General features: G+C 38.9%; 1 protein-coding gene across 1 annotated transcript; it reads right to left on the bottom strand.

The window, feature by feature from the left end:
• Positions 1-35,548: 35,548 nt before the first annotated feature.
• CFL2 (cofilin 2) lies at positions 35,549-108,591 on the bottom strand. The gene is made up of 4 exons (XM_053697754.1): positions 108,293-108,591; positions 64,777-65,084; positions 40,349-40,425; positions 35,549-39,816 (listed from the first exon to the last, which is right to left on the bottom strand). The coding sequence occupies exons 1-4, from the start codon at positions 108,293-108,295 to the stop codon at positions 39,701-39,703; spliced, it is 504 nt and encodes a 167-aa protein (XP_053553729.1). The 5' UTR covers positions 108,296-108,591; the 3' UTR covers positions 35,549-39,700.
• Positions 108,592-144,179: the final 35,588 nt, after the last annotated feature.

The raw sequence follows: 144,179 nt of genomic DNA on the forward strand, positions 1-144,179 counted from the left end.
GGGCCCGTCAGGCATGGGATTGCCTGATTCAGTTCGGCCTCCTGGGGAAGCGAGGGATGATTTTACCTTCCATTATAGGCTGGCACACCTTCGTGTCCTATTAGGCATGTTTTGCACAAACAAAAATTAAGGGTAGCTCCTCTTGGTAAAAAATCCAAATTTATTGATTGAACAGGATCAGACAAAAGAAACACAACGTTTCGGGGTCAACACCCCTTAGTCATGTGATAACAAACACTCATACCACACCTGTTTAAATAGGCTAGGCCAGGTAATTAACTCATTCTATTATTTCCAATAAAGCTGGCCCACAGATATATTGCCTTACTGACCTCCACTGGCCAAGGGTGGAATGACATGCAAACTTAAAAACAAATATATGGAAGCCTCAAAGGATATTTACATATTCACCTAATCATGCTACAATGATATTATATACAAAAAAACAACACCATGGACATTTTGTTCAATGCATTTTATATTTCATTCTGCAACTGCTGAAACTAAAAATATTTGTACCAACTCCAGAATAGCCTTTGTTTAAATAAATAGCCCTGTAGCTACCTACCTCTATACTAGTCCCTATTTAAAGGGAAAACATGGTCATAAATAGGACAGAGAGTGATAACTCATTGACCCAGGACATGTTTAAAAATGACAGTATAGGTAAACAAACAGAACATTAATAAAAAACAGACCAATCGATTTCTCTGTTCATCCCCTTCGGTTCCAGGGTATCTAATTTAAAAATCCAATAGGATTCACGTTGCTTCAACAACAGAGTTCTATTACCCCCACGCCTGGGAGTCTTGACATGGTCGATAACCTGGAACCGAAGTTGGCTAACATGATGTCCTGCTTGCAAAAAATGATACGCTACTGGGGCAGTAATGCGGTCGCCCACTCGTCTGGTGGACTCACCTACATAGGCCCGCCCACAGGGACACTTAGATAACAAAGTTGGTGTTACAGGTATAATAATCCCTGAATTTAAACTTTTATCCAGTTTGAGGGTGTACAAAATGCAGACTTTTAATGATGGATCCACAATTTACACAACCCAAACAAGGGAAACAACCCAGATTTTTCTTGGTGATATATCCCTGTTGGGGGGACCTGCCAGGGCCAACATCAGCCTTAATGAGTGAATCTCTCAAACTCCTATTACGCTTATAGGCTGGCATTGGATACTGGTGGAACTCCTCAACATTGGGTATACAGTTCTGTAAGATACCCCAGTGGTTGTGAATGATACGGGTAATTTGCTGACTCTGTCTACAGTAACTGGAGACAAAAAACAATCTCTTTTCCCTTTCATGAGGGGATTTAATTTTAAACAATGTGTCCCTATCAATTGCAAACTGTATGGTACATGGTAATAGGGGGCAGAAGAACGTGATATTAAATAATTGAGGGCTACACTATGTAGTGGTAAACTGAATATCAGCCAGTAAAATTGGCTCTAGAGGTAGGAAAGACATTTGGGTACTACAGATGCTCTAAGTCAAATATAACAGAAGATAGATTGACTCAAATGAGTTTCATGTAGGGTGGTGTAACATTAAATTCTTCAATATATTGAAAACTAAAGAGCAGATAGTGGACCCCTAAGATAGAGTAATGTGGTTAGGTCATATTATATGGTCCTTGTACTTAATCTCAGCATTTTAATGTAACATTTCCAGTTACCATAAACAGTTGTTATTAACAAGTGACAGTGGGAGTATATCAACATATATATATATAATGAAGGCAATATCTGTACTTAATAAATATGTTATAGAGTGTATCGGTTCACTGGTTCAGGATCAATGCTATGTGTATAGGATGGAGCTCATATGATATCACAGACCCTGTAAAAAAATCAAGTCTAGACATATAGGAACCTAGAGACCTCTGCATGCATAAACAGAGTAAAATATGCCCATTAAATCAAGCGTGTTTGTGTTTAGAGCCATAATAATATAATTAGCTCACATCCATGTGCTGCATGAGGTATAGTAACAGGTGTAATTAGAGGGATGGAAATGCCACTACGGAACTGTGCCTGATGGGAGGGAAACTCACTTAAATAAAACTTGTGTCTTGCTATGGTATAGAGCTAGCGGTTAAATACTAAATGAAACAGTGAACCATTACTTTGTGGGAAGTACTAGATGGGGCATTTATGTGTGTGCCTGACTGTGCACGGGTAAAGGACTGTTTAGGGAAAGATATGGCGTACCATGGTTCTTCTGACTAAGAATAGGAATATATAAGCTTTAGGAGCCTAGTAAAGGGATCCTTATTATAAGTAACTCAAAAGTTGTCTCTATAGTAGCTCAAATGTTAATAAGGTAGTGAATCAGACATTAGTACAGTCCTATATGGGTGTTTGAGAGTTCAGCGTGTAGAGTCTCACTATCTAAGAGTCGGGAGTGAGGTTATAGATACAAGGGAAGTCAAATCTTTAACAAGAGTGGTACTTGGTCATATGAGCTGCAATGGAACATAATACTGAAGGAGACTGTACCTACAAATATGGGGACTGAGGATTGAGTAAGACTAATGATAAAATAGTAATCAGCAAGGCAGATTTTAAAGTAAATGTATCATGACAGCCCCTTGTATCAATTAAACACATAGCATTATGTATATATATTCATGCATAAAACAAGAACTGTTCAGAGACATTAATGATTAGTGCTTCAGAGTGGTCTGTTGTAGACACTACATATATATAGATATATATATAGGGCTGGAATATAGATAACAAAAACATCAGAATATTAATTAATACTAACTCCTAACTCAAATTACACATATTGAACTTTCCTAATATGTAAAAGCAGAATAATTATTAACTTGCATGGGATATACCACAGCTTAATACAGTTGGGTAATCGTTTTTTTTTATGTTTTTTTTTAAATCATCCCACTCCAGTTCGAAGATTATATTGCTCCAATCCGTTATGATAAATATGGCTAATGGAGCAGGTAAGCGTTCTAGGATATATAAGAGCGGGGGCCTCTTAATCAAATAAAGCTCTTCACAAAACACAAAACCCTCAGACAGGCAATGACTAGACCCCGAGTCCCGTCCAAGGAGGTCGGCCGTGCCTCCCCAGTCAGTGGCCAGAGGAGAGTGATCACCTATCTGTTCTTCTCCAAGGTACAAGGCATGCAGTATCGGAAGCCGGACCCGCTGAGTGCTTGTGACCATCTTGATACTTAGTAAGCCGGTACTTGTAAGTAGATTCCTCCGTGTGTCCCCAGCATGGGAGGGTAAAGTTTCAGTGAGGACATATACGATGCCACCTGCATCGTTAACTCCTGAATTGTAGTGTGGAACTCCGCCAGACCCCACGCTCTGTGTTGGCAAGCATTGCTGAACAGGGGTTATGTCCTTAGTCGGCTCCGTGAATTCTGAGTTTTTGCTTGTAAGACTACACCCGGTGCAGTCTTGTATGCGTGCTCCTCTGATGATAGCAGTAAGATCGTCAAACCCTCTGTACATCTTATTTGCGAGCTCTATTAGCAATGTTTGAACATTTATATACTCCATTTTAAGTTGGCGGTAAGATGATCCTGTTGAACCTAATTATCTGGTGGGGAGTTAGTAGAGTTGGTAGTTGAAAGCCGTCGCCACTCTTTATGACGGTCTGTTCTCATACTCCATTCAGCGCTGAAACGAATTGATACGTATATCAAACTGTTCCTTTAAATAATAGGGATCGGATATAAAAGCTGAGGATCTTTTGTTGCGTAGGATTCAGAAGATATTTGAGGAAATTTTTGCAGTGAAATCAGAGTTGCTAAGGAGTGCGACTCATCATGGCGAGCTACCTTACTTTTATTTTGATCCAGATAGGATGTGTTTGATTTGTTTTTATTAAGCTCACGTCTGATATAATTCCATTTTGGGAACGTTCGTTCTCTGGAACCGATACTTGCAATTTTGTGGTCACGTGGGCACAAAGTTATGTTTTCTAGTTCATATTATCAAGCCTTCGGGTTGATTTTTCTTGGACCTTAGACAGTTCTGGAGTGTCCTTATACCAGACAGGTACTGGTAGGGCGCTTTCTGCTGTTACTTGGGTTCATGTCACCCTCGTGTTGCTGATTAAATCCTGTCAGGGTTACTGCTTGCTAATGATCTGTCCCTTTAAGAGCCTCCTATATCAAGCACTTTCCCCCAGCATTCATTGCTGGTTAATTGAGAAAGGATTCACAGCACAAGCGTTACACTGAGAGTTTTCCTCACTCTCCAACAGCCTCATAAATTCTTATTTGAAGAGTTACTGATAACATCTCTTATTTTTCATTCCTACATCTAGCAGCTCTTCTACTCAATTCAACACTGGAAGATATTTCATACTATAAGGAAATCAAACTAACTCGACATCATACCCTGAAGCATTTACAAGGTAACAGGATTCAAGCAGCTTCATACACAGCACAGCAAGTAGCGGTGACGTCATCAGCTGCAGCCGCAACCGCTCTCCCTCTGAGTACCACGCTGCTGTTCATAACAAACGGACAAGTAACAATTCCTGTGTTCTCAGGTCAGACCTAATTATTTTATTATTAATCGTTATCCTTACTTAATTTGATGAACTTTACCTGCCTAATTAAGGAATACTATATTTTACGTTACTGCTTAATTTGAACTGTTTGCATTATCAAATGCCCTGAAAGTAATACAGTTTATGAAGTTAATAAACTGTCACTTATTGGGCAAATAGTAATACATTATATGAAGCACTGACAACGAATTCATCAAGCTTCTTTTATGTTACAAACCTACTTTTGAGGCAATTGAATGCTTGTTCAAATTGCTACAAATACAGACTATTACAGAATTAACCAGCCATAAGGAAGAAAGGATTTAGTGTTTGTGTACACAGAATTATCCTATACTAAACATATACTTTCAACAGCAATTATGGAACAAGATCTTTTAAGTGATAAAGTTCAAGTCCTGTCAGACAGATTAGAAGCTCTATCAGGTTCTTTCCATGAATTACAAGTGGAAAATCAGGCTTTGAAGGCCTGCTTAAGAGAGACTCTGGCACCTAAACCTGCAAGTGCAGATTCTATCCCATAACCTATGGTCTCCCCCCCAGAAAAATTCTCTGGTGACCGTTCAAGATTCAGAGAGTTTAAAAACTCCTGCTTGTTGCTTTTTCAATTAAAGCCACGTACTTATCCCACAGAAAGATCAAGAGTGCTCACTGTGATATCATATTTGAGGGGGGAACCTAGGGCTTGGGCTGACTCTTTTTTTGAAAATGATGATGCAATACTGGGATCTCTAGATGAATTCTTTGATCAAATGTCAGCATTATATGATGACCCTTTCAAACAGGTCACAGCTGAAAACTTACTTAGATCTTTAAAACAAAGAAAGAACCCAGTGGAGTCTTACATCACACAATTTAAAATTTCTGCCCGTGATTCGGGATGGAATGAGGTCTCCCTTAAAACTCAATATCGTTTAGGATTGTCTGAGGATATAAAGGATGAACTTTCACGCACAGGTATTCCAGATTCATTGGAAGATTTCTTTTCTCTCACTATTAACATAGATAGACGGCTTAGGGAACGCCGCTCTGAAAAGGCTAGCGGTACAAAAAGCTTTCTCTCCACACCTGTTTATCAAACTAAGGAATCACCACAACCTATGGACATAGGCTTTATAAAGGGTCCCCTCTCCTCTCAGGAAAAGACTAGGAGGAAGTTGCATAGTTTGTGCATGTATTGTGCCTGCCCTACACATGAAGTAAAGGACTGCCCAGTTCTGGCTAGGAATAAGAAGGGTAGGTTGCCTAACATCTCTGAATCCCTGTTGATGAAAACCATTAAACCATCATATTTAACTATCCCTATTATTTTACAGTGGGATCAAATCAGGATAACAACTGAAGCTATCCTGGACACCGGCTCATGTAGAAATTTTGTTGATTTTTCTTTTGTGAAACAGAATAAAATACCTCTGGTCTCTAAGAAAACTCCAGTCTCTGTGAAGGTCATTGATGGCTCTTTTTTAAAATCAGGTCCTGTCACACACCAAACTACACCATTACAGGTAATATCTTGCACACACATCACAGAAACACTCACTTTCGATGTCATATCTTCACCAATGTTTAATGTAATCCTTGGTATAAATTGGTTTTGTAAACACAAACCAACTATAAACTGGAATGACCTCAGTTTATCTTTTCCTCATCTCACTCAAAATAGTGAGACATCATCAGATTTAATTATGCTACAGGTTGAGGATAATATTTTACCCAAACAATATGCAGACTTCTCAGATGTTTTTAATAAAAAAGAAGCTGAATGTTTGCCCCCTCATAGGGATTACGATTGTCCTATTGATTTACTCCCAGGAGTTTCAATTCCCTATGGACAAATCTACCCCCTTTCTAAACCAGAACTAGAACACCTTAAAAATTATATCGATGAGAACCTCCGAAAAGGTTTTATAAGACCTAGTACCTCTCCTGCAGGTGCAGGCATATTTTTTGTTACCAATAAAGATGGCACGTTAAGACCAATTATTGATTACAGGGAATTGAACAGGCGTACTAGAAAAAACAGGTACCCCCTACCTTTAATCCCTGAATTAATTGAAAGATTAAGGGGGGCCTCAATTTTCACTAAATTGGATCTTCGAGGTGCCTATAATCTTATACGAATGAGAGCTGGCGACGAATGGCTCACTGCTTTTCGGACTAGATATGGGCTATTCGAATATACAGTGATGCCATTCGGTCTGTGCAATGCCCCAGCAACATTCCAATGCTTAATCAATGATCTTTTCAGAGATATTTTGGATGTATATGTTGTTGTCTATTTGGACGATATTCTAGTTTACTCACAAAATTTAGATCAACATAGAATGCATGTTAGAGAGGTTCTCACTAGGTTACGAAAAAATAACCTATACGCTAAACTAGAAAAATGTATATTTGAATCAAATAATATCTCTTTTCTGGGTTATAACATCTCCCCTGAAGGAATCAAGATGCAAGATGACAAGGTTCAGGCCATTCATAATTGGCCAACTCCTCAATGTAAGAAAGATGTTCAACGTTTCCTTGGCTTCTCAAATTATTATAGGAAATTCATTCCTGGATTTGCTGCTATTACCAAACCTCTTACTGAACTCACCAAATTGAATCATCCTTTCAGGTGGACAAGCCATACTCAACAGGTATTTGACCTTTTAAAAAATAAATTCACTACAGCACCCATTCTCCAATACCCAGATTTAGAAAAGCAATTCATCCTGGAAGTTGACGCTTCTGAGTTCGCAATAGGGGCAATCCTCTCTCAAAGGAAATCATTCAAAGAACCCTTACATCCGGTCGCATTCTTCTCTAGATTGATGCAACCAGCAGAGTTAAATTATCCAGTTGGCGAGAAAGAATTACTTGCAATAAAGTGTTCCTTCGATCACTGGAGGCACTTGCTTGAGGGTGCAACACAACCAACTGTCATATATACTGACCACAAAAATCTGCAATATCTTCAGTCTAATCGAACTCTATCCTCCAGACAATTACGCTGGAGTCTTTACTTCTCTCGTTTCCATTACATCATTACCTACAGGCCTGGTACAAAAAATGGCAAGGCTGACGCCCTCTCTAGACAAGGTCCTAAACCTATAATACCATGCATTCCTACTACTATTGTTCCTAAGGACTCTATCATTGGTGTTATAACAAGTCTAACTACAGTGATAAAAGATGCTACTGCTATTGATCCATCAGTACCTCATACAGATCTTACTTACAATTCTGATGGCTTACTCTATAAGGACGGGAAGCTATACATACCTCCAAATCTTAGATCTTCAATCTTGAAAACAGTTCATGAGTCCCCCCTTGCTGGACACATGGGAAGGGATAAAACTTTGGATTTACTTAAGAGATCTTTTTGGTGGCCTACTCTTAACCTCGATCTCAAAGAATACATTTCTAAATGTGTTATATGTGCAACCTCCAAACCTTCTAAACAACTCCCTGTGGGTCTTTTACAGCCTTTACCTGTACCTCAAGTACCCTGGGAGGCGGTATCCCTGGACTTTATCGTGGACCTGTCTCTAACAAATATACCACTATAATGGTTGTCACCGATCTATTCTCAAAGATGGCACATTTCATACCGGTTACCTCCCTACCCACTTCCAAGTTCACCAGTGAATTGTTCATTCAAAACATTGTAAGACTGCATGGAATACCTAAAACCATCCTTAGTGACCGTGGAACCCAATTCACATCTAAGTTCTGGAGAAATTTGTGTGCTGCTCTGCATATAGAACAAAAACTCACCACTGCTTACCATCCTCAGACGAATGGGCAGACGGAGAGGGTGAACCAGTGGCTAGAGCAATACCTACGTTGTTTCTGCTCTCACCAACAAGATTCTTGGGCCACCTACTTGCCCCTAGCAGAATTTGCCTATAATAATAATAAGAGTTCTACAACTGGCACATCACCATTTTTTATAAATTATGGTTTACATCCAAATTTCACACTACTTCCGAAGATTGACACCCCATGTCCTCAGGTGAATGATCTGGTTAATGACATTTCTGCTAACTTTTCTTCAATTTGTGAACATATTCTTCAGGCACAGGCATCACAACGCAGGTACTACGATCTTCGCCACAGACCTAGTCCTCAATATTCCGTAGGACAACAAGTATGGCTCTCCACTAAGAACCTCAAGATACCTTATCCTTGTAGGAAACTAGGTAAACTCTTTTTGGGTCCTTACCCTATTGTCAGGGTAAATGGTCCAACAACAGTTACACTCCAACTACCATCAACTTTTAAGATACATCCAACTTTCCATGTGTCTCTTATCAAACCTTGCAACCTACCCATAACAAATATTACATCAGAAGACCCAATACCTTCTGCTAATCTTGATTGCCAGTATGAGGTTCATAGCATTCTGGATTCTAGACTACGTCGTGGGAATCTTTTCTATTTGGTTCATTGGAAAGGTTTTGGCCATGAGGATGATTCCTGGGAGCCAGCCTCGAACATATCTGCTCCACGTCTGATTTCCCTCTTCCATAGACGTAACCCTGATCGTCCTAGGCCTTGAACCTCGCTGTGGTTCTTTTTGTGGGGGGCTCTGTCAGGGTTACTGCTTGCTAATGATCTGTCCCTTTAAGAGCCTCCTATATCAAGCACTTTCCCCCAGCATTCATTGCTGGTTAATTGAGAAAGGATTCACAGCACAAGCGTTACACTGAGAGTTTTCCTCACTCTCCAACAGCCTCATAAATTCTTATTTGAAGAGTTACTGATAACATCTCTTATTTTTAATTCCTACATCTAGCAGCTCTTCTACTCAATTCAACACTGGAAGATATTTCATACTATAAGGAAATCAAACTAACTCGACATCATACCCTGAAGCATTTACAAGGTAACAGGATTCAAGCAGCTTCATACACAGCACAGCAAGTAGCGGTGACGTCATCAGCTGCAGCCGCAACCGCTCTCCCTCTGAGTACCACGCTGCTGTTCATAACAAACGGACAAGTAACAATTCCTGTGTTCTCAGGTCAGACCTAATTATTTTATTATTAATCGTTATCCTTACTTAATTTGATGAACTTTACCTGCCTAATTAAGGAATACTATATTTTACGTTACTGCTTAATTTGAACTGTTTGCATTATCAAATGCCCTGAAAGTAATACAGTTTATGAAGTTAATAAACTGTCACTTATTGGGCAAATAGTAATACATTATATGAAGCACTGACAACGAATTCATCAAGCTTCTTTTATGTTACAAACCTACTTTTGAGGCAATTGTTGGTTCTTATTTATAAAACAAAATTGAATGCTTGTTCAAATTGCTACAAATACAGACTATTACAAATCCCGTCGGATTCTGAATGTCGCTTTGGCCTATTGATATGAACTCCAAACTCGGATCCTACGTTGAAGTATGGGGCCTAGTGCGTAGATCCAACGCTTCTGGAAGGAGGGTTGTAAGTTTCGATCTAAGTTGGTCTTTTCTGGCTATTCGCTTGGGATATGGGTCTGACTTTTTCAACATAATCATGGTTCTTAAGTGTCCCTGGGGACTCGGAACCATAGTTTCCATTCCTTTGGAGTTGGGAGCTGTGAATGACCTTTGTAGTCTAGTTTTTTGAGTGATGGACGATTTCACTTGTGGTCTCTTCCGGATGTTGACTCTTTTAGCCTAGTAGTATTACTTTTGCGGTGGCAGAGTCTCTTTCCTTCCAGTTTTCGGTTGGGTCATCTGTTCTGGAAGTGCGGGCATGTCCTGCTTCTTTTGCTCAGCGTCGCGTTTGCTCTAGAATGTGGAGTGCAGGGGTTACCCTGTCTTTTCTGCAAGAAGCTGCGAGGCTCCCAGCCTTTGCCCTGTTACAGCGTTTTCGGGAGACCAATCTCTGGAGACTGTCGTCTTCTCCATATAAGACCTACCCTTGGTCATACCATGGTCTTCAACGCTCGGGTGTTATCCTTCGACCTTATTGCAGATCTAGCCTTCGGGCTTGAGGGTAGTAAGTCTGAGGTTGGCTACAGACTTTTGCCTCTCTGGGGTCAGGAAGATGACCATTTATCTCCACTAGTGTGTGGATCAGGTAGTTAAGCCTGTCTACTAGGGTTTACCTTGCGATCCAGGGGTACTGTGTGCCAATTTCTAAAAATGGTCAGGAGTTCTTTTCGGACTCTTGAGTTTGAGGTTGTTGCTAGGTACATTAAGTCTTCGAACTTTAGATGGTGAAAGGCTTTGTTTTTGGGTGCGCTCCTAATCATAGGAGGCTGCTTATGGGTTTCTCAGGAGGTTAGATATTTCGATCGATTCCATTTTTTGAGGACTCTGACTTAGGACCACGTCTCTTGCTTGATACAGGCATGGACGGTTCTGATTACCTTAGGGTTTGGGTTCCTGCATGTCCCTTTGACATGGGAGAGTTATATCTGCCTGAGGCTTAAGCTTGAGGTCTCCCTGATGGGTCCCTACTGGTCTCTAGGACTTCTGATACTTCCTTGTAGACTCCAGTTGTCGTTTCAACTGGGCTGGCGACATAGGCCGAAGGATCTCGCCTCTATTGGTAGGGTGGTTTCCATTGCTTTAGTTCCCTTTCTTCTCACCTAGGATGGGGGATGGGTTCTTGCGTGTTCTCCATGATTTGGAGGTACCTCAGTATCTGTAACAACCCGTGAGTCCCATTTTTTTTCTTGCCTTGTAGGTTTTTTTTTCCCCTTCCTTGCGTATTTAGAATCTTTGAAAAGGTAGATGTGGAGTAGTGGTTGGCTCCACCGTTCCTGAAACAGGAGGTTGTGGGTTTGGACCAGGTGAGGCTCCTGTTATATGCTGGATTCTGGTATTTGGATACTGGGTGTCAGAGTACTCTCTTCCCTTGGGAAGTGTTCCTCTTTATGGAAGACAGCAGTGTATGGGTTCTCGGACCCGAGCACGAAGTTTCTGTCCTGACTCACGGTGGTATGGTTTTAGTAGTGGTCAGAGTTATACTCCGGGCGTTTGCTCCCTCGTAGATCCATCCTTTCTCTTCCAGAGGTCTGGGACTCTTGTCTTTGGTCTTTAACTAGCCTTTCGGGTGGGACCATTACACTGGAGGAAAGGTCTGGGATCGGTTTGCTCTATACAGTATAGACCGTCATCTTTTCTTGAGTCTGTCCTCCCCTTCGGTGGAAGGACTTTTGTGTCCATCTTTCTTCTGGTGGCGTCTGCTGCTGGGATGGGACGTTCCTTGGAGCCCGGTATTTTCTGGTCGGGAGCTGTTGTCGAGTTTTTTCGGCGCTACTCAGTGGGTTGCATCCCACAATGGCTTAAGGTCAGCTTTGCTGCCTGTAGGATGGTCATTGCGAGTTATTGTTTACTGGTGGCTCTGTGTTCTCTTGGAGAGTTCTTTGCTAGCTACTGGGATAGTTATCCTGTCTCTGCTTGTTTGTGCTTGTCTGGCCTTACGATTTCGACTTGACTATGATGCAATAGGAAACACGGTTTTCTGGAACACCTTATGTGGTATGGTGTTGTGTCAGGGATATGAGGGTGGCCCTCTGGTCATCTTAGTGATGTTTTTTCCTGAGTATGGACTTTCTTTTCTGGTCCTTGTCCCTCAAGGGAGTTTGTCTCCCTGGGCGATGGTACTGTGGCAACCTGGGGTTGCTCTAAGTTTGATTTGTGCCCGGATGGTCTTTTGGATCTCTTATGGGGTTATCTATTCTCCCTCTCAGGGGTAGATAGAGGTTCTTGACCTTTAGGTCGGGGGTACTTTTCGTGGGAGTCGAGTGCCGCAGGGCTGGCTCCTCAGAGGCTTTTGTGCTCAGCAGACTCTGGGTCTGGGTGGTCTCTAGCACGACTTTGCAGGTTATGTAACTGATGAGCAGTTACCTGGGCTTCCATTTTTTTCCTTGTATTTATACATTTTTATAGAGTGTCGGGTAATTTCAGGCTGTGGTGCCTTTTCGAAGGGGGCGCCTTTTTGTACCCACCCTTTGTTTGCATTCAGTGTCCTCTAGCTTGGGTATTGTTTTCCCAAAAATAATGAATGCAGCTGTGGACTCTTCCCGTTTAAGAAGAAAAACATAAATTATGCTTACCTGATAATTTTATTTACTTCTGACGGGAAGAGTCCACAGTTCCCGCCCGCATTTTGTCAATGAGACGGCAGTAAATTTTCGTTCTTCTGGCACTATTTTTCACCCTGATATTTCTCCTACTGTTCCTTGTTCCCTTTGCAGAATGACTGGGGGATGAGGGAAGTGGGTGAGGTATTTGAAGTATTTGCCTCCTCCTGGTGGCCAGGTTATGAATTCTCAAAAGTAATGAATGCAGCTGTGGACTCTTCAGGTAAGCATAATTACCTACTATACATTAGCGATTAATAGTGGTTTAATGTATAAAGACCATGTGTGTCGACTGTGGCCACATGTGTAACCTAATAGAATTTGATAAATGTCTATAAAAGTATCAGAGAAATGTATTGTGATCGCAGATAATGTTTTGGCTATATGTTAAAAAAGGGCTTTTATCAGCAAGTTAAAAAAGCTCTTGCAGGTCCAAGAAACAACCTAAAATCTGCTATTGTGATTGTGTCTAAATTAAAAGTTCCCTTTTCAGCTGAAAACCACTGAAAACAAATTGGCTGAAAGATTGTGATCTACCCATGAGTGTTTTGGGAAGGAACAGAGCCTGAAACCAATGGGGTATGTGGTCAATACTCCCATAAACTGCTTACTTGATTGCTCTGCGGCAAAAACAGTGCAAGAAACAGGGTAAAGTAAAAAAAAGAACGTAAGAGAAACAGGAAAAGCGGAACACAATGGGGGCACCACAACCTCAGACTCCAGTAAAAGTATGCACAGATGAAATTGCAATTTGATGCCACTTTATAAAATGGTGTAATTCAGGCAGCCTGAGGCTTCTGAGTTGCTGAGCAGGACTTACTGGTACTGGAACCGCTCACAACGTCCCAGTGATATTGTGTATATTTAGTAAAATCAATCCAATTGCTACTTCACATAAATACTGTGACAGTACTCGGCCCAACCACTTCAAACTTATAAGTTGATGGTTAAATAGTATCATTTTGGCACGCTAATTATACTATTTAATCATTAATTTGAAGTGTTAAGGGGCTGATCACTTTTAGTTTACACTTTTAGTTTACACTTGTGTTTGTTATTGATTGGTTAGGATTGGGGATTGTTATACTTTATATGTTTGCTCTGTATTGACTTCATGTTGGTGTAAGAAAGGGGCATGTTGGCCTGAAACATCACTAATATTTTGTTATAGTTAGCTTTCAATAAAGGTTATTTTGTCCAGAGACTGCAAATTCTTTATTAAAATATATATATTGTATATAGTAACAATGAAGAAAACCACTAGCACCCTGGCAGACGATACAGAGGTGAGAGTGCACATCTCTGCTATTATATATATACAGTATCCTACAAAAGTGAGTATACCCCTCACATTTTTGTAAATATGTTATTATATCTTTTCATGTGACAACACTGAAGAAATGACACTTTGCTGCAAAGTAATGAGTGTACAGCCTGTTTAACATTGTAAAGTTGCTGTCCCCTCAAAATAACTTAACACACAGGCATTAATGTCTAAACCGTTGGCAACAAAAGTGAGTACACCCCTAAGTGGAAATGTCCAAATTGGGCTCAAAGTGTCAATATTTTGTGTGGCCACCATTATTTTCCAGCACTGCCCTAACCCTCTTGGGCATGGAGTTCACCAGAGCTTCACAGGTTGCCACTGGAGTTCTCTTCCACTCCTCCATGATGAAATCACAGAGCTGGTGGATGTTAGAGACCTTTGCGCTCCCCCACCTTCCGTTTGAGGATGCCCCATAGATGCTCAATAGACTTTAGGTCTGGAGACATGCTTGGCCAGTCCATCAACTTTACCCTCAGCTTCTTTAGCAAGGCAGTGGTCGTCTTGGAGGTGTGTTTGGGGTAGTTATGTTGGAATACTGCCCTGCGGCCCAGGCTCTGAAGGGAGGGGATCATGCTCTGCTTCAGTATGTCACAGTACATGTTGGCATTCATGGTTCCCTCAATCAACTGTAGCTCCCCAGTGCCGGCAGCACTCATGCAGACCCAGACCATGACACTCCCACCACAATGCTTGACTGTAGGCAAGACACACTTGTCTTTGTACTCCTTACCTGGTTGCCGCCACACAGGCTTGACACCATCGGAACCAAATAATTTTATCTTGGTCTCATCAGACCACAGGGCATGGATCCAGTAATCCATGTCCTTAGTCTGCTTGTCTTCAGCAAACTTTTTCTGGGCTTTCTTGTGCATTATCTTTAGAAGAGGCTTCCTTCTGGGATGACAGCCATGCAGACCAATTTGATGTAGTGTGTGGCGTATGGTCTGAGCACTGACAGACTGACCCCCCCCCACCCCTTCAACCTCTGCAGAAATGCTGGCAGCACTTATATGTCTATTTCCCAAAGACAACCTCTGTATATGACGCTGAGCACATGGTCCTGTTCTGAGTGGAACCTGTCCTGTGAAACCACTGTATGGTCTTGCCCACCATGCTGCAGCTCAGCTGCAGGGTCTTGGCAATCTTCTTACAGCCTAGGCCATATTTATGTAGAGCAACAATTCTTTTTTTCAGATCCTCAGAGAGTTCGTTGCCATGAGGAGCCATGTTGATCTTCCAGTGACCAGTAATGAGAGAGTGTGAGAGTGATGATAACACCAAATTTAACACACCTGCTATCCATTCACACCTGAGACCTTGTAACACTAACGAGTCACATGACACCGGGGAGGGAAAATGGCTAAACATTACTCATTTTTGTTGCCAATGGTTTAGACATTAATGGCTGTGTGTTGAGTTATTTTGAGGGGACAGCAAATTTACACTGTTATACAGGCTGTACACTCACTACTTTACTTTGTAGCAAAGTGTAATTTCTTCAGTGTTGTCACATGAAAAGATATAATAAAATATTTACAAAAATGTATGGGGTATACTCACTTTTGTGGGATACTGTATATATATTGTACGAATTGATGGGATCATGAATGCTGAAAAGTACAGACCGGTTTTATTTCATCTTGATTGGGAATGGTTTTATTTTTTACCATGATAATGATCCCAAGCACACTACTAATGCAGTAAAATCATATTTGGAGAGGAAAACAGCTGATAAAACACTGACAGTCATGGACTGGCCTCCGCAGAGTCCAGACCTGAATATTATAAAGTTAGTATAGGATCACCTGTACAGAGAAAGAAATAAAAGACAACCTAAATCTAAGGAAGAACTCTGGGAAGTGCTGAAAGAAGCCTGGTATAATATACCAGAAGATAACTTCAGAAAATGTCAAGACAGTCTCCCCAAAATAGTTCAAGATGTTAGTGCCAAGGGAGGTCACACTAAATACTGAATTTTGCCGGGAAACGCCATTTTGTTCTGAAAATTGTGTGTGGGGGAATTGTATTTTGTGTACATATTTCCTGTTTGTATCTTAATAAAGAGACTGAAAAAATAAATGTGGATGTCATTAAAACTTTGCTAAAACAACAAATCTAATGGTGGCCTAAGACATTTGCACAGTACTGTATGTATGTATGTATGTATGTATGTATGTATATATATATATATATATATATATATATATATATATACACAGTATATATATATATATATAGTTGATTTATAGAATTATTTTAATGATTACTTTTTATCAAAACTGAGTAGCCCATAAAAGGAATCAACTATGTATGTTATGTTTTTAACACTTGCATAATTTAAAGACTGATGTTTAACTGGTGTTAAATACATCAGTAGGTCTAGATAAGGTTAATCAATTGTTTTCATCATACATAGACCTGTGCAGGCCTATTAAGTGAACTAATTATTGGGATGTTTAACTTAAAATCAAAATCCCCCATAACATAATTATGTGTAGAATTATAATTATAATCTACTTTCATTATTTATTTCCCTGCTTTTCCTGTAATTTAGTACCTAATGATAATGATGGCAATAGGGATAATAATGATAAAGAGAGATATACAGGTTTTATTTTTTGAAGAAATAACCTTGCAAAAAATAATGAATTAACCACCAAAACCATCTCACAGTCTTATATTGAAGGTTATTGTTCATGGGACATACAAATATATTAAAGGGGCAGTAAAGTAAAAACTAAACTTTTATGAATCAGATAGAACATGCAATTTTCAACAACTTTTCTATTAAATTCTGTTATCAAATGTGCTTTGTTCTCTTAGTATAATTTTTTTTTTAAAACCGTACCTAGATAGGCTCAGGAGCAGAAATGCAATACTGGCAGCTAGCTGGTGATTGGTGGCTGTACATTTATGCCTCTCGTCATTGGTTCACCAGATGTGTTCAGCTAGCTCCCAGTAAGGCATTGCTGCACCTTCAACAAAGAAGAGAAAATTAAGCAAATTTGATCAAATAAGTTAATTGGAACATTTATTAAAATTGCCTGCTCTGTCTGAATCATGAAAGTTCAATTTTGATTTTACTATCCCTTTAACTACATACATTTGCTACAAACTATAACCATATTGGTCTACTGATGTTTTGCCAGGGGTAAGAAGCACGTCATTGACTATATTTCAGATATTACAGAGTGTGTCATTATATCCTAAAAACTTACTTTGTGTGCATCTGAAATATGTTAAGCATCTTCCACTTCATTCCCTGACATTTTTTGTCTGTATTCTTACTGTACAAGCCAAGTATGTAGAGCACTTTACCCTCTAGGGGGAGTTTGCTTTTTATAGATATCAAGATTCCTTTACTGTCTACACACACCAAATGCTCAGTAGAAGACACAGAGGTTAGACGTTGCTGCAAATATGTTTTATGTTCTATAAATATTATTATAAACATAAAATTGGTAATAATATAGCGTAAATAATCTTTATCTAATGCTCTATTACTATATTGGGGTACTGTATCCCTATAACATAACTTTCAGATTTAGTTGAAACAGCCTTTTAATATTGTAGCATATTTGAACCTTTGATTTCACAAAAGTTGCAGAAACCGATCTCAGATTTCTTGCTTGTTTGTTCTACACTGAAGCTGTTTTATTTTGCCTAGAATATCCAAACATTTTAGTTTTACATACAGTCTTTATTTTATTGCTGAAAACGTATTTATTTGTTGTGTAACGTTTAGCTTGATCATTTAGAAAAGACTTTTACACTCTACATTATATAAAATTATTGTCACTAATTCCAATTGTACTTGAGTTTTACTAGAAGCTATAAATGGGTTATAAAAAAAGGGTTAATAAAAAACATTTATGATATATCATTTTAACTGTAAAAAAAAACATTAAAAAAACAAGTTGTTGACTAGTAATAGAATTACTTTAAGGGCTAACAAAAAATTAAGAGAATATATAAGGATTTAATTCATGTTTACAGCAAATTTAGTTTCAAACTTGCTGAGTTATCAATAAGAAAATGACTATTTAACCATACTCATTATTGATATAGTTTGAAGCTTTTCTATACATCTGTCCAGAGTGGAGATTACTAATGTGAAACTTTCTCCCCTCCCCTCCCTGCCACTTCATTTGACTTTTTTCTCTTTGCAGGCCACAGAATCTATCCAGCTTTCCCATTTCTGGCCAGTGATGACAAGACGGGCAATGTGTTGCTATTAATAAGTCTGGTATATGAGGGCCTACCAGCAGGATCACATTACTAACTAATGTTGCTACAGATTACATGTACTGTATCCCATCTTTCAAATCCTACGTTAGAACATCTCCCTTCAGCACAGGTTTCAAAAGGCTTATAGAGGCTTCTAGTTAACCATAAATAAAATAAACATGTGCCTTAATGGGATATGAAATCCAAAAATGTTCTTTTTCATTCTGACACAGCATAAAATTTAAAGGTATATGACACCCAAGCATTCTCTTTTGTGACTCAGGCCGAGCAAAACCATTTTAAAAAGTATCCAAGGGAAAGAAGAAAATCTGATAATAGAAGTAACTTAGAAAGTTTGATTAAAATTGCATGCTCTATCTGAATCACAAAAGAAAAATTGTGGTTTCATGTCCCTTTAAATTCTTCAGACATAATAAAATAAACCATATTTTTATTTATATTTTTCATACTGATATCTGAAAGAATACAGCTTAAATTGCAGTTAAACATCAAATACTTAGAGTTTAAAGCATTTTAAAAACCAACATTACAGATTTAGATTTTTGGCCTCTTTAGGGAGGGTGGAGCAGCACAATTTTAGAGTTAGTGTGCAGCATTTAGGAGGGTCAGGGATCTGAATTCTGCAGAATGCACTCTAGTCTCTCTGGGGGGAGTGGAAAACCTACAATTTTTGAGATTCAAATTACTGGAAAATCCAAAATAAATAATGAAAGTGTATTGCATTTTTTTGACTATTTATAATTAAAACTATTATGGATGGTTTAAAGGGACAGTCTAGGCCAAAATAAACTTTCATGATTCAGATAGAGCATGTAATTTTAAACAATTTTCCAATTTACTTTTATCACCAATTTTGCTTTGTGCTCTTGGTATTCTTAGTTGAAAGCTTAACCTAGGAGGTTCATATGCTAATTTCTTAGACCTTGAAGCCTACCTCTTTCAGATTGCATTTTAACAGTTTTTCACCACTAGAGGATGTTAGTTCACGTATTTCATATAGATAACACTGTGCTCGTGCACGAGAAGTTAACTGGGAGCAGGCACTGATTGGCTAGACTGCAAGTCTGTCAAAAGAACTGAAAAAAGGGGCAGTTTGCAGAGGTGTAGATACAAGATAATCACAGAGGTTAAAAGTATATTATTATAAATGTGTTAGTTATGCAAAACTGGGAAATGGGTAATAAAGGGATTATCTATCTTTTAAAACAAAAAAAATTCTGGTGTAGACTGTCCCTTTAATGTTCCATTAAGCACATAGCTTGTTTCTCCTAAATGCATAACAACATTACATTTTTTAAAAGTCCATTCTCCAAGCCTTCCTTTGCTTACATATATGTTTGATAAGTCTGCGATCAGAATGTTTCCAATTATTGAGAATTGTCCCTTTAATGTTTAAGTGAGAGAGAATATGTTAGAGTGTGAGAAAAACATTCGGCTAGATTACGAGTTGTGCTTTAAGGTAAAAAAGCAGTGTTAACCGGTCCTAACGCTGCATTTTTACGCCCGCTGGTATTACGAGTCTTGCAAGTTTAGGGGCCCTTTTTTGGCATTACCGCAAAACGACTTACGTTTTCTATGGGACTTCCATAGCGCCGGTATTATGAGTCTGTCCTGGGAGGCCAAAAAGTGAGCGGTACACCCTTTAACTCCAAGATCTGTAACGCATTCTAAAGTAAGTAGTTAAGAATTTTATGATACAACGCCGTAGCGTAAAACTCATAACTAAAGTGCTTAAAAGTACACTAACACCCATAAACTACCTATTAACCCCTAAACCGAGGCCCTCCCGCATCGCAAATACTAAAATAAAAATTTTAACCCCTAAACCGCTGCAAACACTAGTTAAATAATATTAACCCCTAATCTTCCGCCCCTAACATCGCCACAACCTACATTATATTTATTAACCCCTAATCTGCCTCCCCCAATGTCGCCGCCACTATATTAAATGTATTAACCCCAAAATCTAAGTCTAACCCTAACACCCCCTAACTTAAATATAATTTTGGAAAATTCCTATGATATAAATAATTCCTATTTAAAACTAAATACTTACCTATAAAATAAACCATAAGCTAGCTACAATATAACTAATAGTTACATTGTAGCTATCTTAGGGTTTATTTTTATTTTACAGGCAAGTTTGCATTTATTTTAACTAGGTAGAATAGTTATTAAATAGTTATTAACTATTTTAATAACTACCTAACAAAATAAATACAAATTTACCTGTAAAATAAAACCTTACCTAAGTTACACTAACACCTAACCTAACCCTACAATTAAATAAATGAACTAAATTAAATACAATTAAATAAATGAAATTAAATTAGCTAAATCACAAAAACAAACAAACACTAAATTACAGAAAATAAAAAACAAATTACAGATCTTTAAACTAATTACACCTAATCTAATAGCCCTATCAAAATACCCCCCCCCCAAAATAAAAAAACCCTAGCCTAAACTAAACTATCAATAGCCCTTAAAAGGGCCTTTTGCGGGGCATTGCCCCAAATAAATCAACTCTTTTACCTGTAAAAAAAAAATACAAACAACCCCCCCAACAGTAAAACCCACCACCCACACAACAAACCCCCCAAATAAAAAGCTAACTAAAAAAAACTAAGCTCCCCATTGCCCTGTGAAGGGCATGTGGATGGGCATTGCCCTTAATTAGCTCTATTGCGGCCCAAAATCCCTCATCTAAAAAATAAACCCACCCAATACACCAGTGCTTTCCAAACTGTGTGTCGTGACACATTAGTGTGTCGGCTGCAGTGTGTAGGTGTGTCCCTGCTTCAGCAAAAAAAAAAATGTAATTCAGTTTTTTTTTTGGTCTCCAACTTTCCGCCTGCTACGCATATCACATGGTTGATACCTAGTGGGTCACAGATCATCTTAACTTATTGGTGCAGCTCAATGGGAACTGTAACTATTCCCATTGGCGGCTTTGGCAGCATATTGGCTCCTGACTGCACGTGTAGTCTCCTCAATCGGCTTGTGACTGCACTTGTAGTCAGTGAGTGGGACAGTAGTGTGTTTGCAGCGCAGACAGTAGTCAGTCGGACTCATGGAGCTCTGAGGGCGGCAGCTTAAACGCTGAGCTGAAGTCAGAAGTCAAAGTGTTTTTTTTTTGCAGCTAGCTCCCAGTAAAGCGTTGCTGCTCCTGCTCTTGATATATGTATAGGAAGTGGAAGCTTAAAAATGCTTGATGATGAAATGTGAGAGTGTCTTCATCTAATATTCCACTAAATATTCCGAAACTGTGTTCATCCCATCAACCTCATACATCCCATTAAAATAGTAAGTAGCTATTGGTGGTATTAAAATATTTTTAATTCTTGAACAAACACTGTTACTTGTAAATACATTTTTTTATTATATAATTTATGTATGTGTCCGTATCTCTTAAAACAAGTTAGTTTAACCTCCTGTTTGCTTGTACAACTGAATTACTGTGTCGCAAAATGATGTAGGTCTAAAAAGTGTGTCGCCAACATGAAAAGTTTGGAAAGCTCTGCAATACACCCTTAAAAAAATCCTGCCAATAGGATTGAGCTGGCATTCTATTGGCTGTTCCAATCAGCCAATAGGATTGAGCCTGCATTCTATTGGCTAATTGGAACAGTCAATAGAATGCCAGTTAATTTATTTAATTGTAGTGTAGTGTTAGGTGTTAGTGTAACATAGGTTAGGTTTTATTTTACAGGTAAATTTGTCTTTATTTTAGCTAGGTAGTTATTAAATAGTTAATAACGATTTAATAACTATTCTACCTAGCTAAAATAAATACAAACTTGCCTGTAAAATAAAAATAAAGCCTAAGCTAGATACAATGTAATTATTAGTTATATTGTAGCTAGCTTAGGGTTTATTTTATAGGTAAGTATTTAGTTTTAAATAGGATTATTTAGTTAATTATAGTAATTTTATTTAGATTTATTTAAATTATATTTAAGTTAGGGGATGTTAGAGTTAGGGTTAGACTTAGGTTTAGTGGTTAATAAATTTAATATAGTGTTGGCGACGTTGGGGGCGGCAGATTAGGGGTAAATAAGTGTAGGTAGGTGTTGGCGGTTGCAGTGACATTGAGTGAGGCAGATTAGGGGTTAATAAATATAATGTAATCCACATGGCTAACCACCAGATGACATGGGCTACTCTATGGCAAAGAGTAAAAAATCCTCAGAAAACCTGGCCAACCATGACCAGGTTAGGTAGATGGAGCAAGGACAGAGCCCAAGTTCCCACTACCGTGGAACACCCCGACCAGCCCTGAGATCCAATATTCCAAACCACCCAAGACTGGGTCAGGAAAAAGGCCAAGCAAAGCTTCAGCAACTGGAAGTCTCAGGGAAAAAAACAGGTCCGGAACCTAATAGTTCAAGTAAACCTTACCCTAGAACTAAACACCCCAACTGGCCAAAAAGCCAGACACAAGGGTATAAATGCATATCCAGAGAATCCGGATAGCGAGAAGTACTTGAAATCCCCAACCACAGGTAGGAACTGACCCTAGCTAAAGTCCAACGCTCCAAGGAGCAAGGCTAGCAGTCATATGAAGATATTTCTCAGAGCCTCAGGACAACCAAGGGATACCTCAAGGTAAAAAAAAATCCTACTAGCAGGACTAGTCTCCCTATCACCTCCGCACAAGCAGAGGACACAAGGAAGAGAAAGGCTCTAAGCCTACCCAGCTCCGGAAAACCCAGAGCTAAACAAAGTCCCCACAGGGAACAACCATCACCCGGAAACACAGATCCCTAAAAGGAGATCCACTCACCCGGAGACAATGGAAGAAGACCCAAAGGTCTCTTATAACTCAGACAGACAGTACACGTCAAAGAGTAAGAGCTGCATCTAGATACACTATAAATAGCTTATCGTACACCTGCAAGGTATCAAGAGCTGCAACTGGTTTCAAACTGCAAACCTTCCGCATGCTAGACAGCTATCCTGTACAAGCTGTTGGATCAAGCCCAAAAGGACAAATCAAGCGGCCTAAAAATGAAGGCCAAACTGCTCAATTGTGGTAAGGGGCATTAAGCCCTCCAACCCTCCATTACATGGGAGAGGAAAACTCTAAGTTCTGATGAAATCAGATGACCGAGTGACGCAGCGGAAAACTCCCCTGCCCGGCCATCTATGACTGAAGGCTATAAGAACTGAAACAATCCTTCCCACCTCAATGACCCACAGGTACTCTTGAATGCTTAGTGTAACATGAAAAACAATGATAACCTGAGCACTCAGCGCTTCTACTGAACCAGCTGAGCAGAACAGCACCACGTGTCTGAACAGCCACAAGACCGAACGAATTTGACAGGACCAGCCTGCACCTAGGGTCCCAACCAGCAAGCTGCAGAAATTCTCCCTCATAGGGGAAAAAACTGAAAACAGACATTTTTAACATAGGACTAACATGTCCAAAACAACTTCCGAAGAAGCAATAAAGAGTATGAATCCCAGAAGGTTCCCGAAGGAAACAAAAACAAATAAGAGACATCCCATTGGATATAAATAAAATATAAGGCAACCCGGAGGTTAACGCCCAAAAAGACACAGGCCTACCCGCACAGCCAGCCAAACAGAGCAAAAACTGGGAAAGATCTCAAACAAATGACAATCAGGAGATTACTTCATCCCAACATGTCTAATGAGGTGCACCATTCGAATTAGCAGACTGAAAATCCCCATATCTGGTAACGATAGGGTCATTCAATAACTGAAAAACATGTCTGAGCAATACGCGAAGGCACACAATCCTGTAACGAAAGGCACAACACTCAGGGACAGTTATCGCGGGGAACTGTAAAGGCCCTCCCCAAGGCGAAAGGCTCGGGACAATAGGGCATGAGCACATTCTCAAATAAACGCCTGTACTCTGCAGAAGAACAATAGCCAACATTATGTGGAAGCAAAAATGTGCTGCAACCTCCGGGGGGAAACCGCCACCCTGCATGGAGGAATCAGAAACTGGGTCACCCGCATGTGTAGAAGTATGAATTGGTAGGGAACTTGCCTCTCAGAGGACAGGACCCCCAGAGGCGGATGGCTCAGCAGTCCCTTGATTCCCCGAGCCCAAGGAACCAGGCACTCTGAAATGGTATATGGAACAAAACTGGTTGACATGTGTCAATGAGGCCAATCCGGATTCGTCACCGGACACAGAATCTGAATCTGAAATCAAAATAGTCTCAGTATCAGAATCCTCCATAACTGAATCTGAAATTAGCACAGTCTCAGCATCAGAATTCTCCATAACTGGATAGAGGATATATAAATATGGACTAAATTAGTAAAAACAAAAACGGCACCTGACACCCCCAATGGCTGGGGCACTCACCACCTCCTATGACCAGACCCCTGTGGACTAAAAAAATTCCTTCGCCACACTGTCGGGAATGCGGAAATGGAAAATGGAACGCCCGAACACAAGGTGAACCATACAGTTCAAAAAAGCGCACCCAACCAAAAGGCCCGCGTCAATGTTCTAAACCACAAGTCCATAAACATCACACATAGGCTGGTTGAATCACATAACAAACATGATTATAAACCCCCCTGTTCAATAACCCCCCTCAGGAGATATTAACCCTCGATTCCAATATACTACAAGAGACTCACTGATACCCTTATGATAAGTTAGACCCGCAAGGTGGTAGCCTCTCGGGAAAACATTTATATTACAGTACATTGATGAATAAAGTAAAATGAAACAATCTTACCGGAATCTACACCGTGGAACAGGAACACTGCCTTTCAAGTGTGACGGATAGTAGCATCGCCTCTGCCATGGACTTGAGAGAAGAAAGCACACAGCGGAGCAAAGTTTCGACAATGCCGATTGCTTGCGGAGCTGTTAATCTGAGCCGGGATGGTTTCGCAGAAAGACTCTCCCTGCATCTCCGGACTCTAACTTTCATCCAAGCCCTCACTGAGAGACTGACAGGACTACTTAAAACTCCTGTCCCATGCCGAAGAGTATAAAAACAAAAATTTAAAATTCTGACACTCAGCACATATAGCTCAGCACGGACAAATAGCTCAGCATGCTAAGGCACTGTGGCTGAGCTCTGTAGCAACTCAAGGGTTGCAGGTTCGATCCCCGGCGAGGTCCACTCAGCCTTTCATCCTTCTGAGGTCGATAAAATGAGCAGCGCCTCATACACTTCTCTGCCAACCTCCTTGGACAAAGGCAAAGAATGACTGGGGGATGAGGGGAGTGGGAGGAGTGTTTAAGCCTTTGGCTGGGTTGTCTTTGCCTCCTCCAGGTGGCCAGGTTCTTATTTCCCAAAAGTAATGAATGCAGCCGTGGACTCTTTCCATTTAAGAAGAAAATTTCATGCTCTATCTGAATCACAAAAGAAACATTTTGGGTTTCATGTTCCTTTAAGTGGAACTACAGTCATTAACATTTGATGCTTTGATAATTTTGTAGTGTCTCATAACATACATGCAAAACTCAACAAGGCAGCACTCTTTATTTATTTATATATATGTGTATATATATATATATATATATATATATATATATATATATATATATACTGTATATATATATACTGTATATATATATATATATATATATATATATATATATATATATATATAAATAAACATAAATTAACTAAAAATATAATATACAACATTTAAACCATAAATAGGTGATATAACCTAGATATCTTGCAGCTGTTGCAGTTTCTTAGTAATACATTTATTTTTTAGCCAAGCAGATAAAAAGAAAGAATAGTTTGATTAAAGTTTTACACTGTGCAACTGCTCTCATGAATACATTTATGCTGTCAGGGCATAAAGTGATTTAGCAAAGAACTGTGTTTCCTCTAATCCAGATAAAAACACACACACAGAGAGCAGAGGTTAGAAATCAGAAAGCAGCACTAGGTAATAGCATTGCAAAGAAAAATGGCTTATTCCCTTATGGAGTAAGACTAATAAGTGGAAGAAATGGAGAGAAAAGGGGGGGGGGGGGGTTGAAAGGACATGAAAAAGGGCATGAATGTATACATTAAACCATATTGGCAGACCGTATGCTGATTGGTGCAAGCGTTCTATGCACAGTGCATACATCATACTTACCAGCCAATAAAGCCGTCTGCTGCATTATAACAGCTGCAGTGTACTGGGGCTGTATAAACAGTAATTAAATTGCTGACGCTGCAGTGTTGTACATGTGTGTTCCAATATGGTTGTGAGACCCAGGGAAACCCTCTAGAGAGTCATAAGCATATGGCATTCTATAATACAACATGGCAATACCTATGGCATTATAGACACTAAAACTTTATAATCATTTTAAAATATTTTGACTAAAATAAACCAAAAAAACGTAATCTGTATATTATTGCCAAGCTAATCTTTGATTTGAATCATTCATTTTATCTGACATTTATTTAGGGCTAGATTACAAGTGGAGCTCCACTTAGTAATACCAGTGTATATTTGTGTGTACATATACAGTATATTTATGTGTTAATATGTGTGCTGCTCGACTTACCCCCTGTGATGTGCTAGGTTCTTTGTTGTGTCTCACAGCATCAGAACGAGGCTCCTATTGGAGCCTATGGCAGTGTGCTCAACTTGTAATACCATCACATATTTGCATGTGCCAGTATTACTGAGGGGAGCATAAATATCGCACTCGCTAAGCGCAATTTTGCAGTACACTCCTTATCTAGGCCAATACGGAATAACTCCTATGAATAGTAATTGATTAAAGAGACAGTCTAATCAAAAACAAAATTTATGCTTACCTGATAAATTTATTTATTTCTTGACACGATAAGTCCACGGATCATCTAATTACTAATGGGATATATCACTCCTGCCCAGCACCAAGGGCACCACAGCAAGGCTCTTAAATATCACCTCCCTCTGACCCCAGTCATTCGACCAAAGTAAAGGAGAGAAAGGAAGCAACAAGGTGCAGAGGTGTCTGAAGTTTATAACATACCAACAACCTATCTATAAAAACAGGGCGGGCCGTGGACTCATCGTGTCAAGAAAGAAAGAAATTTATCAGGTAAGCATAATTTTTGTTTTCTTTCTAATTACACGATGAGTCCACAGATCATCTAATTATTAATGGGATTCAATACCCAAGCTAAAGTGTCAAATTTATAGAATTTTGAAAAAATGTGAAGAGAGGACCAAGTTGCAGCCTTGCAAATCTGTTCCATCAAAGCTTCATTTTTGAATGCCCATGAGGAAGCAACAGCCCTCGTGGAATGAGCCGTAACTCTCTCTGGAGGTTGCTTACCAGCAGTTTCATAAGCAAAACATATGATACTTTTCAGCCACAAAGAAAGAGAAGTAGCCATAGCTTTCTGTCCCATACATTTTCCAGAGAAAACCACAAATAAAGCAGAAGACTGATGAAAATCCTTAGTAACCTGTAGAAGCCGTTCCTTCTAAAAAGAAGGATTAGGACACAAGGAAGGAACAACAATCTCCTGAGAAACTACTTTAGGGAGAAACCCTAACTTTGTACGTAAAACTACCTTATCTGAATGAAAAATCAGACAAGGAGAGTCATACTGTAAGGCCGAGAGCTTTGACACTCTATCTAAGAAATGCATAGGCTCGAACGGAGCCCCTTGAAGAACCTTAAGAACTAAATTAAGACTCCAGGGAGGAGTAACTGGTTTGAACACAGGCCTGATCTTAACCAAGGCCTGGCAAAACGATTGCACGTCTGGTATGTCCTACAGGCATTTATGTAACAAAATAGACAAGGCAGATATTTTACCCTTTAGGGAACTTGCCAATAATCCCTTCTCCAAACCTTCATGGAAAAAGGACAGAATTCTAGGAATCCTAACTCTACTCCAAGAGTAGCCCTTGGATTCACACCAATATAGATATTTACGCCATATCTTGTGGTAAATCTTTCTAGTCACAGGTTTACGAGCCTGAATCATGGTCTCTATGACCAATTCTGAAAATCCCTGCTTGGATAAAATTAATCGCTCAATCTCCAAGCAGTCAGCTTCAGAGAAATTAGATTTGGATGAAGGAAGGGCCCTTGAAGTAGAAGGTCCTTCCTCAACGGAAGTCTCCAAGGTGGAAGAGATGACATCTCCACCAGGTCTGCATACCATATCCTGCGAGGCTGGTGCAAAGAGGATCACTGCCGTCCTCTCCTGCTTGATTCAATCAATGACCCGAGGAAGAAGAGCAAACGGAGGAAATATGTATGCAAGAAGGTCCAAGGTACCGCCAGGGCATCTATCAGTACAGCCTGAGGGTCCCTTGACCTTTACATGTACCTCGGAAGCTTGGCATTCTGTTGAGATGCCATGAGATCCAATTCCGGCTGACCCCATTTGAGAATTAGGCTGGAAAACACCTCCGGATGGGGTTCCCACTATCTCGGGTGAAAGTGTCTGTCTGCTCAGGAAGTCTGCCTACCAGTTGTTCACCCCTGGGATGTGGATCGCCTATAGAAAGCAATTGTGGGTCTCCGCCCACTGAATTATCTTGGATACCTCTGTCATGGCTAAGGAACTCTGCGTTCCTCCCTGATGGTTGATGTAAGCCACTAAAGTTATGCTGTCCAACTGGAACCTGATGAACCAGGCCGAGGCCAACTGAGGCCAGGCCAGAAGAGCATTGAGGATTGCTCTCAGCTCCAGTATGTTTATGGGCAGAACAGACTCCGACCGAGTCCAAGTTCCCTGAGCCTTTAGAGAGCCCCAGACTGCCCCCATCCCAGAAGGCTGGCGTCTGTTGTCACAATCACCCAAGAGGGTCTGCAAAAGCAGATTCCCTGGGAGAGATGATCCTGAGACAACCACCAAAGAAGAGAATCCCTTGTCTCCTGCTCCAACTGTATTTTCAGAGACAGGTCCGCATAATCTATGTTCCACTGACTGAGCATGTTTAACTGCAGAGGTCTGAGGTGGAACTGGGCGAACGGTATGATGTCCATAGCTTTTACCATCAGACCGATCCCCTCCATGCACTGACTCACTGATGGCCGAGGAGAGGACTGAAGCGCTAGACAAGAATTGAAAATCTTTAATTTCCTGGCATCTGTCAACAAAAGGATTTTCATTGATAGGGAATCTATTATTGTTTTCCAATAAAGTTACCCTTGTATTTGGAACTAAGGAGCTCTTTTCCAAATTTACCTTTCATCCGTGAGATCGCAGAAAAGATAACAACATTTCCGTGTGGGATCTTGCTTTTTGAAAGGATTGCGCCTGGACCAGGATGTCGTCCAGATAGGGTGCCACTGCAATGCCCCATAATCGTAGCACCGTTAACAGAGGTCCCAGAACCTTTGAGAAAATTCTGGAAGCTGTGGCAAGGTCGAAAGGAGTTTGTCTAGAAATGCAAACCTTAGAAACTTGTGATGATCCCTGTGAATGGGAACATGCAGGTAAGCATCCTTTAAATCCACGGTAGTCATAAACTGACCCTCCTAAATCAAAGGAAGAATGGAACGAATAGTTTCCATCTTGAAGGACGGTACTTTGAGGAATTTGCTTAGACTCTTGAGGTCTAAAATTGGTCTGAAGGTTCCCTCCTTTTTGGGAACCATGAACAGATTGGAATAGAACCCCAGACCCCGTTCCTGCATCGGAACAGGAACTATCACTCCCAGGTCAGAGAAGTCCCGTACACAGTGTAAGAACGCCTCTCTCTTTGTCTGGTCTACAAATAATCTTGAAAGCAGAAACCTGCCCCTGGGAGGAAAGCTCTTGAACTGTAGTTTGTATCCCTGTGACACAATGTCCACCGCCCAGGGATCCTGAACATCTCAAACCCAAGCCTGAGTGGGAAGGAAAGTCGGGGGCAGGACCTTCATGCAGTTTTTGAATCATTAGTAGGCTTTTTGGATTGTTTTCCCTTGTTCCAAGATTGATTGGGTCTCCAGGAAGGTTTGGACTGCTCCTGCTTGGAAGAGGAAGCGGAAGAATTTCCCTTGAAATTTCGAAAGGAACGAAAATTACTCTGACATCCCTTTTGTTTGTTTCTCTTATCCAGAGGGAGAAGATGACCCTTTCCTCCCGTAATATCAGAGATTATTTCCGTTAAACCCGGTCCAAACAAGGTCTTTCCCTTGTACGGAATCGCTAAAAGTTTAGACTTAGATGACACATCCACAGACCAAGGTTTTAACCATAAAGCTCTGCGAGCTAGAACAGCAAAACCTGAAATCTTTGCACCCAGTTTGATAACCTGTAGGGAAGCATCCGTAATAAAGGAATTAGCCAACTTAAGGGCTTTTATCCTATCCTGGATCTCATCAAGGGGAGTGTCTGTCCTAATAGCATCAGACAACGCATTAAACCAATATGCGCTGCACTAGTGACGGTAGCAATGTACACTGCAGGTTGCCATTGTAAACCCTGGTGTACATACATCTTCTTGAGTAATCCCTCTAATTTTTCGTCCATAGGATCCTTAAAGGCACAACTATCCTCAATGGAATGGTAGTCCTCTTGGCCAGAGTGGAAATTGCCCCTTCCATCCTGGGTAGTGTTTGCCAAGATTCCTTGATAGAGTCCGCTATGGGAAACATCTTTTTAAATATAGGGGATGGAGAAAAGGGGATACCTGGTCTCTCCCATTCCTTAGCAATGATCTCAGAAGCTCGGTCTGGTACTGGAAAACCTCTACCAAGGAAGGTACATCAAAATATTTGTTTAGCTTACTGGATTTTTTAGGATTAACTACGACCGTGGTGTCACAGTCGTCCAAAGTAGCTAAAACCTCCTTGAGTAACAGACGGAGGGTTCTAGCTTAAACCTGAAAGATACAACTTCAGTGTCAGCAAGAGGAATCACACTGTCAGAATCTGAAATTTCACCTTCAGATGCTACCGAAGTATCCTCCTCCTCAAGCTTCTGGGAGGGGGCATTCGAAATAGCAACAACTGCATCAGAAACCTCGCTTACTGAATCTTTGTTTTTCCTCTTACGCTTTCCCTGCAACATGGGAAAAGCAGACAACGCATCAGAAACTGCAGAAGACATGAGAGAAGTGATGTTTTGCAATGTAACTCCAGGAGGAGTTAGAGAAGAAGCACAGGGCACTGCATGTGTGGGCGGTAATATTTGGGACGTTTGAGGAGAAAGCTGCGGCATATATTGAACATTGTCATTAGACTCCTGAACAGCATCCGCCTTGGAAAATGTTGGCTCAGAAAAAAAGTCTATCCCTATAATTTAAAGTCCTCTCAATACATGAGGAGCAGAAAGCACAAAAAACAAGTGACATTTTGCAAAGCCTCTTGGTCCATTCTGACTCACAATAGATCAAATTAAAACCTTAATTTTTTACTAAAAAATTAAAATTGAAAAACTGTTACTGTCCCTTTAAATTTTAAAGCGTAACTTTTTTACTGTAATCTGCAGAATGAATAAATTGACTAAATAACAATAATAGATCACCTCTACACCTCAGCTTCTTTGCTGAGGTGCCTACCTGACTTGCTACAGCGGAGGTTTATCAATTTCCCACAAGACAAACAATCCGGAACTCAGCAGAAAATGAAAGGAGCTTTCAGAGAATCATGCGTTTCTAGACAGACCCTGTAGAATCTTTTCCTCCGTACACGGAAGTGTAATAAAAGTGGCGCACAACACAGATTGCAGCCCATCGTGGGCATCCCCAAACAATAATCTCCCGGTCGGCATTCTAAAAGTTTAACTGCCGAGAGAAATTAACCACCTGAGCCAAAACATCTCCTCAGCCCCAATGCCTGCATAAAATGGCTGTCTAATAAGGCCTCTCCAGTATAGGAGAGTTTAAATTAAGTGTCCCATTTATAAATAAAGTGCCCTCACTATGAGACCTTTATAATGCTTTGAAATAAAGTGCCCACTACTTTCTTCCTGAGTGTTCTTCTTTCTTCCCCCAGAAATAATAAAGTCAGCACTTACCTCACAAATCTGCCCCATAGCAAGGCAGCTCACCAGGTTTGAGAGGTCCTCTCTTTCACATAGCCTTGTGGAAAGAAAAAAGACTGAGTAATTTTACTCAGGCTTTCAGAGTTAGGGCAGCATAAATTAAATGGGAGGCGCAGTGAGAATTATGTCCCACAAGTTCCCAGTGCTCTAAAGCCACCACTGCGCTTTTGAAGAGACTGATGGGGACTACGGCTACACCCTAGAACAAAGCAGCACAATCTTGCACTACTTAAAACATAACACTAAGTATACCACTTCCTTGCTCTAACATAGGCAAAGAGAATGACTGGGGTGGGAGGGAAGGGAGGTGATATTTAACAGCCTTGCTGTGGTTCTCTTTGCCACCTCCTGCTGAGCAGAAATGATATATCCCATTAGTAATTAGATGATCCGTGGACTCATCGTGTCATTAGAAAGAAAGTAAACTTTCATGATTCCGATAGGACATGCAATTTTAAACAACTTTCTAATTTACTTTTATCATGAAATTTGCTTTGTTCTCTTGGTATTCTTTGTTTAAAGCTAAACTTAGATAGGCTCATATGCTAATTTCTAAGCCCTTCAAGACCACCTCTTGTCTCAGTGCATTTTGACAGTTTTGCACAGCTAGACAGCACAAGTTAATGTGTGCCATATAGATAACATTGTGCTCACTCCTGTGAAAAGAACTGAAATAAGGGGGGCAGTCTGTAGAGGCTTAAATACAAGGTAACCACAGAGGTAAAAAGTATATTAATACAAAACTATTATTATTCAAAACTGGGGAATGGGTAATGAAGGGATTATCTATCTTTTTAAACAATAACAATTCTGGAGTAGACTGTCCCTTTAAACTGACTAGTTAATGGGGCAGATAGCATAGGTCAATAAAACCTCTGTAAAAATATTTCCATTTTTAGTAGCATGTTTGATGCATAATAATTATTATTTTGGTAAAAGAACATATGACAAAACATGATGGTGCTAGAGTGAGGATTTGGTTGCCATTGGGGGATAACATTCTATCAGGGCTTACCAGAGCTCAGTAGGAGCAGTGCTAAGGGCTGGCCTGTGGTGAAGATCTGGGGGCACATTAAATTAAGTGCTTAAGGGACCACACTAAAAGTCACAGACTCAGTGCAGTGTATAGCGCTGGGTGCACTGTGGTTGTCCCAATGTCAGAGTTAGCTCATCTAAGGTTTGCTAAGTTTAGCGCACAGGGCCTTCAGCTTCCCTCTATTAACAATGCTTCTCATCTTTCCTGCACTAAGGATAGCACTATTTGTAATCCTGACGTCAGAAGTGACCCGCAGGTGTTTTGATTCCAAGACCTATGGGGGAGAGGAACCTTGCTAATGCCTATCCTTGCTTGGTTATTTCTTCATGAAATTCCTGGGGTTCCTGTTTCTGGCTTGTTTTCCTGGTATTGACCCTGGTTTGCACCTTGAGCTATGTTTCCTACCTCATCCTTACCTGTAAGATGATTTAAGGACTGATTATCTGTCTACTGAAATTTGGAACAGAACTTCGGATTATGCTTTTGTTTTAACCCTTTGCTGTGAAGTTTGGTTCCTCTTCTCCGAGACAATACTGAAACCTCTCCTGGCATTTGGCTATTCTTTGGATTACCCTTTTCTGACCTGTTTCTGCTGCTGTTCATCCAACATCTGCTGTTGCCTGTACTTGACCTGGGCCTGCAACACAATGTTCTCAGTCTCCAAAGAAGGTAACAACCTTTTTACTTTATACATTCTCATTTTCCATTCTGACTTATTTTTTTTCCGGATTATTAAATAAATTCCAACAAAGCAATAGTAGTAAATGTTTTTTAGTGTATTTTTTCACTGTGTTGTCTCATTATAATTATTATATTTTTTTAATGAAAAAAAAAACATTTTACATGGCCAATAAATTTAAAACCCAGTTGACGTCTACACTAGTTGTCACACTTTTTATTTTTTATTTTTTTTATTATTTTTTTTAGCGAGGAAATTCCGAAGCAAAATGTATTTCACAGTGCAACACAGTTGTGATTTTTTTTCTTTTACAGGTATTATTTACTATATTTTTGGCTGTTTTTATGGTTTAATACATGGTTATGAGTATTTATTTAAAAACAGAGCACCTGATGATCACAAACCTGCCGGCAAATCAAGCAAAATCTTTCAACCCTTATTGCAGTTTAACTGAGTGCATATTACACTACCCACCTGGCTAGGCTTGCATGATATTTGTGAAAATCTATTATTCTCTGTCTTCCCATTGTAATACATTTTTATGTTACACAAAATACATAGAAGAACAGAGAAGAGAACAACTTTCCAATTTGAAGGGATATTAAACACAGCTGTTTTATTTCATGATTCAGATAGAGTATGCAATTTTAAGCAACTTTCTAATTTACTCCTACTATCAATTTGTCTTCGTTCTCTTGCTATCTATATTTGAAAAAGCAGAAATGTAAGGTTAGGAGCAAGTCCATTTTTTGTTCAGCACCTGGGTAGTGCTTGCTAATTGGTATCTTAATTAGGAACCAATCAGCAAGTGCTACCCAGGTTCTGAACCAAAAATGGGCCGGCTCTTAAGCTTACATTCCTGCTTTTTCAAATAAAGATAGCAAGAGAGCAAAGAACAATTGATAATAGGAGTAAATTATCTAGTTGCTTAAAATTGCATGCTCTATCTGAATCATGAAAGAAAAAAAAATAGAATTTAGTGTCCATTTAACTTCTATTATCTTATTTGCTTCATTCTCTTGGAATCTTTTGTTAAAAAGCATATCTAGGTAAGCTCAGGAGCATCAATCCACTACTGGGAGTTAGCTGCTGATTAGTGGCTGCACATAAATATGCCTCTTGCCATTGGCTAACTCAATGTGTTCAGCTAAACTCCCACTATTGCATTGTTGCTATTTCAACAAAGGATACCAAGGGACTGAAGCAAATTAGATAGTGGAAGTAAATCGGAAAGATGTTTAAAATTGTCTGTTCTATTTAAATAACAAATTACATTTTTTGTGTTTTATGTCCCTTTAAAGGGACATTAAACGCTAAAGAAATGCTAGTTTTAATGACGTATTCAAAGAATAGATTAATCTGTAAAAAAATATATCTACATTCTATTTTCAGTTTCATTAGCTGTTGAAATATTGATAAAATAAGTGTAAAGTTTTAGGGTATAAAACAATGGGAGCTGCCATGTTGTAACTTAGGTTACCTTCTCTGCTGTGGCCAATTAGGGACAGTTATAACTAGGTCACTAGAGTGTGCAGCCAATGGCTGTGTAGAATATAACACTGTTCTGCACTTCCATTTCTAACAGGAACTGACAATAGTGATACAAATATTTTTATACTTTTTTTTCGCTACCTTTTTTTGTTTAAAAAAATATTCTCAGTAGCACTGAAAATCATAAGTCTGTGAATAGAGCTTTATTGAATTTATGAAGAATTGTACTAGACAGATAAAGTTAGAGCTAAAAGCTGAAACAGCAATACATTTACATTAATATGTCAGAAATTTGATGGTTTGGAAATACAGAGTTTTTTTCATTTTTTTAAAGTTGACAGCAGAAACAAAGAAATATAGATTTTATTTTTCTATGTACAGGTTGTAAACTAAATAATTCTCCAATGATTTTAACACTCAGTTAATTCAACCTCTATGTCCTACAAATGTGTTCTGTATGTAACAGCTGGAGGTGTTAGCAGCTTTTTTTTCTGTCTACTAATGTTCCAAACGAATTCCAAGAATTGCACATGGAATGAGTATCACATGACTTCAGTGCAATATGGCATTCTCCAGTTGCTGGCAATGGATCCTATCTGGTCATGCTGATATATATATTTGTGTTGTGAAACCCAGATCTTTATGGGATTTATACAATGCCATTTTTATTCATATTATATTGTGCTTTGACATGACTTCGAAATGAACGGTTAAAATGAAAACAATAATACCAAAAATGACTAAATATTCAGTTTGGTGCAAATGAAACATTTATGGTAAATAGATTTATAACTTAAAGTGCCATAATCATGAAAAAAATAACATGCTCTAATTCGTTAGAGCATTTCATTTTAATACTAGCGGAGCGCCAACTCTACGTGTTTAAACCTTGGAAAGGGGTTAAACACATAGTTAAAGTACCATTCAGAAGCTGCAGGTCAAATACATATGTCGGATTTACTTTTTAAGTTTCAGAAACAGAGTAAAAAAACTAAAACTTTTTTATTTACTTCCATTATGAAATTCAACTATGTCTTTTGGTATATTTGTTGACATTTAGTTCCTTTCCATAAGAGCATATTGACTCCGGTGCATGCACATTTTTTAACACTATATACATAGCATTGCCACAAACACCAAGGCAATTAAGTGCTGAAGACACGCGCACGCTCATGAGACTACTTAAAGGGACAGTCTAGGCCAAAATAAACTTTCATGATTCAGACAGAGCATGAAATTTTAAACAATTTTCCAATTTACTTTTATCACCAATTTTGCTTTGTTCTCTTGGTATTCTTAATTGAAAGCTTAACCTAGGAGGTTCATATGCTAATTTCTTAGACCTTGAAGCCCACCTCTTTTCAGATTGCATTTTAACAGGTTTTCACCACTAGAGGGTGTTAGTTCACGTATTTCAAATAGATAACACTGTGCTCGTGCACGTGAAGTTATCTGGGATCAGGCACTGATTGGCTAGACTGCAAGTCTGTCAAAAGAACTAAAAAAAGGGGCAGTTTGCAGAGGCTTAGATACAAGATAATCACAGAGGTTTAAAGTATATTATTATAACTGTGTTGGTTATGCAAAACTGGGGAATGGGTAATAAAGGGATTATCTATCTTTTAAAACAATAAAAATTCTGGTGTAGACTGTCCCTTTAAGTATGCCCAAGGAAAGAGGAAAAAATCATATATACAACACAGGCTAGTAAAATCAATGTTTATATATAGATAGGCTTGATTCGAAACATATAAGCAGGTGTAATAAATGTTACAAATCTAAAGTTGTATAATTGTTACTAAATATATGCAACAATGTGTTAAAAAACTGGACGTCTTCGATTAAATGCAAAAATGTAATAATATAATATGGGATTGCCACCACTAAAAAAATAAAAATAAGATAGGAACTGGTAGAAAAAAGTGTTTTGCAAAACGTATTAGCACCTTAAAAATACAGTCAGTTCAAATCCAAATAATCGTGACTTGTAAGTATGTATATCCAAATCACAGTGATGTAGACAATGAAAGTCCTTACGTGTAAGTTATAACCAAATGTGAAACAGTAAAGCCATACGAAACCAGAAATTTGGCGCTTACAGTACTGGAACGTTTCGTGGGAATGAAAGAGCCGGTTTCTCCTTTGAGCTGGGAAAGGAGATGTTGAGACTGCTCCTGGATACACTGCAAGTTCCTCCTTCCGGGTGTGAGAGAGATTAGACGCTGCCTGTGACGTGTGATGGATTTCTGTCTATCGCATCATAGTGGAGAAATATTGAAAAAAGAAAGAATGGGACAGGCGCAGCCTGACTCAAGTGAAGCACAATTTATTAGCCAGTAAGTGCGCTGTACAAATGGCTACTTACAAGATTAAAAACAAATAAGGCATGTATGGAATCAAATTCCAAACTGATAATAACTGCAAGAGTCCACAATCCACTGGTGTGATCCAACTGTGACATCCACCTCAGCCGTAATGTGAAACCAAGTGCGGTAGTTGCTGGCAAAAACACCTTCAAGGTATTGGAAGTGGGTAGACGTTATGCAGAAAGTACTGAAACATATAATAAAGTCTCTACGCGTTTCGTCTGGGTGATTTGATTTTATTTCTTTTATGCAGTCAATAATATTTACAATTGTGATTATCCCTCTGTGGACAACGGAGTTCACATTGGGCTTTTAGGCGTTAATATTGCCTATTTATTCACAGTTTAATATACTGAAAATCTGCTTGCTCTATATCCGTGCACTGGTGAGTGCCAGAAGAAACATCTGAATTTATATTCAAGTCTACAAAAGAATATATGCTGTGAGTATCCAGCGTGCCATTGCACTAAGAGCAGGATACTAGTTCCGATACCTGACAGAAAAAAAATCCCTGGAGTGTTTGAAAATTGAGACTGTCCAATAGGACCGGAGCAGCTGAGAGACCAGTGACGTGTGGTATAACAGCTGAAAAGGTATACACAGATGCCAAACAGAATACACACATAGCTGCGGTTCCTGAACTATAACGTCCTCAAGTCAGGTATTTGGTTATAACTTACACGTAAGGACTCTCATTGTCTACATCACTGTGATTTGGATATACAGACTTACAAGTCAAGATTATTTGGATTTGAACTGACTGTATTTTTAAGGTGCTAATACGTTTGGCAAAATACTTTTTTCTACCAGTTCCTATCTTATTTTTATTTTTTTAGTGGTGGCAATCCCATATTATATTATTACATTTTTGCATTTAATCGGAGACGTCCGTTTTTTTAACACATTGTTGCATATATTTAGTAACAATTATACAACTTTAGATTTGTAACATTTATTACACTTGCTTATATGTTTTGAATCAAGCCTATATATAAACATTGATTTTACTAGCCTGTGTTGTATATATGTTTTTTTCCTCTTTCCTTGTTCCTTAGAACCTTTAGCTTTTTAGCGCTCCTAAGCATTTTTCTTTGATTATACTCCCTTTGCCTAATTGTTAGAGGATCTATTAGGGCCCTAGGAGTTTGGTCTAGTAGCTCTGCGCACACTTCTCCTCTAGACTTACTTAAGTATGCCCTCATGGTAAGGGACCACGTTTCAACAAAGAATACCAAGAGTTATATTTAATTATAGAAGAAAACTGGATATTTTTTTTCTCTTAAAGGGATAGAAAGGTCAAAATTCAAATGTGCACCGATGCACTTCAATTTTTGATGCTTTTTTTGCAATATACTTCTATTAGCAAAAATGCTTCTAGTAAAAAATGATGACTGTTTTTCTGTGGCATACGCAGATATCCAAAAATGCTTCTATTTCAAATTTAAATGCACCCATGCACATTTCAATTTTGGACTTTCTATCTCTTTATATTGTAAAATATAAATGAATATTTAATTTTGAAACAATCTTCAGCTAAGGGAATATTTTATTCTTTTGGTTTTAAAAGGAAGTAAATATTTTTTTTAAGCCAGCGGCACATTTTACACTTCTGTAACAATCAGTATTACTTAGCTACTGACTAGATACCTTTAAAGCTTATGAATAGAGTGCACAATAAACTTCTATTTTATTGAAAAATGCTGCTTCTATAATCTTTTTGATTAACTTTTCTCATTATAAAGGCTGCTTTACAACCAGTGAGAGAGATGTTAAACCTATATAAACTAAATACTGTTCCATACTCTTAACTTGCACGGTGTAATCATTTCACTGCTTTTCTCAAGCACCAAAATGGATTAACTGTCTAGAAAAACAACAACAAAAAAGAAAAAAAAAATCAGAAAATAAAATAAAAATTCAATAAATAAAACAAAAAAAATTCTATATGGTCTGAAAGGTGGGAGTTAGATTTATTTTAATGGAAGCCCTTCAAGTGAAACTACCACGTTTCCACCTAATTTATCTGCCAATGTAGAACGGTCTTTAATATCATCCAGTCCATTCACTTGCCACTCATGTTTGATGCCTAGAAAAAAAGAAAATTATTAGCAGATGACATACTAAGAGAATCCCCAACAAAAAGGTAAGTCAATGACACTACATGTTCAAATCACCCATAACAAATGTATTATTAAATGTACATATATCATCTCTACCTCTTTATATTAATGTTAGGAGAGTAGTGCTGTATCCTTAAACATAGCAATGAGTTAGCAAAAATTAAACTGTAAATTTTGAACCTGCTGCCTTGCCACATTGTATCTACCTAGGAGACCCTTAAACAAGATTGTTCCTTAATCTCACAGCAGTGCGTTTCATAGTGCTTGCGCCTACATTATTGAACATGTAAACTAGAACGTAACTGTGAGTTTGATAATGTAGGCGCAGGCACTTTAAAACGCTCTTACCTGACCATGTTTGGAGCGTTCATGGAGGCAGGTAATCTATATAAACCAAGTCACAAAGGCGCAATCTTGTTTAAATTGATCAACCACATCACACCAAATATATTAAGTGAAAGAAGGAAAAAAACCCACCAAAGTATTATGTGTACAAACCTGTAAACTTCTTCTTAATTGCATCTTTGGAACTAGCATATATCATCTTGCTTTTTAGAGGTGCATTATCAGGGGCCCTAGGAAAAAATATTTCATTAATAACCAAAATACAAACTACAGTATATTAACAAGTCAAAAATAAATAACGAGGTTCAATCTTTATAGATTCTCACACAAATATTGCATTAAGTCAATAGATGGTTTAAGTGTAAAAGAATAAATTCTAAGTACACTACATTATTTTTTATTTTAGTCGGCTCTGTGAAATCTGCTGCCCCTCAAAACCCGATACCCTAAACTTTGTAGCTCATATTTACCTCATATGTTTGTCAGAACTAACAGACACCAAGGACACATGGAGCCCTACTAGTCAATTAGGTATGATTTATTAGGACTAACTTTACAAGTGATATAGTTTTTTTTCCGTATTTTGCGCACAATGGAAAATATCGCTTGTATTACATGTTAAGAAGTAAACGCGATCAATAGATCGCAATCAATATTTACGCTTGTCTGGTTAGCTTGACTGGCAACCATGAGTAAAGGGTAGTGCGTTAGAAAACGTTTTACCAAACACAACCTAAATACATTTAAAATCACAGTTACACTATCTGATAAAAAGTATCCATATAAATAATAATAAAAATGATTATAAGGGCGCAAGGGTATATGGTATATGACAAGGGGATTTATTGTTCTTCACTTACAGGGAAATGTTCTTTTAATTGTAAATGCATATTTCTACATATATCTGTATATAACTATACCTGTATGTGTATTCCTATAGATATATAGGTGTAGGTATCCATTTTACATTAGCATTATCAGATATTTATATATAAATATATATTAAATAATAAAAATACATTTTTTTCTATGAGAAGAACATAGGAATGTAAGATATGCGTATCGAACTTCGTGGTTTTGAAATATTACATATAAATTATTTAAAAATATTAATAATAATTAATACAAATTATTATACATACTGTATAATATTCTAAATAATCCATTAAATAAATCTATATTTTTTACAGTATGTATGATAATTTTATTATTCTTTATATTTTTTTTAATATATATTTAATATTTCAAAAACACGCTTTGAGATTAGCAATATTTCATCATTGTGTTAGACCTAAATCGCAAAACGTGAAGCGCAATACTTATATTTTACATTCCTATGTTCTTCACATAATTATTATTAAATATATATTTCTATATATATGTGATAATGTTAATGTAAAATAGATATCTATACCTATATCAATAGGTATATATACAGGTATAGGTATTTAGAGCACCCACAGCAGAGCTGCCTATATAGCTTCCCCCTTAACTCCACCCCCCAGTCATTCGACCGAAGGCTAGGAAGAAAAAGGAGAAACCATAGGGTGCAGTGGTGACTGAAAGTTTAAAAAATAAAAATACAAATGCCTGTCTTAGAAAAAACAGGGCGGGCCGTGGCCTCGATACATCACAAGAGAAATGAATTTATCAGGTAAGCATAAATTATGTTTTCTCTTGTAAGCTGAATCGAGTCCATTCATCCATTACTTGTGGGATACCAATACCAAAGCTTTAGGACACGGATGAAGGGAGGGACAAGGCAGGGACCTTTAAACAGAAGGCACCACTGCTTGAAGAAGCTTTCTCCCAAAAATAGCCTCCGAAGAAGCAAAAGTATCAAATTTGGAAAATTTAGAAAAAGTATGAAGCGAAGACCAAGTCACCACCTTACAAATCTGTTCAACAGACGCATCATTTTTAAAAACCCATGTGGAAGCCACAGCTCTAGTAAAATCAGCAGTAATTCTTTCAGGAGGCTGCTGTCCAGCAGTCTCATAAGCCAAACGGATGATGCTTCTCAGCCAAAAAGAAAGAGAGGTAGCCGTAGCCCTTTGACCTTTCCGTTTACCAGAATAAACAACAAACAATGAAGATGTGCAATAAACGTTCCTCTTTTGATGAAGGATTAGGACACAAAGAAGGAACAACAATCTCTTGATTGATATTCTTAATAGAAACAAAACTTTACAAGATAAAATCTTAATATCTATGGAATGCATGGATTCAAAAGGAACCCCTTGAAGAACCTTAAGAACTAAATTTAAGCTCCAAGGTGGAGCAACCGATTTAAATACAGGCTTAATTCTGACCAAAGCCTGACTAAATGCTCGAACGTCTGGGACATCTGCCAGACGTTTGTGTAGTAAAATAGACAAAGCAGAGATTTGTCCCTTTAGAAAACTAGCTGATAATCCCTTCTCCAAACCCTCTTGGAGAAAAGACAAAACCCTAGGAATCCTAACCTTACTCCAAGAGTAACTTTTGGATTCACACCAATAAAGATATTTGCTCCAAATCTTATGATAGATCTTCCTAGGGACAGGCTTTCTAGCCTGAATCAGGGTATCAATGACTGACTCAGATAAACCACGCTTTGCTAAAATCAAGCGTTCAATTTCCAAGCAGTCAGACGCAGAGAAATTAGATTTGGATGCAAGAACGGACCCCGGATTAGAAGGTCCCGCCTCATTGGCAGAGTCCACGGTGGAACCGAGGACATGTCCACTAGGTCTGCATACCAAGTCCTGCGTGGCCACGCAGGAGCTATCAGGATCACCGAAGCTCTCTCCTGCTTGATTCTGGCAACCAGACGTGGGAGGAGAGGAAACGGTGGGAATACATAAGCCATATTGAAAAACCAAGGCACTGCTAGAACATCTATCAGCACCGCCTTGGGATCCGAAACCTGGACCCGTAACGAGGAAGTTTGGCATTCTGACGGGATGCCATCAGATCCAAATCTGGCGTGCCCCATAGCTGAATTAGCTGGGCAAACACCTCCAGATGAAGTTCCCACTCCCCCGGATGAAAAGTCTGACGACTCAGGAAATCCGCCTCCCAGTTCTCTACTCCTGGTATGTGGATCGCTGATAGATGGCAAGAGTGATCCTCTGCCCATCAAATTATTTTGGTAACTTCCATCATCGCTAGAGAACTCCTTGTTCCTCCCTGACGATTGATATAAGCTACAGTCGTGATGTTGTCCGACTGAAACCTGATGAATTTGGCCGCAGCAAGCTGAGGCCACGCCTGAAGCGTATTGAAAATCGCTCTCAGTTCCAGAATGTTTATCGGAAGAATCTATTCCTCCGGAGACCATAAACCCTGAGCTTTCAGGGAGTTCCAGACTGCACCCCAGCCTAACAGGCTGGCATCTGACGTTACTATGAGCCACTCTGGCCTGTGGAAACACATTCCCTGAGACAGGTGGTCCTGAGACAACCACCAGAGAAGAGAATCTCTGGTCTCCTGGTCCAGATGCAGTTGAGGAGAAAAATCTGCATAATCCCCATTCCACTGTTTGAGCATGCTTAGTTGCAGTGGTCTGAGATGTAGGCGGGCAAAAGGAACTATGTCCATTGCCGCTACCATGAGACCGATTACCTCCATACACTGAGCCACTGATGGCCGAGGAATGGAATGAAGAGCTCGGCAAGTGGTTAAGATCTTTGATTTTCTGATCTCCGTCATTTCCACCGAGTCTATCAGAGTTCCTAGAAGGAAACTTTTGTTTGAGGGAAGAGAGAACTCTTCATTATGTTCACCTTCCACCCGTGAGATCTCAGAAAAGCCAACACGGTGCCCGTATGAGATTTGGCCAGCTGGAAATTTGACGCCTGAATTAAGATGTCGTCCAGATAAGGCGCCACTGCTATGCCCCGTGGATGAAGAACCGCCAGAAGGGACCCTAGCACCTTGGTGAAAATTCTGGGAGCCGTGGCCAACCTGAAGGGAAGGGCCACAAACTGGTAATGCCCACAAACTGGTAATGCCTGTTTAGAAAGGCAAATCTGAGAAATTAATGATGATCTCTGTGAATAGGGATGTGTAGATAAGCATCCTTTAAATCCACGGTAGTTATATATTGACCTTCCTGGATCAGAGGAAGAATAGTCCGAATGGTCTCCATCTTGAAAGATGGAACTTTGAGGAACTTGTTTAGAATCTTGAGATCCAAGATTGGTCTGAAAATTCCCTCTTTTTTGGGAACCGCAAACAAGTTTGAGTAAAATCCTAGCCCCTGCTCCTCTCTTGGGACTGGGCGGATCACCCCCATGGTATATAGGTCTTCTACACAGCGTAAGAACGCCTCTCTCTTTGTCTGGTTTGCAGACAATCGAGAAATGTGAAATCTCCCCCTTGGAAGGGAGTCCTTGAATTCCAGAAAATATCCCTGGGACACAATTTTTAAAGCCCAGGGATCGTGAACATCTCTTGCCCAAGCCTGAGCAAAGAGAGAGAGTCTGCCCCCTACTAAATCCGGTCCTGGATCGGGGGCAACCCTTCATGCTGTCTTGGTGGCAGCAGCGGACTTCTTGGGCTGTTTACCCTTGTTCCAAGTCTGGTTAAGTCTCCAGACTGACTTGGATTGTGCAAATTTTCCCTCCTGCTTTGAAGTAGAGGCAGTTGAAACAGGACAACTTTTAAAGTTCCGAAAGGAACGAAAATTATTTTGCTTAGCCCTTGTGTTAATTGATCTATCCTGAGGAAGGGCATGACCCTTCCCTCCAGTGATGTCTAAAATAATCTCTTTCAGTTCAGGCCCGAAAAGGGTCTTTCCTTTCAAAGAGATGTTCAAAAGCTTAGATTTAGATGACACATCAGCAGACCAGGACTTAAGCCATAACGCACTGCATGCTAAAATGGCAAGACCTGAACTTTTTGCCACTAATTTAGCCAGTTGAAATGCGGCATCTGTAATAAAAGAATTAGCCAACTTAAGAGCCTTAATTCTATCCAAAATCTCTTCTAAAGGAGTCTCCATCTGAAGAGCCTCTTCTAGAGCCTCAAACCAGAAAGCAGCTGTAGTAGTAACAGGAACGATGCAAGCAATAGGTTGAAGAGAAAAACCTTGATGAACAAATATTTTCTTCAGAAGACCCTCTAATTTTTTATCCATAGGATCTTTGAAAGCACAACTGTCCTCAATAGGTATAGTTGTACGCTTAGACAGAGTAGAAATAGCTCCCTCCACCTTAGGAACAGTCTGCCATGAGTCCCGCAAGGTGTCAGATATGGGAAACATTTTCTTAAAAACAGGAGGGGGAGAGAACGGAATACCTGGTTTATCCCACTCCTTAGCAATAATATTTACAATCCTCTTAGGGACTGGAAAAACATCAATGTAAAAAGGAACCTCTAAATACTTATCCATTTTACACAATTTCTCTGGAACTACTATAGGGTCACAATCATCCAGAGTTGCTAATACCTCCTTAAGCAATAAACGGAGGTGTTCAAGTTTAAATTTAAAGGCCGTCATATCAGAATCTGTCTGAGGAAGCGTCTTTCCTGAATCAGAAATCTCTCCCTCAGATAACAAATCCCTCACCCCTTCAGATTATTGTGAGGTCATATCAGATACGGCTACTAAAGCGTGAGATAGCTCAGTATTTTTCCTTAACCCAGAACTATCCTGCTTTCCTTGTAAACCAGGCAGGCAGTTTGGATAAAACCTCTGTGAGGGTTGTATTCATAACTGTGGCCATGTCATGCAAAGTAAATGAACCTGACGCACTAGAGGTACCTGGCGTCACTTGTGCAGGCGTTACTGGTTGTGACACTTGTGGAGAGCTAGAAGGCGAACCCTCATTTGCATCTGACTGAGAATCATTTAAAGCTCTATTTTTAAATGCTAACATATGATCCTTATAATTTATAGACATATCAGTACATTTGGGACACATTCTAAGGGGGGGTTCCACAATGACTTCCAACATATTGAACAAGGATTTTCCTTGGTGTCAGACATGTTAAACAGGCTAGCAATGCAACAAGCAAGCTTGGAAAACACTTTAATCAAAGTAAAAAACAATTAGAAATAAAACGGTACTGTGCCTTTAAGAGAAAAAAAGCTGCACAAGTTCTGCAAAACAGTGTAAAAAAGCAGTAAACTTAATGAAATTTTAACAGTAGCATCCTACAGCCTTAGTAACTTTGCACAACTATGCACAACTATGCAAATAACCAATTAACCCCTTAATGGCAAAACCGGATTGAAAAAACATCAAAACCAGTAAAAAAGACATTCAGCACTTTGCCACAGCTCTGCTGTGGCTCCTACCTGCCCTTCAGAACGATTTGTGGGGAGAAAACCTCCTTTACAACCCTCACACACTGCAGGAAACCTTGGAGAAGCAGTTGGATGACTCAGAGATAAAGAAAACTGCACAACTGAGGCCGAAAATAGGCCCCTCCATCCTCTATGACTAAGAATCAAGCGTTCAATTTCCATACCTTCAAATTTAATGATTTGAGATCCTGATGGAAAAAAGGACCTTGAGATAGAAAGTCTGGTCTTAACGGAAGAGTCCAAGGTTGGCAACTGGCTATCCGAATGAGATCCGCATACCAAAACCTGTGAGGACATGCTGGAGCCACCAGCAGTACAAACGAACGTTCCATTAGAATTTTGGAAATCACTTTTGGAAGAAGAACTAGAGGCGGAAAGATATAGGAAGGATGATAATTCCAAGGAAGCGACAACGCGTCCACTGCCTCCGCCTGAGGATCCCTGGATCTGGACAGATACCTGGGAAGTTTCTTGTTTAGATGAGAGGCCATCAGATCTATTTCTGGAAGTCCCCAGATTTGAACAATCTGAAGAAATAACTCTGGGTGAAGAGACCATTCGCCCGGATGTAACGTCTGGCGACTGAGATAATCCGCTTCCCAATTGTCTACACCTGGGATGTGAACCGCAGAGATTAGACAGGAGCTGGATTCCGCCATTCCCACCTTGATGATTGACATATGCCACGGTTGTGACATTGTCTGTCTGAAAACAAATAAACGATTCTCTCTTCAGAAGAGGCCAGAATTGAAGAGCTCTGAAAATCGCACAGAGTTCCAAAATGTTGATTGGTAATCTCGCCTCCTGAGATTCCCAAACCCCCTGCGCTGTCAGAGACCCCCATACAGCCCCCCAACCTGACAGACTCGCATCTGTTGAGATCACAGTCCAGGTTGGACGAACAAAAGAAGCCCCTTGGACTAAACAATGGTGATCTATCCACCACATCAGAGAGTGTCGTACATTGGGATTTAAGGATATTGATTGGGATATCTTTGTATAATCCCTGCACCACTGGTTCAGCATACAAAGCTGAAGAGGTCGCATGTGAAAACGAGCAAAGGGGTCGCATGTGAAAACGAGCAAAGGGGATCGCGTCCGATGCAGCAGAGACCTAGAATTTCCATGCACAAAGCTACCGAAGGGAATGATTGAGACTGAAGGTTTCGACAGGCTGAAACCAATTTCAGATGTGTCTTTTCTGTTAGAGACAAGGTCATGGACACTGAATCTATTTGAAAACCCAAAAAGGTTACCTTTGTCTGAGGAATCAATGAACTCTTTGGTAAATTGATCCTCCAACCATGTCTTTGAAGAAACGACACAAGTTTATTCGTATGAGATTCTGCAGAATGTGAAGACTGAGCAAGTACCAAGATATCGTCCAAATAAGGAAATACCGCAATACCCTGTTCTCTGATTACAGAGAGAAGGGCACCGAGAACTTTTGAAAAGATCCTTGGAGCTGTTGCTAGGCCAAACGGAAGGGCCACAAACTGGTAATGCTTGTCTAGAAAAGAGAATCTCAGAAACTAAAAGTGATCTGGATGAATTGGAATATGAAGGTATGCATCCTGTAAATCTATTGTGGACATATAATGCCCTTGCTGAACAAAAGGCAGAATAGTCCTTATAGTTACCATTTTGAATGTCGGTATCCTTACATAACGATTCAATATTTTTAGATCCAGAACTGGTCTGAAGGAATTCTCCTTCTTTGGTACAATGAATTGATTTGAGTAAAAACCCCAGACCCCGTTCCAGAACTGGAACTGGCACAATTACTCCAGCCAACTCTAGATCTGAAACACATTTCAGAAACGCCTGAGCCTTCACTGGGTTTATTGGAATGCGAGAGAGAAAAAATCTTCTCGCAAACGGCCTTACCTTGAAACCTATTCTGTACCCTTGTGAAACAATGTTCTAAATCCAAAGACTGTGAATCGAATTGATCCAAATATCTTTGAAAAATCGTAACCTGCCTCCTACCAGCTGTGCTGGAATGAGGGCCGCACCTTCATGTGGACTTGGGAGCTGGCTTTGACTTTGTAAAAGGCTTGGATTTATTCCAGACTGGAGAAGGTTTCCAAACGGAAACCGTTCCTTTAGGGGAAGGGTCAGGCTTCTGTTCCTTATTCTGACGAAAGGAACGAAAACGATTAGCAGCCCTTTTTTTTGCCCTTAGATTTTTTGTCCTGAGGCAAAAAAGATCCTTTCCCCCCAGTAACAGTTGAAATAATAGAATCCAACTGAGAACCAAATAACTTATTACCTTGGAAAGAAAGAGAAAGTAAAGTTGACTTAGAAGTCATATCTGCATTCCAAGTTTTAAGCCATAAAGCTCTTCTAGCTAAAATAGCTAAAGACATATACCTGACATCAATTCTAATGATATCAAAGATGGCATCACAAATAAAGTTATTAGCATGTTGAAGAAGTTTAACAATGCTATGAGTATCATGGTCTGACACTTGTTGTGCTAACGTCTCCAACCAGAAAGTGGAAGCAGCAGCAACATCAGCCAAAGAAATAGCAGGTCTAAGAAGATTACCTGAACATAAATAAGCTCTCCTTAGAAAGGATTCAAGCTTCCTATCTAAAGGATCCTTAAAGGAAGTACTATCCGCCGTAGGAATAGTAGTACGTTTAGCAAGAGTAGAGATAGCCCCATCAACTTTAGGGATTTTATCCCAAAACTCTAATCTATCAGATGGCACAGGGTACAATTTCTTAAACCTTTTAGAAGGAGTAAATGAAGTACCCAGATTATTCCATTCCCTAGAAATTACTTCAGAAATAGCATCAGGGACAGGAAAAACTTCTGGAATAACTATATGAGGTTTGAAAACCGAATTTAAATGATTTAGTATCAAGAGGACTAGACTCCTCCATATCTAATGCGATTAACACTTCTTTAAGTAAAGAACGAATAAATTCCATTCTAAATAAATATGAAGATTTATCAGTATCAATATCTGAGACAGAATCTTCTGAACCAGATAAATCCTCATCAGAAACAGACAAGTCAGAATGATGACGGGCACTTAAAAATTCATCTGAAATAAGTTTTAAAAGACCTTTTACGTTTACTGGAAGGAGGAATAACAGACAGAGCCTTCCTAATAGATTTAGAAACAAATTCTTTTACATTAACAGGGACATCCTGAGCATTAGATGTTGAGGGAACAACAACAGGTAATGGATTATTACTAATGGAAATACTATCTGCATTAGCAAGTTTATCATGACATTCATCACAAACTACAGCCGGAGGAACAGTTACCACAAGTTTACAACAAATGCACTTAACTTTGGTAGAACCAGCATCAGGCAGCGTCTTTCCAGAAGTAGATTCTGATCCAGGGTCAAGTTGAGACATCTTGCAATATGTAATAGAAAAAACAACATATAAAGCAAAATTATCAAATTCCTTAAATGACAGTTTCAGGAATGGGAAAAAATGACAATGAACAAGCCTCTAGCAACCAGAAGCAATAAAAAATGAGACTGAAATAATGTGGAAAAAGGTGGAGACAAGAATGACGCCCACATTTTTGGCGCCAAAAAGAACGCCCACATTATTGGCGCTAAGTACAACGCCTATATTTTTTGGCGCTAAGAATGACGCCACATCCGGTGACGCCGAAAAATAACGCCCACAAGTTTGGCGCAAAAAACCGTCAAAAAAAAACTTCCGCCGTCAATTAGGGCGCCGGAAATGACAAAAAATGTTTGCGCCAAAATAGTCCGCGCCAAAAATGACGCAATAAATTTAAGCATTTTCAGCCCCCGCGAGCCTAACAGCCCACAGGGAAAAAAAGTCAATTGAAAAACTTTAAGGTAAGAAAATTGAATCATTCATATGCATTATCCCAAATAATGAAACTGACTGTCTGAAATAAGGAATACTGATTACCCTGAATCAAGGCAAATATAAGTTTAAACACATATATTTAGAACTTTATAAATAAAGTGCCCAACCATAGCTTAAGAGTGTCATAATAAAATAAGACTTACTTACCCCAAGACACTCATCTACATATAGTAGATAGCCAAACCAGTACTGAAACGAGAATCAGTAGAGGTAATGGTATATTTAGAGTATATCGTCGATCTGAAAAGGGAGGTAGGAGAAGAAATCTCTATGACCGATAAGGAGACCATGGTATTCAAATAGGCAATACTCTCTTCACATCCCTCTGACATTCACTGCACTCTGAGAGGAAAACCAGGCTCCAACCTGCTGTGAAGCGCATATCAACATAGAATCTAGCACAAACTTACTTCACCACCTCCACGGGAGGCAAAGTTTGTAAAACTGAATTGTGGGTGTGGTGAGGGGTGTATTTATAGGCATTTTGAGGTTTGGGAAACTTTGCCCCTCCTGGTAGGAATGTATATCCCATACATCACTAGCTCATGGACTCTTGCTAATTACATGAAAGAAATTAATAACTCTTGTGGCCTTAGTACACGAGCGATAGGTGTTATTTTTTTTTTTCCTTCTTCCCCCTCCATTGACTTCTATGGGGAGAATATGTTAATGCGATCAAGATAACACAAAGTCCAGAAGATAGCATGCATCAGGTTTCGCTTGTGCGTAAACTTTTTACTTTCAACTTGTAATACGAGCGCAACCCGACGCAAGCAAAAAGATTACTTCAAGCAAAGTTTATGCTCGAGCAGGAGCACTAAATAGCACGCCACTTGTATTCTAGAAAATTTGATAATAGGAGTAAATTAGAAAGTTGCTTAAAATTGCATGCTCTATCTGAATCATGAAAGAAAAAAATTGGGTTCAGTGTCCCTTTAATACATTTATAGGTAAATTATCTTTATTTTCTTACATAGAGATGTTCATGTGATATATTTTAGTCACATTTTACAGATATGCTGCATTTAGCCTATGGCAATAATGTCCCTTTAATTGGCTGTCACCAGCAAAGGGCCATTTATCTCTATAGGCTTAGCAAGAGGTCCATGTCTAAATTATACTATAACCCATAGTATAGTAGAAAAGTTTGTGTAAGTTACACAACAAGGGCTAAGAATCAACAAGGGCTAAGAATCAGAAGTGTTAAACTCTGATCTAGCGTTGCCAGCACAAGACGCCCATACTACAGTATTAGGACAAAATGGAGAACCAGTAGAAGCCAGTGCCTGAGATTAACCTCAAACAAAACTAGGAATCTATTTTTAATATGAAGTTCAGTCTGCACATCAGAATGAATGTTGTAATTATTTGCATTTTAAATGAATTAGGGTTGATCTGGGATTAAAATAAAGACATTCAGAGACACATTTTGTTTAAAATTGCAATACATTAAAAAATAAATTAAATAGGATCAGATAGCCACAATAAGTTAAATAGAACTAATAAAAAGAGTGCAGATTCCTCAGATGACCCCTGCCCCCGCCTATTACATGAGCTTTGGGAAAACATGGTATTTTTCTAAGAAACTCCAATCCATTAAAAGATTCATCATTTAAGTTAGTGAAACCACTTAAAGGGACATGAAACCCAATATTTTTCTTTCATAATTTACATAGAAAATACAATTTTAAACAACATTCCAATTTACTTATATTATCTAATTTGCTTCATTCTTCAGATATCCTTTGTTGAAGGAATAGCAATGCACATGGGTGAGCCAATCACAAGGCATCTATGTGCAGCCACCAATCAGCAGCTACTAAGCCAATCTATATATGCTTTTCAACAAGAGAATCTCCAACTTCCGAAAATGTCTATCCAAACATGTTAAAAAGCTCTCTTCCTGTATCATTGACAATATAGAAAGGTGGTATTTAAGGTAGCTCGATGAAGAGCAGGATATATAGATCTTATGCTGTAGTATGATCCAGAAGTGGTGTCTGGGGAGGTTTGTTGCCTTTAAAGAGCCGCCGCAAAAGGCCTCAACTGTCATTTTCACTGCTCCAAATTCATTAATACAGCCAAGATAAATATATAACCTCACAAGGTGAGACACTAATGTCTGGCATAAATGCTGTAGAGCACTGGTTTTCAAAGCTGTTCTCAGGACTCCCTAACAGGCCACATTTTGAGGCTATCTGATAACGAGCACAGGTGAAACAATCAGCTGATTAGTAAATATGGTTATTTTACCTGCTCTCATCCAAGGTTATCCAGAAAACCTGACCTGTTGGGGAGGCCTGAGGACAGGTTTGAAAACCAGTGCTGGTTTATTCATTAGGAGCTCTTGAAAATGCGTCTTCACCAAGATGGACACCCCCCCCGCCCCCCACCACTGAGATTTTTTTAATACAAAGTATTGGTGCAAAACCCCAGTACAACTTGTACAGAATGACCTTACATTTAAAAACCCTACAAAAAGCTACACACAAAAACATATTTTATGGCCTTTCTAATAGACCGAATAAGACCCCCAATATAATGAGTTTGCTGCTGCTTTTCTAATTGTTACATATTTGTGCACTACTTAAAGGACAAGTAAATACAGTAGATTTGCATAATTCACAAATGCATGATAAAAAGAGAATGTTATAGCACTTAGTCTGACAAATTTCAGTTATGTCTATTTCCACTCCTCCTGTATCATGTGACGGCCATCAGCCAATCACAAATGTATATACATATATTATGTGAATTCTTGCACATGCTCAGTAGAAGCTGGTGACTCAAAAAGTGTAAATATAAACAGACTGTGCACATTTTGTTGATGGAAGTAAATTGGAAAGTTGTTTTAAAATTGCATGCTCTACCTGAATCATGAAAGTTTAATTTTGAATTGAGTGTCCCTTTAATTACGCTTGTTTTTAAACAGAGGTTACAAACAGTTCACAAATTAGTAGGTTTATATCAAAATGTTATACATGGTACTTCACTAATAGAGATTATATTCTTAGAGCTTTAAGCTCACTCTAAAAATGAACATATTACTTACTCACTATTCATTGTTAGGATTAAATATGTAAGAGTTAATGGTTCATTCGTAATGTAGTTACTTGTCATTGTAAGGATCTAGGTTTTGAATTCCACTCAGGTTTTGTTGTTTATTGTAGGAAATCAGTATTTTATTGAACGCTATCATAATTTATGTCTTAAAAATACTGTACTTCTCACCTGCTATTGGCATCCAGGTTTCATTGTTTGAATTCCATTCAGACATTACCATTTTTATGTAACTTTATTTTGTAGTTTACTTAATAAAAACATGCTACTAATGTAATATTTATACTGATATAAAAATAGGTAGTGTAATAATAAAAGTATACAGACTACTTTATTTTGTACTGTTAATAATATTAGTAATAGAAATATAGTAATATTTGGATATCGTTATTTTACTATGGAAAACATACAGTACATAAAGGTATTTAGAGCATAAAACTTATTTTTTTTTTTTTTTTTTAATCAATGGCAGAAAATTGGCGAGAAAATTGATATTTCAGTGGTGGTTCACTTAAAAAAAAATAAACTAAGTCAGTTTCGCAACTTTTAAGTAAAAAAAAGTGTATTATTAATTATTTTATATATTTATTAATTTTTCAAAATGTTTTTCTAGACTTGCAATCCAAAAAAACAGAGTAGCCATGACCAGTAGCTAAAAGTATTATTTAGAAACCATGGGCGAGATTGCATATTCGGCGTCGCCCGCAAAAAGTCGGCGACGCCGGTTTTTAGTCTGGTATTGCTATCACATATACGGTGCTGCATATAAATGCGGCGCGTATATTTCACCTGTCGCCCGCTAATTTTACTCCCATGAACTAACATAGAACGCGTCGCAAATCGGTATCACATATTCAGCGCAAGGACTTACGCGGTGAAAATGGAGAAATCTTATTCCATTTTCACCTCGCCGCACATAGGCAGACGCAGCAAGCCTTGCGCTGAGTATATAAGCACCATAACTCCCTGAAAGTTCTAACACCTAACTCATGCACAATATCTACCTGTCAACCACCATCTCTCCAACTGCAATAACTATTAAAATATATTAACCCATAATCCACCAACCCCCACATCGCAAACTACCAAAAAAAGTGATTAACCCCTAAACCGCCATCCCCCACCAACGCAAATATACCTGTTTAAACTATTAACCCCTAATCTGCCATACCCCCACATCGCAATCTACCTATTAAAAATATTAACCCCTAATCTGCCACCCCCCACAACACATTAAACCTAATTAACCTATTAACCCCTAACCCGCCAACCCCCCGCATCGCAAAGTAACTAATTAAGCTATTACCCACTGAACCGCCAACCCCCCACATCGCAATATACCTAAATAATCTATTAACTCCTAAACCGCCAACCCCCCACAACGCAAATAACTAATTTAATTACTAAGCCCCCTAACCTAACACCCCTAAATTAACCCCAATTACCTAAAATAAAAAGAAATACTAAATTACAATCAAAATAAAAAATAAAAAAAATAAAAAATAACATTACTTTAAAAATAAAAAAACCTAAATTTAAATTAGTCTAAAATTACAAAAAATAAAAAAGTCCAACATTACAAAAAATAATAAACCAAATGATCAAAAATTAAAAAAATTAAACCTAATCCCTATGAAAATAAAAAAGCCCCCCCAAAATAAAAACACCCCCTAATCTAAACTAAACTACCAATAGCCCTTAAAAGGGCCTTTTGTAGGGCATTGCCCTAAGTTAAACAGCTCTTTTACATTTAAAAATACTAAGTCCCCCCAACAGTAAAAATCCCACCCACCCACCAAACACCCCAAAATAAAAAAAACTAATACTAAAAAATCCTAAACTATCCATTGCCCCTAAAGGGGCATTTGTATGGGCATTGCCATTTAAAGGGCATTCAGCTCTTTTTCAAGCCCATTAAAAGCCTAATCTAAAAAAAAATAAAAAACAATAAAAAAAAATCCTAAATCTAACCTCCAAATAGGTACTCACCGTTTCTGAAATCCGGTGGAGAAGGTCTTCTTCCAGGCGGTAAAGTCTTCTTGGAGGCGGCAATATCTTCTTCCAGCGTGGCAACCTCTTTTATCTTCATCCAGGACCAAGCCAGCGCGCAGCAGAGGTGACCGCGGAACGGAAGACTGGTGACCGCAGAGCCATTGAGCGTGGAGATCCTCTTTGTACAATCGTCACCGCACACTGATGATGGAATGCAAGGTACCCGTTTAAATTAGTAAAGATAAGTAGGCAGCACAGACACGAGATTACTGCGAAAAAAAGTGTATTTATTTACAGGTGGCAAACATCGCTGCATGAGTGAAATAACAAAATATGCAAACTCTTTGCGTGGAGGGGATCAACACCCCGGGGTTAAAGATACAGTGTTGTAAATATCTTGGCAGATGTGAAACAGGTAAACGCGTTTCAGCTCTTGGCCTTACCTGATTAAGAATGAACATCGGGTGATTTAAAACTGCCTGCTAGTTTGTCCATTGGTCCGCTGGGATACTCCCCTTACAGACTCTGGACCAATGGGATTACACATCCTTGATGCAGTTACGTGTACAACAAGTAATCATATGAATGAAAAAGTACATAAAGGACTGTATTTAGACATGAACTAAATTATAACAGGGAACATATATACAAAATAAACATGCATAAATAAAGACTAGTATATATGATGAGACTCTTCAATCCGTTCCTATGAAAGATCTCCGTGTAGATCAACCGTATCATTCAATTGGCACCCACTGCAATATACAAAAATTCATTAGCGTGGTAAATCCTCTCACGGTCCACAGAGTACAATAAACATGTAGTCAGTTAGATGAGCCTCCCCTGATGAATGCACTGTAATAATGTTAAGGTCAGAATAGTGTGGCGCATGTAAACCTAAAGTGAACAGTGCTTACTATAGGGGAGTCCTGAACACTAATAGTTACTACATTGACCTATAGTTTGAACATATATAGAAGCTGTAGGGATGTGAGAATAAGTAGTTTTTAGAATCTATCAATTACCGGGTCAAATGACCTCCCCCTATTGTAACAAAGATCAATAATACTTATTAATTGGTACAGCGCTATGCTCTACATATATAAAATTGGAAAGATAAAGGGTCAATCAAATGTGGATTGGGTAACCTAAAGCAGATGGGGTCTAAATCTCTCCTCTTCTATGACTAAAATAAATGCATTAAGTAACATAGTGTACCAACCATTGGACTCTCCTCGCCCCATTTAAAAAGAGCCCGGATAACAAAGTACTGATAAACTGATAAATAATATAATATTGCTTTAAATAATGAATGAGCTGATATTCATAGTATCCAGGGGGTAATTACGACCTGTAAATGGATGTATGAAGTGAACTAAACTGTTTGCATAACTAACTGATAAAGTCCTCTTAGGGTAGAGTCTGACAGAAATTGGGGATTGGGACTCACCAAAAATTGATGAGATCAAACTCCGAGTTGAGGCCTTCTGGAACCCTGGTCCTCAACTTAAAGATCCAGAAGGCATCCCTCTCCCCCAGCCTACAATTTCTATACAGACCCCCCCTAAGTGGAGGTATCCTCTCTATAATTGTCCAAGTGAAGGATGAGGTGTTTTTATTGTGAACCCTGGTGAAATGTAGTATAATGGGAATGGAAGACTGGCGACCGCGGAGCCATTGAGCGTCGAGATCCTCTTTGTACAATCGTCACTGCACACTGATGATGGAATGCAAGGTACCCGTTTAAATATGGGGTACCTTGCATTCCTATTGGCTGAAAATTTTAAATCAGCCAAAAGGATTAGAGCTAAGGAAATCCTTCTGGCTGATTTGAATTAGCCAATAGGATTTGAACTACTGAAATCCTATTGGCTAATTCAAATCAGCCAATAGGATTTCAGTAGCTCTAATCCTATTTGCTGATTTTAATTTTTTAGCCAATAGGAATGCAAGTTACCCCATATTTAAACGGGTACCTTGTGTTATGAATATTATGCGAACTGGTTTATAGGAGTAATGTGACACACTTTCCTATAACTTGTTAAAGATGATATACACAAAACCTGAATCCTTTTAGTTGCTATAAGTCTATTAATTATACCAACACCAGATGAATAAACAAAAATAGCTTTATTAAAAAGATTTCGATTGGAAAATAATCAGCGTTTGATGGTAGCAAAGCAATCAAAATACATACAAGGAAAGGAAACAAACTATAATCCTAAAATAATTGATTAAAGTAAATACATAATAACTCAAACTAGCATGAATAACACAATTGAAACAGAAACTAAACTACAAAGATAATTAAATCATATATTCAAAATAACATGAAAATTGGCTCGATAATAGTAATTAAATATTTGGTACATAAACCCTTCAAGGTAATTTCAAAGAATCAGGTAAAATAATAATCATGACAAACCCAGTGTTATTGTCAGCTGATAAGACCAGGTGGTAGGAATGATCAAAAACACAAAGTTACAAAAAGACAATTAATTAGTTTACCTGATCAAATAGAAATAGAAATTTTAAATAAATGTGAGATGTAAATTTTAATAACATTAACATTTAAGGTGAGTTAATTTCATACATCACCAAAAGGAAATAAATTCCCCCTTTGTAATTAGGAATCAAGCTGTCAGGTTGTAGGTCTGTCCAACTAGCCTCAGCAGTTATAATCCAAAATTATAATCCAATAGTCTCGAACCTCTGTAGTTGATTAGAAAATTACCAAATCCATATAAGATTTGACCAGTTCCAAATACTGGAAAACGACCCCCTCCCATTGGGATAGACCCTATATATAACAATTCACTATTCTAGGAGGAGTCATTAATTATAATATATTAATCATTAATTAACATAAAAATAATTAGATGAAATATTATTGTTCTGACAGTAGATGGCACTCGCATATAGGGTAAAAATTCAAGAAAAATACTTATTTTATTTATGTTTACCTCAATATTCCTAGACTACAATCAAGGTTATAAATTGCATTTATTTATAGAAATAAGCGACAAGCTGAAGCGTAAGCAAGTAAACTGAGCAGAATTACCTTGAATAGTGAAAAATATATTGATATAAAACTACTCAGTCAGCAAGACTGAGAAACACAAAATTCAATGTCATAATAGATGGGCCACAAGTAATCTTAAGCAAAAAAACACAACATGGAGTCTGTAGCGTCATAAAAAATTCATGACACTTGCATTCCATCTTCAGTGTGCGGCGACGATTGTACGAAGAGGATCTCCACGCTCGATGATTCCGCGGTCACCGGTCTTCTGTTCCCCGGTCACCTCCGTTTCGCACCGGCTTGGTCCTGGATGAAGATAGAAGGGGTCGCCGCGCTGGAAGAAGATATTGCCGTCTCCAAGAAGACTTCACTGCCTGGAAGAAGACCTTCTCTGCCGTACTTCAGGAATGGTGAGTACCTATTTGGGGGTTAGATTTATGATTTTTTTAATTTTTTGGGGGTTTGTTTTTTTTTAGATTAGGGTTTTAATGGGCTTGTAAAAGAGCTGAATGCCCTTTTAAGGGCCGTAAAAGAGCTGAATGCCCCATTAAGGGCAATGCCCATACAAATGCCCCTTTAGGCGCAATGGGTAGATTAAGTTGTTTGCAATGCCCTACAAAAGGCCCTTTAAGGGCTATTGGTAGTTTAGTTTAGATTAGGGGGTGTTTTTATTTTGGGGGCCTTTTTTATTTCCATAGGGATTAGCTTTATTTTTTTATTTTTGATAAATTTGTTTATTTTTTTCTGCAATGTTAGACTTTTATTTATTGTAATTTTAGATTAATTTAATTTAATCTTAGTTTGTTTGTTTTTTTAAGTAATGTTAGAATTTTTATTTTAATTGTAACTTAGTATTTTTTTATTTTATGTAATTGGGGTTAATTTAGGGGATGTTAGGTTAGGGGGCTTAGTAATTAAATTAGTTATTTGCATTGTGGGTGGGTGGCGGTTTAGAGGTTAATAGGTTAATTAAGTTTAATGCGTTGTGGGGGACTAGCGGTTTAGGGGTTAATAGTGTAGATAGGTACTCTGTGTTGTGGGGGTTGGCGGATTAGGGGTTAATAGTTTTAATAGGTAGTTGGCATTGTGGGTGAATGGCAGATTAGGGGTTAATACATATATTAGGTAGATTGCGATGTGGGTGAATGGTGGATTAAGGGTTAATACATATATTAGGTAGATCACAATGTGGGTATATTGCGTTGTGGGGGTTGGTGGTTTAGGGGTTAATACTTTTATTATTAGTTGCGATGTGGGGGGATTACGGATATAGGGGTTTTGACATTTCGGGTTTATTTTTGGGAGGCGGGTTAGACTTTTACAGGAGATTTAACTTTTTTTTTATGCACCATGGGTTTATGTGATTCCCCGTGCAGGGTAAAATTACGGTGCGACTCGGGTTTTAGCAGTTGTGCTGAAGCCTGTGCCGTATATATAATCTTGCCCCTTTAATGGAGATATAAGTTTTGGTTAGAGCATGCCTTTTTTTAAAAAAAGTTGATCTTTTATTTTTTTTTGTTTTCACTTAAAAATAAAAAGAACAGTTTCTTCTAATTAAAGAACATAGGAATTCCAGTATGTCTATTAAAAAAAAAAACACATTAAATTTGTTTAATAAGTTTATATTTCATGGTGTGTGACTGGGAAGGGCTCAAAAGTTGTGTATATGGAAGGGCTCAAAAGTGTGTATATATATATATATCTATACTATAATCGCGTTTGTAACGCGCCCGTCGCTGTCGGCAGTTGCGCTCGCATCTTCAAAGGATGCTGCATCCAGGTGGATTCCAAAAATTGCAGGGTGGTGAAAGAATCCATGCTGCCATTTTCAGAATCCATCAACATGTTTCGTGCCTGAACCGGCACTTCGTCAGGGATAGCATTAACACTAATTGGCAATTAGTGTTAACGCTATCCCTGACAAAGTGCCGGTTCAGGCACAAAACATGTTGGAGAGGTGATTACATGCTAACTGGTTCACTAGCTGTGATATGTGATATACAATTGTACTATGCTACATGAACCTTTATCCGCTTTTGTTCAATAAAAGTTATATTTTATACCCAATATTGTATCACATTGGACAGCTGATTTCCTCACCGCTCCAGGTGAAATTTTTTGCTATTATTTTCCTGTTCAAACGGGCCTGGCTTTTCCGTTACAAACAGCCGCCATAGTATCCTCACCTGGATTCCCCTATACATCTCAAAAGAGGCCACTACTCTTTGTGAAATTGTAACATTTGTTCCCAAGGCGTGTCTTTCAACAAACATTAAGAGCCCAGCAAGGATTAAGCTGTGTGGAACAGAGAGGTGGCAGCTGCACGTCAAATTGAACCGGGTGAGTGCATACCATAAATATTTATTGTGCATATCTGCTGAAAATGCTAATGACAAAGTGAACAAGTTTGTTACCTAAAGGGTATACAAGACATTGGATTAAGCTAAATGTTGTATGATTTACCCAAACACACATTATATACGAGGTTATTCAACATACTTGCACTTAAAGGAATTGCAACCAATCACTCAGAATCACGACAGCAGTGCACAAACATTCCAGCCCTTAGAGCCTTATACATTGTACTGATAAAGGAACTAATAAGGGCGGAATTTATATATATATATCAGACATAGCTCTAATTCCTGTGTGTTATACTTAGTAACCCCTAATCTGCCGCCCGACACCGCCGCCACCTACCTACACTTATTAACCCCTAATCTGCCGCCCCCAATGTCGCCGCCACCTACATTAACCCCTAATCTGCCGCCACAGCCGCCACCTACATTACAGTTATTAACCCCTAATCTGCCACCCTAAATGTCGCCGCCACCTACATTAAAGTTATTAATCCCTAATCTGCCGACCCGCCACCACCGCCACCTACATTGCAGTTATTAACCCCTAATCTGCCGCCCCCAACGTCGCCGCCACTATACTAAAGTTATAAACCCCTAAACCTAATCCTAAATCTAACCCTAACCCTAACACCCCCTACTTTAATATAATTACAATAAATCTAATAAAAAATTCCTATCATTAACTAAATAATTCCTATTTAAAACTAAATACTTACCTGTAAAATAAACCCTAAACTAGCTACAATATAACTAATAGTTACATTGTAGCTATCTTAGGTTTTATTTTTATTTCACAGCTAAGTTTGTATTTATTTTAACTAGGTAGACTAGTTAGTAAATAGTTATTAACTATTGAATAAGTAACAAGCTAAAATAAATACAAATTTACCTGTAAAATAAAACCTAACCTGTCTTACACTAACACCTAACCTTACACTACAATTAAATAAATTACATTAATTAAATACAATTAACTAAATTACAAAAAACAAACAAACACTAAATTACACAAAATAAAACAAGAAATTATCAAATATTTAAATTTTTCACCTTTAATTCCGATTGGCTGATAGAATTCTAAACTAAATAAAAACCACCTAATCTAAAGCTAAACTACCAATAGCCCTTAAAAGGGCTTTTTGTACGGCATTGCTCTAAAGAAATCATCTCTTTTACATTACAAATAAACCAAGTCCCCCCAACAGTAAAACCCCCCACCCACCAAACCCCCCCAAAATAAAATAAAAACTAACTCTAAAAAGCCTAAACTACCCATTGCCCCTAAAGGTGCATTTGTATGGGCATTGCCCTTAAAAGGGCATTAATCTCTTTTGCAATTTGCCCCAAAAAAACTCTAATATAAAAAAAAAATCCCCCAAAACATTTAAAAAAAAAACTAACACTAAAGCCCCAAATAGGTACTCACGGTTTCAGAAGTCCAGCGGAAAAGGTCTTCTTCAAGGCGGGTCCATCATCTTCATCCACAGCGAAGGCGGCGTGGAGCAGAGGTCCAGAGCAGTCTTCTCAAAAATGCGATCCTCGGTGGCAGTCTTCGGTGGTGGTGGCGCTCTTTGGCAACGGCGGTCCTCTGCAAAGGCGTGGAGATTCTTCTTCATGTGATTGTCCACCGCACACTGAAGATTAAATTCAAGGTACCCCATATTTATTGGGATACCTTGAATTCCTATTGGCTGAAATGTTCAAAATCAGCCAATAGGATGAGAGCTACTGAAATCTTATTGGCTGATTTGAACAGCCAATAGGGTTTTAGTAGCTCTTATCCTATTGGCTGTTTTGAAAAATTCAGCCAATAGGAATGCAAGGTACCCCAAATTGATTGCAGTATCTTGCATTCAATATTTAGTATACCACGAACATCGGATGAAGAGGAGCCTCCATGCCGCCGAGGACCACCGCTGCCACCGAGGACTACCGACGCTGCCACAGATGACCACCACCGAGGATCGCCACATCTGGGAAGACCACTCTGGAGCTCCGCTGTGGTTGAAGATGATGGACCCGCTTGGAAGAAGACCTTCTCCGCCGGACTTATGAAACCGTGAGTACCTATTTGGGGCTTTAGTGTTAGTGGGCAATGGGTAGTTTCGGTTTATTAGTGTTTTTTTATTTTGGGGGGTTTGGTGAGTGGGGGGGTTTACTGTTAGGGGGGACTTTGTTTATTTTTAATGTAAAAGAGATGATTTCTTTAGGGCAATACCCTACAAAAAGCCATTTTAATGGCTATTGGTAGTTTAGTATTAGATTAGGGGGTGTTTTTATTTTGGTGGGGGGTTTATTTTTCTAGGGGTATTAGTTTAGGTTTAATTTTATTATTTTGGATAGCTTTGTTTATTTTTTTCTGTATTTTTACTTTTTTATTTTTAACACACAGACTGCCCTCTGGGCAGGCTTATCAACTAATATAGATATATATATATATATATATATATATATATATATATATATATATATACATATATATACACAAAGATGGGACAGGTGTTCTCTTCCTGATGTCACAGAACAACTACCCACTCAATCTAGACTGCTCTCCCCTGTCTAAGAACATCTAATAATTACATATAGGGCAACAGGCGTGTCTAATATTAATTCAATCATATTTCATAGCAATGTGTTAGTTAACAGAGACTGTTTCTCAAAATAAAGTGTAGCAAACAGCAAGATTCTCACAGGAAAGATTCTCACAGTGTATTCATTGTAATGTGTTGCCCCCTCTCTTACCCTTTCTAGAAAAGACGCTGCTCTCTGGGAAGGCAGCAGAGCAAAACAATAAAAGCAGAAATACATGTGAAACATTGTAACCTTATTCTTAAAGGCATTTCCTTAAGGGGATATATATGCTAAATATGTATACTTTGTATCCTTGTTTTTTTTTTTTATTGAACATGCATGAACAACATTGAAATAATATAATTATATTCTGAAGTTTTATATCTCCAGATATATTGAACAGTTTGTAACCAAATAAATCTAGGAAAACTGTGACTCTTGAGATGTATATCTCTGCACAATAATGATTGGAGCACTCGTTTGGGCTGTAGCCCTGTCTAAAAATTCTCATACTGCCATATAGGAGACATGAGTTTATCCTAAAAAATCTGAAGCAAGTTCCTGTTCAATATTTATAAGCATTTTCAATACAAGTACAGCTATAATGTGTTATTTCATTATGTGGTGTTTCTTACTTAAAGTTGTGAAACACCTAGGGAGTGACTATTAAAGCAGACAACTTTTTTAAAGATGGAATACTTAAGGCAAACATTTCAGGATGACATTAAAATAAACACAAGTCTGAGAACCCTGGACTGTATACATTGGGCTCCATCTATTAAAAAGCGGGCACTGCTTCAGAGACCCTTCGTTTCAGGCTCGCCTGATACAGAAGTTAACTTTTACGTGGCGGATTTAAATCATCCCAATACAATACGATTGGGATGATTGACAGCCCCTGCTAGCAACAATTGGCCAGCAGTGAGCAGGGTGTCAGCATTTCACAAGCATTTCATGTTAAATGCCGATAGAGTATGCTGTCAGCATTTAGCGAGGTCCAGCGCAAATCATGTCGCCAAGATGCTGGTGTGGAGAAGGAATTTGTTTGCAAGAAGAATTAAAGGGACAAAAATGTCAAAATTAAACTTTCATGATTCATATAGAGTGTGCAATTATAAGAGACTTTCCAATGTATTTCTATTACCAAATTGTGCACAGTCTTTTTATATGCACACTTTCTAAAGCAACTGCTCCTACTGAGCATGTGCAAGAGATCACAGCAGGGCTGGCAAACTGAAGGGAATTTTTTAAACTTGTTAGAAACACAGACATACTATATTTAACGGTCCTTTCATTTATGATAAAGTACCTCTGTACTTGTAAAATTAATAAAGGAAAGGCAAATTAAATAATCTTGGAACATGCTAAATGCTATGACATGCAATCATAATGTTATATCTTATTTACCAGAAGATGAAGACTAGGTCCTCTTTTTTGGACTCTTTGGTCTCATAAGTTGCATCGTACAGTCCATATCGGCAGTCATCAAGTGGCAAAAGATTTACAAAGGTCCTATAAGGATCTTGAACTGCCTCACCAATATCTCCCACCAAGATCTGTTTTGCTTCTTCCACAATAATTTCCCTTTTATCAGGACTCAAACAAAAGAGAACTGCTTTCTTCCTTTTCTTGATTTCTTCTGGAGTAGATGATTTCCTCACCTTCATTTCATTGAAAACTTTGATGACTTCATCATTGACTTTGACACCAGACGCCTAAGAATGATATGCAAGTAAATTATGTTACATACTGTATTTAGAGGTAGCAGTTTAATATCTAAGAGCACAGCTATAACATTTTTTTAATTAGTAATGTTTAACTTGAGTTTGCACATTGTAGATTTGAGTAAACATTGTGGGCTAGATTACAAGTGAAGCGTTAATTTATCACGCGCCTGTAAACGGGCAAATTCACCCATTTACAGTTGCATAATAAATAACCAGCTTTTACAAGTGACTGGTTAAAACTACCGCAAGCTCGCGGTAGCAATTATCAATCTGAAAGCTAACCAGAGATCAGATCTCTGGTTAATTTTCAAAATGTGCCCCAATCGCCCCCAAAATAAAGTGTAGTGTTGGTTTTGTAAAATAATTTTTTTAGCATTTTTATTATTTTAAGGGCTAAAAAAGTGAGTGGGTGTGGGGAGTTAGGAAAAAAAACGGCACTGAAAAATGTCTTTACATTGCGGTCAATGGGAACTGTGTATTCCCTGTAACTATATATGTATACGCTTAAATACATATACATGTATGTGTTAATATGTGTATTTATACACATAAACACATAAATATATATTCATATACATATATATTTAACATTTGCTGCCCAACACTGCGCAACTTTACTCTCTTCGCTGCGCTAGGTTCTCAGCCGTGTCTCACAGCATGATAACGAGGTTCTCATCGGAGCCTAATGAAGCTCACTGTCGTATGCGCAAAGTTTCCTTGCCATGCGAACGTGAGGTTGTGTTCGCATTGCGCTCAACTTGTAATACCAGCGCACATTTGCATGTGCTGGTATTACTGAGTAGAGCTCAAATATTGCGATTGCGTAAGCGATATTTTGCGCTACACTCGTAATCTGGCCCTGTGTTTTTTAAAACTTCATATGTCAAATTTGATCAATTATGCTTTCTATATATATTATCATTGTATTCTGTTATTGCATTCTCTTTAGAATGTATTCTGGACTCCAACGAGCAATACTATCCTGATGTAAATGAATGTACTATGTACTCATGCAAATTTAAAAATAAAGCAGATGAGTAAGAATGTCGGAGGGGGATGCTATATTTAATATTGGGTGAGCAAGTAATTCTCCTCCCTATATAGTAAACTGTAATGGTATTTATCTATCTCTTTTTCTATGTTTCTTTAGGTTTCAGTAACCCAAATCTCTTTCACTTTTTTACGCATCCTCCCTTTGTTGCCCAATCAGGTCACTGTGTCATTTTATAATGGATGTCCTCACACTATCAATATCTCAAAAACTGAGCTTCTATCTATCCTTCATTATTCAGTTATAGTGAGATACACTGTGATCTACAGAACATCTTAAGAATTTGCATTTTTTTAATTAAAGACTCCATCAAAACATTAATTTACTCAACTATGTGTATCTTCTTGATTACTTCATCCTAATACCTGCCTGTTTCCTCTCTAGTCTATTATCAACCACACCTTTGTGCTAGTCCCTACACTGTTCCCTATATGATACAGAATGGAGTTCTTAATAATCTCACTCAGCAGCTGTCTATAAACCACACTCCAAGCATTCTGTCTCATTTACCCCTAAACATTACAATTCTCTTCAGAGGAGGGGCCTGAACCACTCATTTCAATTTCTGGTTAAAGTCTCAGTTAACATAGATGGCGAATAAAATTGTAATTTAAAAATACGTCCTCACTGGGCAAGATATGTTAACTCATTTTAAAAGCTTCATAATTGCACATACACAAAGAGAGTGTACAGATATACTTTATATTTCAGCCCCAGAACAAAAGCAGCCTGTATCTAGGTTCCTTTTTACTGATATAGGGCTAGAGTAAAAACAGTTGTGCACAAGCGATAAGGGGCTTATTGCGGCTCTTTGCGAGCATCAGAAATAGCGCGCATATTACAAGTTGAAAGTAAACACGTTTACTCAAGTCAAGAAAGTTGCACATAACACATCAGAATACATTTAAAAGTACAGTTACATTCATAATAACACTGTCTAATAAAACATTTGCATAAGAAAGTTATAAAGGACACAAATATATGAGGTCTCAGGTGTTATAAAAAAAGGCATGCAATGGGCTTTAACAGAGATAAATACATATACATGTCTAAATATGTATGTATGTATATATATATATATATATATATATACATATATATATGTATATGTGTGTGTTTATATTTGTGTACATACATACATACATACATACATTTACATACATATACACACATAAATATATATATATATATATATATATATATATATATATATATATGTGTGTGTGCATTGGAGCCCTTTGCAGTCAAGTAGCTAAAAACATGAAAAAACATATTTATGCAATATTTGATAAAGTGTTTAACTGTGTATGTACTATAAATATTTTACATTTTACAATGTTCTTCACATAGAGGAGTATGTTTTTACGTATTTTTGAATAGATATTCCTATATATATATATATACAAATTCAAAATAAGGTGCACTCCATTAAACCCAGTCCAATTGCCGTCGTGCTGCATAAACAGTACATATCCTTTCCAGCTCTCCTTATTAGTAGAAGAAATGCTGCACTCACCGGTCTTGTTGTAAAAAGTTTCTTTATTGCAAACAAATGACAATATCGATCACATGAATACCCCAAAAATTCATGTGATCGATATTGTCATTTGTTGAGTATGCATACCAGCTATATATAACCATATATATATATATATATATATATATATATATTACAGTGTTTCAAAAACACTATCAGATATATATATATATATATATATATATATACAAATATTTATTTATGAATAAATAGAACATATTCTTCTATGTGAAGAACATTGGAATGTGAAATATTAATATTTCATGTTGGGTTAGTGCATTTGAGAAAAGGCAATCAGGTATGTGAGCGAGTAAGGGTGTTAGCTTTCCCCCCGACTTTTTGATGCTCCATTGAAGTTTATGGGGGGAATATGTGAGCACAATTGTGATATTCGAAGTTCGGCTTTTTGTGTGCATCGGGTTTGTGCTCATGCAAAAACGTTTTACTTTCATCTTATAATACACGTGCTACTGGATGTTTACAAAAAGTTTACTTCTAGCAAATTGTGGGAGCGCTAAATAGCGTGCCGCTTGTAATATAGATGTTCATCCTGGTACACAAGACATAATACAGAAATTACCCAGGTTACAGTTGTCTGTATTTGTGTATCACTATGAATAAGTGTGTGTGTACCAACTTGCTCATGTTCTTGGAACTGCATAATATGGCAGTACTAAAGCTAAGCTAAAGTTAAAGGGATAGTAAAGTCAAAATTAAACTTGAATGGATTGAACATAACATGGAATTTTAAACAACTTTCCAATCTATTTTTATTATCAATTGTGCTTAATTCTTCTGTTATTCTTTGTTAAAGAGTAAGCCTAGGTGAGCTCAGGATCATTTGTGTTTTTAGCCATCTGGCATCAGTGTATGTAATAATGTTTATAACAATGTTATACATAGCTGCAAACACTGCTGCCATTGGGGCCGATTTATTAAGCCGCGTATGCTGCTCATTCCGCGCGAGCCTTCTGGCTCACCAGAATCAGGAGTTAAGAAGCAGCGGTCGTAAGACTGCTGCTCCTTAAACCGTCCAACACCTCGGGATGATTGACATCCCTTGATAGCGGCCGATTGGCCACAAATGTGCAGGGTGCGGCATTGCACAAGCATTTCACAAAAATCTACTTTCCCTGGGTGTTCCTGCTAACCTAATCAACAGTGCTAAATTTGGAGCTTCTAATTACATTTTTAAAAGGTTTTATACTGAATTTTTAGATCAATATTTGTGCATATTCTTCTTTATAGTAGTATCTATTACATACAGATATATGAAAATGAGTGTATACTGTCACTTTAAGAGGAGTCAGACTGACCAACAGTCATGGAACAAGCAAAAATAGTAAGATATGGAGGAGTCATCTGGATAACCATGCAGAGGTCACAAAGAAAGAAAGGGTTACCACATCCTAGTTATAATAGGAGTACACCCCTGGAGGAGGCTGCATGACTGGGCCTGCTGATATACACAAAGCTCTAATTAAATGCTCCAGCTGTTCCATAAAATTCTCTGGCACCCTTATCATTACTAAAGGTCAATACAAGCAAAATAAAAGTACTCCCCGTTAATTTACAGTATTATAGTATAACCAGGTTACACATCATCAGGGGCACCATTTCTACCCAAATAGTATGGAACGACAGCAATAGTCCAATAAAATTGGACACACAGTCCCTTTATTGCAATAACATAAATCACAATACAGAAGAGCAATATTTTGGGCAGTAGATATGCCCTAATCAGGCATGAGTAAGGGAATATCTACTGCCCAAAACGCTGCTAAGCAGAGACCCATATATAATGTGCACACTTGACTGACAATGTATCCAAACTGGTGCTGTGCTCAATACTGTTTGCGTTCTACCATTTCTACCCATCCAGGACACATGTAACCTGTCCATTTTGAGCTTAGCACTGAAGCTCAGCTGGTATAAATGATACATTTTTATGCCGTGTACATTGTCTAATTTGAAGCTTCCTCTTCTCAAAATTTGTACACAGGTGGCACTCAGAGTGGGTAACCATACCTTTGTATTAAGGTGAGCAACGCTTTGAGGCTCCTGCCCCTTTCTCAAGCTAAAAACACGTGCATAACAAACAACATTTATAGACAGTACATGAAACAGATGTGACCAATCAAATGCTATGGTGAGGGGTTAACCAATGATGAGGTCCCAACTGACATCATCCAAGCCTAATTACATTTCATACAACTCATATAAGTGCAGCAAGTTGCTATATATACAAGGGGAAAGCCCCGAAAAAAGACCTATATAACCTTAATACAAACATATATTAATTCACATATCTTACAAGAATGGACTCCTATTACTTTAAATAAATGGAAACAAGTCAAATTCCCCCCCTTACATAGTATCTAAACACCATATCCACCTGGCTTCCCTATTTAAAAGATCTTTGACCCTATACATCTGGGTGCATGGTCAATGACCATGAATCAAAGCTGGCTAGATTGGTGGCCCTTTTCTAAAAAGTGAGCAGGTACTGGGAAGTGTGCAGTTTTTAATTTCTGATGAGAACCGAGGACGCTATCAGGAGAGCAGAGAATGCTGGTCCAGCAGAATAAGGAGAATGCTGGTCCAGCAGAATAAGGATGAGTGACCCAGTCAGTTGGTGAGAGAGACTGAGCAGCACTCTTCTGACCATGCTTCATACTATAAAGTTAAATAATTTTTGTAAACCTATTTGTCTGTGAAACATTGTTAGCTATTTGTTCCCTCAAAGTTGCTGGTTCACACAATCTTACAGTAAATATGGTGTGGTTCTGAAATTATGGGACAGCTTCAAATGGTTTTAATTGGGCTATCCAGATGATCCTGGATGCACTGTAAGGCTGTAACTGCAGGGTGTTTATGGTACACAATACGGATTACAGCCATTGGTCTTACCTATGTCCCATGTCTCACTCTGGTATTTCACTAAGTGTGCACTTGATTCTCTTAAGCATCATTCAATCTCACTGGATTTATGTTTGTTGAGGCATATACAAAAATGCAACATCACTGGTGTCTACTCCATTGTATGTACTACAAGTGTATTAGTGACGTTTTTAAAGGAGCAGATTCATTTATACCTGTTTGTGAAACTAATAGGTCATAGTGGGGAAAAATTGTCACACAGAAACACCCAGGAAAATTAATTTTAGCAAAACAAGCTAATTAAGGATAAGGGAATGTAATATCATTTTATAAATAAACTTTTACTTAAACGGACTGTCTAGTCAAAAATAAACTTTCATGATTCAGATAAGGCATCTAATTTTAAACAACTTTCCATATAACTTTTATCATCAATTTTGCTTTGTTCTCTTGATATTCTTAGTTGAAAGCTAAACCTAGGTAGGCCCATATGCTAATTTCTAAGCCCTTGAAGGCCACTTCTTATTTGAATGCATTTTGACATTTTCACAACTAGATGGCTTAAGTTCATGTATATCATATAGATAACATTGTGTTCACGCCTGTGGAGTTACCTATGAGTCAGCACTGATTGGCTAAAATGCAAGTCTGTCAAAAGAACTGCAATAAGGGGGCAGTCTGCAGAGGCTTAGTTGCAAGGTAATCAGAGAGGTAAAAAGTGTATTCATATAACTGTGTTGGTTATGGAAAACTTGGGAATGGGTAATAAAGGGATTATCTATCTTTTTAAACAATAAAAATTCCGGTGTAGACTGTCCCTTTAATTCTGGCAAAATAACTAAGATCCAAAAGCTAAGGCCACTTGAACCATGACATGAGTGATTTTTTAAAGGCCCTCTTCAGTGTTTAACTGATGGGATGGATGGGATCACACATCCAATTAAAAGAAAGTCACAACTAAGAGTATAAATTATACACTACAAAGTTTTAAGTGCAAGACAGACACACAATGGACAATATACCATGACCCCATGTGAAGTCGACAGAATGCCTTTCATTGGTCAAATGTAGCATCACCAGGGGGGCACCAACAGTTATTTGCTCTCATTTTCCCACCCCACTCTGCCCAGGCTCCCCCAGCCCTGTGCTGAACCCACCTATGGCATGCCCAACTCAACAAAGTACCACCCTGACTCCACCCTTGGATGGCCCCTCTACTCCCACAGACTGCATAGCCCGCTTTCTCCCATCATGGCCTCCTGGTACGCTCCCCCTTATAACTATTTTCTGGATACACCACTAATCAGTAGATTCCTGACACCTGATGCATGGATGGTACCTTTCTTTAAGGCGCCCTGCTCTGGCCAGGCTGGCCATTGGTACTTATCTCCTTCCAAAATGACTGCACAGTATCACTATGCAATCCATTCAACAGTTTCTGAATTTGCCGTTAAAGTCCAAGGGACATAAGAGTCTCAGTTCCGCCTCCTGAACTTAAACCTGGCCCTAAGTATTGCTAGTATGCAATGCACTAGTAGTAATCCAGCTCTTTATAGCCCCCCTATAAATAACATGTGCAATTGTGCACAGGGGCAGTGGGGGCAACCTTAGAGAAGAAAAGGCTTGGACTGTCACTGCCTTCAGCCCAGCAGTTTGATTTTTACTATAGGAGGTGACAGGAAAAAAATCTGTGCATAGTAAAGATTTAAGTGTGTGCTACTATTCTTGGTGTCATATGGCTGGGGCCCCACCAAGCCCCTGACTCTTGTGACCCCTGTCACTTCCTGGTGGCAGCCATGCAATGATACTGGTATATCCCTACAATCCAACTTCCATGGTAGTTCTGCTACTCATGCAGATGACCTAGTGTTGGTGCCTATATAGTTCATCTTGCAGTTTCTATGTTGGATAGATGGGTCAGAAATACTTCTCTGGTGTGACTCACCTGTTCTTACACCAAATGTGGGGAACAACCAATCAAACTCTGATATTAGATTAGATATCAGCATTTCACATGTAAACAATATACTCTGACCAAGTGAGATATATACAGCAAAAACCTGCAAACTCTATTTTTGTAATTGCTTTTTATGTTTGTCAGTTCTTTTTGTTTGGCATCTGTTGTAATTTTATGGTCTGCCTGATCTGCCTTTTTCTGTCGTCTAGTATGTCTGACCAATTACTGTCTTCTGCTACATCTTTTAACATGTTGCTTTAATTAAATAGAACCTATAACTTTATCCTGATGCAACTTGTTTCTGCAGTTTCCCACTGCTTCTTATTACAGTTTACCATTATCCTTGACTAGTTTTTATTCTTAAAGGAACAGTCAACACCAGAATTTATGTTGTTTAAAAAGATAGATAATTCCTTTATTACCCATTCCACAGTTTTGCATAACCAACACAGTTATAATAATACTTGTTTTACCTCTGTAACTAGCTTGTATCTATGCCTCTGCAAACTGCCCCCTTATTTCAGTTCTTCTGACAGACCTGCATTTTTGCCAGTCAGTGCTGACTCCTAAGTAACTTCACGTGCGTGAGCTCAATGTTATCTGTATGACACATGTGAACTAATACCCTCTAGTGGTGAAAAAAAAACTGTCAAAATGCATTCAGATTAGAGACGGCCTTCAAGGTCTAAGAAATTAGCATATGAGCCTACCTAGGTTTAGCTTTCAACTAAGAATACCAAGAGAAAAAAGCAAAATTGATGATAAAAGTAAATTGGAAAGTTGTTTAAAATTACCTATTTGAATCATGAAAGTTTATTTTGGACTTGTCTGTCCCTTTAATTGTTTTTTTACTCTAAAATTTGGGTCGATAACAGTCAATCAGCTGAGGCCTTTGTTGTTCTTTTTCTGGCCGAAAAGGCCACTTTTTATTTAAAACGATCACATTAGCACATTTTCTGCGATTTCCCACACATACGTTCATGTTTTTGGATTCTTGCTTAAAAGCCCTATTTTTTATGGAGCAAAAAAGTTTTCGAAGATCAAAATCAATTTAGAAGAGACCTTTCAACACTTTTACATTTGTATCGGTTCATATAAATATAATACGTATATATGTGTTGGATAATTGATATCTTGTACAGCTAAAATGAATCTGAAAGAAAATGGACATCAGGACTCCAACATCTACAAACTGCATGTGTAATCTCTTTCTGTTAATTTTGTATTCTATGGGCTAGATTTATCAAACTGAGGCGGATAGGTGCCCCTGTCCGCCGCAGCTCGCCTCTGGTGGGATGAATTTCCCTGGAGGAATTTACCATTGCACACGAGCGATTATTTGCGCTTGCGTGTAATCCCGCCCCCTGCCCCACGCACAGCCAATCACACATGAGCAGGAGCTGTCAATATCCCCGGTCGGACTAGACCACAGAGATTGAATTTCACCACCTTACAGGTGGTGAAATGTTAGGAAAGCAGCTGTCTGATGACCGCTGCTTGTTAAATACGGCGAGCAGGTATAGGGGCTCAAAGGTTTGTCGAAAGCCTTTGATATATCGACCCCTATGTCACACTCGCACTGTCAGGATTGTTACTAACAGTATTGGTTTCTTCATAACCAACCTTTAAAACAGGATAACGCATTTGTGTGGCGTGATCTTAAAACAAGTTGGAGACCACAAATTTCTATAATTTCAATAATATTGCTAAGTTTTGATGTTGTTTGTTATTGTCTCCGGTTTTGTGTTTACACCTATGTAAGTTCCAAACTGGAAGTGGTTGCTAACGATCAGTTTTTCCTCACCGCTCACTTACCTACAGCGCTGGTATTATGGGTTTTTACAAACCCGTCGTTAAAAGACAAGAAGTGAGCGTTGAATTTTGCTCACTACCGCACTCCAATACCAGCGCTGCTTAAGTCAGCGGTGAGCTGGTGTAACGTGCTCGTGCACGCTTTCCCCATAGGAATCAACGGGAAGAGCTGACTGAAAAATAGTCTAACACCTGTCAAAAAGCAGCGTAAAACTCCCTAACGCAGCCCCATTGATTCCTATGGCGAAATAAAATTTATGTTTACACTCCCCCTTATAACTATTTTCTGGATACACCACTAATCAGTAGATTCCTGACACCTGATGCATGGATGGTACCTTTCTTTAAGGCGCCCTGCTCTGGCCAGGCTGGCCATTGGTACTTATCTCCTTCCAAAATGACTGCACAGTATCACTATGCAATCCATTCAACAGTTTCTGAATTTGCCGTTAAAGTCCAAGGGACATAAGAGTCTCAGTTCCGCCTCCTGAACTTAAACCTGGCCCTAAGTATTGCTAGTATGCAATGCACTAGTAGTAATCCAGCTCTTTATAGCCCCCCTATAAATAACATGTGCAATTGTGCACAGGGGCAGTGGGGGCAACCTTAGAGAAGAAAAGGCTTGGACTGTCACTGCCTTCAGCCCAGCAGTTTGATTTTTACTATAGGAGGTGACAGGAAAAAAATCTGTGCATAGTAAAGATTTAAGTGTGTGCTACTATTCTTGGTGTCATATGGCTGGGGCCCCACCAAGCCCCTGACTCTTGTGACCCCTGTCACTTCCTGGTGGCAGCCATGCAATGATACTGGTATATCCCTACAATCCAACTTCCATGGTAGTTCTGCTACTCATGCAGATGACCTAGTGTTGGTGCCTATATAGTTCATCTTGCAGTTTCTATGTTGGATAGATGGGTCAGAAATACTTCTCTGGTGTGACTCACCTGTTCTTACACCAAATGTGGGGAACAACCAATCAAACTCTGATATTAGATTAGATATCAGCATTTCACATGTAAACAATATACTCTGACCAAGTGAGATATATACAGCAAAAACCTGCAAACTCTATTTTTGTAATTGCTTTTTATGTTTGTCAGTTCTTTTTGTTTGGCATCTGTTGTAATTTTATGGTCTGCCTGATCTGCCTTTTTCTGTCGTCTAGTATGTCTGACCAATTACTGTCTTCTGCTACATCTTTTAACATGTTGCTTTAATTAAATAGAACCTATAACTTTATCCTGATGCAACTTGTTTCTGCAGTTTCCCACTGCTTCTTATTACAGTTTACCATTATCCTTGACTAGTTTTTATTCTTAAAGGAACAGTCAACACCAGAATTTATGTTGTTTAAAAAGATAGATAATTCCTTTATTACCCATTCCACAGTTTTGCATAACCAACACAGTTATAATAATACTTGTTTTACCTCTGTAACTAGCTTGTATCTATGCCTCTGCAAACTGCCCCCTTATTTCAGTTCTTCTGACAGACCTGCATTTTTGCCAGTCAGTGCTGACTCCTAAGTAACTTCACGTGCGTGAGCTCAATGTTATCTGTATGACACATGTGAACTAATACCCTCTAGTGGTGAAAAAAAAACTGTCAAAATGCATTCAGATTAGAGACGGCCTTCAAGGTCTAAGAAATTAGCATATGAGCCTACCTAGGTTTAGCTTTCAACTAAGAATACCAAGAGAAAAAAGCAAAATTGATGATAAAAGTAAATTGGAAAGTTGTTTAAAATTACCTATTTGAATCATGAAAGTTTATTTTGGACTTGACTGTCCCTTTAATTGTTTTTTTACTCTAAAATTTGGGTCGATAACAGTCAATCAGCTGAGGCCTTTGTTGTTCTTTTTCTGGCCGAAAAGGCCACTTTTTATTTAAAACGATCACATTAGCACATTTTCTGCGATTTCCCACACATACGTTCATGTTTTTGGATTCTTGCTTAAAAGCCCTATTTTTTATGGAGCAAAAAAGTTTTCGAAGATCAAAATCAATTTAGAAGAGACCTTTCAACACTTTTACATTTGTATCGGTTCATATAAATATAATACGTATATATGTGTTGGATAATTGATATCTTGTACAGCTAAAATGAATCTGAAAGAAAATGGACATCAGGACTCCAACATCTACAAACTGCATGTGTAATCTCTTTCTGTTAATTTTGTATTCTATGGGCTAGATTTATCAAACTGAGGCGGATAGGTGCCCCTGTCCGCCGCAGCTCGCCTCTGGTGGGATGAATTTCCCTGGAGGAATTTACCATTGCACACGAGCGATTATTTGCGCTTGCGTGTAATCCCGCCCCCTGCCCCACGCACAGCCAATCACACATGAGCAGGAGCTGTCAATATCCCCGGTCGGACTAGACCACAGAGATTGAATTTCACCACCTTACAGGTGGTGAAATGTTAGGAAAGCAGCTGTCTGATGACCGCTGCTTGTTAAATACGGCGAGCAGGTATAGGGGCTCAAAGGTTTGTCGAAAGCCTTTGATATATCGACCCCTATGTCACACTCGCACTGTCAGGATTGTTACTAACAGTATTGGTTTCTTCATAACCAACCTTTAAAACAGGATAACGCATTTGTGTGGCGTGATCTTAAAACAAGTTGGAGACCACAAATTTCTATAATTTCAATAATATTGCTAAGTTTTGATGTTGTTTGTTATTGTCTCCGGTTTTGTGTTTACACCTATGTAAGTTCCAAACTGGAAGTGGTTGCTAACGATCAGTTTTTCCTCACCGCTCACTTACCTACAGCGCTGGTATTATGGGTTTTTACAAACCCGTCGTTAAAAGACAAGAAGTGAGCGTTGAATTTTGCTCACTACCGCACTCCAATACCAGCGCTGCTTAAGTCAGCGGTGAGCTGGTGTAACGTGCTTGTGCACGCTTTCCCCATAGGAATCAACGGGAAGAGCTGACTGAAAAATAGTCTAACACCTGTCAAAAAGCAGCGTAAAACTCCCTAACGCAGCCCCATTGATTCCTATGGCGAAATAAAATTTATGTTTACACCTAACACCCTAACATGAACCCCGAGTCTAAACACCCCTACACCCCTAATCTTACACTTATTAACCCCTAATCTGCGCCCCAGACATCGCCGACACCTGCATTATATTATTAACCCCTAATCTGCCGCTCCAGACACCGCCGCCACCTACATTATACTTAGGAACCCCTAATCTGCTGCCCCCAACATCGCCGACACCTACATTATATCTATTAACCCCTAATCTGCCGCCCCCAATGTCGCCACCACCTACCTACACTTATTAACCCCTAATCTGCTGCCCCCAACATCGCCGCCACTATACTAAAGTTATTAACCCCTAAACCTAAGTCTAACCCTAACACCCCGTAACTTAAATATAATTTAAATAAATCTAAATAAAATTCCTATCATTAACTAAATTATTCCTATTTAAAACTAAATACTTACCTGTAAAATAAACACTAAGATAGCTACAATATAGCTAATAGTTACATTGTAGCTAGTTTAGGATTTATTTTTATTTTACAGGCAAGTTTTAACTAGGTAGAATAGCTATTAAATAGTTATTAACTATTTAATAACTACCTGGCTAAAATAAATACAAAAGTACCTGTAAAATAAAACCTAACCTAAGTTACAATTACACCTAACAATACACTATAATTAAATAAATTAACTAAATTAAATACAATTAAATAAATTACATACAATTACCTAAATTAAATTAGCTAAAGTACAAAAAAACAAACACTAAATTACAGAAAATAATAAACAAATTACAGAAATTTAAACTAATTACACCTAATCAAATAGCCCTTTTAAAATAAAAAAAGCCCCCCCAAAATAAAAAAAACCCCTAGCCTAAGCTAAACTACCAATAGGGCCTTTTGCGGGGCATTGCCCCAAAGTAATCAGCTCTTTTACCCTTAAAAAAATACAAACAAACCCCCCAACAGTAAAACCCACCACCCACACAACCAACCCCCCAAATAAAAACCTATCTGAAAAAAACTAAGCTCCCCATTGCCCTGAAAAGGGCATTTGGATTGGCATTGCCCTTTAAAGGGCAGTTAGCTCTTTTGCCGCCCAAAGTCCCTAACCTAAAAATAAAACCCACCCAATACACCCTTAAAAAAAACTAACACTAACCCCCTGAAGATCGACTTATACCGGGAGACATCTTCATCCAAGCTGGCGAAGTGGTCCTCCAGACGGGCAGCAGAAGTCTTCATCCAAGCCAGACAGAAGTGGTCCTCCAGACGGGCAGAAGTCTTCATCTAGACAGCATCTTCTACCTTCATCCATGCGGCGCGGAGCGGGTCCATCTTCAAGACATCCGACGCGGAGCATCCTCTTCATCCGATGACTAACACAGAATGAAGGTACCTTTATGTGACGTCATCCAAGATGGCGTCCCTTAGATTCCGATTGGCTGATAGAATTCTATCAGCCAATCAGAATTAAGGTAGAAAAAATCTTATTGGCTGATGCAATCAGCCAATAGGATTGAAGTTCAATCCTATTGGCTGATCCAATCAGCCAATAGGATTGAGCTAGCATTCTATTGGCTGATTGGAACAGTCAATAGAATGCGAGCTCAATCCTATTGGCTGATTTTCTACCTTTATTCCGATTGGCTGATAGAATTCTATCAGCCAATCGGAATCTAAGGGACGCCATCTTGGATGATGTCACTTAAAGGTACCTTCATTCTGTGTTAGTCATCGGATAAAGAGGATGCTCCGCGTCGGATGTCTTGAAGATGGACCCACTCCGCGCTGGATGGATGAAGATAGAAGATGCCGTCTGGATGAAGACTTCTGCCCATCTGGAGGACCACTTCTGCTTGGCTTGGATGAAGACTTCTGCCCGTCTGGAGGACCACTTTGCACGGCTTGGATGAAGATGTCTCCCGGTAAGTAGATCTTCAGGGGGTTAGTGTTAGGTTTTTTTAAGGGTGTATTGGGTGGGTTTTATTTTTAGGTTAGGGACTTTGGGCGGCAATGCCCATCCAAATGCCCTTTTCAGGGCAATGGGGAGCTTAGGTTTTTTTAGATAGGTTTTTATTTGGGGGTTGGTTGTGTGGGTGGTGGGTTTTACTGTTGGGTGGTTGTATTTTTTTTTTTACAGGTAAAAGAGCTGATTACTTTGTACTTTAGCTAATTTAATTTAATTTAGGTAATTGTATGTAATTTATTTAATTGTATTTAATTTAGTTAATTTATTTAATTATAGTGTAGAGTTAGGTGTAATTGTAACTTAGGTTAGGTTTTATTTTACAGGTACTTTTGTATTTACTTTAGCTAGGTAGTTATTAAATAGTTAATAACTATTTAGTAACTATTCTACCTAGTTAAAATAAATACAAACTTGCCTGTAAAATAAAAATAGATCCTAAGATAGCTACAATGTAACTATTAGTTATATTGTAGCTATCTTAGGGTTTATTTTACATGTAAGTATTTAGTTTTAAATAGGAATAATTTAGTTAATGATAGGAATTTTTAGTTAGATTTCTTTTAATTATATTTAAGTTAGGGGGTGTTAGGGTTAGACTTAGATTTAGGGGTTAATAACTTTAATATAGTGGTAGCGACGTTGGGGGCGGCAGATTAGGGGTTAATAAATGTAGGTAGGTGGCAGCGATGTTAGGGATGTTAGATTAGGGGTTAATAATATTTAACTAGTGTTTGTGAGGCGGGAGTGTGGCGGTTTAGGGGTTAATATATTTATTATAGTGGTGGCGATATCCGGTTCAGCAGATTAGGGGTTAAAAATTTTCTTTTAGTGTTTGCGATGTGGGAGGGCCTCGGTTTAGGGGTTAATAGGTAGTTTATGGGTGGTAGTTACTTTTTAGCACTTTAGTTAAGAGTTTTATGCTACGGCGTTGTAGTGTAAAACTCTTAACTACTGACTTTAAAATGCGGTACCAGTCTTGACAGGAGAGGGTCTACCGCTCACTTTTTTGCAGACTAGTAATACCGGCGCTATGCAAGTCTCATTGAAAAAAGAGGATACACAATTTACGTATGTGGATTTGCAGTATTTCCAAGTCGGGCCCAAAAAGAAAATTTATGCTTACCTGATAAATTTGTTTCTTTTTAAACACAATGAGTCCACGGATTTCCTCCTTACTTGTGGGATATCGCCTCCTGGTCAGCAGGAGGAGGCAAAGAGCACCACAGCACCGAAGTTAGGAAGAGAAAGGCAAAGCCAAGGTGCAGATGTGTCTGAAGTTTACAAAAATTAATAACCTGTCTCAGAGAACAGGGCGGGCCGTGGACTCATCGTGTCTAAAAAGAAACAAATTTATCAGGAAAGCATAAATTTTCTTTTCTTTTTAAAGACACAATGAGTCCATGGATTTCATCCTTACTTGTAAGATACAATACCAAAGCTAGAGTACACGGATGATAAGGGAGGGACAAGACATGAAACCTAAACGGAAGGCACCACTGCTTGAAGAACCTTTCTCCCAAAAGCAGCCTCAGCTGAGGCAAAAGTATCAAATTTGTAAAATTTTGAAAAAGTGTGAAGAGAAGACCAAGTTGCAGCCTTGCAAATCTGTTCCACAGAAGCTTCATTCTTGAATGCCCATGAGGAAGCAACCGCCCTAGTGGAATGAGCCGTAATTCTTTCAGGAGGCTGCTGTCCAGCAGTCTCATATGCAAAGCGGATGATACTCCTCAGCCAAAAAGAAAGAGAAGTAGCCATAGCTTTCTGACCCCTACATTTTCCAGAAAAAACTACAAACATTGAAGAAGACTGATGAAAGCCTTTAGTCGCTTGTAAGTAAAACGTCAAAGCACGGACTACGTCCAAATTGTGCAGAAGACGTTCCTTCTGAGAAGAAGGATTAGGACACAAGGAAGGAACAATAATCTCCTGATTAGTGTTCCTGTCTGAAACAACCTTAGGAAGAAACCCTAGTTTAGTACGTAGAACAACTTTATCCAATAAGATAAGGCAAATTGTATTGCAACGCCGAAAGCTCAGACACTCTTCGAGCTGAAGAAATAGCAACAAGAAATAAAACTTTCCAAGATAAAAACTTAATATCTAAAGAATGCATAGGTTCAAACGGAACTCCTTGAAGAACTTTAAGAACTAAATTCAGACTCCATGGAGGAGTAACTGGTTTGAACACAGGCCTGATCTAACCAGGGTCTGACAAAAAGTTTGAACATCTTGGACATCCGCCAGACGTTTGTGTAACAAAATAGATAAGGCAGAGATCTGACCCTTTAGGGAACTTGCCGATAAACCCTTCTCCAATACTTCTTGGAGAAAAGACAAAATTCTGGGAATCCTAACTCTAATCCATGAGTAGCCCTTGGATTCACACCAATAAAGATATTTACGCCATATCTTATAGTAAATCTTTCTAGTTACAGGCTTACGCGCCTGAATCAAAGTCTCTATGACAGAATCAGAAAAACCCCGCTTGGATAGAACTAAGCATTCAATCTCCAAGCAGTCAGTTTCAGAGTTTCAGAGAAGATAGATTTGGATGAAGGAAGGGACCTTGAATAAGAAGATCCTTCCTTAATGGTAGTCTCCAAGGTGGCAGAGATGACATGTCCACCAGATCGGCATACCAAATCCTGCGAGGCCATGCCGGAGCAACTAGGATCCCTGAAGCCTTCTCCTGCTTGATTCGACCAGAGGAAGAAGAGCAAACGGAGGAAAAAGGTATGCTAGGCTGAAGGACCAAGGAACTGCTAGAGCATCTATCAGTTCTGCCTGAGGATCCCTGGACCTCGACCCGTATCTCGGGAGCTTGGCATTCTGACAAAATGCCATGAGATCTAACTCCGGCCGACCCCATTTGAGGATCAAGTTGGAGAAAACTTCCGGATGGAGTTCCCACTCTCCCGGATGAAAGGTCTGTCTGCTCAGAAAATCTGCCTCCCAGTTGTCCACCCCTTAAATGTGAATCGCCGTCAGATGACAAGAATGTACCTCCACCCACCGGATTATCTTGGCTACCTCTGTCATCACTAAGGAACTCGTCGTTCCTCCCTGTTGATTGATGTAAGCCACTGTCGTTATATTGTCCATCTGAAATCTGATGAACCGGGCAAAAGCCAACTGAGGCCAGGCTAGAAGAGCATTGAAAATTGCTCTCAGTTCCAAGATGTTTATAGGAAGAAGAGACTCCGTCGGAGTCCACACTCCCTGAGCCCGAAGAGGACCCCAGACAGCTCCCCATCCCAGAAGACTGGCATCTGTTGTCACAATCACCCAGGATGGTCTGCAAAAGCATGTTCCCTGGGATAGATGCTCCAGAGACAACCACCATTGAAGTGAGTCCCTTGTCTCCTGCTCCAAAGCTAACTGAGGAGATAAATCTGCATAATCTCCATTCCACAGCCTGAGTGTGTTTAACTGTAGAGGTCTGTGGTGAAACCGAGCAAATGGAATGATGTCCATTGCCGCCACCATCAGTCCGATTACCTCCATACACTGGGCCACTGATGGCCGAGGATTGGACTGAAGAGCTCGACAGGTGTCTAGGATCTTTGACTTCCTGACCTCTGTCAGAAAAATCTTGATGGAGATAGAATCTATTACAGTTCCCAAGAAAGTCACCCTTGCTTTCGGAATTAAGGAACTCTTTTTTAGATTTACCTTCCACCCGTGAGTTCTCAGGAAGGATAGAACAATAGAGAAAGGGTAGGGAAAAGGGAGGCTAGTAGAGCCAAATTAATAATTCTTTACCTAGGACTGTGTGGCAACGCCCAGGTGTAGATAAAACCTTATATGAAGGTAAAAATAGCCAATGTGCAGACCCTTTAAATATTTAGATAATCATTTAGAAAAAGGGAGATACTAGAACAATGTCGGTATGGGACCTTGCTTGTTGATAAGATGATGCCTGGATTAGAATATCATCCAGATAAGGCACCACCGCAATGCCCCGCGGTCTTAAAACCGCCAGCAGAGACCCCAGAACCTTTGTGAAAATTCTGGGTGCCGTGGCCAGCTGAAAGGAAGAGCCACAAACTGAAAATGACTGTCCAGAAAGGCAAACCTTAGGAACTTGTGATGATCTCTGTGGATAGGAACATGCAGATATGCATCCTTTCAGTCCACTGTCATCATAAATTGACCCTCCTGGATCAATGGAAGAATGGTACGAAAAGACGGAACTCTGAGAAACTTGTTCAGACTCTTGAGGTCTAAGATAGGTCTGTAAGTTCCCTCCTTCTTGGGAACTACAAACAGATTTGAATAAAAACCCTGCCCGTGTTCCTTTATTGGAATGGGAACAATCATTCCCAGGGAGGAGATATCTCTTACACAATGTAAGAATGCCTCTCTTTTTATCTGGTTTGCAGATAATCTTGAAAGAAGAAATCTTCCTCGAGGAGGAAAATCTTTGAACTCCAGCTTGTATAACTGGGACACTATTTCTATGGCCCAGGGATCCTAAACATCTCGCACCCAAGCCTGAATGAAGAAAGAAAGTCTGCCCCCCACAAGATCCGGTCCCGGATCGGGGGCATGCCCTTCATGCTGTTTTGGAATCCGAGGCAGGCTTTTTGGACTGTTAACCCTTGTTCCAAGGTTGGTTGGGTCTCCAAGTAGACTTAGATTGTGAATAATTTCCTTCCTGTTTGGAGGATGAAGGAAAGGAATTGCCCTTGAAATTGTGAAAGGAACGAAAATTACTTTGACGTCCTCTCTGCTTATTTCTCTTATCCTGAGGAAGAAGATGACCCTTACCTCCCCTATTGTCCGAAATAATTTCCTTCCGACCAGGTCCAAACAAAGTCTTTCCCTTATAAGGAATAGCTAGAAGCTTGGACTTAGATGAAACATCCGCAGACCAAGGTTTCAACCATAAGGCACTGCGGGCTAGAATAGAAAACCCTGAACTCTTAGCTGCTAATTTAGTAATTTGCAGAGAAGCATCTGTAATAAAAGCATTGGCTAACTTCAAAGCTTTAATTCTATCTTGGATCTCCTCTAAAGAAGTCTCAGACCTAAGAGACTCAGACAGAGCATCAAACCAATAAGCTGCCACACTAGTAACAGTAGCAATGCACGCAGCCGGCTGCAACAGCAGACCCTGGTGAACAAAAATCTTTTTAAGTAGACCCTCCAACTCCTTGTCCATGGGATCTTTAAAGGCACAACTATCCTCAATAGGAATAGTAGTTCGCTTGGCCAAGGTAGAGATAGCCCCTTCCACCTTAGGAAATGTTTGCCAAGTCTCCTTGATAGCGTCAGGTATAGGAAACATCTTCCTGAAAATAGGACACGGAGAGAAGGGAATACCCGGTCTCTCCTATTCCTTAGAAACAATCTCCGAAGCTCGCTTAGGAACCGGAAAAACATCTGAGAAAGTTGGAACTTCAAAGTATCTGTCCAATTTACTCGCTTTCACAGGAGTGATTACTACTGTGAAATCACAGTCATCTAAAGTCTGAAAAATCGTCCCAACATAAGCAGGTTTTCCATTAACTCCTTATGTACCATAGTGCCTTTTCTAATGAAAATATATTGAGACTCCTTAGATCCCAAAAATAAAAGGTAGCACTTACCTCAAACACTGCCTGCCAGCAAGGCAGGTCCCAAGCTTGAGAGGTCCTCTCCCTCACATTGGCCCGAGAAGAAAACAAATGCTGAGTTAGTGAGTACCTCAGACTGAAGGATATAGGGCAGCACAAATATGGGAGGCGCAGTGAGAATTATGTCCCACAAGTTCCCATTGCTCTAAAGCCACCAAGGCTCTACTACAGAGACTGATATGAACCTAGGCTACACCCCAGAACAAAAGTAGCACTCTCTGGCACTACTTTAAAAATAATAAACTCTTGATTGAAGAAACTAAGCTAACATCTCACTTTACCTCTTCCTATCACTAACGCAGGCAAAGAGAATGACTGGAGTGGGAGGGAAGGGAGGAGCTATTTAACAGCTCTGCTGTGGTGCCCTTTGCCTCCTCCTGCTGACCAGGAGGCGATTTCCCACAAGTAAGGATGAAATCCGTAGACTCATCGTGTCTTTAAAAAGAAAAGTGAGCGGTACACCTGTACCTGCAAGACTCGTAATATCAGCGGGCATTAAAAAGCAGCATTAGGACCGGCTAACACTGCTTTTTAAGCCTAACGCAAAACTCGTAATCTAGCCGACTGTTCGTTTGGTGCCACTTTAACTGTATGAGGTTGGTTATCAATTAATTGTTTGTCTTATAAATGCTTTGCTTTTCACATGATTGAGTTGTTCTGATGATGGGGATTTGTATATTCCCGAAATGTTAATTAAACTTTGGATTTCTTCACCCAAAAGTCCATTGAGTGCTTTTCATTTGGAAGTATTATTTTTATATTTGCACCCAGGTAGCTGCCAATAGGTGGGTGGAACAGCTGTTTGGTCTTAGTATATATATATAATTATATATATATATATATATACAGTATATATTGTATATATAAAAATTTATTAAAATTATGGTGGAGATAAAAGTTTGAGATTTAAATCCTAAATATCTCAAAAGTAAATCAATAAATTTGTTGCACAGGAAATTAGCACATCTAGGCAAGTGTCCCCGCTTGCGTAACAGGTCAGAAAAACTAGACGACATCCAGGGATACTTGCCTAGGTGTGCTAATTTCCTGTGAAACTAATTGTATTGATATACAATTACAAATATATATACACACATACATACAGTATACAGTTTGGAGCCCTTTTTAACTCAAATACCTTAAAACATAATAAATAATTTTTATTCAATATAAATATTTGATAATGTGTTTTACTGTGTATTTCCTGTAAATATTTTACATTCCCATGTTCTTTACATAGTAGAAAATGTTCTTAGTATTTTTAAATAAATATATATATATATATATATATTACAAAAAATTATCATATATATATATATTTAAAAATAAATAGAAAATTTTAATCTATGTGAAGAACATTGGAATGTGAAATATTCATAACTACCTTTGGGTTCAGGAATGTAGGTCTAACGCGATGTTGGGTTAGCGCGTGAGCATTAAGTGTTAAAGTTGTTTTTTAAAGCATGCTTCTTTAAAGTCTATGGGGCAAATGCGATAATGCGGTCGCAATATCCGAAGTCCTGAAGTTTTTAAAAAAGTGATATTTTACAAAGTTCTAAATGAGTGTTACTCTGTTCTCATTTAGGGCTATATTACAAGTGGTTCTCTAACTGTTGCACGCAAGTGATATCCAGATTTTCACTGGTGTAAGCACACGTCTGAAGTTGCGCGCATATTACAAGTTGAAAGTAAACTAATTCGCTCAAGCGGAATTTAATTTAACACACGTCGGGTTAGCACGACCTCAGAGCTCTGGTTAACTGTTACACTTGAAAAAAAGTGTAAAAAAAATCAGAAATACATTTAAAAGTATACTTACTCTCATTATTAAAAAAAAATATTGCAAACAAAAGTTATAAGGGCTCAGTTACTCTCATTATTAAAAAAATATTGCAAACAAAAGTTATAAGGGTTCAAAGATATGAGGTTTCAGGTGTTAGGAAAAAAATGCTGCAAAGGGGATTAACATAGATACTGTACATACATATACATGTATATAAATGTATATATGCGTGTATAGAAGTATTTATGTGTTTTACTGTATATTTACTGTACATATTTAACATTGCAATGTTCTTCACTTACTGGATAATGTCCTTTTTAGTCTTAAATATATATTTAGATGCCTATACCTGCATATTAATTCATTTAGATATTTAGATATAGATATGTATTTTACATGAACAGTATCACATATATAGAAGTATATATTTAATAATAAAAAGTACATTATTTTCTATGTGAAGAACAGAGGACGGTAAAACTTAAATTATGCTTACCTGATCATTTTCTTTTCTTCAGATGGAGAGAGTTCACAGCTGCCTTCATTACTTTTGGGAATTAAGAACCTGGCCACTAGGAGGAGGCAAAGACACCCCAGCCAAAGGCTTAAATACTCCTTCCACTTCCCTCATCCCCCAGTCATTCTGCTGAGGAACAAGGAACAGTAGAAGAAATACCAGGGCGAAAAGGTGCCAGAAGAATAAAAAATAAAGACGCCCCGCAGAAAAAATACGAGTGGGGAGCTGTGGACTCTTTCCATCTGAAGAAAAGAAAATTATCAGGTAAGCATAATTTAAGTTTTTCTTCATAAATGGAAAGAGTCAATAGCTGCATTCATTACTTTTGGGAAAACAATTCCCAAGCTATAGAGGACACTGAATGCAAAAACGGGATGGTGCAATAGGCAGCCAATTTTGAGGGCACCAGGCCTGAAAAACCACAACCCAACCAAACCCCGCTTCGTCGAAGCTGGGCTAATTTTTTTTGAAGGAATAAGCCCCAAGGACACTAACCTACAGATAGTCCAAAAGCCTAACAAGAGACCACACACAGCTCCTTCTAGTATAGTACCAAAATCCCCAAAAGGTAGAGGACAAGGGTAAGCCAAAGGAATACCCAAGGCACAGCAAAATCCTAAGGGAAAAACCCCCCTCAAGGCAGGCCAAGTCCACAGAGATCCGAATGGATCCTGAGAACAAGAGTAGACGATGCCCAACCCACAAGGGGCAACCGGGCATCATGATGGAGAAGAAACATCTCTCAAACATCGTGCAACAGCATCGAAAGGACAGCTGAAGACAAAGTCCTCAAAACATCAGAACTCAGAAACTGAGCGAAAAGCAAAGTACAAGTAGCAAACTCAGAAAAGAAACATCCAGTAACACGCTGCCATCCGTAGGAAGATACGGAAAAACACTATCCGTAAGGAAAAAACGGCCAAAGAAAATAGCAGATTGCCCAACCTCCAAGACAGAGGACACTCCGCAGGCAATCCAGGCTGCCAAGCCTACACACAGATCACAAAGGGGAAGACGCACATAACCTCTAAAAACAAGGTCCACTGTCACCCCCAAGACCTGAGGATGAACAACAGATCTCAGATCCTACACCTAGCCGGACCAGCCCAAGCAGCGGCAGATCTGAAAGCAAGGGAACCGAAAGAACCCCAAGAACAGCCCCAAAGGGGTGGAAGAATGGACCCAGCCACTTCAATCGAAAGACAATCGAGCAGACAATAGACCCCAGGGATCTAGCAAGCCAACCGACAAAGTCTCAATGCGGAGCCAGCAGCTCCTCAGATGGGAAGGAACAACTCAAAGAGCAGACCAGTCCCTTAAACAGATAAAACATCTGTTCTAACCTCCCAGACACAGGAGAGGCCCCCAAAAAAGGAACCACACCTCCGTAAGGAGGACACCGAGCCCCCTGAAGAGGAGAGCATCGATAAACACTTGCCCATAAGACAGAAAATCGTAGAAAGAACCGAGAGGACACAAGGACACGTCACTGACGAACACAGAAGAACCCCCTAAAACACCATCGTGCTAGCACACATACCAGACACAAAATGACAGCTGAGCAACCGCAAACCTTCCGTTTGCTAGGGAGGAAAACCCACCAGTAGGTCACGATAATTGGCTGTCCCAAGGGAACCGTATCGTCAGGCACAAGTCAAGCTCCAAGGAGCCCCGGCTCTCAGTAAATCTGGCCAAGTTGTAAAAAAGAACAAATAGAAATTCCAAGTTGTAAAACAGAAAAGCCAGAACAAGGGATAAGCCCAAGTACCCCGGAAACTTGAACCCCCAGGCCAGTCCTAGGATCATAAGGTCCGGTAACATCCCACAGCGGGATCAAAGAGAAAAACGAGTAAAAATTCCTCGACCACCGGAAGATCAGGACAAGAAGCCCGGGTCTCACAAATGTTTAGATTAAACAACCTTCCAGGAACACAAAAGGAACACAAATATCTCGTCTGATATAAAAAACAGACCTCCCAGGGAAAAATCCAGAACAACCCGGATAACAAGAGCAAGAAGTCCATGAATGTGCTTTAAAGTGTGGCTAATTCCCCTAAAGGGACACAAAACCTGCTCATCCAATCAACCTTGGAAGGAGGAAGGCTGAGTAGACCTCTCCGAGGATCGAACTAGCATCCCTCAGTTGCAACAGCACAGAGTAGCCACAGAGTATTAGTATGCTGAGCTAGCTGTCCAGCTAGCTATGAGCTCCAGACACCAGGGGAAACAGTGAGGATAAGTCACCCTAACAGAGCAACATTAAACCTCCACAAAGAGGCACTAAACCCTCTAAATATCCCACCACGTGGGAAGGAATGCTCTAGGTTCCGAGGATATCAGAAACAACAGAGAATGATGCAGCAAAAATCACTGACCTAGTCACCAGAGTAACGGCTATATAGGAACAAAACAATCCCAAGAGCCGCACAGAACGGCAAGTCCTCTTGAGAATGCTCAAAACTCTTAAAACAAATAACATAAATAATGTTTAGAGCACTCGGCACCCCAACCTGACCATCAAGGTATAATAGGTGCCACGTGTCTGAATAAGCCGTGAGACAGAAGATCTAAACCCAAGCAGGACCAGCCTGCAACAAGGGTCATAACTGCCAAGCTGGCTAAATCCGCCCTCAGAAAGGGAGGAAGAAAACAGACAAACATGGGACTAAGATGTCCAAACAACTTCCGTAGAAGCAAACAGCGAATATCGATCCAAGAGATTTTTAAGTTCCCGCAGGAAACATAGTATGAAAAAGAAAAGAAAATTCATGGGGGCGGAGCTTGTAGCTGAAGCGGCAGGACGCATCTGAGAGGAGCTCCTGACATTAATCACTCCAAATAGCCACATAATTTAGATATTCCGTAAAATTAAAGTATATATATGCTTTACAGCAGTCTGCAAAGACTTGAAGTCTGGAACCGTATCATAACTGCTGACCGCCTATGTTCTTCAGCTGAGCCGTGAAGTGATCGCCATTTCTCACAAGGCCTTCATCTGCATGACCAGGGCTGCCGCATTATACCCCCAGGGAAACTGGGTTACTAGGCAGATATTTAAAGCTGCCCCAAACCTTCTAAGCGATCATTGGGTCGTATGTATAGCTGGAATCACTAGACTCCATATAACAAATTGTAAACCCAGCTTGGCTAACCATTACGAGTCCTGTGCCAATACAGAGGTTCATTGCAACTGCATGACAACGTGCTCAAAATGGAGACTGACATTGCACTAACGCTGCGAGGTGTGGAGGCAATGCTGAATGCTCACTTTTATGCGCTCCAAGAGACATTCACAGCCGAATGGAACTCTCTGAGAGCAGTATGTTGCTCCGTACATAGGAGGCCAACATCGTCAGATGTGCCTACAGTGCCCTATCTTACACAAGAGCCTACGGAGTTACACACCTATCCTCGATTAGGTCTGAGTGACTCACGGCATTGCGTCCCAGAAATGAACAGGGATCCCGGACCGGACATGCTAGAGGCGACTGTGGAGGCCGATGCTTGGTGCGGTGCCGGCAATCCGCTGAACAAGCTGGGAGGGGCATTTGCCTCATCTGATATTGGTGAGCATAACAGAATTACGGTGGATGGCAAACTAAACACTCAGGGGCCAGCGACACACTCTAATGCTACTGTGGATGTCACATTAATCCCTTACTCCCTGTTCCTACTTGAGGAGAACCTTATTTGGCAGCAGAGGAGTGTGGGCCTTTTGCCTTTGCTGAGAGACTTTGTTGGGGGCCCACAATATTGGATCTATCTGAACATAGGAACCACGATGAGTCGTGTAACATATCTCAGCCTAATGTCACTATCCCTTTAAGACTGCCTCTCCTGATTCTGACACTCATGCTGTTTTGTGCATTACTTACATTCAGCTTGCCTGCCTGATTAATCATTCATGCACCTGATTCCCTCGGCCTCTTTTTAAGCCTTATCGGTCTAATGTGCTTTGCATTAACTTTGAAGTTGTGTTCCTGAAAACAACTGAGGTCTGTGGTTGATCCTGCATGAATCCTACCAACATATTCAAGCTTCAGTTTTTCCTATTTCCTCTGCCTAAAATCATCAAATCGCAAGTATCCAAATAATTCCATTTTGTTACCTGGACACTGCTACTTAACAAACTCTGAACTTTATTATAAATCAAGCATACTTTTGGTTATCATCACTCTCTAATTATAACAGCAGCATCTTACTCAGAACTTTATAACTATTCTCTGCAACAAGTTGTCATAGCTGAAATATCCTTCTACAAATATGTTAACATATTGAGAACTCTGCATCTATGTGTTCAGTTAAAAGCTTTCATGTGATTCTCCAATATATGCACAAACAGTAATTGATGCCTTAAACTTGCAACTTGACTATCACCTGTGCTGCTCTGATTATTACTGACATACAGCTCTATATAATATTATTATGTACTGTGAACCTGCAACAAAGCTTAGTTTGCATATATATGCACAAATGTAATTAATGCCTAAAACTTGAAACTTGTCTATCACCTGTGCTGCTCTGTTTAATTCTGGCATACAGCTCTATATAATATTATGTACTGTGAACCAGCAACAAACCTTAGTTTGCATCTAAGTGTCAATCTTTTACCAGTTTACTCTGAAGTCTGAACATTCCACATTGCTATATTTTTCTCTCATTGAATCCTGCAGCTACTCCTATTAACTAACTATAAGTCACAGTGAAGTCAGAATATATTGTATACAAATGTTACACTCTCCATTTATTCTACAACAACTTCTAGCAACTATGAATCACAGAATATCATTTATCCACGTCCAGGATACTCTTCCCCGGGTCAGGGGTCGGTGTCTTCAAATCCCTACCACTGCCCTGAGGGTCTGTGTCCTGAGCGCATGTACACCGGAACATGACAAGTCGCCTTAAAACTTCACAAAATCAGGCTGGTATAAATGTCTCTTGGAGGGTGCCACTTCATTGCACATATCTGAGACTTCCGTGCTTTATTTCTAGGCAATAACTTTTCACATGCCTTGAAGGCTGGCGTAGGCTAGATTACTTTTAGTCACTAATGCCCAATGGAGCATACTGTATATCAATCCACTTTATTTTTTGCTGTTAATGGGTTCTTCTACTTTATTGTCCTAATACTGATAATCATCTTATCTGGTGCTTTATAAAATTCTTTACCATATTCACAAATTGCCTGTTGACCCAATCAGTGTTTCATATTACATCCCCTACTGCTAACTCACATGTATATTTGCATAACAATGGGGAAGTTACCCTTTACATCCTAAATATATTTATTGGAGGTTTACTCTTTACTTTTATGTGGGAGGAGAAAGGGCACGTGCCATCTATATTCTCAAGCTCAAAGAGTGCTTTTAATGTTGCTCTTATATTCTCAGTTACCATTATCCCTCTTTTACAATACTCTGTTATTTGGAGACTTAACTGTACCAATATCCCATGTACATTTTCAGCTAAGGTTGATTTAAATATTCTAAGCGTCCTCCAATCTGGTATAGTGCGGTCTCCTCATCTTATCCTTTATATTACCCCCTATGTGCAAGTGGGCTCCTAGCTGGAATTTTATAGTAATTATAGAACACCCCATAGCTTGCCTGGGGGGGTATTTCTCCCTTTTACTAAATCTGCTTGGGCCAGGTGGTTGATAGATGATGATGAGCACAATGGTATGTCACTTTTTTTCACAGTTATTATTAATTCACCTAATTGCTAAACCAGCTATACTAGACCAGTTTTATTTTCATGTACACCATCGCTATATCACATAAAATTGCTTCAAGTTTATTATTATATGATTCACACACGTGTCAAAATATCATGTTAGTTAATTTTTTCGTAATTTCAAGGTCCATAAGTGACCATCTAGTGGTTACCAAGTGAGAGACGCTATACACAATCAAATGACCCATGAGAGGTCAGTTAAGTAACCACTCATATGATTACATTAGTTATAAAAAAAATGAGGGTTTTTATTGTTTCACATAACACAAGGTACATAATTCTCTAATTTCAGTATATATTCTACTGTTGTATTGTACTCTCAATATCTGTAACATGACTTCAACTGTTTGTTAGAATCTGTGTATAACCTTAATAAAAGAATATTTAAAAAAAAATTCATTCTAACCGGATAAAGTAAAATAAACAGGCAACCCGAGGGTTAATGCCCAAGAAGAACAGAAAGATCCGCAGGACCAACCGAACGGAAACCCTGTTCATCCAAAATAACTGGGAAAGATCTTGATAACAAGACTTAAAGGAGATTACTTCATCCCCCATGTCTAACGAGGTGAGCCATTCGAAGGAGGAGACTGATGAGTCCCATAACCGAGAAAAATACCTGAGCTAAAAAAAAAACACAAAGGCGAGCCCACCTGTAACGAAAGGCACAACACTCAGAACAAGGTAAAACCCACAGAGAACTGCACATGCACTCCAGTGGCCCAGAGACCTGGGGCAATCGGGCACGAGCACAATTGCAAATAATCATCTGGACTTTGTAAACGCTCAAGTTTGCAAAAAGTATGTAAAAGCGAAAACGTGCCACAACCTCCGGGGTGGGGGGGGGGAATCCAAAAATCCACCCTCCGAGGAGGGAAACACATAACCTGGGTTACCCGCATGTGTAGTAGTAGGAAACGGTAGGGAACTCGCCTCCCGGAAGACAGGGCTCCCCAAGGCAGATGACTCGGCAGTCCCTTCAATCCCTGAGCCTGAGGAACAAGGCGCTCTAGGACGGCCTTAAGAACATAACTGACTGACCTGAGTCAATGGGGCCAATTCGCATTCTTAACAGGATGAAGAATCTGAATCAAAAGTTGAACAATCAGTGGACTAGAACTCTCCGTCGCCACACAGTCAGGAATGCGGAAATGTGAGACCAGAACGTAAACACACAAGGTTAACCGTACAGTCCAAAAAAAGCGCGCCTGACCGTAAGGTTGCGTCACTTCAACAGGCCGTTATGTTCCAAGGCCACAAGCCCAGTTAACACTACACATAAGCAGATTGAATCACATAACAAACATGATTAAAAAAAAAAACCTGTTCAATAATCCCCCTAAGTAGATATTAACCCTTGATTCCAAGATACTAAATGAGTCCCACTGAGACCCTGTATTTTTCATGTGAGTTCGCAGGAACAAATGAGTTACAGTACTATCATGAAGAAGTAAAATGAAATGATCTTACCGGAATCTATGCCGTGGAACAGGAACACAGCCCCTCAAGTGTGACGGATAGTAGCCTCGCCTCCGCCATGGACTTGAGAGAAGAAAGTAGGCAGCGAAGCGAAGTTCGACAACGCCAATTGCTGGTGGAGCTGTTAAAATGAGTCGGGATGGTTTCGCAGAAAGACTGTTCCTGCATCTACGGACTCTAACTTTCATCCAAGCCCTCACTGAGAGACTGACAAGATTACTTAAAACTCCCGTCCCATGTCGAAGAGTACTAACCTCCATAAGAGACAAAAACAAAACTTCTGACACTTCTCTGCCAACCTCCTGGGACGAAGAGCAAAGAATGACTAGGGGATGAGGGAAGTGGGAGGAGTACTTAAGCCTTTGGCTGAGGTGTCTTTGCCTCCTCCTGATGGCCAGGTTCTTAATTCCCCAAAGTAATGAATGCAGCTGTGGACTCTTTCCATTTATGAAGAAAAATATGCGTTTTGTGCATCGCACAACACGGTCGGGTACGGTCAGGTTAGCGCACATGAGAACTTAGTATTCTTAAGGTGTATTATTGAAATATTACATATAAAATATTTTCAAATAATTAATGTAAATTATTAAAAATAAATAAACATACTGTAAAATATATAGATATATTCTATGAATTATTTAGAATATTTTACAATATATGAATGAACTCAACAGACAAAACTTTTTAGCAGCTTTTCATATGATTGGACTTTTTTTTTTTAACAGCCTTGAAAACCCATTTTACAAGTGGAACGCTAAATATCGCTTGCGAGCAAGCAATAATATGCGCTGGTATTACAAGTAAATTGCAGATTACAAGTGGAACGCAAAATATCGCTTGCAAGCAAGCAATAATATGAGCTGGTATTACAACTAAATTGCAATACGAACGCAAGCTCGCGTTCTCATTGCTAGGAAGAGAGCGCGCTTCCATAGGCTCCTATGGGAGCCTTATTCTGATGCCGTCACAGACTTCATCAGAACCTTGTGCAGTTAAGTAGTGTAGCAATGGGCAGCATTTATATATATATATATATATATGATTATATACATATATATTTATGTGTTAGTATGTATATATACACATATTAACACATAAATATATATGTATATAATCAAATACATATATATTTACACACAGTTCCCATAGACCAAAATGTAAAGGCACTTTTTAACACCCCACTCCCACCAACTTTAGACCCCAAAAACTGCTACTTTTTTATTATTAAAAACTACAAATGCTCTCTATGTTGAGGGCATTTGGGGCACTTTTAGAAAATTAACCAGAGATCTAGCAATAACCAGCCACTTGTAATGGCTGCGTAATTATTGCGCTCCTGTAATCTAGCCCTTAGAGGCAGATTTATCAATGCTTCAACTGATAATACGCTGGGATTCCGTGTCAAATTATACGCAAAGTTGATCCACTGTAGTTAACACAGCATCAACCTTGTCAAATGTTGAAATGTTTGACATAATATACGCTCCCACAAGAGCAATACGATGCAAATCGATGCTTGCGTTATTCGAGCGGAATACTGATGATCCGCCTTCGCATTCTACTATATTTGAGCAGAATACTGATGATAAGCCTTCATATTTGACTATATTTGAACATCTTGCCAATTTATCAAACATTCAACAGGTATGCTCGTATCTATTCCCGATGCAGAGTACCTATCGTTCAAACCGCCACCTTTGAGGTCGCGAATGTCATAGTAAACAATGGGATTCTGAAAACACAGAAAGGTTGTTACCCTACTTATGGGTTATGGGGAACACAGCCAACAAAGACGCATGTTCAGTATCTAAATAATATGTTAAATAACAATATTATAATCACATGGAATTTCAAGGGACAGATTAATTTCAAAAACATTTTTAGAAATCTTTTGTTTATTGTTATTTATTCTTATTTGGTTTTCCATCATTTTAGCCTTCCGTGTAAGTTTATAATGACTAAACCACCTATAATGACAGGTAATGCCTGTCTGGCAGCAGCACTAGTAGAAATAGGGATAAAATGATATAAATACATTACATAAAATAGCTTCCTTTTTTTAATAAATCTATTTGCACCATGTTTAACGCATGGGGTCCCACTCTCCACTTCGCACCAAATTGGATGCAATACTTTTGCACCAAATTTGACGCAATACTTCAACTCCTAAACAACCCACAAACTAGTAAAATTTTCCACCACTATTTATTGGGAAATGCATAATCATGTGATTTAATGAAATCAGCCAATCTGATTTAAATATACATTTTCTACTATCACTAACAAATCAAATTGCTCGATACTTGTGTCATTGATCACTCATCAGAACTTGTAAGTGCCATTTGTTACATTGGGTATTATACTTTGAAAGTATGTATATGTGAAATTAGTATTAAAGGGACAGTCTAGTCAAAATTTAACTTTTTTGATTCAGATAGGGCATGCAATTTTAAACAACTTTCCAATTTACTTCTATTATCTAATTTTCTCAATTCTTTAGATATCCTTTGTTGAAGAAATAGCAATGCACATGGGGAGCCAATCACACAAGGCCTCTAGGTGCAGCAACCAATCAGCAGCTACTGAGCATATCTAGATATGCTTCTCAGCAAGTGATATCAAGAGAATGAAGCAAATTAGATAATAGAAGTAAATTAGAAAGTTGTTTGAAATGACATGCTCTTTCTAAATCACGAAAGAAAAAAATTGGCTCTCATGTCCCTTTAAAGATAAACATTGATGATGACATTAGGACACACAATGTAATATTTTTTACAATGATTTTAATAATCGAATGATGTTTGATTCAATATAATCTTAAGGTGATAGCTCAAAGGGATAACATTAAACTGTCATGAATCAGATACAGCATAAATTAAAATCACCTCTTTAATGTCATCCTATTTTCAGTGTTTTTCTTCCTTCTCTTGAATTTCATTTTCATTAAGAAATGTCATCTTAAATGCCAGTCCATTTTTAACACCTGTGTAGGAGTGGTGTTTAAAACTAGACTTCAATCAGAAAGTGATACACAGGTGCAGAAAGAAAACTGGCCCAGCTCTTAAAATATCCATTGTTTGCAAATAAATACATATGATACCCTGATTACATGTTATATTTGCAATTATTCTTCCTCAGAAAAATAATATAATTACACTATATACATATAGTGGTATAAATAAACACAGAGATATGAAAGACAACATTGTGTAGAACAAAAAAAAGAATTTAGGGACATGTAAATATGTTTGCAAAAAGATTTCTGACATAACACACACACACACACATATATATATATACAGGGAGTGCAGAATTATTAGGCAAGTTGTATTTTTGAGGATTAATTTTATTATTGAACAACAACCATGTTCTCAATGAACCCAAAAAAACTCATTAATATCAAAGCTGAATAGTTTTGGAAGTAGTTTTTAGTTTGTTTTTAGTTATAGCTATTTTAGCGGGATATCTGTGTGTGCAGGTGACTATTACTGTGCATAATTATTAGGCAACTTAACAAAAAACAAATATATACCCATTTCAATTATTTATTTTTACCAGTGAAACCAATATAACATCTCAACATTCACAAATATACATTTCTGACATTCAAAAACAAATCAGTGACCAATATAGCCACCTTTCTTTGCAAGGACACTCAAAAGCCTGCCATCCATGGATTCTGTCAGTGTTTTGATCTGTTCACCATCAACATTGTGTGCTGCAGCAACCACAGCCTCCCAGACACTGTTCAGAGAGGTGTACTGTTTTCCCTCCTTGTAAATCTCACATTTGATGATGGACCACAGGTTCTCAATGGGGTTCAGATCAGGTGAACAAGGAGGCCATGTCATTAGATTTTCTTCTTTTATACCCTTTCTTGCCAGCCACGCTGTGGAGTACTTGGACGCGTGTGATGGAGCATTGTCCTGCATGAAAATCATTCTTCCTGTACCACTGCTTGAAGAAGGTGTCTTCCAGAAACTGGCAGTAGGACTGGGAGTTGAGCTTGACTCCATCCTCAACCCGAAAAGGCCCCACAAGCTCATCTTTGATGATACCAGCCCAAACCAGTACTCCACCTCCACCTTGATGGCGTCTGAGTCGGACTGGAGCTCTCTGCCCTTTACCAATCCAGCCACGGGCCCATCCATCTGGCCCATCAAGACTCACTCTCATTTCATCAGTCCATAAAACCTTAGAAAAATCAGTCTTGAGATATTTCTTGGCCCAGTCTTGACGTTTCAGCTTGTGTGTCTTGTTCAGTGGTGGTCGTCTTTCAGCCTTTCTTACCTTGGCCATGTCTCTGAGTATTGCACACCTTGTGCTTTTGGGCACTCCAGTGATGTTGCAGCTCTGAAATATGGCCAAACTGGTGGCAAGTGGCATCTTGGCAGCTGCATGCTTGACTTTTCTCAGTTCATGGGCAGTTATTTTGCGCCTTGGTTTTTCCACATGCTTCTTGCGACCCTGTTGACTATTTTGAATGAAACGCTTGATTGTTCGATGATCACGCTTCAGAAGCTTTGCAATTTTAAGAGTGCTGCATCCCTCTGCAAGATATCTTACTATTTTTGACTTTTCTGAGCCTGTCAAGTCCATCTTTTGACCCATTTTGCCAAAGGAAAGGAAGTTGCCTAATAATTATGCACACCTGATATAGGGTGTTGATGTCATTAGACCACACCCCTTCTCATTACAGAGATGCACATCACCTAATATGCTTAATTGGTAGTATATATACTGGTATATACACACAAGTATGTGCAAAGATATATGTACAAATTCTAACATAAATAATCATTTTAAAAGAAGAAAAAAACATGAGATAGGCATATCATGATTTATAGAAATGCAAATACACATTCATTTATGTCAAAATATCACATATCAGTTTTTTTGTTCAGGTATAAATCTAGATATTTCTTTAACATTAACAGATTAGCTTTAGAGAAATGTGCTTGTTAATGGACAGTAATGAAATAGTATAAATAAAGCTGGAAAAAACAGGCACACTGGGGCATATTTATCAAACTCTGTATAAAGGCTTTATAAAGACTGCTGCTCCATAACCTGTCCATCTGCTCTGAGGCGGCAGACAGAAATCAACCAGATCGAATACGATCGGGTTGATTGACAGCCCCTGCTAGCGGCTGATTGGCAGCGAATCTGCAGGGGGCGGTAATGTACTAGCAGTTCACAAGAACTGCTGGTGCAATGATAAATGCAGAGAGCGTATGCTGTCGGCATTTATCGATGTGCAGCAGACATGATCCGCTATATCGGAACATGTCCGCTCACACAATCATAAATATGCCCCACTGTCTTCATTTGATGGATATTCAGGGTAGATCATTTGATAAATAAGAATATCCGCAACATCGATGACTCTTATTTATCAACAGTCTGATGCTAATCGCGCCGGACTTGATGTGAATATTTTTGACAGACTTGTTGATAAATAAGGCCGTCAAATGTAAATTCATGCCAGCGATGTATGGCGAACGTATAGCCCATCGCAAATGCATTGAGATTGACGCCTTGAGAAATTGGCCCCTATGTGTCTCTCAAATGGCAGATCTTGGCTGTTGGCGTACTTTCTTTTCAACATTAGAGTTTTTATGCATACTCAGTTCATATGTTTGTAAATAATAATGTTTCCGGATGTACCCCCTAGAATCCATTAGACCGGTCCATGCCATCCTAAAAGCGATTGGCTTTAACGCCTTTAGGACGGCATGGAAAGTCCTAGCTTTTGTGGCGTTCTGCAGAGCTCCTCTCCTTGTAAAAACAACACTGGATCCTACAGGGGGTCGGGGTCGTGCAGTGGCTTTGAGTCAATCAGTAGTGGCATTCATGGTTATGTTTCAGACACTGATTTGAATTTGGAGCGGCACAGAAGAATGCAGGGTATGAGACTTTTACTTTGTGTTTAACTCTATAGCAGTGACCCGCATTCTACTCAGTAATTGCAATCATCAAGAATCACTGAATAAAACACTTAAATTAGAGTATGATAGAACATCAAAATCTAAACTTATGAAAAAACAACAAAAACTAGAAGAAACAGTGGTAATGTATGAATTTCAATTGGGCTATTGCAAGAATTTTCACAGAATTTCAGCTAATTAATTAAAATGGCTGATGGCTGCTCCATATGTTTGAATATTGTTGTTTTTTAACTTAACCATTAAAATGAATTCATGGCATGCGTGCAATTAGTAACTTTATATCACTTTGTGTCATTTTATTATTAACCCTGTTTAAACCTCCAAACATTTAGCCCTCGATCACAATCTATCAGGAATTGTGTTTTCGGCTGTAGTTCGAGTCAAAAAGGCTACTTTTTAATTCAGTGTTATCATATCTGCAAGATTTTGGCTGATTCTCACACTTCCAAAAGTTTTCGCGCCTGCTAGAAAAAAAAAACTATTTACCCTATGGAGCCGAAAACTGCTCAGTGATCACAATACGCTTTTGACTAACTTTTCACCTACTTTTCAAACCAGTTTTGGAATATCAAATGCACCTCTAGGCCCATGAGGAAGGGCAGCTTTGGAAGGGCACCTATGTTAAACACTCTGAGATGGCCACTAGAAACATTTAAAGGGACACTAAACCCAACATTTTTCTTTCATGATTCAGGTAGAGAATACAATTTTAAACAACTGTCCAATTTAGTTCTATTATCTAATTTGCTTCATTCTTTAGATATTCTTTGCTGAAGAAATAGCAATACACATGGGTGAGCCAATCACACGAGGCATCTATGTGCAGCCACCAATCAGCAGCTACTAAGCCTAGCTAGATATGCTTTTCAGCAAAGGATATCAAGAGAATGAAGCATTATAGATAATAGAAATAAATTAGAAAGTTGTTTAAAATTGCATGCTCTATCTAAATCACGAAAGAAAAAAAATTGGGTTTCATGTCCCTTTAAGAGAGGTTTGTTAACATATATGGCATCAATTAATTAAAGCTCTATTCATCCCTACTGGAGAGACTGTATACAGACTACAGGGTAAACATTTACATATGTATATGGATGGATATATACATATGTAAATGTGAAGACTACGGGATATCATGAATGGGGATCTGCAGAAAAACTCACTTCAGGAGACCTACATCTACAAATTACGTGATTTTATATTTCATTGTTCATATTTAATTGTATTTCTCACTCGCACTGTTGTTGCTGTCATAAACAGCACAGGCGTTCTGAAAATCTGTTTCTTAAAGGACTAAGTCAAAGCTTTTTTAGTTAAAGGGATATTCCGGGCAACATTTAAATGCACATATATGAATTACATGTTAGAAACATATTTGCAATATTCATGAATTGACAAAAAATGTTTCTAGTAAAAGTTATGACTGTTTTAGTATTAACTTTTTTCTCTGCACATGGCTAGATATTCTCAGTGGACCAGCATTTTAAATGCTGCAGCTGCTCAGATTGCCAGTGGGGCTTGTATCATGTCATTAATTACCAGATGGTACAAGAACCTTAGACTTTTTGAGCAAGTGCTGTGTTTAAAATGCTTGTGCACGGTGCATACTTAAATAAACTGTTGAAACAGCTATAGCTTTTATTAGAAGTATTTTTACTAATACATGTATATCACAAAAATGCTTATATTCAAAACTGAAATGAATGCATGTGGATTCCAATTTTGGCTGAAATGTCCCTTTAACTATTGCAATCCGTTTACATCAGCATCACTGCTAAACCCATCTAAATGCATATTTTAGGTTATCTAGCTCATTAGCTCCTGGCTGTGACTCGAACGTATTAAAGCAACCCACTCCAGTTTCATTACTGAATGACGCTAGTTGTGATATAGTTTTCACCCACCACTATACCTATACGCAGAGGACACAACCTATCTAAGGACTCTTACTTTCCTTATACCATTTATTTATCCTAGGGAATATTCCCATGTATTAATTTTGTCCCCCTCTTAGTCAGCTAGTACCTGTCCGACTGCATACCGTTCCATGTTTGCATGCATAGTGTATACCCTTACCAATCAAGTCTCCACAGCGGGGTTACCCTGTACTTACTATAAGAGTTTGACCCTCTTACTGGCCCCATAGAGGAGCTTACTCATATTGTTGATGCATCCATTACATCACTTTGTGTTTTTAATGAACATTGTCATTTTAATTTGAAACAATATTAAACGTTAAGTTTTACCTTTCTATTGGAGGACTTCTAACTGTGTCTTTACCGAACCTTATTGCTTAGTATTCATTAGTGTTGTTGACTGCTATTAACGTACATATGCTAAGCATTAGAATTCTTTCAGTTTCCTGTCTCATATGTACAGCACCTAGATCCCCTGTTCTCCAAATTTATATTCTTAAACCCCTGACATTTCTATAGGGGTATAATATAGTATTAAAAAAAAGGGACACAACACCTGTAGTGCCATCGTTTTTTCTCTTTTTCCATCGAAATGCATATTTTAGGTTATATGGATGGGCAGACTGTGCACTCTTTTTCTATCGCTATATGGGCGTTTGACAACTTTCACAGGGATTCTTTTAAGCTATATATATTTATCTTATTTGTTAATTACCTGGTACCATTTTGTCATGAACTGTAAACAAGATGGCCGATACAAGTTTCTATGCAAAAGACTTTAATAATAATATAATAATAACTTTAATAACTTTAATTTTCTTTATTTTTTTTAACAGGATTTTACTTCTTTTAGACTGTAAATCCTGACCCTGCTGCCTTGCTGCTTAGTATCTTTCTAAATAACTCTTAAACCAGATTGCGCAATCGTGAACAGGTAATCTGGTACAAGCATCCGTGACCATAAGTTTGAGTTCATTATATATAAAAACTACTAAAAAAAGTATTTTGAAACACATGAAAGGGATAGAAAGGTCAAAATTTAAATGTGCATGAATGCATTTCAATTTGAAATAAAAGCATTTTTGGAATATACTTCCAGTAGCAAAAAATACTTCTAGTAAAAGTTATTGTTTTACAGCAGCATACGCACATATGCTGTGAGGCCGTGTACCAGAATTCAAGCTCATAGAACTGGTGGTGGTGTGTATTGGGCCTGTGAAGACTTCATTTCTGTCATACTCTCTGAAAAGGAGTGGTGTTTGAATACTGTTGCACAGGCCCTCACAGCATATGTGCGTATGTCGCTGAAAACAGTCAGAACTTTTACTGAAGACGTTTTGCTAATGGAACTATATTACAAAAATGCTTCTATCCGAAACTGAAATATATTCATGCACATTTCAATTTTGACATTTCTATCGCTCACACATCGAAACCTGCTCCTGTGCAGTTTTCTGAGCAAGACACAGAGGATGATTGGCAGATATGTACATATGCCCCTCCTAACTGGCTCACCGGCCATGTGTTTTGTAGAAGTGTCAATGCATTCATTTCTGGGAGAACAATTTTAAAGGGACACTGAACCCAAATTTTTTCTTTCATGATTCAGCTAGAGCATGCAAATTTAAGCAACTTTCTAATTTACTCCTATTATTAAATTTTCTTCATTCTCTTGGCATCTTTATTTAAAAAGCAAGAATGTAAGTTTAGATTTTTGGTGAACAACCTGGGTTGTCCTTGCTGATTGGACAGAACCAATAAAAAAGTGCTGTCCATGGTACGGAACCAAAAATTAGCTGGCTCCTTAGCTTAGATGCCTTCTTTTTCAAATAAAGATAGCAAGAGAATAAAGAAAAATTGATAATAGACGTAAATTAGAAAGTTGCTTAAAAATTGCATGCTCTATCTGAATCATGAAAGAAAAAAATTTGGGTTTAGTGTCCCTTTAAGTTTGCAGAAGTTAAATATAGAAAAACAATAGTCTAATAAATTGCAGATAAGATCATTATTTTATTTCGTACCATTACTTTATTATATGGCTTTCTCACTTCTCAGATTGCCTAGCAAGATGGGAGCTCTTTGCAACCTATTTAGAATGTGATGAGATCACACAGACCTTGCATTTCAACATCCAGATCACATGAGATTAAGTATTTTGTAAGAGCTTTATGTGTATAAACAATTTAGAATTGTAAACATAAACTTGCAAAACGAAGTGAAGAGATGCAAGGCAAGAGGTAAAGTAGCAGTGAGCTGAAGGACATATAATATCCTCTAACAAGAAATTTGTGAAGAGAACACAGATGAGCTATATGACTGCTTTTATTGGTCCATTTAAAAACAATGTATATAGCAGATAACAAGCTTTATAGCATGCAGCCATGCTTTAAGGGTCACTGAACCCAAATGTTTTCTTTTATGATTCAGATAGAACGTGCAATTTTAAGCAACTTTCTAATTTACTCTTATTATCAATTTTTCTTCGTTCTCTTGCTATCTTTATTTGAAAAGAAAGTTCAGAGCCCTGGGCAGCACTTGTTTATTGGTGGATGAATTTATCCACCAATCAGCAAGAACAACCCAGATTGTTCACCAAAAATGGACCGGCATCTAAAAGTACATTCTTGCTTTTCAAATAAAGATACCAAGAGAATGAAGAACATTTGATAATAGGAGTAAATTAGAAAGTTGCTTAAAATTGCATACTCTATCTAAATCACAAAAGAAAAAATTTGGGTTCAGTGTCCCTTTAAAGGGACATTATACACTCGATTTTTCTTTACATAAATGTTTAAACCATTTATATAGCCTATACAGCTTTTTTTTTTTTTTTTATAGTTTTGCTTATTTTTAAATAACCTTTTGCTGATTTTCAGACTCCTAATCAAGCCCCAAAGCTTTAGGAGAATACAGACGTATACCTACTCCAGCTTGCTCCTGTTTGTGTAAAGAGTTTTTTCATATGCAGAGGAAGGTGGAGGGGGGGGTGTCTGAATATTTCCCAGTTTCAGTGGGTCTTCTAGCTAATCCTTTTAACAAAGCTAAACTGGGAGCTTCTAAGTAAGTTTTTAAACTTTTAAAGTTTTATACTGGATTTTTATATCAGTTTCTTTGCATTGTATTCATTATAGTAGTGTCTATTACATGCAGTTAAATGAAAATTGGTGTATACTGCCCCTTTAACATCTACATTTCTAACAGTGCAAAGACTAGTGATTTTTTTTTTAAGTTTTGACATCTGGCCTCTTTTAAAGGGACATGAAACACAATTTTTTTTTCATTCATGATTCAGATAGAGCTTACCATTTAAGACAACTTTCCAATTTATTTTTATCAAATGTGTTTTGTTCTCTTTGTTGAAAAGTATGGTAAGTAGGCTCAGAACTTGGTGGCTGCACATATATGCCTTGTGTCATTGGCTTTCAGCTAGCTCCCAGTAGTGCATTAATACTCCAACAAATGATACCAAGAGATTTGAGCAAATACAGTAATTGAAGAAAATTGGAAAGTTGTTTAAAATTGTATGATCTATCTGAATCAGGAAATGAAAAATTTGGGTTTCATGACCCTTTAAATGTTATGCTGGGCTCTTTTCTTTTCTCAAGATCTTGAGAAAGCTCAAGCAATGGGTGAAACGCGTAGAAGATGTTTTCCTGCAAACCCTTTTTTTCAAAACTGCAGCCTAGGTACCTAGCAATACCCGCAACACACGCTAAGAGCTGGCGGTTTGTTCTTTGTTTTCTTCTATTTGAACTCCACATCGCGCGCTGCACTTTACAATAAGAAGTCTTTCCATCAAAAGAAAAATCAAAGCCAGCTCCTGAAAGACCAGAAGATTAAGAGCCCAACATAACACCGGAGTTGTTCTCCTGGAGGAGGAGGGGTGAGTGAGATCGCTCTATCAGTCTCCAGAAGGCAAGTGGTGTAAAGCAAGAAACGCTCGTATAAGATCACTGTTTTCACTCCAAGTATTGATACAGGTAGCTGCGTATACATTGTATACTGTCCAGTAACGCGAAGATAATATACTTGCAAAGGATCTGTTGTTTTCAAGCGATACAGGTGATTATGTAATTATTATTGCGCAACAGTTACTACGAATGTGGCATATATATGCTTGAACTTTCATGCAAGACTTTCATATTCACTTTTTCATGATGGTATAGAGAGGTTCTTTATCATTCATATATTTTTATTATATTTTTTAATTTTATTTTTGTCTTTTATGTGCGGATAATTTAATTTATCTTACTATTCATAGGGGAGACGACCCTATTTTTAATTGTGTGTTTTTTAAATTATGCAGTGTCTCTGAATAAATGTGTTTTTTTTACTTTTGACTTTGTAGCGCCCTCCATTTTTTCCATAAAAGTTTGCTCTATTATGTCCATCTAAAGGGAGGTGGATTAGGAGTAGCAATAATTGTAAAATCGTGCTTAGCGCAAACTTTTCTTTTTGCCTTCAATTATAATTGCTGACAACATATTCTGTCGGCATTTAGCAATGTCGAGCAGACATGATTTGCTATAGCGAATCATGTCCGCTCCAAATATAGTAAATCTACCCCAAATACTGTAAAATAATTTTAAAAATGCCTGGGGCATGCATAAGGCTATCCTAAGAAAAAGTAACATGTAATATGGGTAGACTTGATGGGCCTTTTTGGTTCTTATCTAACGTCAAATTTTATGTTTCTATATTTGCAAAACCTTTCTATATACGTATATTGCTTTGACTGCTGTTTTAACAGTGTGAAAAATACAATGATTACAATTCAGAGATTTTTAGAGAAAAAAAAAGAATTTTGCATTACTTATCATATATATTTATCTATATAGTGGTTTTCACAAAATTTTAAAATATAAAGAAAAAGTTGGCCCCATGTGTATGTGATGAAGAGTACGTATGAGATTTTAGTGGTTATTTCGGTGGTAGTTTTTATTAAACATAAAACTATTTAGTTAGAATGCAAGAAAATGTGTGTTAAAAGTTGTAGACCAGCTGAATACTTTCACATTTGACATTTCTAAATTGTAATAATATTTACCTCTTATACTTATACTTGATTCTTATACTTATACTTGATTTTAACTCACTTCGAAGTGTGTCATACATGGTTTTCATATCTTTCAGACTAAATCATAATCACTGCATGAGATTATCCATTGTGACTTGCCCTTTTAAGGTACTCTTCCACACACTCAGGCCTGATGTGAAAAAACTGGCCCTATATATAAGTTACTTTGATGTTCGTTTGTGTCAGTATTATTTTTAGTGTTATTTTGTTTAATATTAATCATTTAAAATCTGGACAGATTTGAGATGTCAAAAAATGGTTTTACACATGTTTAAAAAGTAATTCTGAAAAAGAATTATTGTCATAGGAACAATAAAACTTAAAAAAAAAGTATATTAAATTGTTATATTTTATTTATCATATTAGACATGCATCTAAGGGGGGAGCGTAAACTGATGGAATTGTTGCTTCTATTGAAAATGACACATTTGCTGAGCTATTTAAGCAATGGAAAGCAGCTACAATGGTAAAGAAATACAATCCGTCTCTAAAATTTTAAGATACACAACTTTCAAAGTGAGAATAAGCAGGGCACAGAAGATTATACACTGCATAGTAGCAGAATTAAAATACTGGTAAATGAAGAAACATTTTAACACGCAGATATTATTTGTACTGTACCAGCATAATATAAAATAGGCTTGGCATATACAAAGTTGTAACTCAGTAGATTTATTTCAACTTCATTTATAGGTTAGTAGATTGGGGTCCAGGATATATCCATAGATTAACTCTATGTAAAATAATAAAAAAAAAAATCTATATAGTATTATAAGACCTGTGAGTACAGTTAGTAAAATAAGAACTGGAAAAAGTAAAAAGCATCTAGCATATTATTCTATGAGAGATGTAAAACTAACTTAAAGTGACTTTTATATATATATTTATTTAAAAAAAAAACATTTTCTTACCATGCTGTGTCCTTTATAAGAAGAAATGTATATCCGGGATAGTGTCTACTTCCAAGCTTGGAAAGAAATCCAGTAAATGAGGAGGGGGATAAAGTTACAGACAAATGCAAAAAACAAGAATGTTGAAATCCAGAAAAGTACTGTCACAGTTAGAGCTGTAGAGGAGCAATGTAGATTTAGACAGTCGCAACCCAGAGATTTATAGACTAGACAGGGAAAAGTGTGGGAGATGGAAAGAGGGAGAAAGAAAGGAAGAGAGCTGCAATTTAAAGAAGAGGAGGGTGCAGGAATAGGAAAATGAGTTACTCAGTGACCTGCGCTTGCTCAAAGCTCAAAATCTACTGACAGCTGCACTGGAGCTCAGTCACTTGCACAATGAGACCCTTAAAGAGACATTACCAAAGGGATTATTCATGACATTTATTTTTATTGTACTGAGAATTTGGGTGTTTATATTCAAGGAAAATACTCAACTTTCCTAAATGTTCTTTAAATGTTGCATAGGGCTACATTCCTTATTGTTTGTCCTGTGATTTAATGTTATTATCCATATGAAGTTGCAAAGTGTTCCAGCTCTGACCTCTAGGGGTAAACGCACACGGCTAGATTACGAGTTTTTGTCGACAAGGGTGTGCGGGGCTAACAAGCAGTTTAAGCTCACTGCTCACCTACAGACAACGCTGGTATTACGGGTTTTACAAACCCGGCGTTAGCCGCAGAAAAGTAAGCGGAGAGCAAAATTTAGCTCCACATCTCACTGTAATACCAGCGCTGCTTACGGTAGCGGTGAGCTGGCTAAACGTGCTCGTGCACGATTTCCCCTTAGGAATAAAAAAAGCAGCGTTCAGCCCCATTGATTCCTATGGGGAAATACTTTTATGTCTACACCTAACAGCCTAACATGAACCCCGAGTCTAAACACCCCTAATCTTACACTTATTAACCCCTAATCTGCCGCCCCCGACATCGCCGACACCTGCATTATATTATTAACCCCTAATCTGCCACTCCGGACACTGCCGCCACCTACATTATACTTATGAACCCCTAATCTGCTGCCCCCAACATCGCCGACACCTAAATTATATTTATTAACCCCTAATCTGCCGCCCCCAATGTCGCCACAACCTAACTACAATTATTAACCCCTAATCTGCCGTCCATAACGTCGCCGCCACTATATTTAATGTATTAACCCCTAAACCTAAGCCTAACCCTAACACCCCCCTAACTTAACCTCTTAAGGACCAGCGACGTACCCTGTATGTCGCTGGCCTTTTTTGGGGACTTAATTGTTTTATAGCGCGGTCTTGCCACCAGCATTGAGACTGCTCTATTCCACAAAGCCTGCTGGAGGGAGAGCATTAATAGTGTTTTCTTGCTAGACTTGTGCTATTATGTCCTGAAAAAACCCTCAACGACCAGTGACATACAGGGTACATTGTGGTCATTAAGGGGTTAAATATAATTTAAATAAATCTAAATAAAATTACTACAATTAACTAAATTATTCCTATTTAAAACTAAATACTTACCTATAAAATAAACCATAAGCTAGCTACAATATAACTAATAGTTACATTGTAGCTATTTTAGGATTTATTTTTTATTTTACAGGCAACTTTGTATTTATTTTAACTAGGTACAATAGTTATTAAATAGTTATTAAATAGTTATTAAGTATTTAATAGCTACCTATTTAAAATAAAGACAAATTTACCTGTAAAATAAATCCTAACCTAAGTTACAATTACACCTAACACTACACTATAAATAAATTAATTACCTAAACTAAATACAATTAAATACAATTTAAAATAATTATCTAAAGTACGAAAAAAAACACTAAATTACAGAAAATAATAAAATAATTAAAAAAATTTAAAACTAATTACACCTAATCTAATCCCCCTACTAAAATAAAAAAGCCCCCAAAATAATAAAAATCCCTACCCTATACTAAATTACAAATAGCTTAAAAGGGCTTTTTGCGGGGCATTGCCCCAAAGTAATCAGCTCTTTTACCTGTAAAAAAAAAGGACAATACACCCCAACATTAAAACCCACCACCCACACACCCAACCCTACTCTAAAACCCACCCAATCCCCCCTTAATAAAACCTAACACTAACCCCTTGAAGATCACCCTACCTTGAGAAGTCTTCACCCAGCCGGGCCAAAGTCCTCCATGAAGCCAGGCGAAGTGGTCCTCCAGACGGGCAGAAATCTTCATCCAGGCGGCATCTTCTATCTTCATCCATCCGGCACGGAGCGGCTCCATCTTCAAGACATCAGACGCAGAGCATCCTCTTCCAACGAAGTCCAACTGAAGAATGAAGGTTCCTTTAAATGACGTCATCCAAGATGGCGTCCCTTGAATTCTGATTGGCTGATAGAATTCTATCAGCCAATCGGAATTCAAGGGACGCCATCTTGGATGACGTCATTTAAAGGAACCTTCATTCCTCAGTTTGACTTCGTTGGAAGAGGATGCTTCGCGTCGGATGTCTTGAAGATGGACCCGCTCCGCTCTGGATGGATGAAGATAGAAGATGCCGCCTGGATAAGGCTTCTGCCCATCTGGAGGACCTCTTCTGGCCAGCTTCGACAAAGACTTCTGCCCGGCTTCGTGGAGGACTTTGGACCGGCTGGGTGAAGACTTCTCAAGATCTTCAAGGGGTTAGTGTTAGGTTTTATTAAGGGGAGCAATGCCCCACAAAAGGGCTATTTGTAATTTAGTATAGGGTATTATTTTATTAGGGGGATTAGATTAGGTGTAATTAGTTTAACAAACTTGTAATTATTTTATTATTTTCTGTAATTTAGTGTTTTTTTTCCGTAATTTAGATAATTTTATTTAATTGTCATTAATTGTATTTAGTTTATTTAATTTATTTAATTATAGTGTAGTGTTAGGTGTAATTGTAACTTAGGTTAGGTTTTATTTTACAGGTAAATTTGTCTTTATTTTAACTAGGATGTTATTAAATACTTAATAACTATTTAATAACTATTCTACCTAGTTAAAATAAATACAAAGTTGCCTGTAAAATAAAAATAAATCCTAAACTAGCTACAATGTAACTATTAGTTATATTGTAGCTATTTTGGGGTTTATTTTATAGGTAAGTATTTAGTTTTAAATAGGAATAATTTAGTTAATTGTAGTAATTTTATTTTGATTTATTTAAATTATATTTAAGTTAGGAGGTGTTAGGGTTAGACTTAGGTTTAGGGGTTAATAACTTTAATATAGTGGCGGCGACGTTGGGGGCGGCAGATTAGGGGTTAATAAATGTAGGTGGCGGCGATGTTAGGGATGGCAGATTAGGGGTTAATAATATTTAGATATTGTTTGCGAGGCGGGAGTGCGGCGGTTTAGGGGTTAATATATTTATTATATTGACGGCGATGTCCGGTTCGGCAGATTAGGGGTTAAAATTTTATTTTAGTGTTTGCGATGTGGGGGGCCTCGGTTTAGGAGTTAATAGGTAGTTTATGGGTGTTAGTGTACTTTTGAGCACTTTAGTTAAGAGTTTTATACTATGGCGTTAGCCCATAAAACTCTTAATTACTGACTTTCAAATGCGTTAGGGATCTTGGAGGTAGAGGGTGTACCGCTCACTTTGAGGACGACTCGTGATACTGGCATTAGGAAAATCCCATTAAAAATATTTAGCACATTGAAGTATTATTATTTCTTTGTTTTTTGCAGTAAATGAGTAACAATAAAATGTATAACGATACCATATAACCACAGGATTCTGATTTCAGAAAGTGATGATTTAACTGATTCTCACCATGTATGCATATTTTTAACCTAGAAAAAAAATCAGCACAGCACACACAAAAAGATAAGAAATACTAATAACATATTTACTAAACTGGAAAGTAAGATCCGAGGAAATCTTAGATCTGATACCACCCAGTTGATTGATATACTGCACAGCAGACATGTTGTCCATCTGCAAAAGAATGCAGCAATTTGTTGACTGTTTGGAGTAACTGCGAACGGCAAATGAGCCAGCCAATAGCTTCAAGCACTTCATGTGAAGGTTGTTTTCCCTCTCCGTCCAGAGGCATCCGGTGGAAACATTCCCACAAGAAGCTCCCTAGCTTAAAAGGCTGGCATCAGAGGAAAGAATTAAATCTGTGGCAAAACCAAAAATCACCCTGCAATTCCATGCCTCCATATGATGAAGCCACCAAGACATCTCCGTCTGCAAATTATTTGTAAGAATAATTTGATGATGGTAGGAATGAGTTTTCTTAAAGGACTTGATCTTTAGCAACTGCATAGCTCAATAGTGGAGTGGGGCTGGAAAATGGCCTGAATGAAAGAGGACAAGAGGCTGATGAATAGAAATCTGTGGCAAGAGAGGATTGGATCTCTGATGTGATCTGAATGATCTGCTGGGGAGGTATGAGTAAATCATTGACTGTATTGATAGAGAAACTCAGAAACTCCACCATTTGAGATGGTAACAGACTCGACTCCCCCATGTTGATTACAAAGCCTAGAGAGCTCAGGAGGGCAAACATGTCTCGCAGCTGAGATATCAATTGTTTTTTGTCCTGAGCAATGAGCAAAATATAATTTAGGTAAATAATGAGGAGGAAATCAAGTGCCAAGAGATACGCTACCACAAGTTTGAGGAGCTTTGTAGAGCACCAGGGGGCGGAGCTAAGGCCAAACAAAAGGCATGTAAATTGCCAAATTTGATCCACCCAAGTGAACCAAAGGAACTGAAGGTAATGAGATGCTACCGGGACTGTCAAATATGCGTCTTAGGTCCAGGCGCACCATCCAGTCATTAAAATGGAACAGATCTCTTAACATGTGTACAATGCCCTCTGTCTCAAAGTGTTGATACAACACAAAATAATTGCGATCCCTCAGATTGATGATGAGACAGTAACCACCTGACTTTTTGCCGACAAGAAAAAGATATACTAAAAATTAGTAAAAAAAAATTGGTAAATAAAATAAAGAAACCACAGGTGAAAAATATTGTTTACACAAGCCAAAAAGTGAACATAAAAATAAGCAAATGTGCAAAATATATGTGCAACTAAAAATTTTGGAGTAGATACATAAGTCAATAAAGTCCAATGTGATCTTTGGTTGCAGTATATTCAATATGATACTTTATTGTAGGAGATGAAGCGCTCTTTCAAAGTGTCCTCAAAGAGAATACAAAGTGACATCACACAGTGTTAATCTGTAAACACCAATAATAATATACATATAGAACTACAGGGTACTCACATATACCAGAACTCAAGCCAACTCTGGGTTATAAACACTCAATACAGCGGGAAAATGGCAGCAGGATATCTTCACTGATGAAATTTTTTTAAACAATATAATAAAAGCAGAAAGACAATAGTATGCTAAAAACAGTGGTCTAAGTCACTCAGGGTCTACTCAAAGATTCCAGTATCTGTGTACAATCAATCCTGTAACAAACAGTGTGTCCTAGATGGACAATTGCAATACGGAAACTAGTTTTTTTTTATATCTATATAGAATAAAAGGTAAGTATAATTCAAATATTTAATATTAATTTATTTTCACAATTACTTATTTGCCACCAACATTTTATTGAACTCTGTGTAATAAAAAGGGATTCTTGAAAAAAATGTAAATATGTTAATGATAAAAATGATATTTACAAAACCTTGAGGTCAGCAAATATAGTTCATATATATGGTGAAAAATGAGATTAAAAATAATTATTAACAAAAAGACAGATTAAACCTGGGTCTCTGGGTTCTAAAGCAACAGAGATTCTAAACTGCCACCAAAGCAAACAAGGCATTTTGAAATAAAACAATTATAAGTTTAAAACTAACACAAAAAACCCTGGGAAATCTAGAGGAACTAACTCTATAGCTCCTTTGGACTGAAGAGACACAACATTCTCTTGGATGAATGTCTGACTCTCCAGGGATAAGCTAAAGGAGTTGGGGGAAGGGAGTGCAAATGAAGTCTATTACAAACCCTTGGACAATCTAAACAATCCATGAATCTACAGAGATAGTTGACCAGCTTTGAAAAAAATTGGCAAGTCTGCCGGCAAAGAGAAGGGGGAAATGGACTCACTATATATATACAAATTAACCTTTTCAATGCTGACCACAGTCAGCCTAAACAATACAATAGTACTGTTCGGTAGTTTTGGGGTGTTATTATTTATTTTTTTTAGTTGTAGTTTAACCATTTTCTCAAATTTGTACATTTTAACCCTTTCCTGTTGTTGCTGAAAACCTTACTTTATAAATAAATAAAAAAATGAGGCGATTGAGGGTAGGAATGGGGGGGGGGGTGAAGTGGGAATTGGGTGGGTTGAAGGATTTACTGTTAGGAATATTTTTTTCCCCCTTTGGCATCTCACACATATACAGAAGAAGAGGACTACGTTATACTTTAAAACAATTCAGGGACTGAAACCTTATCTGATAGCGAAACTCTTATGGCATCAGATATAGAGCCCCTGAGTGACGCATTTAATGATGGTGCTCCTTGTCTACCACCAACTAAAAGGAGGTGTCTAAATATCTGTTGAACATTGGTTTCCCACAAATTTAACTGCCCCTGAAATACCCCAATTTACAGCAACTCTAAAAGATAACATGTTTGTGGATTTTCTGACAGATACTGACTGGCATATACATTTTATTTGAGCAACACTATTCTCAATCTCCCTGAGGCCCTAATATTCAAAGGTGTTCCAGCTTGGAGAGAAATTCAACACTGCATGCTATGAGATTTTTGTTATACTTCTGTGTTACTTTAACAAATTACGATTATACTTTGCATACAAAGAGAGAAGCGCTCTACCAGGAACGAACAACAGCTCAGTGGCTTGTTCTATGGCGATTTACCACCCGGAAGCAGCCTCTGAACAAGGAACATGACAACCCCAGACGATCGTTTCGGCCTCCTATGGGCCTCGTCAGTGAGGTGCAGCCACATTCCTCTAAGCACACTGGGCAAGGAGTCCACGTCTGGTTTCCCCCATCACCCATAGGGAGACTTCCCCAGGGTCATAATAATTTGCATACAAAGAGAGAAGCGCTCTACCAGGAACGAACAACAGCTCAGTGGCTTGTTCTATGGCGATTTACCACCCGGAAGCAGCCTCTTTTAGACCAGTGTGCTTTACACAGAAGAAAACTTTCCTGAAGTATATCAGTCTGATCCCGCCAAGTAAGGTCAGTCCAGCCCCGAAATACCAGGCAATTCTCCTCTGAACAAGGAACATGACAACCCCAGATGATTGTTTCGGCCTACTATGGGCCTCGTCAGTGAGGTGCAGCCACATTCCTCTAAGCACACTGGGCAAGGAGTCCACGTCTGGTTTTCCCCATCACCCATAGGGAGACTTCCCCAGGGTCATAATAATTTGCATACAAAGAGAGAAGCGCTCTACCAGGAACGAACAATAGCTCAGTGGCTTGTTCTATGGCAATTTACCACCCGGAAGCAGCCTCTTTTAGACCAGTGTGCTTTTCACAGAAGAAAAATTTCCTGAAGTATATCAGTCTGATCCCGCCAAGTAAGGTCAGTCCAGCCCCGAAATACCAGGCAATTCTCCTCTGAACAAGGAACATGACAACCCCAGACGATCGTATCGGCCTCCTATGGGCCTCGTCAGTGAGGTGCAGCCACATTCCTCTAAGCACACTGGGCAAGGAGTCCACGTCTGGTTTCCCCCATCACCCATAGGGAGACTTCCCCAGGGTCATAATAATTTGCATACAAAGAGAGAAGCGCTCTACCAGGAACGAACAACAGCTCAGTGGCTTGTTCTATGGCGATTTACCACCCGGAAGCAGCCTCTTTTAGACCAGTGTGCTTTTCACAGAAGAAAACTTTCCTGAAGTATATCAGTCTGATCCCGCCAAGTAAGGTCAGTCCAGCCCCGAAATACCAGGCAATTCTCCTCTGAACAAGGAACATGACAACCCCAGACGATCGTTTCGGCCTCCTATGGGCCTCGTCAGTGAGGTGCAGCCACATTCCTCTAAGCACACTGGGCAAGGAGTCCACGTCTGGTTTCCCCCATCACCCATAGGGAGACTTCCCCAGGGTCATAATAAATTGCATACAAAGAGAGAAGCGCTCTACCAGGAACGAACAACAGCTCAGTGGCTTGTTCTATGGCGATTTACCACCCGGAAGCAGCCTCTTTTAGACCAGTGTGTTTTTCACAGAAGAAAACTTTCCTGAAGTATATCAGTCTGATCCCGCCAAGTAATGTCAGTCCAGCCCCGAAATACCAGGCAATTCTCCTCTGAACAAGGAACATGACAACCCCAGACGATCGTATCGGCCTCCTATGGGCCTCGTCAGTGAGGTGCAGCCACATTCCTCTAAGCACACTGGGCAAGAAGTCCACGTCTGGTTTCCCCCATCACCCATAGGGAGACTTCCCCAGGGTCATAATAATTTGCATACAAAGAGAGAAGCGCTCTACCAGGAACGAACAACAGCTCAGTGGCTTGTTCTATGGCGATTTACCACCCGGGAGCAGCCTCTTTTAGACCAGTGTGCTTTTCACAGAAGAAAACTTTCCTGAAGTATATCAGTCTGATCCCGCCAAGTAAGGTCAGTCCAGTCCCGAACTACCAGGCAATTCTCCTCTGAACAAGGAACATGACAACCCCAGACGATCGTATCGGTCTCCTATGGACCTCGTCAGTGAGGTGCAGCCACATTCCTCTAAGCACACTGGGCAAGGAGTCCACGTCTGGTTTCCCCCATCACCCATAGGGAGACTTCCCCAGGGTCATAATAATTTGCATACAAAGAGAGAAGCGCTCTACCAGGAACGAACAACAGCTCAGTGGCTTGTTCAATGGCGATTTACCACCCGGAAGCAGCCTCTTTTAGACCAGTGTGCTTTTCACAGAAGAAAACTTTCCTGAAGTATATCAGTCTGATCCCACCAAGTAAGGTCAGTCCAGCCCCGAAATACCAGGCAAATCTCCTCTGAACAAGGAACATGACAACCCCAGACGATCGTATCGGCCTCCTATGGGCCTTGTCAGTGAGGTGCAGCCACATTCCTCTAAGCACACTGGGCAAGGAGTCCACGTCTGGTTTCCCCCATCACCCATAGGGAGACTTCCCCAGGGTCATAATAATTTGCATACAAAGAGAGAAGCGCTCTACCAGGAACGAACAACAGCTCAGTGGCTTGTTCTATGGCGATTTACCACCCGGAAGCAGCCTCTTTTAGACCAGTGTGCTTTTCACAGAAGAAAACTTTCCTGAAGTATATCAGTCTGATCCCGCCAAGTAAGGTCAGTCCAGCCCCGAAATACCAGGCAAATCTCCTCTGAACAAGGAACATGACAACCCCAGACGATCGTATCGGCCTCCTATGGGCCTCGTCAGTGAGGTGCAGCCACATTCCTCTAAGCACACTGGGCAAGGAGTCCACGTCTGGTTTCCCCCATCACCCATAGGGAGACTTCCCCAGGGTCATAATAATTTGCATACAAAGAGAGAAGCGCTCTACCAGGAATGAACAACAGCTCAGTGGCTTGTTCTATGGCGATTTACCACCCGGAAGCAGCCTCTTTTAGACCAGTGTGCTTTTCACAGAAGAAAACTTTCCTGAAGTATATCAGTCTGATCCCGCCAAGTAAGGTCAGTCCAGCCCCGAAATACCAGGCAATTCTCCTCTGAACAAGGAACATGACAACCCCAGACGATCGTATCGGCCTCCTATGGACCTCGTCAGTGAGGTGCAGCCACATTCCTCTAAGCACACTGGGCAAGGAGTCCACGTCTGGTTTCCCCCATCACCCATAGGGAGACTTCCCCAGGGTCATAATAATTTGCATACAAAAAGAGAAGCGCTCTACCAGGAACGAACAACAGCTCAGTGGCTTGTTCTATGGCGATTTACCACCCGGAAGCAGCCTCTTTTAGACCAGTGTGCTTTTCACAGAAGAAAACTTTCCTGAAGTATATCAGTCTGATCCCGCCAAGTAAGGTCAGTCCAGCCCCGAAATACCAGGCAATTCTCCTCTGAACAAGGAACATGACAACCCCAGACGATCGTATCGGCCTCCTATGGGCCTCGTCAGTGAGGTGCAGCCACATTCCTCTAAGCACACTGGGCAAGGAGTCCACGTCTGGTTTCCCCCATCACCCATAGGGAGACTTCCCCAGGGTCATAATAATTTGCATACAAAGAGAGAAGCGCTCTACCAGGAACGAACAACAGCTCAGTGGCTTGTTCTATGGCGATTTACCACCCGGAAGCAGCCTCTTTTAGACCAGTGTGCTTTTCACAGAAGAAAACTTTCCTGAAGTATATCAGTCTGATCCCACCAAGTAAGGTCAGTCCAGCCCCGAAATACCAGGCAATTCTCCTCTGAACAAGGAACATGACATGTACAATTTTTGACCAAGTGACTAAAACGTATATGCACTTTATTCTTAAGTGTCTATTTAAACTTGGAAATGTTGTAAAGGTAGTAACATACACTGAAACACACGCACACACTCACACATAAGGGTTCACATATAGACACTCTAGCAAACACGCAAAGAAACTCAGACACAGACACTTAGCACTTGTTTACATTGACCTGACAAGTAATGAGGTAAACTACAGTTTTGTTAAAAAAAGGACATTTAGAAAACTAAATATGGAGTTCTGATTATCTTTTTGTAAAGGACGATGACAACAGCATGCAGTGGCTGAAAGGAAGGGCCCTGAACTGCCTAAACAATAATTTAAAGGTTAAATGGTAGATTGGTGACTTCTGGAAAGGTCTCATTAGTCTCAAAGTCTGTAGAAAGATGTGAATAATCAGTAGTAAGGTCAAAATGTCCTAAAAAGGAACAGATAATAGACACACACACACACAAACTCAAACTTGCACATACACCCAAGGAAACACCAACAGAGACAGCCTCAGAAAACACACAAAGACATACACACACACAGAGACACCCACAGAAAACACAGAAAGACATACATACACACCCTCACTGAGACATCCACAGAAAACACACAAAGACATACACACACCCTCACAGAGACACCCACAGAAAATACACACCCTCACAGAGACATCCACAGGAAACACAAACATACATACACATACACAGACACACACACACCCTCACAGAGACATCCACAGAAAACACAGACATACACACCCACCCTCACAGAGGCATCCAGAGAAAATACACAAAGACAAACACACGCCCACCCTCACATAGACACCCATAGAAAAAGCTCAAAGAAATATGCACACACCCTCACAGACATCCACAGAAAATGCACAAAGACATACACACCCACCCTCACAGAGATACCAACAGAAAAAAAATACATACACACTCATAGAGACACAAACCAAAGCACAAAGACATAAACATAGACACCCACAGAAAATCTCACAGGAGGAAACATTTATGCACCTTGCATCCCCTAAATCAACAGTGTGTGACATGCATGATAAAAAAAATGCAGAAATTAAGAGATCACTTTTTAAAGAATCATATTTGTAAATGTGCAAACAATAATTCTGTCAATTCAAAATTGTACATTAATGATGTGGGTAGATGGCTAGATGAAGAAAAGTACTTTTAAAAGGTTGACATATGTTTGTTTGATATTTTCCCCATTTTCCCCAACCAAGAGCACCACTTCAAATATAGTGTACAAATGTTCCCATCTGTCAGCTTTACTTGTGGATTTTGAAAATGCTGTACTCTATATGGTCTTGGTGGAACCATAAGCTGTGGTACTCATACCATTAGATCTGGTTAAATGCAGGATTTAAGCTTGTTGGTATGCATTTCAAAATTAAGTCAGCTGTAGAGTAAACTGAACAGTTTTAAGTTAACCTGTCTCATTTCCAACACTGAGCAATCTTAGTCTGGGAGTATAACATGTTATGCAGATGTAAAAATCTTAGATAAAATGCCTCCTTGTATCTGGAAAGTCATTGCATAAAGGGGCAGTAAACTGGAATGTAATATATATCATTTGTGTATTGAGGAGGAAACATTTCTGCATGGTTTTAAATATAGAATTTCTACAGCATTGTCAAATAATTATAAATACACTGCTGCTAAAAAAAATGTGTTTTTACGGACCCCTGGCCCCACCATACAACTACTACCACACTGAAGTTACAATCTTAAATTGCACAAAGAAATAAAAAAACATTTGCTAAGTAATTCCTACCTCCTCTGCAAATGAAAGTGATCAGCCGTCTGACTCAGGCACACACTCTACAAATAAAGTGCCAAGTCTCTCTCACACTGTGCATAGTGGTTTAGTGCACACTCAGAAATTATTATTATTATTCTTTATTTATAAAGCGCCAACAGATTCTGCAGCGCTGCCCATGGGTACAAGGATAACAGTACAGTGGAGAAACAATACGATAAGAAACAAAATTTTACAGACAAATACAGGGGGAATTGAGGGCCCTGTTCCCGTGGGAACTTACAATCTAGATGGGTAGGAGGATTGGAAACAGGAGGTGGGGACTGCAGAGGTGAGAATGATATTAGTAAGGAGATAGAGGGCAACTGTTAGTTAATTGGTTAGTTTGTTAATAATTCGGGTGATAAGCTTCCCTCAACAGAAAGGTCTTTAGGGAACGTTTAAAGGAGGAGAGGTTAGGGGCAAGTCTGAGATCTCAAGGAAGTGCGTTCCAGAGGGTTGGGGCCGCACGAGAGAAGTCCTGTAGTCTAGAATGAGAGGAGGTGATGGTAAAGGATGCAAGAAGCAGGTCGTTGTTGGATCTTAGGGGACGGGCAGGAGTATATTTGTTGATGAGTGAGGACAGGTAGGGTGGGGCAGCATTGGTGAGGGCTTTGTAGGTCAGGGTGAGAATTTTGAATTTAACTCTGTTGTGAATGGGGAGCCAGTGAAGGGACTCACAGAGAGGTGCAGCAGAAACAGAGCATCGAGAGAGGTGGATTAGTCTGGCAGATGCATTTAGGATAGATTGGAGGGGAGAGAGGCGGGAGAGAGGGAGGCCAGTTAGTAAGTTGTTACAGTAGTCAAGTCGGGAAAATACCAGGGAGTGGATGAGCTGTTTGGTAGTTTCAGCACTCAGAAACAGGCGAATTTTGGAGATATTGCGTAGGTGGTTGCGGTAGGATGAAAAGAGCAGTTGGATGTGGGGAAGGAAGGACAGATTTGAGTCAAGCGTGACTCCGAGGCAGCGGACTTGGGGTGATGGGGAGATAGTGGTGCCGCCAACAGTGATAGAAAAATTAGAGAATGGAGTGGAGCTAGAGGGGGGAATTAGAAGTAGTTCAGTCTTGGACATATTTATTTTTAGGTGGTGAGAGGCCATCCAGGAGGAAATGCCAGATAAGCAGTCGCTGATGTGAGAGTTGACAGAAGGAGAGAGTGCAAGGGTGGAAAGGTAGATCTGGGTATCATCAGCATAGAGGTGATAGCTGAAGCCATAGCTGTTGACAAGTTTATCCAGTGAAGAAGTGTAAATAGAGAAGAGTAGAGGACCCAGGACAGAGCCTTGAGGTACTCCAACAGACAGGGGCAATAGAGAGGAGGAGTCACCAGCAAAAGAGACTGAGAAGGATCTGTTAGAGAGATAAGAGTGAATCCAGGAGAGGGCAGTGTCACAGAGACCAAGAGAACTGAGAGACTGTAGGAGAAGGGGATGATCAACAGTGTCAAAGGCAGCAGATAGGTCAAGTAAGATGAGTATAGAGTAGTAGCATTTGTTTTTAGCAGAAAGGAGATCGTTAGTAACCTTGGGGAGGGCAGTTTCAGTTGACTGTTGGGGACGGAAGCCAGATTGCAGGGGGTCGAGCAATGAGTTGGAGGACAGGAAGTGGGTTAGGCGATTGAAAACTAGTTTTTCAAGGAGTTTTGAAGCTAGTGGGAGCAGTGATATGGGGCGGTAGTTTGCAGGGGAGTTAGGGTCGAGGGAGGGTTTTTTGAGGATGGGGGTGACCTTCGCATGTTTGAAGGAGGCAGGGAATGAGCCGGTAGAAAGGGATAGGTTAAATATGTGAGTAAGAGCCGGAGTGAGGGTGGTAGACAGAGGAGGGATTAGATGTGAAGGAATAGGGTCAAGTGGGCAGGTAGTGAGGTGTGAGGAAGACAAAAGGGAAGCCACTTCACTCTCAGTGGTTTGGAGGAGGGTGCAGAGAGTGGCAGAGGGGGTGACTGGGAGCGGAGTTGGGAGATTGCAGGTTTGTGTTGGGATGTTTCCTCGGATTGCAAGTGTTTTATTGAGAAAATAGTCAGCGAGGTCTTGAGCACTGAATGCAGATGAGGGGGGTGGTGCAGGTGGGTAGAGGAAAGGGTTGAAAATAGAGAAGAGTCTTTTAGGGTTTGAGGAGTGAGTGGATATAAGAGAGGAGAAGTAGGTTTGCTTAGCTAAGCGAAGGGCAGAGGTGTAAGAGTAGAGAATGAACTTATAGTGCATGAAATCATGTTCAGAGCGGGATTTCCTCCAGGCACGCTCAGCAGTGCGGAAGCATTTTTGTAGGTGACGCGTTTGTTGGGAGTGCCAGGGTTGGAGCTGACGACGTGGGGCTTTGCGAGGTTGGGGTGGAGCGAGAGTGTCAAGTGCAGCAGAGAGAGTATTGTTATAGTGGGTTATAGCAGGGCAGGATATCGTGCAAGTGTGGGAGAGGCGTAGTTGAATAAGATTGGAGAGTTGGGGAGCGTCCACAGTGTGCAGATTTCTGCTGGTGCGGGGGCGAGAGGGGGAAGTAGGTTTAGTATCTATATTAGGATTAAAGGTGAGCAGATGGTGGTCTGAGATGGGAAATGGGTGACATGCAACATTAAAGAGAGAGCAGAGATAGGAGAATACCAGATCAATTGAGTGTCCTTCACGGTGGGTAGGGAATAGGGTGGATTGTGACAGGCCGAAGGAGTTAGTGAGTGAGAGAAGTTTAGAGGCAGCAGGGGCAGATGGGTTGTCAATGGGGATGTTGAAGTCCCCTAGAATTAGAGCAGGTGTATTTGTGGAGAGAAAGCAAGGAAGCCAGGCAGCAAAGTTGTCAAGGAATTGGGAAGTTGGTCCAGGGGGGCGATAGATAACTGCCACTCTGAGAGAGAGAGGGGAGAACAGGCGAATGCAGTGGACTTCAAAGGAAGAAAAGGAGAGAGATGGAAATGGGGATAGGTACTGATAGGAGCAGGATGGGGAGAGTAAGATGCCAACACCGCCACCGTGTCTCTCACCTGCTAATACTTTACTCCTTGTAATAACATTTCCCATGCTCAATTAGCACTCTGCTGTAGTACCCACTGGTGGCTGCCAAAATTTAATTTTTTTTTTTTTTTTTTTTTTTAGTTCTTGCCTCATGGGGCCCCCCTAGCCCATTGGGCCCCTGACAGGAGTCACCCCTGTCACCCCCTGATGACAACTAACACAAACTACAGCCGGAGGAACAGTTACCAAAAGTTTACAACAAATGCACTTAGCTTTGGTAGAACCGACATCAGGCAGCGTCTTTCCAGAAGTAGATTCTGATCCAGGGTCAGGTAGTGACATCTTGCAATATGTAATAGAAAAAACAACATATAAAGCAAAATTATCAAATTCCTTAAATGGCAGTTTCAGGAATAGGAAAAATGCAAAACAAAACAAGCCTCTAGAAACCAGAAGCAACTAAAAAGTGAGACTGAAATAATGTGAAAAAAAACTGGCGCCAAGTATGACGCCAACATTTTTGGCGCCAAGTAGAACGCCCACATATTTTGTCCGCAACACACATACGTAAAAAATGACGCAATCACGTGAAAACTTCCGGCGCCAACTATGACGCCGGAAATGACGAAATTTTTGCGCAAAAAAATTCTCGTACCAAGAATGACGCAATAAATAGAAGCATTTTCTGCACCCGCGAGCCTAACAGCCCGCAATTTAGAAAAAAAGTAAAATGAAAATTGAATTTTTTAAGGTAAGAAAAAATATAATTCATATGCATTTTCCCAAAAAAAATGAAACTGACAGTCTGAAAGAAGGAATACTGATTATCCTGAATCATGGCAAATATAAGTTTAACACATATATTTAGAACTTTACATATAAAGTGCCCAACCATAGCTTTGAGTGTCAAGAATATAAATAAGACTTACTTACCCTAAGACACTCATCTACATATAGCAGATAGCCAAACCAGTACTGAAACGAGAATCAGTAGAAGTAATGGTATATAAGAGTATATCGTCGATCTGAAAAGGGAGGTAGGAGAAGAAATCTCTACGACCGATAACAGAGAACCTATGAAATAGATCCCCTAGAGGAAGACCATGGTATTCAAATAGGTAATACTCTCCTCACATCCCTCTGACATTCACTGTACTCTGAGAGGAAAACCGGGCTTCAGCCTGCTGCAAAGCGCATATCAACGTAGAAATCTAGCACAAACTTACTTCACCACCTCCATGGGAGGCAAAGTTTGTAAAACTGAATTGAGGGTGTGGTGAGGGGTGTATTTATAGGCATTTTGAGGTTTGGGAAACTTTGCCCCTCCTAGTAGGAAGGTATATCCCATACGTCACTAGCTCATGGACTCTTGCCAATTACATGAAAGAAATGAAAAGTACTTACAGGTAGAGTACAGTACAGTACCTGTATTTTATTTACAGTACTTTGTTTACAGTACTTGTACAGTATTTTTATATACAGTATTTTATTTACAGTACTTGTACAGTATTTTTATATACAGTATTTTATTTACAGTACTTGTACAGTATTTTTATATACAGTATTTTATTTACAGTACTTGTGCAGTATTTTTATTTACAGTATTTTATTTACAGTACTTGTGCAGTATTTTTATATACAGTATTTTATTTACAGTACTTGTACAGTATTTTTATATACAGTATTTTATTTACAGTACTTGTACAGTATTTTTATATACAGTATTTTATTTACAGTACTTGTACAGTATTTTTATATACAGTATTTTATTTAAAGTACTTGTACAGTATTTTTATATACAGTATTTTATTTACAGTACTTGTACAGTATTTTTATATACAGTATTTTATTTACAGTACTTGTACAGTATTTTTATTTACAGTATTTTATTTACAGTACTTGTACAGTATTTTTATATACAGTATTTTATTTACAGTACTTGTACAGTATTTTTATTTACAGTATTTTATTTACAGTACTTGTACAGTATTTTTATATACAGTATTTTATTTACAGTACTTGTACAGTATTTTTATATACAGTATTTTATTTACAGTACTTGTACAGTATTTTTATATACAGTATTTTATTTACAGTACTTGTACAGTATTTTTATTTACAGTATTTTATTTACAGTACTTGTACAGTATTTTTATATACAGTATTTTATTTACAGTACTTGTACAGTATTTTTATATACAGTATTTTATTTACAGTACTTGTACAGTATTTTTATTTACAGTATTTTATTTACAGTACTTGTACAGTATTTTTATTTACAGTATTTTATTTACAGTACTTGTACAGTATTTTTATATACAGTATTTTATTTACAGTACTTGTACTTTAAAATGTTTACATAAGATTTGATTATTAGTGGGCATTGCGCACAATGGATACTATACCTGTAATTGTACTGCATACTGTATTTAGAAGAGTTAAAGTTTGTGTATTACAGTAATTGTGAACAAAGCTGATGCAACAATTAATCTTTTAATAATGTTCAGTACTGTATTTGTATAGAATACAGTTGATATCTTCACAGCCATTTTCTGTTAGAATGAAAAAGTACTGTAGTACAGTACTTTAAAAATAAATCCAGAAACTGTACAGAACAGGTGTACACTAAAAAATGAAAAGTACGTACAGGTAGAGTACAGTACAGTACCTGTATTTTTATTTACAGTACAGTATTTTATTTACAGTACTTGTACAGTATTTTTATTTACAGTATTTTATTTACAGTACTTGTACAGGAATTTTTATTTTCAGTATTTTATTTACAGTACTTGTACAGTATTTTTATTTACAGTATTTTATTTACAGTACTTGTACAGGAATTTTTATTTTCAGTATTTTATTTACAGTACTGTAGTTTAAAATGTTTGCATACGATGTGATTATTAGTGGGCATTGCACACAATAGATACTATACCTGTAGCTGTAATTGTACTGTATTTAGAAGAGTTGAAGTTTGTGTATTAAAGGAATTGTTAACAAAGTTGATGCAACAATTTATCTTTTAATAATATTCAGTACTGTATTTGTATAGAGTCTTCACAGCCATTTTCTGTTAGAATAAAAAAAGTACTGTAGTACAGTACTTTAAAAATAAATTCAAATACAGTACTGTACAGTACAGGTGTACACTGAAAAATAAAAGCATATACATGTAGAGTACAGCATTCCTGAGTACAGTCAATCAGGAAGCCGGGCGACCGACTTCCTGATTGGTCAGGAATCCAGTCTCACGCTAGGTCAGACTGGCTTTATGACCAATACAGTAACATTATTCTGCCATTTTTAAATTTGCGCATGTCAAAAGATGCTCCATCAGTCACTAACTGTATAAGGCGGAAACCTGTCCAAGACGGAAAAGTTCTATTGTCCGATGCCATTCCGTCTTAAGCAAGTTTCACTGTATAGATAAGTCCCAAAGTATCTGCACATCCAGTTAACTACTGGGTGCTAACTTATAAAATGTTATAAATTACCTAACAGAACTGCACTCACTGGATTTATCTAAAACATAAAGATGTATTTACATACAGTGACGTTTCCAAATCCACAAACCCCTTCCTCAGACCAAGAAGGGTCTGAGGAAGGGGTTTGTGACCCCGAAACAAAACTAATAAATCTTTATCTTTTAAATAAATTCAGTGAGTGCAGTTCTATTATGCGATTTATATATATATATCCAAAGAGACAAAATAATTCACACTTTTTTCCCCCACTAAGGAACCTTGGAAATAACTTAGTGTAACCATATGTGAGAGAAAATATGGAGCATGACAAGGACTAGAAATATCTAACTGCTGATACAGCTGTCTTTGCCAATCACAGCTCACATAATTACTTCCTACACAAAAGTCCCGTGCCCCTCAGCATTCTAATTCTATCTGGTAATAAGCAAGTGATCATCTTGTTGCTGCACAAGTATAAGTGTTTAGATTTGCCACACTATTTTTCATATTATAAAACTAAAATACCTAGTTTTAGTGAAGATAAAGCTTCACATTTGATAAAATCAGTAAATGGAAGAAATGGAAATAAAATAATGAAACACAACAATTAACCTATTCACTAAAGCTTGCTTTGTTATTTGGAGAATAGGCTTCATAGAAATTAGAATGATATGGACAAAAGACTGTTTATAAGAAGAATGTGCAAACGACAGGTTATATATGTCAACAGATTTTGGTATAATCATTGAATAATGTTTCGATTGATTCAGTAAAAAACAAAACAGGGCCGGCAGCTCAGCTGGGCTCAGCCTTAGGCTTGCTGCTGCTGTATAAATATGATGCATTGCATTGCGATTAATATTATATATTTTTGCTTGCGATATTGCGGCCGGTAATCTAATAGTCCCTTACACTGACTCAGAGGCGTAACTAGAAACCACAGGGCCCAGGTGCAAGAATCTAAGAAGGGGCCCCCCACCACCCCTCCCCCCTCCAAAAAAGGTGAATTTAATACATATATATATATATATATATTTTACATTTAACACAGAAAAAAATGTGAATCAGATTACATTTCTGCAAAAGGAGGTAACCTGTGCCCACAGTCTGTGAGATGGTCTGACACCCTATTACTGTATATATATATATATATATATATATAGTGACACTATTTAACCCCCCCCAGTACTGCATATAGGGAGTTAGTGACACAGTCTGTAATCTGCTGGTGAGATGGCTGGCCTGACCCTACCCGCCCCAGTACTTTATAAAGTGACCACAGTAGTCAGTGACATGGTCCACCCCCCCATACTGTATATAGTGGTACTGTATAGTGACACTGTTTACCCCCTGCCCCCCCATGCTGTAGTAACAAGGTCTGTAATTTGCTGGTTCCACAAACATAAACAAACACACATAGTCACATACATACACACACACACCATACATACACACACACACACACACAAACACCAATGGGTAAAACAGAAACACTAACCCCTGTAGTCATGTCACACTCACATGATATCAGTGCAGGCAGTGGAAGGTTAACGTTTTTTATGGAAAAAAAATAATTTTTTTAAGCTGGGCCCCCACCCTCAGGGGCCCAGTCGCACCTGCGACCTCTGCACCCCCTGTAGTTTTGCCCCTGCACTGACTTACTTACACTTACTCTGTCTGTGATTGCAGCACTGTGTCTAGTAAAATAAGTTATAACCAACCTAACCGCTAACCTTACTGCAACTAGTAACTAACTTAGCCTAATGGCGAATCGACAGTGACTGAGTCTGTTTGTGACTGTCACTCACAGTCTCAGTCTGTCACAGTGTGTGTCACTGGATGAGGTAGCGGGCCGGGCCAGGGAGGACTCAGATAGAGTCAGGAATCTTATGCGGGCCGGCGGCACTCTGTCACAGTGTGTCACTGGATGAGGCTGCGGGCCGGGCCAGGGAGGACTCAGAGCAGACAGTCAGGAATCTTATGCGGGCTGGGTCAGGTGGGGTGGGCCAGCGGCACTCTGCCACAGTGTTTGTCACTGGATGAGGCGGCGGGCCGGGCCAGGGAGGACTCAGAGCAGACAGAGTCAGGAATCTTATGCAGGCCAGGTCAGGTGGGCCGGCGGGCACTCTGTCACAGTGTGTGTCACTGGATGAGGCAGCGGGCCGGGCCAGGGAGGACTCAGAGCAGACAGTCAGGAATCTTATGCGGGCTGGGTCAGGTGGGACGGGCAAGCGGCACTCTGCCACAGTGTTTGTCACTGGATGAGGCGGCGGGCCGGGCCAGGGAGTAGTGATGTCCAGTTTGTGAACGAATCATTCTTTTGAACCGGTTCTTTTCACTGAACTGAGTGAATCAGTTGAAAACAACATAAAAAAGGAAGTGGGGATTTCACAATAAGAAATTCCCAAAAGTCTAGGTAAATCCAGCACGACTGTAAAATTGAATAAAAGCACTACAAAAAGCTTGTATGTCAAAAACAATATAAATATTTATTAACCAAATGCACAATACACACATTCACATTCATACAGTGGATCCCACACAAAGCAGTGTTATAAAGTACTGGCCAAAAAGTTATTATCTGGTGCACCAGGGGAAATAGACCAAAAACAGTCCGTTTAGAACTTGCAGGTATTTGTAATCCAATAAGTGCAGCGTTAATGCAAGAAATGGATGCAGTTATACAGTCCCCGGTGTATAAAGACCAGTTACTTCAGACTTGAACCCCGAGAGTTACTGAGTCGATAGGTGCTTAAGAGGCATAGCATAGGAGGAGCAATAGAAACACGCGTCTTTATTCACAGGTGCTGTATTCTTTTAAGACAGTAATATTCGGTGTACAGATGCGTATAACATATTCTACCTGTATTTGTTCACGCGGTCACTCCTCCTAGCTGCCTTGTTCATGGAGTGTCCAGACATCAGGGGTAAGTCACGATGAGCAGGGGATCTGCTGTAAGGGCTGCCAAGCACGACGAGTCCAAACGCTCGTTTCGCTCCTTCAGTCAGTGCAGCATGGAGCTTCTTCCAGGTGCTAACGACACCTTGATTACCAGCCTTTTTATTGGATACCGGTTTCCAGGATCTTTTCCATTTGATGAAATTTATGTCAATCACAATTAGCCGCTGTTGCAATGTCTTTGCAATTGTTACTTTTAAATACAGCTAAATTCAGGGCTTCTCAAGTAACCAAGGTGAGGTATTCAATAGCAGAAGTTGATTATATACAATTAAATGATTCAGATACTCACTCACACACACATCCGCAACAAATCATATATACAAAATATGCTAAAAACAATTTTATTTCAATACACCATTGTGCAATATTTAAAAGACAATACTTAATTATAATGTTATGTGTGTCAAATTTCTCTAACAACAAATATGTGCATTTTAGCTCATCATAGTAGTATATATTTACAATTTTGATTTATTTTGTTACTTTTATAACACTGCTTTGTGTGGGATCCACTGTATGAATGTGAATGTGTGTATTGTGCATTTGGTTAATAAATATTTATATTGTTTTTGACATACAAGCTTTTTGTAGTGCTTTTATTCAATTTTACAGTCGTGCTGGATTTACCTAGACTTTTGGGAATTTCTTATTGTGAAATCCCCACTTCCTTTTCTATGTTGTTTTCATATGCATCTTTCTAGGAAGCACCTGTTCTCTAGCTAATTACTGATTAGTGTGCAACTCTCTCTTTTTGTGTTTCTTTTGTTTACTATATCCATTAGCTCCGAATAAGAGTATTTTTTACCTTGGAGTTTCTGAGTTTGCACCTTCTAAAAATATTGAAATATTAATTACAAGGCATTGTTTCATTGTTATAAATTTTTTTTCTTAATGATTAAAAGCTTTGTTGCCAAATTACAATTTTGAGACCCTATATATATATATATATATATCTCTTAAATATGGCATTTAAATTATCGGATGAACGTTGGTCTACTGATATTAATGAAGCCTTTACAATGACTGGAGATGTGCAGATAGAAGGGGAAGATGAGGCCATACATGATGTTGTTTCTGCATTCAAATTGTACAAGAAAAAATTGACAAAACAAATAAAAATTAAATGGGAACATCAAAGTCTTACTAACTATTTAAAGATGGAGATAATTCCTAGAGGTCTGAGAATCCGCCTAGACCCCGGCATTAACTTGCGAGGTGTAGATGCGGATAATGAATTTACAGGGAGTGCAGAATTATTAGGCAAGTTGTATTTTTGAGGATTAATTTTATTATTGAACAACAACCATGTTCTCAATGAACCCAAAAAACTCATTAATATCAAAGCTGAATATTTTTGGAAGTAGTTTTTAGTTTGCTTTTAGTTATAGCTATTTTAGGGGGATAGCTGTGTGTGCAGGTGACTATTACTGTGCATAATTATTAGGCAACTTAACAAAAAACAAATATATACCCATTTCAATTATTTATTTTTACCAGTGAAACCAATATAACATCTCAACATTCACAAATATACATTTCTGACATTCAAAAACAAATCAGTGACCAATATAGCCACCTTTCTTTGCAAGGACACTCAAAAGCCTGCCATCCATGGATTCTGTCAGTGTTTTGATCTGTTCGCCATCAACATTGCGTGCAGCAGCAACCACAGCCTCCCAGACACTGTTCAGAGAGGTGTACTGTTTTCCCTCCTTGTAAATCTCACATTTGATGATGGACCACAGGTTCTCAATGGGGTTCAGATCAGGTGAACAAGGAGGCCATGTCATTAGATTTTCTTCTTTTATACCCTTTCTTGCCAGCCACGCTGTGGAGTACTTGGACGCGTGTGATGGAGCATTGTCCTGCATGAAAATCATGTTTTTCTTGAAGGATGCAGACTTCTTCCTGTACCACTGCTTGAAGAAGGTGTCTTCCAGAAACTGGCAGTAGGACTGGGAGTTGAGCTTGACTCCATCCTCAACCCGAAAAGGCCCCACAAGCTCATCTTTGATGATACCAGCCCAAACCAGTACTCCACCTCCACCTTGCTGGCGTCTGAGTCGGACTGGAGCTCTCTGACCTTTACCAATCCAGCCACGGGCCCATCCATCTGGCCCATCAAGACTCACTCTCATTTCATCAGTCCATAAAACCTTAGAAAAATCAGTCTTGAGATATTTCTTGGCCCAGTCTTGACGTTTTAGCTTGTGTGTCTTGTTCAGTGGTGGTCGTCTTTCAGCCTTTCTTACCTTGGCCATGTCTCTGAGTATTGCACACCTTGTGCTTTTGGTCACTCCAGTGATGTTGCAGCTCTGAAATATGGCCAAACTGGTGGCAAGTGGCATCTTGGCAGCTGCCCACTTGACTTTTCTCAGTTCATGGGCAGTTATTTTGCGCCTTGGTTTTTCCACACGCTTCTTGCGACCCTGTTGACTATTTTGAATGAAACGCTTGATTGTTTGATGATCACACTTCAGAAGCTTTGCAATTTTAAGAGTGCTGCATCCCTCTGCAAGATATCTCACTATTTTTGACTTTTCTGAGCCTGTCAAGTCCTTCTTTTGACCCATTTTGCCAAAGGAAAGGAAGTTGCCTAATAATTATGCACACCTGATATAGGGTGTTGATGTCATTAGACCACACCCCTTCTCATTACAGAGATGCACATCACCTAATATGCTTAATTTGTAGTAGGCTTTCAAGCCTATATAGCTTGGAGTAAGACAACATGCATAAAGAGGATGATGTGGTCAAAATACTCATTTGCCTAATAATTCTGCACACAGTGTTATAGCTAAATGGAATGAAATATTAACAAAATGCTCACTTGATCTGATTGCATTAATAATAGAGGAAGATGGTAAAAAAATGGAAAAATGTAAAAAAGATGTGGATGATGTGTACGAATGTTTGCACAAATTTGAGAATGACACATCATTTGAGAAATTAAATAAAGAGACACAAAAACTTATAGAAAAATTACAAGGGGAATTAAAAACACGTAAGAGAAGGAAATTAATAAGGGATCAGGAAGACTACAGGAGAAATAAAATCTATATATATAGGAATAGAATTAACACAAGAAATTACTATGATTCAGGTACAGATAATTCTGATATGGATTCTGATGGTGAAAATAAAAATAATGATTCAAATAACCAACGTATGCACCCTTTAGGGGTAGGACTAGACGAGGTGGGAGGAGGAGGCACGGGAGGGCAATCCCAAGAGAGGAGAGAAGGAAGAGGGAGGGGGAACAGACGACATCAGGGACAATATATGATGACCAGAAATCGCATGAGATACAACTAGAAGAGGAAAGTGACTCACTTCTAGGCCCACACCCCCCCTCTCATAAAATGGGTATTGTCAACCTTTCCTCATTCCCCCTAAATCGCGAACATATAAAAGTACTGGAAAAGGGACTTAGTTTTTGCCCTTCTAATAGTCTAGATTTATTTGAAGTCACTAAGGACTTACATCTTTTTGCGAGAAAACTCGCTTTAAAAAAGATAATGACGCCAAAAAACATAATTTATGTAAGAACTTACCTGATAAATTCATTTCTTTCATATTAACAAGAGTCCATGAGCTAGTGACGTATGGGATATACATTCCTACCAGGAGGGGCAAAGTTTCCCAAACCTTAAAATGCCTATAAATACACCCCTCACCACACCCACAAATCAGTTTAACGAATAGCCAAGAAGTGGGGTGATAAGAAAAAGTGCGAAGCATATAAAATAAGGAATTGGAATAATTGTGCTTTATACAAAAAAATCATAACCACCACAAAAAAGGGTGGGCCTCATGGACTCTTGCTAATATGAAAGAAATGAATTTATCAGGTAAGTTCTTACATAAATTATGTTTTCTTTCATGTAATTAACAAGAGTCCATGAGCTAGTGACGTATGGGATAATGACTACCCAAGATGTGGATCTTTCCACACAAGAGTCACTAGAGAGGGAGGGATAAAATAAAGACAGCCAATTCCTGCTGAAAATAATCCACACCCAAAATAAAGTTTAACAAAAAACATAAGCAGAAGATTCAAACTGAAACCGCTGCCTGAAGAACTTTTCTACCAAAAACTGCTTCAGAAGAAGAAAATACATCAAAATGGTAGAATTTAGTAAAAGTATGCAAAGAAGACCAAGTTGCTGCTTTGCAGATCTGGTCAACCGAAGCTTCATTCCTAAACGCCCAGGAAGTAGATACTGACCTAGTAGAATGAGCTGTAATTCTTTGAGGCGGAGTTTTACCCGACTCAACATAGGCAAGATGAATTAAAGATTTCAACCAAGATGCCAAAGAAATGGCAGAAGCTTTCTGGCCTTTCCTAGAACCGGAAAAGATAACAAATAGACTAGAAGTCTTACGGAAAGATTTCGTAGCTTCAACATAATATTTCAAAGCTCTAACAACATCCAAAGAATGCAATGATTTCTCCTTAGAATTCTTAGGATTAGGACATAATGAAGGAACCACAATTTCTCTACTAATGTTGTTGGAATTCACAACTTTAGGTAAAAATTCAAAAGAAGTTCGCAACACCGCCTTATCCTGATGAAAAATCAGAAAAGGAGACTCACACGAAAGAGCAGATAATTCAGAAACTCTTCTAGCAGAAGAGATGGCCAAAAGGAACAAAACTTTCCAAGAAAGTAATTTAATGTCCAATGAATGCATAGGTTCAAACGGAGGAGCTTGAAGAGCTCCCAGAACCAAATTCAAACTCCAAGGAGGAGAAATTGACTTAATGACAGGTTTTATACGAACCAAAGCTTGTACAAAACAATGAATATCAGGAAGAATAGCAATCTTTCTGTGAAAAAGAACAGAAAGAGCAGAGATTTGTCCTTTCAAAGAACTTGCGGACAAACCCTTATCCAAACCATCCTGAAGAAATTGTAAAATTCTCGGTATTCTAAAAGAATGCCAAGAAAAATGATGAGAAAGACACCATGAAATATAAGTCTTCCAGACTCTATAATATATCTCTCGAGATACAGATTTACGAGCCTGTAACATAGTATTAATCACGGAGTCAGAGAAACCTCTATGACCAAGAATCAAGCGTTCAATCTCCATACCTTTAAATTTAAGGATTTCAGATCCGGATGGAAAAAAGGACCTTGTGACAGAAGGTCTGGTCTTAACGGAAGAGTCCATGGCTGGCAAGATGCCATCCGGACAAGATCCGCATACCAAAACCTGTGAGGCCATGCCGGAGCTATTAGCAGAACAAACGAGCATTCCCTCAGAATCTTGGAGATTACTCTTGGAAGAAGAACTAGAGGCGGAAAGATATAGGCAGGATGATACTTCCAAGGAAGTGATAATGCATCCACTGCCTCCGCCTGAGGATCCCGGGATCTGGACAGATACCTGGGAAGTTTCTTGTTTAGATGAGAGGCCATCAGATCTATCTCTGGGAGCCCCCACAATTGAACAATCTGAAGAAATACCTCTGGGTGAAGAGACCATTCGCCCGGATGCAACGTTTGGCGACTGAGATAATCCGCTTCCCAATTGTCTACACCTGGGATATGAACCGCAGAGATTAGACAGGAGCTGGATTCCGCCCAAACCAAAATTCGAGATACTTCTTTCATAGCCAGAGGACTGTGAGTCCCTCCTTGATGATTGATGTATGCCACAGTTGTGACATTGTCTGTCTGAAAACAAATGAACGATTCTCTCTTCAGAAGAGGCCAAAACTGAAGAGCTCTGAAAATTGCACGGAGTTCCAAAATATTGATCGGTAATCTCACCTCCTGAGATTCCCAAACTCCTTGTGCCGTCAGAGATCCCCACACAGCTCCCCAACCTGTGAGACTTGCATCTGTTGAAATTACAGTCCAGGTCGGAAGAACAAAAGAAGCCCCCTGAATTAAACGATGGTGATTTGTCCACCACGTTAGAGAGTGTCGAACAATCGGTTTTAAAGATATTAATTGAGATATCTTCGTGTAATCCCTGCACCATTGGTTCAGCATACAGAGCTGAAGAGGTCGCATGTGAAAACGAGCAAAGGGGATCGCGTCCGATGCAGCAGTCATAAGACCTAGAATTTCCATGCATAAGGCTACCGAAGGGAATGATTGTGACTGAAGGTTTCGACAAGCTGTAATCAATTTTAGACGTCTCTTGTCTGTTAAAGACAGAGTCATGGACACTGAATCTATCTGGAAACCCAGAAAGGTTACCCTTGTTTGAGGAATCAAAGAACTTTTTGGTAAATTGATCCTCCAACCATGATCTTGAAGAAACAACACAAGTCGATTCGTATGAGACTCTGCTAAATGTAAAGACGGAGCAAGTACCAAGATATCGTCCAAATAAGGAAATACCACAATACCCTGTTCTCTGATTACAGACAGAAGGGCACCGAGAATCTTTGTGAAAATTCTTGGAGCTGTAGCAAGGCCAAACGGTAGAGCCACAAATTGGTAATGCTTGTCTAGAAAAGAGAATCTCAGGAACTGATAATGATCTGGATGAATCGGAATATGCAGATATGCATCCTGTAAATCTATTGTGGACATATAATTCCCTTGCTGAACAAAAGGCAATATAGTCCTTACAGTTACCATCTTGAACGTTGGTATCCTTACATAACGATTCAATAATTTTAGATCCAGAACTGGTCTGAAGGAATTCTCCTTCTTTGGTACAATGAAGAGATTTGAATAAAACCCCATCCCCTGTTCCGGAACTGGAACTGACATAATTACTCCAGCCAACTCTAGATCTGAAACACAATTCAGAAATGCTTGAGCTTTCACTGGATTTACTGGGACATGGGAAAGAAAAAATCTCTTTGCAGGAGGTCTCATCTTGAAACCAATTCTGTACCCTTCTGAAACAATGTTCTGAATCCAAAGATTGTGAACAGATTTGATCCAAATTTCTTTGAAAAAACGTAACCTGCCCCCTACCAGCTGAACTGGAATGAGGGCCGTACCTTCATGTGAACTTAGAAGCAGGCTTTGCCTTTCTAGCAGGCTTGGATTTATTCCAGACTGGAGATGGTTTCCAAACTGAAACTGCTCCTGAGGACGAAGGATCAGGCTTTTGTTCTTTGTTGAAACGAAAGGAACGAAAACGATTGTTAGCCCTGTTTTTACCTTTAGACTTTTTATCCTGTGGTAAAAAAGTTCCTTTCCCACCAGTAACAGTTGAAATAATAGAATCCAACTGAGAACCAAATAATTTGTTTCCCTGGAAAGAAATGGAAAGTAGAGTTGATTTAGAAGCCATATCAGCATTCCAAGTCTTAAGCCATAAAGCTCTTCTGGCTAAGATAGCCAGAGACATAAATCTAACATCAACTCTAATAATATCAAAAATGGCATCACAGATGAAATTATTAGCATGCTGGAGAAGAATAATAATATCATGAGAATCACGATTTGTTACTTGTTGCGCTAGAGTTTCCAACCAAAAAGTTGAAGCTGCAGCAACATCAGCCAATGATATAGCAGGTCTAAGAAGATTACCTGAACATAGATAAGCTTTTCTTAGAAAAGATTCAATTTTTCTATCTAAAGGATCCTTAAACGAGGTACCATCTGACGTAGGAATGGTAGTACGTTTAGCAAGGGTAGAAATAGCCCCATCAACTTTAGGGATTTTGTCCCAAAATTCTAACCTGTCAGGCGGAACAGGATATAATTGCTTAAAACGTTTAGAAGGAGTAAATGAATTACCCAATTTATCCCATTCCTTAGCAATTACTGCAGAAATAGCATTAGGAACAGGAAAGACTTCTGGAATAACCGCAGGAGCTTTAAAAACCTTATCCAAACGTATAGAATTAGTATCAAGAGGACTAGAATCCTCTATTTCTAAAGCAATTAGTACTTCTTTAAGTAAAGAGCGAATAAATTCCATCTTAAATAAATATGAAGATTTATCAGCATCAATCTCTGAGACAGAATCCTCTGAACTAGAAGAGTCCAAAGAATCAGAATGATGGTGTTCATTTAAAAATTCATCTGTAGAGAGAGAAGATTTAAAAGACTTTTTACGTTTACTAGAAGGAGAAATAACAGACAAAGCCTTCTTTATGGATTCAGAAACAAAATCTCTTATGTTATCAGGAACATTCTGCACCTTAGATGTTGAGGGAACTGCAACAGGCAATGGTACATCACTAAAGGAAATATTATCTGCTTTAACAAGTTTGTCATGACAATTATTACAAACAACAGCTGGAGAAATAGCTACCAAAAGTTTACAGCAGATACACTTAGCTTTGGTAGATCCAGCAGGCAGTGGTTTTCCTGTAGTATCTTCTGGCTCAGATGCAACGTGAGACATCTTGCAATATGTAAGAGAAAAAACAACATATAAAGCAAAATAAATCAAATTCCTTATAAGACAGTTTCAGGAATGGGAAAAAAATGCCAAACATCAAGCTTCTAGCAACCAGAAGCAAATGAAAATGAGACTGAAATAATGTGGAGACAAAAACGACGCCCATATTTTTTGGCGCCAAATAAGACGCCCACATTATTTGGCGCCTAAATGCTTTTGGCGCCAAAAATGACGCCACATCCGGAACGCCGACATTTTTGGCGCAAAATAACGTCAAAAAATGACGCAACTTCCGGCGACACGTATGACGCCGGAAACGGAAATGAATTTTTGCGCCAATAAAATCCGCGCCAAAAATGACGCAATAAAATGAAGCATTTTCAGCCCCCGCGAGCCTAACAGCCCACAGGGAAAAAAGTCAAATTTTTGAGGTAAGACAAAATATGATAATTTAAAGCATAATCCCAAATATGAAACTGACTGTCTGGAAATAAGGAAAGTTGAACATTCTGAGTCAAGGCAAATAAATGTTTGAATACATATATTTAGAACTTTATAAATAAAGTGCCCAACCATAGCTTAGAGTGTCACAGAAAATAAGACTTACTTACCCCAGGACACTCATCTACATGTTTGTAGAAAGCCAAACCAGTACTGAAACGAGAATCAGTAGAGGAAATGGTAAATATAAGAGTATATCGTCGATCTGAAAAGGGAGGTAAGAGATGAATCTCTACGACCGATAACAGAGAACCTTATGAAATAGACCCCGTAGAAGGAGATCACTGCATTCAATAGGCAATACTCTCCTCACATCCCTCTGACATTCACTGCACGCTGAGAGGAAAACCGGGCTCCAACTTGCTGCGGAGCGCATATCAACGTAGAATCTAGCACAAACTTACTTCACCACCTCCTTTGGAGGCAAAGTTTGTAAAACTGATTTGTGGGTGTGGTGAGGGGTGTATTTATAGGCATTTTAAGGTTTGGGAAACTTTGCCCCTCCTGGTAGGAATGTATATCCCATACGTCACTAGCTCATGGACTCTTGTTAATTACATGAAAGAAATACAAGTAGATCTGGCCTGTAGAAAAGAAAGAGATACTCTGGATTGTCTGGAGACTCTTCTCTATGAACAGAGTAATGAAATTACAGATATCCTTCCAAAAACAGATTTAAAGAAAAAATCTACTTACATGCCCTCTTTTTCTTCCATTCCAAATATTTCGGTTTTTGTTCAAAATGTCTCCCAGGAGTTGACACAAATTCAAACTACAAAGATTGTCAATGATAATCTTACTAAATCTGAACAAAGAGCCCTTAAAGAACTGATTAATCATCAGGAATTGGTCATAAAACCGGCCGACAAGGGGGGTAATGTTGTCATCCTTACTCAAGAATACTACATTAAAGAGGCAATGCGGCAATTACTTGATGAAACACAATATGCCAAATCTTCTTTTGAGGAATTTCATAGATCTCACAATGAACTTCTTTTTCTACTAAATGAAGCACGTAGAAATAATTTGATTACAAGCCAAGAGTTTGGCTTCCTGTATAGTCATAAACCAAAAACACCAGTCTTCTACTGGATACCAAAGTTACATAAATCCATTAAAAATCCACCTGGACGCCCCATCATTTCTGGGATGGGGGGCCCCACTGAAGGAATAAGTAACTATGTTGATAGGTTTTTACAGCCGTTTGTAAATGACTTACGTACCTTTGTCCAAGATTCAACAGATGTGATTAAAAAACTCGATGGAATCAATGTCTCTGACAAGACCATTTTGGTCTCGTTGGATGTTGAATCCTTATATTCTTCAATTCCCCACTCTATTGGAATTGCAACTTGTGAAAAATTTCTCAATACAAGAGGAGTGGGCTATAGTAAACATTCTAAATTTGTAAGTGAACTTTTGAAATTTGTTCTGGAAAACAATATTTTTATTTTTGATGGCAAATACTATAAACAGAAACAAGGGACAGCAATGGGGGCCACATGCGCCCCAACCTATGCCTGTTTACACCTTGGTGGATGGGAAGATCAAATTGTTTTTGGTGAGCATTCTGACATAGTTGAGGCGCATGTAGCCCTCTGGATCAGATATGTGGATGATATCCTCCTGCTATGGGATGGCAGTGAGGAGGATCTACTTAAATTTATTTCCCTCCTGAATAAAAATAATTTAAATATCCTCTTAACTTGTAGTTATGATTCTACTACCATCAATTTTTTGGATTTAAAAATTAGTAAGAACGAAGGTAAAATTGAAACAGAAGTGTTTCGAAAGCCGACTGCAACTAATAGCCTTCTTTTGGGAACGAGTCACCATCCTGAAAATCTTAAGAGGGGTATCCCCTGTGGGCAATTTCTGCGGCTTCGCAGAATTTGCTCTAGAGATCAAACCTTTAAACAACAGGCCAAAGACATGGCGACTCGTTTCCTTGAGAGAGGCTATTCAAAAAGATGTGTAAAAAGAGCACTCTATAGAGCATCTCAGCATCAAAGAAAAGATCTCCTGTACAAAAAGAATACCAAAAGTGAGAATGTGGAAGACACTAAAATCAGATTTATTACTAAATATAATGCCCATTGGAGTAAAGTTAAAAGTATCCTTAATAATAACTGGCATTTGCTGACTAATGATTCCACATTACATCAACATGTGGGGGATTATCCCCTAATGACAGCAAGGAGACCTAACAATTTGAAAGATCTCCTTGTTAAGAGCGAATTTAACAAAGTGCCTACATCTAACTGGTTAGAACGCAATGCCCAAAAAATAGTCGGCAGTTCCCCCTGTAATCACTGTGTCTGCTGTCAATTCGTGCAGAAAACTAAGACTTTTAGCACGAATACAGGTGTCACATATAAAATCAATTCTTTCATTAATTGTTCAACAAAAGGAGTCATATATCTTCTCTATTGCTCGTGTAAATATTTTTATGTGGGTAAAACTTTTAGAGAATTACGTTCCCGCATTACAGAACATAGAGACGATATAAAGGACTTCAATATTGACAGCCCAGTGGCGAGACATTTTGCTCAATTTCACAAATCAAAAATTGATGAACTCCACTTCATTGGAATAGAATCAGTCAAACTGAGCATGCGCGGGGGGGACATTGATAAAATTCTTTTACAAAAAGAAACAAGATGGATGTATAAACTAAACACCCTATCTCCCAATGGCTTAAACGAAAAATTAGAATTTGCTTCCTTTTTAGGCTAATTCCTTATACCTTACTTTGTCTGCACATCTCCATTTATTTCCATATATGTAGAGACTATGGGATCTCAAAAGTAACAAAATAAATCAAAATTGTAAATATATACTACTATGATGAGCTAAAATGCACATATTTGTTGTTAGAGAAATTTGACACACATAACATTATAATTAAGTATTGTCTTTTAAATATTGCACAATGGTGTATTGAAATAAAATTGTTTTTAGCATATTTTGTATATATGATTTGTTGCGGATGTGTGTGTGAGTGAGTATCTGAATCATTTAATTGTATATAATCAACTTCTGCTATTGAATACCTCACCTTGGTTACTTGAGAAGCCCTGAATTTAGCTGTATTTAAAAGTAACAATTGCAAAGACATTGCAACAGCGGCTAATTGTGATTGACATAAATTTCATCAAATGGAAAAGATCCTGGAAACCGGTATCCAATAAAAAGGCTGGTAATCAAGGTGTCGTTAGCACCTGGAAGAAGCTCCATGCTGCACTGACTGAAGGAGCGAAACGAGCGTTTGGACTCGTCGTGCTTGGCAGCCCTTACAGCAGATCCCCTGCTCATCGTGACTTACCCCTGATGTCTGGACACTCCATGAACAAGGCAGCTAGGAGGAGCGACCGCGTGAACAAATACAGGTAGAATATGTTATACGCATCTGTACACCGAATATTACTGTCTTAAAAGAATACAGCACCTGTGAATAAAGACGCGTTTCTATTGCTCCTCCTATGCTATGCCTCTTAAGCACCTATCGACTCAGTAACTCTCGGGGTTCAAGTCTGAAGTAACTGGTCTTTATACACCGGGGACTGTATAACTGCATCCATTTCTTGCATTAACGCTGCACTTATTGGATTACAAATACCTGCAAGTTCTAAACGGACTGTTTTTGGTCTATTTCCCCTGGTGCACCAGATAATAACTTTTTGGCCAGTACTTTATAACACTGCTTTGTGTGGGATCCACTGTATGAATGTGAATGTGTGTATTGTGCATTTGGTTAATAAATATTTATATTGTTTTTGACATACAAGCTTTTTGTAGTGCTTTTATTCAATTTTACAGTCGTGCTGGATTTACCTAGACTTTTGGGAATTTCTTATTGTGAAATCCCCCACTTCCTTTTCTATGTTGTTTTCATATGCATCGTTCTAGGAAGCACCTGTTCTCTAGCTCAGTGTTTTTCAACCAGTGTGCCGTGGCACACTAGTGTGCCGTGAGAGATCCTCAGGTGTGCCACGGCAGACTGACAACAGTGTGACATATTTTTAAAATTTTGCTTGTTTTTTTACTCTGGGCCATTTTTTTATTTTAAGTGAGATGATGACTGAGCAGCGGCAGCTTGCTTATATATATATATATATATATCCCAGTTTGCGGGGGGGGGGGGGGGGAGTGCAAAGGTGTCCCTCTTTCAAATTTTGAAATATTGGGAGGTATGTGACAGGCTCATCAGGCAGACAGGCACTCATCATTTACAACCATGATATATTGGCATTCATTCACAGACAATCATTATGATTGTTTGTGAATGAATGTCAATAAGTCACGTATAGTTTGTAGAAGGCTTGGCATGACAGCACAGTACAGTGTGTGTGTGTGTGTGTGTATATATATATATATATATATATATATATGCTGTATTAGGCTACAAAGTGTGATTTTGTAAAATTTTGGGATGGTGGTGTGCCGCAGGATTTTTTAATGTAAAAAAGTGTGCCACGGCAAAAAAAAGGTTGAAAATCACTGCTCTAGCTAATTACTGATTAGTGTGCAACTCTCTCTTTTTGTGTTTCTTGAGTGAATCAGTTCACCAGACTGAACTGATTCGTTTGCAAACAGTTCACTTCCTGGGTCTGCAGCAGCACTTGTAATATGATCCTAGAGTGAGTGATTCCTGCTTCTGCTAACTCCTTTGCAATGAATCACACAGCAGAATCAGACAGCCCCACTCTAGGATCATATTACCAGTGCTGCTACTGACTCAAGAAGTGAACTGTTTGCAAATGAATCAGTGAACTGTTAACTAACTCCTTTGCAATGGATTGTTCAGTTCACAGTGAATCAGTGTACTGTACTGTTAGCTAACTCCTTTGCAATGGATCGTTCAGTTAACAGTTCACTGATTCAAATCTGAGGTGACAGCAGTTCTCACAGATGTTCTGTTAAGAAAAATATAATTATAAATTAATTTAAAAAAAAGTATTTTCTAATAAAATATTTTATATAAGTATCCATTTATGAATGCCACTTTTTATCTTCAAAGTTGTATTATACATTTAAGATGTGTTTTTAATTTATTATTCTGTGTATGATCGTTAATAATCAGTTTTTTGTTAGATATGCAAATTTTAGACAAATAGAACATATATGCTGCTTGTGTGTATGTATTATTTGCCTAAGAATTGTATATCTAACAAAAAACTGATCTAAATAACGCTGTGTGGTCAGGAGGAGTGGGACTGTCAATCATACAGAGACTAAAGAGTCATGAATGATTCAGGAAGAATCGGAACAGTGATTTGGTGGGCGGAGCTTCCTCAAAATTAGAATCTGCGGCTAGGTGAACTGATGAATCGGTCCATGAACCGGTTCAGTTAAATGAACTGAACGAAATGAACCGATTCATCAAGATGAACCGAACTTCCCATCTCTACCAGGGAGGACTCAGAGCAGACAGAGTCAG

Source organism: Bombina bombina, chromosome 1, assembly GCF_027579735.1.
Source record: "Bombina bombina isolate aBomBom1 chromosome 1, aBomBom1.pri, whole genome shotgun sequence".
Classification (NCBI taxonomy): Eukaryota; Metazoa; Chordata; class Amphibia; order Anura; family Bombinatoridae; genus Bombina; species Bombina bombina.

Bases quoted from the DNA above. Each gene is read 5' to 3' on its own strand.
- CFL2 (XM_053697754.1), bottom strand. The intron at 40,426-64,776 runs GTAAATAAGATA...ATTTTTTCCTAG, and splicing joins GACCTAGTCTTCATCTTCTG to GGCCCCTGATAATGCACCTC. The intron at 39,817-40,348 runs GTTTGTACACAT...CTTTTTTTCTAG, and splicing joins AATTAAGAAGAAGTTTACAG to GCATCAAACATGAGTGGCAA.